At 42.8% G+C, this 139,538-nt stretch overlaps 4 protein-coding genes across 5 annotated transcripts in view; 1 reads left to right on the forward strand and 3 right to left on the reverse strand.

The window, feature by feature from the left end:
• Window positions 1-29,570, reverse strand: part of pacs1 (phosphofurin acidic cluster sorting protein 1) — a 139,963-nt gene extending 110,393 nt beyond the window's left edge. For both annotated transcript variants that reach the window (XM_080742175.1, XM_080742174.1), the window contains exon 1: window positions 29,110-29,570. In XM_080742175.1, coding sequence (XP_080598301.1) covers window positions 29,110-29,267 — 158 coding nt within the window. In that variant the 5' untranslated portion in view covers window positions 29,268-29,570. The remainder of the gene's footprint in view (window positions 1-29,109) is intronic.
• A 4,016-nt stretch (window positions 29,571-33,586) lies between these two features.
• Window positions 33,587-55,078, reverse strand: sf3b2 (splicing factor 3b, subunit 2). The gene is made up of 22 exons (XM_080741866.1): window positions 54,937-55,078; window positions 54,470-54,516; window positions 54,229-54,279; window positions 53,821-54,054; window positions 53,135-53,197; window positions 52,841-52,973; window positions 50,956-51,065; window positions 50,128-50,236; window positions 49,825-49,931; window positions 48,917-49,138; window positions 48,647-48,775; window positions 47,990-48,076; window positions 46,926-47,153; window positions 46,564-46,713; window positions 46,361-46,450; window positions 45,350-45,457; window positions 44,927-45,034; window positions 44,244-44,386; window positions 42,269-42,370; window positions 41,067-41,166; window positions 38,231-38,422; window positions 33,587-34,035 (listed from the first exon to the last, which is right to left on the reverse strand). Exons 1-22 carry the CDS (start codon window positions 55,064-55,066, stop codon window positions 33,964-33,966), a joined length of 2,715 nt encoding a protein of 904 aa, XP_080597992.1. The 5' UTR covers window positions 55,067-55,078; the 3' UTR covers window positions 33,587-33,963.
• A 2,956-nt stretch (window positions 55,079-58,034) lies between these two features.
• capn1 (calpain 1) lies at window positions 58,035-115,316 on the forward strand. The gene is made up of 22 exons (XM_080741884.1): window positions 58,035-58,152; window positions 68,859-69,627; window positions 79,326-79,395; window positions 86,071-86,189; window positions 95,405-95,538; window positions 97,790-97,958; window positions 98,586-98,669; window positions 100,214-100,299; window positions 100,999-101,073; window positions 101,446-101,606; window positions 102,813-102,973; window positions 103,344-103,355; window positions 104,504-104,715; window positions 105,119-105,158; window positions 105,435-105,500; window positions 105,594-105,651; window positions 105,921-105,985; window positions 106,743-106,811; window positions 107,043-107,121; window positions 107,729-107,845; window positions 108,231-108,289; window positions 109,162-115,316. The coding sequence occupies exons 2-22, from the start codon at window positions 69,373-69,375 to the stop codon at window positions 109,186-109,188; spliced, it is 2,118 nt and encodes a 705-aa protein (XP_080598010.1). The 5' UTR covers window positions 58,035-58,152; window positions 68,859-69,372; the 3' UTR covers window positions 109,189-115,316.
• pnp5a (purine nucleoside phosphorylase 5a) lies at window positions 114,461-120,573 on the reverse strand. The gene is made up of 6 exons (XM_080741886.1): window positions 120,355-120,573; window positions 118,701-118,870; window positions 118,070-118,173; window positions 117,451-117,626; window positions 116,498-116,688; window positions 114,461-115,868 (listed from the first exon to the last, which is right to left on the reverse strand). Exons 1-6 carry the CDS (start codon window positions 120,378-120,380, stop codon window positions 115,651-115,653), a joined length of 885 nt encoding a protein of 294 aa, XP_080598012.1. The 5' UTR covers window positions 120,381-120,573; the 3' UTR covers window positions 114,461-115,650.
• Window positions 120,574-139,538: the final 18,965 nt, after the last annotated feature.

Here is a 139,538-nt window from a genome sequence, read left to right on the forward strand (position 1 = left end):
TTGACTCACTAGGGATGGGACGATATGAACATTTCATACCACAATTATTGTAAAAAGGAAATCGAGATGTACGATATTATCGCGATAATCAAAATCCATTATCCTGGGGCGAAAAATTTGCCAAAAAATTGTAGAACTACAAGCTCACAATGTGTTGCAAATGCGACGCATTGTTAGCTTGTAGATCGGCTATTTTTTTGGCAAAGCAATTTGATAGAGCGACTGAAAAAAAGACTGTATCAAGTACGTATATTATAAGTACCTTTTACCAATTCTAGACTAGAGGGTTTAAATGGTACCGGATATACAGCTCGGCAAATAAAAGGTGAATTGATCCCAGTGCATGATGGAGGACGATATCGCGATAAATTAAATCTCCACGATACGATTATCCTGAGTGTTTTATAACACGATAAACGATAATATCGCGCATCGTCCCATCCCTAGTTGACACCCAGACTGCAGCGACAACGCCCTGACACGCACGCACACACAAAGAAAGCAGGTGGACATATAAGACACACGCGTAAGTATCAATCATGCACAGGCACACACACACATGACACATCCCTGCATGCAAGCAAGCAATACACTTGCACGACGTGAAAAGACACACACACACACACACACACACAGTCACACACACACACAGTCACACACACACACACACACACACACACACACACACACACACACACACACACACACACACACACACACACACACACACACACACACACACACACACACACACACACACACACACACACACACACCGTTCGTTGTAAGACGAAAGGTGACACGGGGACAAGATTCAGCTGCAGCGACTCAATGTGAAAATACATAGACAAATTGCATGCACACACCAATGCACTCTCCAACTGAAGCGAACACAGACAGACACACGGCCCCTAAAAGATGTAGTCGAGTACTTGTAAGAGGACTGCTGCGAAGGTGCTGCTGTTGAGGGGTGATTCATCTAAATGGAGCAGGGTTTCTCAACCGTTAATTCTCTCGCCACATTTGGGCCCCAGTCAGAATAAGAGCTGGATAGGAGAACACGGGTGTTGTTGACCCAATAAGAAAGAGAGATTGAGCATCAGTAATGTGTTTTCTCAGTGGAGTAGATCCCAAAATCCAGTGTGCAAAAAAAAATATATAATAATTTTCTACTTTAGCTTTTGAAAAATAGCAGATATACAATCTCACTGCGAGCTTGTAGATCTGCTATTTTTGAAAAATCATGAACATTTTATATATTTTTTCAAAGCAAACTTTTGTAACTAATCCTTGCTTCTGGGGGGTCCCTGGAACAACATATTTTGAGATGGGGGTCCGGTGCCAAATAAACCATGTAATCTTGGGTGTCCTTGACATGAAAAAGTTTGAGAAGCAATGCTTTATAGAATTGGGTCAAAATATTCAAAAACTGGCACAAATTTTCACCATTGTGCCTCTCTCTCTAGGTCGTCCTCAGACGAGCCTTCCATCGTCACTTCCAGTCATTCCGGTTCTCCATACATCCGGCCAGCTCGTTGGTGCTTGTTGGTGCTCCTGCGTCTTTCTTGAGAACATCCACATATGTTAGTATGGGACATCCTCGTTGTGACCGGTGCCCATGTGTTGGTTCCCACAGCACCAGTTTACTGGCTGGCAGCTCCTGGTATCTTGGGCAGTGTCCTGCAAGTCTCATTCTCCTGGCTGCTATTTTATCGCTCACCATTAATATTCCAGCATACAGATTCTTGTTGGTAACATGTGTACTCTTGCTGAAGTTGAGCACTACACGTAACATTCTGGTGTAGCACCCGTCTAGAAAGTTCTGCAGAGTAGGCTTCAGGGTCCAGCATTCACTGCCAGAACAGACTCTACCGTCGCATAGAAGAAGCTGAGTTTGATTTGTCGGGGGAGGTTGGAGTTCCATACACTGGCCATGCCATTCGGGGCCCTCCATGCAAGTGCCTTCCTCACTTTAAGATCTGATATAAGCTGCGAGCTTGTACATCTGCTATTTTTATTTATTTATTGGCACACACCAACAAACGAACGCTTACACGTTTCGGCTGTGGCCTTCATCAGAGCAAGTGTGTTGACCAGTGTGTGTTGTTGGGTCATGTTATGACTGCACTATTGAGAGGTTTCAATAGGCTGCGAAGTCTGACCGGCAGAAAGGGAGGTTGAAGGCCGTTTGTGTGCGAGGTTGTTTATTCACCTGGTTTTTTGGTTCCTCTCTCTGCGAATCATATCTACGTTGGCACAAAGACGAAGAGAAAAGGGATTGTTTTGACACTCTTGTCACCAAACTCAAATAAACATATGCACACGCACACACACAGCAGTGCGGTTGAACAGAGAAGAAAGGAAAGTAACCCAGCAGGAACTGCTTTCACAGTGAATAATGCGTACAACTGCCAAGTGACCTCTTGCTCTCTACCCGTCTCTTCCTCAATAACCTCTCTCTCTCTCTCTCTCTATTCAATTCAATAGGCTTTACTTGCATGATATTTCACAAATGTTGCCAAAGCACTATTACAATGACAAACAACAGACAACATAACAACATAAAATCAATGAAATGGCACAAATAAAAGGAGATGGTGGTGTAAAGTAAAATATGGTATATACAGAATATTATGTGTCCTACTGATTTCCCCCCAAAAAGGAGTGGCAATTTCTCCCTTGCTGTCATACTTCTGAATTCAACATCAACCTCTCTCTCTCTCTCTCTTTCTCTCTCTCTGTTGCTCTCGCTCTCGTTCAACCTCATTCTCTCTCGTGCTCTACATTCCTCCAGCTCCTCCCGGCGAGGACACATCACTGTGACTCTGGCCTTATATTACTTCCTAAGGAGGACAGGATCACACATTCGCTCCTATAAAACCAATGGCATTTATTTTAGGATCTGTTGCTCACAATACAACAACCCTCCTCGCCTCCCAAAACACACTCACCCAGGGCTGTCACGATTATGACCTTTTACACAATGATTAAAGTTATACTGTGTAAGTTGCTCAACTAGTGGTCAGTAGCGTTATAGCAAACCGCGGTCGCGTCTGCTTTTTTCGGCCGTTTTTCGACGCGGACCGGGCCTTCAGACCACCGCGTCCGCCTCGCCGGCTCGCCCGCCTCGCCACGCATCCGTGGAGGGGTCTCGTGTCCCTCTGCGGACCGGCGTTGGGGAGTTACAGGCTAGACTTCTAGACCAGCGTAGTAAACAAAGCTGTTGAAGCAAGCTATTTCCTGAAGAGACGTGATTGGCCGGTAGTGTATCATGTGTGTATGATCTGCAATGTGATTGGCCAACGTATACACAACGCATACGGATGATGCAGATGACGTCATTTTGCCACGAAATCCCGCCCCTGTCACGGCTAAGTAGAAAACATATAAAGAAAAGGCTTTTGGGGCTGAAATGAACGGAGTGGGGGTTCTAAAACTTTAGCGATTTAATAGTTAGGACAATTTTAAGATATGTTTTATAAAAAAAGTTACATAGTATAACTTTAATTGTCACTCGAATAATTGAGATTAACGATTTCATTGTGTCTTTGTCGTTCGACAATTACGTTGTCTGTTTGGCTTTTAGGCTTTGAAGTTGCACATGGCAGATATGACGCATAACCTAATTATACGAAGAAAGGACTGGTTTGACAACTTTATACTTGTGAGCTTGTAGATCGGCTATTTCCACTATTTTGAAAATGTTTGAAACCATATGAACGTTTTTTCAACATGAAAACGATTATGATAATAATTGTGACAGGCCTAGGTCAAATCCAGCGATTACGGGAAGGGTCCCCACCAGGTATTCCTAAACGTGACCTCAGTAAAACTATTGCCAAAGGTTTTGGTAAACCTAACCTCAGTACCGCTGAGGGCAAGTGTGTTTGGGGGCGAGAGTTCCGGTTACCATTGCTCCTATACAAGCATGCATGGGATACATGCATGCACACACTCACTCACTCATTCAATTTCTCCATAGTGCACTACCGCTAGCTGGCTTTTTTTTACCCTGCCAGATAAAGCATGCGACTATTTTCTGTGTGTGTTTGTGTGTGTGTGTGTGTGTGTGTGTGCGTGCGTGCATGCCGTGCCGTGCATGCCGTGCCGTGCATGTGAGCGGCAGATAAGATAGAGGGAAAGTGTAAACAAAGAGGCACGTGCACAAGAAAGAAACTGTTGTGTTATATTCAGGTTTATAGTCTACTACAGTGTTCGCAACATTGTTTCAACTCAACTCAAAAGTAAACAAACCAACAAACAGTAGAAGTGTATACAGCATATCTGCACATTTCTCACATTACTATTTAATTATTGGCCAAATATTATGTAAGAAAGAGGCAAATATTGTGAAAATAGACGATTCATCGCCCCGTTGTGAGCTTGTAGTTCGTATATTTCTGAAATATTATCTATGGGACCGAGTCAAAATGAATTGATTGATGGATTTAATACAGTTAAAATATGATTGTTTCGTGAGGTCGCAGCCTGAAAAGTGTTGGAACCCTTGGTCTACTACCGAGTGATGTGTGCACTGTGCACTTTGCACGTGCATGTGTGTCTGTCCGTCGAGTGTTACATTGTTAAAGGCATTAAGCACAAATACATCTGACCCTTCATTAAAGCGATTACACGCCGACATTAAGATCGCACGTCTAATCCACTGCAAGAGCAGACAGGGCGACAATGATATCACGGCACACTCTCCGTTCGATGGCGTAACCGTTGAGTTAACCGCACACACACACCGCTCGATTGGATGCCCGCCTGGGGGGGCAATGGGAATAGGGAGCCACTATCTGAATGGCCAATCACATTAGCTTCCAGAATATTGAACCCCCGGCCCTCACCCGCCTCGCCTGTGTCCCTATTCAGCCATAATTGACCTGATTTGAGCAGAGCATCGGCTAAACCCCACAGATAGGAAGCTGGATTCTATTCCAGTAATGGGTTTACCAGCAACAAAATGAATGTTTTGGTTTCTAAATGCTTATCCATGTTTTGGGAGGAGGGAAGGCGGGGGTGGGTGGTGGTGGGTCCATGTCTGTCAACATGTTGCCATGCACTAGGGGTGGGACGATATGAAAATGTCAATATCACGATTATTGTGACAAAAGAAATCGTTTTTTTACGATTTTTACGATATTATCGCGATAATCAAAATCCATTATTCTGGGGCGGAACATTTGCCAAAAAATAGCAGATCTACAAGCTCACAACGCGTCACAACGCGACGCGTTGTGAGCTTGTAGATCGTCTATTTTTTGGCAAAGACATTTGATAGAGTGAAAAAAAAGCCTGTATCTAATACGTACCGTATGTTATAAGTACCGTTTAACAATTACAGGGGGTTTAAGTGGTACTGGATATGCAGCTCGGCAGTGCATGACGGATGACAATATCACGATAAATTAAATTAAATGTTTTTTATCACGATAAATGATAATATCGCCTATCGTCCCATCCCTACTATGCACTCCTGTTAAACCACATGGACCCAGAATCAGCATCAGAATAAGCATTCGTCACATCACAGGTATAAACAAGTGGGCGGAAATTATTTTGGGCAATTTTATTTTCTTGCCATGTCATACTGTAACAGAGTGGGTTTGTGAGTTTGTGTATATGTCTGTGTGTTTGGAGCTGATCTCGCTGCTGGGCTGATGATCAGTGCCAGATATCTGGTGCACACCAGGGATGGGACAATAATCGTTATTATCGTTTATCGTGATTAAAAAACACACAATAATCGTATCTTGGAGATTTATGTTTATCGTGAAATTATCCTCCGTCATGCACTGGGATCAATTCACCTTTTATTTGCCGAGCTGCATATCTGGTACCACTTAAACCATCTATAATTGGTAAAATGGATCTGGAAATAACAAACTTAAGTCTTTTTTTCACTCCACCAAATCTCTTTGCCAAAAAACAGACAATCTACAAGCTCACGTGTTGCGTTAAGACGCGCTGTGAACTTGTATAACTGCAATTTTTTGGCAAATGTCCACCCCAGGATAATGGATGTTGGAGATATTTGATTATTGCGATAATATCGTAAATCACAATTTATTTGGTCACAATAATCGTGACATGAAATTTTCATATCATCCCATCCCTAGGCCACAGAAGAAGTACCTCCATTAATGTTACTTACTTTTATACTTTTATAAATATCTATTCTATGAAATTCTATGAACTTCTATAATGGAAAGCAATGGGGGATCTGATCAGCCTGAAACCTTGAACAAAATCTGGTGTCAGATTGCCACCGACATGTCACCGACAACTGATTTGTCACCGGCTGCCGGCTGGCCACTTTAAGACTTCGATCCCCATATTTTTTGTCAAGTTTCTCGAGTGACACTTGTTGTCTGTCGCAAGGTGCAGGCTATTAAAATTCAAGTGCACTCGAGCACGAGCCAATAGCCAGCCTGAGGGCAATAAAAGTGCATCAATCAAACTTAACTTCACGGGCAAAGTGTCAAGGTCAACACACAGCAGCAAGCAGCGTTAAAGGTGTGTGGAGCTACCGTTATCACCCCGGGGGAATAATGAGTAACCCAAGCTGCTAGGGGATTTCAGACGTGTGCACGCACACTTCGCATGCATTGGCACATACCCAGGCAGGTACAGGTAGGTATGTGCCTATGTACGGTATTCACCTACAGTACACTACCTACCTGACTGTACACACACACAAGCATATCGTCGTTGTCGGGTGGAAATCTCGTATGTCCAAAACGTTTGTCTTGTATTTATCATTTTCTTTAAAATGATTTAAACTAGTGAAAACAGCCGATCTACAAGCACAGACTTGTGCTTGTAGATCAGCTGTTTTCGCTACTTTTGTGCGATGGCCATGTGTGATGAAGCAGGGCTTTACTTTGCGAAATAATGTACAAATTTGAAACTTGGAGATACGAGGTTTCTGCCCGACAACGACGATATGCACACACATGATTGCAACAATCATTGTGTGCATTTTGTTTTGTGTGAACATTGTGTCTGTGTGTGTGTGTGTGTGTGTGTGTGTGTGTGTGTGTGTGTGTGTGTGTGTGTGCGTGCGTGCGTGCGTGCGTGCGTGCGTGCGTGCGTGCGTGTGTGCGTGCGTGCGTGTTCAGTCTGCAGTGGACCAGTGCAATTTATCAAATCACCAGACCATAATTTGGTCCTTTGAGAGAGAGTTCCAGACATCCAGACAGCCTCCTAAGCAACAGGGCCAGAGCTGGCCACCTATGAATCAAAACCTGAGCACAACAGAAAACAATCCTTTCTTTTATGATCATCTTAAAACATTTAAAATATAAATAAATCTTAAGACGTTGGCTTTTTATAGCTTTTCATTTTAATCTTTATAATTTTATTGTGCGGAAATTATGGGGAAAAGGCTCCGTCAGCGATATAATTTAAAATCGTGACCACTGTGTGCTCAGAGAAAAATTATACCTCTTACAGTTAACAGCCCCTAGAATGAGCGTGTGCGTGCGCGCGTGTCTGTGTGTGTGCGTATCCACCTGTTGTCAGTATGATCCTGCTGGCTTCCGACGGCGTGTTCCTTTATACCGCGGTGTCCTTGATTATGTAATGTTATATTAGACATAGCAGCGAGCAGACATCAGTGCGTAGCTGGGTGTCCCCAAAACTTGGACAGTAATCTGTGTGTGTGTGTGTGTGTGTGTGTGTGTGTATGTGTGTGTCCAACACCAAATTAAGCTAGTGGCCTGGCCAGATGGGAGGCCAGGATCCCATGGAGGTCACAGTCACTGTCAGGAACAATAAACAACACACACCCCCACACACACCAATCTGTCCTCAAACAACAACCCCTAATCTCCTCTTCCAGGCAGCAGCGTGACCAAGTTGTCCATCACTCTCTCTTCTCTCCTCCACAGATGTTCACCATCTACCCAGCCCAGGCGGGGCGACATACAACAGTGGTTCTCACTTTGACAGTGTACAAATGGAACCAAATGGACCCGTTTAGGGTCTATTTTTGTTCCATTTGTAAGCTGTCAAAGTTACAGACTTGTAAGGGTCAATTTAGATGCCCAGAAAGGAACTTGGAGAGTCCCTGAAATCCACTTCAAGAAACACTGACAGAAGTAGCGACTAGCAAGGCACGCTATAGGTAGCCACCTTTTTTTAGGAGACCGGACGCAGGTTGGAGCCTATTGATTCCAATGCGAGAGTGGCCGTGAACACAGCTTCTGAACCATTCTTTAGCCCCGTGGTGGTCACTCAACTAAATATTGGACCCGATCGTCACAAGCCACACAATATTCCCAAGATTTTCATACTAAATGGGAGTAATGAAAACAGGAGAGAAATCTACTTTATTATTATCAACCTTTCTCTGTCCCTGCGTCACACTCTCGCGGGATCTAGCACCAGTAAACATTGGACGTTCGCGAGGGTACAATTTCGATTTGAGATGGTGTACCTTCCTATATTGGATATATCACCAGCAGCCAGCCAGCCACTGCCCACCTAGGGCTGTCACGATTACACATTCAAGTTGACGATTAATTGTCAATCAAATAATTGCGATTAACAATTTGATTGTATTTTTGGCATCGACCATTGGACCACAATCTGAATAAAATGTTTACTTCTGTAAAATATTTCAGGGCTGGTATGACAAATAACTTAAAAATACAAAGCAATTTCGATATTTAACAATTTGTATCGTAATGGCAAAAATAGCTGATCTACAAGCTTACAATGTTGTGAGTCTAACACAACACACACGCATACATAATCGTCTACTCTAACAGTTAGACGATTATGTAATAATTGTGACAGACCTATGCCCACCAAATGTTTGGTAAAGCTGTGGTTGTGGCTTGTGTCAAGTGTCCGTTCTGCCAGCATGGTTTTTGAGCGGTGGTCACACCGTCTCCATAGCGTGGCCGTGTGTGTATCCGACCGTCTATGTATGTGGGTGGGTCCGTATGTAGCCTAAGTACCCCTGGTGACCAGAGAGGTGCTGTTGAGTCTAGTCTGCCCTGAGCATCAACTGCAATACCAGTGGTGGCCTGAGTGACATGGATGGATGGATGGCTCTCTCTCTCACACGCAAGCAAGCCCCCCCCCCCCCCCCCATATTATATATATATATATATTTTTTTATATTTTTTATTATAATTATTATTATTATTATATATTTGTTTTGCTGTTGCGCAGCCTCCACGACCACCGCTCAGTTCACACGGGTGTGATTTTTAGCCACACTAGAGATGGAGCTCTAAGTCAGGGGTTTTCAAAGTGGGTGACGGGGCACCCTGGGGTGCCGCGGCGGCAGTCCAGGGGTGCCGCGACATCATTTGATAATATTTGGAATTTATTTGGATACTTGAAGAAATATTTAGTATCATTTTAAACTTGAAGTACTTTCAGTCAGTTCTAACCAAAATGGCTATTATCTCAACGTTTTCCTCGCAACATAATCGCTAAAATATCGTCACTGTCAGGCAGCCAGAAACCTCTGTCGCACAAAACTAGTGAAAACAGACGATCTACAAGCACACAACGCCTCGCGATGCGAGGCGTTGTGTGCTTGTAGATCTGCTGTTTTCACTAGTTTAGTACCTTTTATAGATGATAAATACAAAAAGAAAGGTTTTGGACATACAAGGTTTTCACCCAACGACGACGATATTCTATAAATTTAAGGTGCTGGGAGTGAAAATTATAATGTAGGGGTGCCCTCGGATTAAAAAGATATTTATAGGGTGCCCTGAGACAAAAAAGTTTGGGAACCCCTGCTCTAATGCAATGTAAATTCACCTCTCGAGGCTGCCTGCAGGGCTACAGTAGAGCCTGGCCCACTGTGGCCCAGGCCCATAGACAACATGTCGCATTGTGAGCTAAAATGTTGCACTTGTGAACAGAATATCAGTCAAAATCTGTAATCGGTGATCCAGGACTCCGGGAGCTTTTAGACTCTTATATTACATAAGTGCTTTGCAAATTATTTGGAGGCCTACTTGATATCCCCTCATGGGCCACCACCGTGGGCCCCCAGCCCACAGGCTGAATGAGAACCAGTGCTAAAATAGAAGTCTTGTTATTTCTAAGCTTTCATTTCAGTCAGGTCTCCTGCTGCGCCCCAACACTGAAAACCACAGCTAGTTGAAAAACAAGTTCATTTCCAGACATAACAGCTGAATCTGTATGGAAAGCACATTTTTCTGTACGTGCTGTGCACAACATTCCAACTACCAATTACACAGTATTGAACCTTCGAGTGGAGTAAAATGCCATGGGCCGTAGGGTAATGCAGCATTCACGCTATAGCAGCAACAAAAACACAAAACAAGAAAGCTGTACACATTTAAAGGTTAGGTTTAAATGGACAGTTCACCCCCAAAATGTCATTTTTCCCCCTCCTATCAGTTCCCATGAAGCCATTGGCGAGGAGATTGGCGAAGCCATGGAGATTATTTTGTTTTTGTTGCAATCCTGATCAAACATTCCAATATTTGATGCATTCAAGTAAATAGGAGGCCAAGGCATATATATATATATATACACCAGGGTTTCCGCTAGGCATTTTTGGGGCCGGCCACGTTGGCCGGCAGGATTATATTTTACCGGCCAATCAATTAATTTATCGGCCATATTATAATGAACGTCACATACGTGTTTGCAGATGAGATACTGTATGTGCGTGTGCATGGTGCACCCAACTGATAATTACACCATTTTATGTTAGCGCTGGGCTCTTTATTACAGATGCAATTGCAATCTTTTCCTGAGTTAACTAACTATCTAGCCTACTTATGTAGGCCTAGATCGCTTGCCAAAAAAAGAAGTGAATAGGTTAAAGTGGACGCAACTCAAGCAAACCGTTTGCGTGCCCTGCCACACAGTGGCCTACAAAAAGTTAATATTTTGATTTTGGCTTCACGTCTCATTAAACCTTAATATGCAAACATACAACCTTTGTTTTGTTTTGTTAATGTTATGTTATGATGGCGCAAGGAGGAAGGTTGACTTGCCTCTGTTAGTCTGTTGCTTTGACCACCACAGTGGCATCACATCCATGCGATCAGAAAGTCATTTGCGTGCTTGTATAATCCATGTGATTCCACAGAGTTCGGGTCCCTTTTTTATTATCGTCTACTGGGTCCAGCTTGGTCTAGATTACCTCGGAAGAACCCCAGTTCTGTTCGGATCATAACACTAAACCCACGCTGTATAGCGCTGATTTTGGACAAGCTGCTGGAATTGTCAGCTGTGAAACGTGTGCTTCTCCGTATGGCGGTCCTGCGTATCTAAAATAGCAGACATACAAGCTCACAGCGCGGCGCGTTGCTGACGTGTTGTGAGCTTGAAGCTCTGATATTTTCAATGCGCGTAACCATCGTACGACGAATAGACTGATCAAATGCGCTCAGCGCACCATGAAGCAGCAGCAGCGGTGAGCTCCGCTGTCGTCAGACTCACAGAACATGATACAAATTTAAAATTATGATAGGTTTTAATGGTTGTAGCTTTACTGCTTTAGACAAATACTTATGTGAATAATAAGATTAAATTATAAAATAGCCTAAGAGGCATTTTCCCAGCCGGCCACAGTGGCCGGTGGACTTTATAATTACCGGCCAATTAAACATTTAACCGGCCAATGGCCGGTAAATACCGGCTAACAGAATCTCTGATATACACATATATACATATACATACACATATATATATATATATATATATATATATATATATATATATATATATATATATATATATATATATATATATATATATTTCAGTCAGGTCTCCTGCTGCGCCCCAACACTGAAAACCACAGCTAGTTGAAAAACAAGTTAATTTCCAGACATAACAGCTGAATCTGTATGGAAAGCACATTTTTCTGTACGTGCTGCGCACAACATTCCAACTACCAATTACACAGTATTGAACCTTCGAGTGGAGTAAAATGCCATGGGCCGTAGGGTAATGCAGCATTCACGCTATAGCAGCAACAAAAACACAAAACAAGAAAGCTGTACACATTTAAAGGTTAGGTTTAAATGGACAGTTCACCCCCAAAATGTCATTTTTCCCCCTCCTATCAGTTCCCATGAAGCCATTGGCGAGGAGATTGGCGAAGCCATGGAGATTATTTTGTTTTTGTTGCAATCCTGATCAAACATTCCAATATTTGATGCATTCAAGTAAATAGGAGGCCAAGGCATATATATATATATATACACCAGGGTTTCCGCTAGGCATTTTTGGGGCCGGCCACGTTGGCCGGCAGGATTATATTTTACCGGCCAATCAATTAATTTATCGGCCATATTATAATGAACGTCACATACGTGTTTGCAGATGAGATACTGTATGTGCGTGTGCATGGTGCACCCAACTGATAATTACACCATTTTATGTTAGCGCTGGGCTCTTTATTACAGATGCAATTGCAATCTTTTCCTGAGTTAACTAACTATCTAGCCTACTTATGTAGGCCTAGATCGCTTGCCAAAAAAAGAAGTGAATAGGTTAAAGTGGACGCAACTCAAGCAAACCGTTTGCGTGCCCTGCCACACAGTGGCCTACAAAAAGTTAATATTTTGATTTTGGCTTCACGTCTCATTAAACCTTAATATGCAAACATACAACCTTTGTTTTGTTTTGTTAATGTTATGTTATGATGGCGCAAGGAGGAAGGTTGACTTGCCTCTGTTAGTCTGTTGCTTTGACCACCACAGTGGCATCACATCCATGCGATCAGAAAGTCATTTGCGTGCTTGTATAATCCATGTGATTCCACAGAGTTCGGGTCCCTTTTTTATTATCGTCTACTGGGTCCAGCTTGGTCTAGATTACCTCGGAAGAACCCCAGTTCTGTTCGGATCATAACACTAAACCCACGCTGTATAGCGCTGATTTTGGACAAGCTGCTGGAATTGTCAGCTGTGAAACGTGTGCTTCTCCGTATGGCGGTCCTGCGTATCTAAAATAGCAGACATACAAGCTCACAGCGCGGCGCGTTGCTGACGTGTTGTGAGCTTGAAGCTCTGATATTTTCAATGCGCGTAACCATCGTACGACGAATAGACTGATCAAATGCGCTCAGCGCACCATGAAGCAGCAGCAGCGGTGAGCTCCGCTGTCGTCAGACTCACAGAACATGATACAAATTTAAAATTATGATAGGTTTTAATGGTTGTAGCTTTACTGCTTTAGACAAATACTTATGTGAATAATAAGATTAAATTATAAAATAGCCTAAGAGGCATTTTCCCAGCCGGCCACAGTGGCCGGTGGACTTTATAATTACCGGCCAATTAAACATTTAACCGGCCAATGGCCGGTAAATACCGGCTAACAGAATCTCTGATATACACATATATACATATACATACACATATATATATATATATATATATATATATATATATATATATATATATATATATATATATATATTTCAGTCAGGTCTCCTGCTGCGCCCCAACACCGAAAACCACAGCTAGTTGAAAAACAAGTTAATTTCCAGACATAACAGCTGAATCTGTATGGAAAGCACATTTTTCTGTACGTGCTGCGCACAACATTCCAACTACCAATTACACAGTATTGAACCTTCGAGTGGAGTAAAATGCCATGGGCCGTAGGGTAATGCAGCATTCACGCTATAGCAGCAACAAAAACACAAAACAAGAAAGCTGTACACATTTAAAGGTTAGGTTTAAATGGACAGTTCACCCCCAAAATTTAATTTTCCCCCTCCTATCAGTTCCCATGAAGCCATTGGCGAGGAGATTGGCGAAGCCATGGAGATTATTTTGTTTTTGTTGCAATCCTGATCAAACATTCCAATATTTGATGAATTCAAGTAAATAGGAGGCCAAGGCATATATATATATATACACCAGGGTTTCCGCTAGGCATTTTTGGGGCCGGCCACGTTGGCCGACAGGATTATATTTTACCGGCCAATCAATTAATTTATCGGCCATATTATAATGAACGTCACATACGTGTTTGCAGATGAGATACTGTATGTGCGTGTGCATGGTGCACCCAACTGATAATTACACCATTTTATGTTAGCACTGGGCTCTTTATTACAGATGCAATTGCAATCTTTTCCTGAGTTAACTAACTATCTAGCCTACTTATGTAGGCCTAGATCGCTTGCCAAAAAAAGAAGTGAATAGGTTAAAGTGGACGCAACTCAAGCGAACCGTTTGCGTGCCCTGCCACACAGTGGCCTACAAAAAGTTAATATTTTGATTTTGGCTTCACGTCTCATTAAACCTTAATATGCAAAAAAAAAAAAAAATACAACCTTTGTTTTGTTTTGTTAATGTTATGATGGCGCAAGGAGGAAGGTTGACTTGCCTCTGTTAGTCTGTTGCTTTGACCGTGGCAGTGGCATCCATGCGATCAGAAAGTCATTTGCGTGCTTGTATAATCCATGTGATTCGACAGAGTTCGGGTCCCTTTTTTATTATTGTCTACTGGGTCCAGCTTGGTCTAGATTACCTCGGAAGAACCCCAGTTCTGTTCGGATCATAACACTAAACCCACACTGTATAGCGCTGATTTGGACAAGCTGCTGAAATTGTCAGCTGTGAAACGTGTGCTTCTCTGTATGGCCGTCCTGCATATCTAAAATAGCAGACATACAAGCTCACAGCGCGGCGCGTTGCTGACATGTTGTGAGCTTGAAGCTCTGATATTTTCAATGCGCGTAACCATCGTACGACGAATAGACTGATCAAATGCGCTCAGCGCAGCATGAAGCAGCAGCAGCGGTGAGCTCCGTTGTCGTCAGACTCACAGAACATGATACAAATTTAAAATTATGATAGGTTTTAATGGTTGTAGCTTTACTCCTTTAGACAAATAATTATGTGAATAATAAGATTAAATTATAAAATAGCCTAAAAGGCATTTTCCCAGCCGGCCACGGTGGCCGGTGGACTTTATAATTACCGGCCAATTAAACATTTAACCGGCCAATGGCCGGTAAATACCAGCTAACGGAATCTCTGATATACACACATATATATATATATATATATATATATATATATATATATATATATATATATATATATATATGTGTGTGTATATACATACACACACAGATGTGCCATTTCATAACTTTACAACACATGTCCTGCCATTGGCAAGACAGCAGATTTCCAGTGGATTGGCAGAACACTGAGCTTGTAGATCATCTATTTTTGCAATTTGTATGATCTTCTCTGACTTTGAGGCTTAAATCTCCCTATGAAGGTGGATTCTGCTTTACAAAGGGAATGGAGTGGTTTCTAGCCATTTGCGGGTTTCTGCTAAAATATGCTCCATTCTCCATTAAAATTAGAAAGGAAAGAGGGAGGGAAAGAAACCTGTGGAAAAAATCCCTTTGCAGGAAATGTTCAGGAAAAGAGCAGCCTGAAGACTTGAAACAGCACATCTGAATATAAACAATATGTATACACTTCAAAACACTCAGTGAAATCACAGGGAGGCGGCGGCCCACTACTGTCCAGGTTATAATCAAATAGTTAGATGCAATACAATGAATCAAATATGGGATGATTTGGATCAGTCATGCGACAAAAACAAAAACAACTGTCCCTTTAAAACACCACATGGGACTGGTTAACAGCCAGAGTGTTTCTCTTCCTTTTATGGAAGGGAGCAGGAATAGTGTGGAGACTGGAGAGGAGAGAGGAGAGGAGAGGAGAGGAGAGGAGAGGAGAGGAGAGGAGAGGAGAGGAGAGGAGAGGAGAGGAGAGGAGAGGAGAGGAGAGGAGAGAGAAGAGGAGAGAGGAAACATAACCATTGACTGATGCTTCACTGGTTCATTGGAGAGCTGACAAAAGTTAAAGCCAGCTCAACTTGTATTTTTTTGCAGTGTCATAGTATACAGCGACAAGAGACAGCTTTCAGGTTTTGCAGTGTCATTTTGCTGGCTTCCATTGAAATTGACCCGTAGCCTGTTTATTTGTCGCTGCTAGTGTCAGTGTAACTGTAAATAGTGTGAATGCAAAATCAGCGGTCAAGGAATTACGGTGCATTTTAACCTCAAGCGACAGCCTGAGGTATTTTCTGGAAGTGCATTATTTGTCCATGGGACCCAGCAACTACTGGCGATACTAGGCGATGAGGCAATGGTCGAAAAGTGGACAGAGGAACGTCGCCCAAAAACACGAACATTTTTAATCTTTTGGACGACGACATCGTCCGGTGATAGCCAATCAAATTCATGTGTTTCTTTGATTACCCAATGGACGTACGGTAATAACGGCAGGAACACCCACTAGGAGATTTTTATCGAGTAGACATCAAACATGGGATCTATCTAATTCAGTGGTTCAGATCAAGGATGCTGACAGAACCTTCAATAAAAAGCCCTGGACAACGACCCACTCATCCTAGTCTTTTCACCCTCCTGGCCCCCAAACTGTGGAATAAACTCCCAGTTGCACTTAGAACTGCAGACTCATTCCCTAGCTTCCACCGTGGTCTGAAGACCCACCTATTCAGACTCCACCTTAGCCCATAGCACTTACAGCATATAGCACTTACAGTAGCACCTGCCCAGTGCCCACCCTCAATGACCATACACGCAACCAAACATAAAATTACTTGTCTTCTAGTTCTCTTCTCCACCTAGCCCCTCCCTAACATTTTAGTCTAGTTTTTATTTGTTGACGTAATTGTGCATTTATTTAGTCTAGTTTTTTAGTCATCGTAGCTTAGTTTTTAATTTAGTTTAAATCTAGTTTTCGTCAATGAAATAAGGTAATCGACGATCATTTTTTGTCATAGTTTTAGTCAACAAAATGAAAACTGTAAGTCAGTATAGTCCCCCTGGAAAAGAAAAATGCTGAGACTGAGGACTGGCTGAAGAGAGGGAGTGCGAGGTGGCTGAACTCTCAGTTGTACATACAGTATCTGAATGTCACCTTATCTCTAAAGTGGTCCCCGAGCCAACTCAAGCCGCCGGGGGAAACTTCAGCCCTGGAACCATTCAGCCTGACTGACGGAGGGAGAATGGGCAACACAGAGAGAGCCAAGGGTTCTTAATCAACGTTAGTAGTGGGTTGTGTGTGTGTGTGTGTGTGTGTGTGTGTGTGTGTGTGTGTGTGTGTGTGTGTGTGTGTATGTGTGTGTGTGTCTTTATATTTCACACCAATAAAGCTGAGAAAGTGTGTTGGCACTCCCCATCTCATTCTGTGTGTGTGTGTGTGTGTGTGTGTGTGTGTGTGTGTGTGTGTGTGTGTGTGTGTGTGTGTGTGTGTGTGTTAGGGTTGGGACGATAAGCGATATTATCGTTTATCGTGATAAAAAACACTCACGATAATCGTATCGTGGAGATTTTATTTATCGTGAAATCGTCCTCCGTCATGCAATGGATAATGGATGAATGTTCATATCGTCCCATCCCTAGTGTGTGTGTGTGTGAGAGAGAGACATGGGCGTATTACGTATAGCTCGGACACTCGAGGAACGAAGAGAGCCATCAGCCATGGATGTCAGATACTCCCACTATTGTGTTGCAGGGCAATTATAGCACACGACTCTTAACAAATGCACCATGTATAATTTACCGCATCCTGAACTCCTGTGCTCGTCGTGGCTTCTTCTCCTTCATGCCAGCCACAGTATTCATTACCACTGCCCTGTACATAGCAGCATTTATTTTTAATGTCATTTCGGTTCATTAGCTGATGATAGTGTCGTGATGGACGGAGTAAACTTACTCCAACGGAATAATAAAGCCTGATTTATGCTTGGCTGTTTTGGTGAGGTCAGACCGATCAACAAGCGCACCGCGTGTGGCGTCGCAATGCGTAGTGAGCTTGCAGATCGGTTGTTGTCAGCGCGCGACACAGCGATAAACAAAGTGTAAATCAGGCATAACGTGCTCCATTCATGAGTGCAATAGTAGAACCTGAGTCCTCTCCTCTGATGATTTATTAACACCATAATATTATTACTAACTAATAGTAGCAACCATAAGCTCTCACTGTGACCTCAGCAAACAGACGGGTAGACCAGACTGATTCCCAAACTGTGGGGATGTTGCAACTGTGCCTCCAAATAATTGGCAAAACACTACGATTTTAATAATAATATTTAAAAGATATATGTTTTGAAAAATGACCAAGCCGACCCAGATCACAAAATAAACTGAAAACGCACATGGCCTATGCATCTGACCCCATAATAATACTGGCAGCCAGTGGTCATAAGTCATAATGATATTATCATAGTCATAATACAGAAGCATGGCATGGACTCATAACACTTTATTTCTGGCACATCAATGTCATATTGATGAGCTCAGTCATCTCCAAATTTAGGCACAGTTTCAGCCTGACTTCCATAAACCCCACCGACTTCTATTATGTCGTTGCTGTCATGGCAGAAACCACTCATCTCCATATTGTAACTTCGTATTTTTTTCACACATTAACGCTCTACTCAATCATACTACAGCAGCATCACACAAAAGCATCAAAAGTAGCAGATCTGCAAGCCGGCCAGCCAAGTTTTGAGCTTGTAGATCTGCTACTTTTGTTATTTCTGAATTCGAATCCTGTAACAGTTTAATTTGGACATAATGAGGTTTCCACCCGACAGAGACGATATACTGCCTACTGGGCAGTGTGCACAAGACTTTTGGCGCTCAATGGTCCAGCGAAGAATGGGCAACACCATCCATGAATGGCACCCAGAGAGCCAAGGGTTCTTAATCAGCTCCAGTAGTAGTAATGGGCCCTCTTAGGGTTAGGGTAGACTGCCACAGAGCCACATCGTTAAAAAGTATGTTTACGACGTGGCTCCTCAGACGCGAGTCACAGGTTGACCACAGGAGGTCTGGGATCCACATACAGTGGAGCGAAGGGACCTGTTTTGACCTTGTCGATCTGCTACTTTTGCGGTTTTTGAATTTAAATCCTGAAAAGTAACCGTTTTGGACATTTTGGAGGTTTCCACCTCATATTTCCTTTTTTTCCAGTGAAGATTCTGTTAAGTCTCTTTGTGTGTGCATGGCTTGCCTGTTTGTAATAGCCGGTAATCTAGGAATTTAAGACAGGCCTACTGTTGCACTCGCTGGTAAGTAACTTACTGTACATTTCTAAGCTAAATGTGTCGAACAAAAATGTGTTACATACTTTTAGCACCAACACCATCGTCATAAGAGGCTTAATGCTGAACTGGCCATGCATGCTGAGTGCACACACACACACACATATCTGCCGTAGAGTAAAGCATCCAAACAACAAACATCTGTGAATACCTTTCCCGTCAGCCAAGCCATGGTTTAATTTTCAACCAGTGGTCCAGGGAGGCGGGGACCACCAGTGGTCCTTGAGGGGGTTCCAGGTGGTCCCCAGCTAAATGATGGAGATGGTGACCACCTGGACCCTTATAGATCTTTAACTCTTGAGAATTAAATTATTGTTAAACACCTGCATTAGGCTACCTAATTTACAAATTAGAGAAGGTAGAAGAATGGTTATTTTGATCAACGCTTGCCTGTTATCTCTGCTATGATACCAGCATCAATACAGCATGGAATTATGGACAAAATCTTGTCCAACGATAAGATAATATTCTAGGTTTTGTGTCTGAGAGGCTACATCTCATCAAACAGTGATCCGTGACTTAGATGCCGGATAAATAATGGACCTTGATGTGAAAAAGGTTGAAAACCGCCCGTCTAATTTAAAATGCAGCACGAGGTCGCATGTGTCAGCCGGTCTTTAGGCGTCTTTGGGGAAGGAGTTCCCAACGGGACAGTCTTTAGAAGGGATTCCCTTCTCATCGTCGTCCTTGAGATCACAGGAAAACATCCTCTGGGTACCATGGCTGCACACATCTGCTATTTGCGGCGCATGACAGCGGTGCGAAACTAAAGTAGTAGTTCTAGTCAAAGGTAATTCATACAAAATGTTTCTCTCTCCCTCCCCCCATATACCAGTGTTCATTTTGTTGACTAAGACTAAGACTAAAAGACATAGATTTTGATATTTAGTTGACTAATACTAGTCACTCGACTAAGACTAAACGGCATGTTAAGACAGACTATATCAGAATTTGCTTTAACAATGCCTCACACACACAAATGCCAGTACAAGCACAACAATGCCAAAATTCCAAAATTGAGAAGATAGCCTATCAACAAGCTCACAACACATAGCATCATGACACTTCATGAGCTTGTAGATCGCCCCTTTCCGCTGTTCGTCGCACGACAAAGCATAAAGTAGGGCTTAAGTGGTCATGTGGTCTGACTAGGATGCTAAATGGAAATGGATAGCCTGGGGGGGAGGGAAGGGGTTAAAGAAAGAGAGAACACAGACAGATCCCAGTGTGTTCTGCTCACAACATCGACACCCGCTTCCAGACCTCGGTCACGAAGGCACTTTCTCTCTCCGCTCTCTCCTCGTCCTCGGTAATGCGACATAGCTCGGCCATGGGCTCCATTCCAGGGATGCCGCTGCAGGCTTTGCACACAAAGACGGCCGGCGGCAATGAAGGAGGAGGAGATCTTAACCACGTACTGTACACCTATGGAGCATCGCAGTGGGCGTGGTTTACTGGTTCCACTAAAAAAATCTCCCAGTTCATTTCCTCATAGATATTTATAATAATCATGTTAAGCCTAGGACCAAGCCATCCAGGATGAATCATGAACATGAAACCTTTGTATCCATGAAAAGAACATTTTGAAAAACGCTAAACCAAGGGTGTTTGTTAAATGTTGTATATCAAATAATTAAATATAAAAATAGGTTTTTATATAGGATCAAAGGTTTTATGGTTGCGATTCACTGGAATCCTGGACGGCTTGTTTCTAGGCTTAACATAATTGTTGAATGGGAGATTTTTAGTGGAGCCAGGAAACCACTTCCGCTGCGATGCTCTATAGGCTGAATATCAGACTATATAAGCAGTCCACTCGGTGAGTGGGCAGTCGATGGTCTGAAGCCAGAATAACTTATAGCCTACACTCTATACTTACTATAAACAGACCTGCAGTTTTTTTCCGCCTACACCAAATGTCTTCGCCCCAGAAGAGCCGATCTACAAGCTCACAACGCATTGTGTTGCAACGCATTGTGAGCTTATAGATCTGCTTGGTTTGGACTAATCCCCAACCCCGAATATAGATGCTGGAGTTCAAGTGCTGCTTAAAACAAACAATGCAGGATGACAGATAGCCTAAAGAGTTTACATCCAAAACCTCGCTTTGGGTGTTGTAAACCCTCTGGGCACGCGGCATCAACATTCCATCCAGACAGCCAACACCATGTAGCTGGTATGTGACCTATGTGCTGCGCTGCTGCAGACTAGCAGAGTAGACTACCTCCTCAAACACATGCATTCATACATGCCGCAGGGAGATAGCTTCTTCAGAGACGTTAAGGTGTGAAGCCAGGGGCAGCAGCAGAAGCTACCAGGGTTAGCTGGCCGGTGAAAAAAACCAACTCCTCACCCCCCTGCGGTGACACAGGAGCAGGACCAGTGGGCCAAGCAGGGCACGGTGCCAAGCCGCACACTGCTGTGTGTGTGTGTGTGCGTGTGTACGGTGTATATACAGGTCATGCTGTGAGTAAGACGAGGTGAGAGTGTGTGTGTGTGAGAGTGAAATTGAGTGTAGATGCCTGTGTGTGCATGATTGTGTATTTATGCATATTCATGAGGTGAATAATATACTGTACATAATATTGTCGCAGTGTCGGTGGAAACCTTGTACAGAGCCATCTAAAGAAATTATAATATTGTGTAAAAAAGCATTGCAGATGCCATAGAACCCCAAATCATAACTGACTGTGGAAACCTCCCACTGGACTTCAAACAACTCTGACTTCAGAAGGTTGACATTTCTCTATAGAGGGTATGCACGTGACATCATCATCATACCCGAAAGTTACGCAGGAACGCCAACTGAGTTGCAAAAAAATACTTTCTGGCCTTGACAGCCCATACATCCAAGCAGAAAATCTGATTGCATTAAACGACATTAAACAATGTGAAATTTACTTTGCCACTCAATTTGCCATTCACTTTGTTTTGAGTGGTCTTTTTGATTGATTGATTAGACAAAAATGGTACAAAAAACAAACAGTACAAGTATAGTCAATACAATAGAAATGTAGTACAGTAGAAGTACAGTTAAACACCCTGCCTAAAAGGAACATCCCAAATAAGTCCTTTTACAGTCTTTTTTTACGTTGGAAGTCCTTGTTATTCAATTCATGGACAATTGGACATACATCTTGTGTAATATTGTAATATTTTGAAATGTGGACTTTTGATATTCATGAGCTGTATGCCATAAAGATTCTTCTGTGTACTTGTACGTCTGTGTGTGTGAGTGTGGATGACGCTACATAAACTAACAACACAATGCAGGGAAGAAATCAGCGTCATTGCCTCGTTGGGTGGAAAGTAAACCTCATATCTCTGAAAACAGTTACTTTTCAGGATTCAAATTCAAAAATAGCAAAAGTGGCAGATCTAAAAAGCTCAAAACACCTCACTTTGCACCGCGTTTCGAGCTTGCAGATCTGCTACGTTCGATGCTTGCTTCTGTGCGACGTTGTAGTACGATCAAGTATGGCCTTAATTTATGAAGAAAAACACAACAAGTTAAAACATGGAGATAAGTGGTTTCTGCTTCGACAGCGGCGCCACAAAGCACTCACGCTGCACTGAAAGAACTGGGTGCTGAGCCAGTGTGAAATGATTTATTCCTCTCACGGTGAAAGGATGGGGAAAGAAGGTGAGGTCAGAGAAATGCTGAACTTGGTGAACTCGGCTCTGAACTTAAGAGGCAGTGGACCAGAAGGACAGGGGCAGAGGAGGACGACCGTGTAAACACAAACCGCCATGATCCTTCTGTTCTGCATGCCAGTGCTTCTGGAACGTTTTCCATGTCAAGGACCTCCAAATTAAAAAGGAGTAGTTCACCTAAAATAAATATACTCATTTTCTATCAATTACACTCCCAATGAAGCCTTGAATTAATGGAGATGTTTTTGTTTTTGTCGCATTCCTAAACCAATAATTTGATGACTGCGGAGTCTCTTTGAGTCTCCTACCGAGTTTCCTACTGACCGATGACTCGGTCATTAAATTATTGACTCAGGAATGTGATGAATTCAAGGCTTGATGGCTTGTGTAATTGATTAAAAGTATTTTTTGGGGTGAACTACTCCTTTAAAAGCTTTTTCATGAATAAAAGGTTAATACAACATGACTTATACAATTGAGGCGGCTGTGTTTCGTCTCCCTGCTCTTCTATTGAGACATTTCGATTGTGCCAAATGTCATGAGTGTGACATTATTGTTCAATCAACACTCACATACACCTCCGACATCTCAAGCCTAATAAGGAACATTTAATATTGATGGCCATTTCTGTTACTTGTTTATCAACTACCTTTTATAATCGTATGCAAATTGATCATTTGTCATTGACAAGATTTACGCTCTTTAATGTCTTACAATGTTACGCAATACACAATAGCTCTGTTTTATGCTTCTGTTGTTCTTTATCACACAAACGTGTGTGATGATAGATAGATAAGATCACAACGTGTTTTTCACCCCACATTTTCACATTCTTAATTATTCTGTCATTGGTTGTCAGCTACTGACAATCCCTGGCATACAGTACACAAAATGAATCATGAACAAAATGAATCATTCCACCCGAGCTAAGATCTTGAACCCTTTTTGAGTTGCGTGCAAATAAAAAGTTGCAAGTCTATGACTGCATAATTAATTGAAAGTAATAAAAAAAAAAGATTTTTATGTTTCACAATTAATCTGTGTAAATCTTTAAACCTGGCAATTAATTCAAAGTGCTTATTTGTCAGCTCTTGCACCTGGTCTCCACACACAAGGATTAATGACCAGAACATTTGTACAAAGCACAACATCCATTAGGCTCTCAGAGGAACAATACAATCACAGAAACAATTAGCCTAAATACTGTTTGACCACAAAAATGGCACAGAGAGATGCACAATAAGCAACAAAGTCATCTTTTAGACATCCCCCACCAAAGATCATCACCGACAGTTGATTCATAATTGTGATTACAATATAAAGCAAGGGGTCATCATCAATATGTCTGTGACTTGACCTTGTCCGGCGCAAATTTTAGATTTTGTTTTAACATTAACATTATAATGTTCTTATTTTGATCATTACTGAATGTCAGTCTCCAGATTTTCTTCAGAATATGTATGACACTAATTTACTATGACACTATGTAATGTATGGCACATTAGGAGTCCACTAGGATAGTGGTTCTCACACGTTTTATTTTAAAGGACCCTCATAACTCAGAGTTACAAAGCTATGTAATAGTCATTTGTGGCTAGCTCTTTATGTGTTTGTCTACTAATTGTCCATTGGAAGAATAGAACTTTGACAAAAATGACCCAATTTATTTTTACCATAATCGTGCAGCTCTAAAGTGGACTATTGTAGAAGAATGTGTTCAACCTTTATCCCCGTTTAACACAATGCAGGATTCAGAGAATAGCTGATTCAACTTTTACCCACAACAGCACACAAGCAACACGCCAGTGGCATTGTGGGTAGACAGGAAGAGGTTACACTAACAAATCCTCGGCTGGGGGGGGGAGCGGGCAGCGCTTCCTGAGACGACGATGGATTAAGCAACGAGAACGCTGTCGAGACAGAGAGCAGACAACGCAGAACGGGCCACACTCAGCTCCCAAGTAAAATACTTTAATAAGGTTGACCCTGACATTATTACTTCCTGTATCCATCCAAACCGCAGAGGCAAAGCTCAGAGCTCAATCTTTTGGTACGGAGGATATGAGATCATTGGTGTTGGGCAGAAACCACATACATGTATCTCCAAAACTAACGCCCTGTAGAAGCCGCCCATCATACTACAAGCGACACAAACGCATCAAAAGTAGCAAATATACTGTACAAGCTCTAAACGTAGTGCAAAGCGACACTATAGCGACTGCTATATCCTACCAATAAATGACTGAATGTCTGTCTGTCCGTTGTCTGTCTGATGTACACGCATGCCGAAATCACTGATACTAAACAGTGCCCAAATTTGGAGATAACTGAAATCACTGTTACTGCCGCCTGTACTGCGCATGCATCGCCGCCATGGTAACAGCCGCATGCTGAAAACAGTGCCCAAATTTGGAGATGACTGACATCACTGATACATCTGGGTTCTCCAACATTATTTCTGAGACTCCTACATCCAATCCCTCATATACTGTTAACTGTGTGTGCACACCCCATAACCCAAACTGCACATAATTCGGAGCACATTATGTTCGAACAGGCAAGGACTAGTTTGAATTTGAATCATGAAAAAGTAACAGTTCTGGTTTTTAATATTGCCAAAGCATATTAGCCCTATTCCCGTCCCGCCCACTCAGCATCCCCCGGGTGCTGAAGTCCCGTTTTGAAGGGGTAAATCCTACCATAGCCTATGGAGTTAGCACAGAAATCGCAAATTTTATGCAATTTCCGAATAGTAAAGTATAAAATACGGCTAGCATGATCAAGAACACAAGATACTAAACGGCACAAAGCACTATAATTTACTTTACTGTTAGAAATAATGATTTGTTGGCTTTAAGTCCAGTATAGTTTCCCCTTCTAAATTGAAGTCAGCACCCGGGGAAAACTGAGAAACGGAAGTAGGTGGGCGGGCCGTGAATAAGGCTAATTGCAACTCAGTGGCAGCAGGGGCTTCTAATCTGATGCAGTGCATGATGAGGACACGTTGTGTGTGTGTCACAAGTTGGTAGCCATCGCCTTGTGATTTCTGAATAGTTCACCATTTGTTTGTTGTGTCTGAGAGGGAAAAGCCATTTAAATGTAGATGACTACCAGCTGCTAGCTTTCTGTGTGTGTGTGTGTGTGTGTGTGTGTGTGTGTGTGTGTGTGTGTGTGTGTGTGTGTGTGTGTGTGTGTGTGTGTGTGTGTGTGTGTACGTGTGTGTGTGTATATCTGTATGTGTCTATCTCTTTCCTGTGTTATGCTGTTTCAATCACCTCCTCCCTCTTGTGAAATCAAAGCTGCGTGAGTGGCCGCGATGCCAAAAAAAACAACAACACAGAGATGAATAATGAAATGAACATATCACATTATCTCAAAATGGTGTCATTAAACATTCATAGGGAACTGTCTGTGGGTATTTTGTTATTTAAAAAACGTCCTAATCCTTAATACACCCAAGAAGGCTAATAAAGCAAACAAGGTCAACAACTCTAGTGGTTATCTGAGGCAAAGCTGGCAATGGGGAATTGGAGTCTGTGCATCATGGAGGCTAATTACATGTTTTATTTATGCACAGCACTCAACATAAGGAACCAAAAGAGCACCTATTTATTCACAAATGGAGTGTAAACGCGCGCGTGCACGCACACCAAAAATACTACAAGGCAAAATGGACCCTGGAGGCTTTCCCCCAAAGTCTTTCAGAGGCAGCATTAAAGTGTCAGCATACATAAGTTCTGGTGTTTGCACCACCACAGGCTTAACTACTAATTACGTTCAGTAGCCCCTTGCATCGCTGCTAGCGAGTCCCTCTATGAAAATACTGACTCTTGTTTAGCCTGTATCGACATTGTTCAATAAAATATTAAGTCTAACAGCCTAGCAGTGCTTACAGCGTAGAATCTACATGGTAATACAAGCGATGTTCATTCAGCTCTGAAAGCCTAACATGTTACATTACTGTGCGTAGTGTGGCACAGATTTGTAAGATGCTACACTTGCTTTTATGGCAGGAGTTGACACTAAAGGTTGCCTGATTGCTCATGGCAAGTAAATAAAACATTCGGGCAAGTGGATTTTGCTTTCAGGTTTCCTGATGGGCAAGTGCATTTTGTCTTCATTAAACATTTATGGCTATATACTATGAACAATAGTACATTTTTACAACTAGCAGCATGCACTCAGTCATTCTGGTTTTTCAAATCGGCTGTCACCACTCAGCAGTTATCAATTGGATTTAACATTGCAGTTCTACGAGCGCTAATTATACCTAAAAAATCGAACCTCTGTTCGAAGTGGAGCTGTGTGTGTGTGTGTGTGTGTGTGTGTGTGTGTGTGTGTGTGTGTGTGTGTGTGTGTGTGTGTGTGTGTGTGTGTGTGCGCAACAGCGCCCCTCCCTTAACATGTGTGGTCAGAAAAGGTTACTGCAGGCTACAGACAGACAGACACGGAGACACGGAGACAGACAGACAGACCCACACACACGGCCACGTATAGGGAGCTTGTGTTCCACACAGCTCCAAAAACAGACTATAACTTTACAGGCAAGTGGGCATGAGCGCATGACCTTTGGGCAAGTAGAACATAACCTGTACTTGCCCGATGGGCAAGTGCCTCTGAGACCTTTACGTCAACCACTGTATTATGTCATATGTGCTGCATAACCAAATAGAATAGGATATCATTATAATGTAACTTAATTTTGTATCATTTTATGGTTCTTTTTGTACAGACATCACCCTGCGACAGCATTTCCTTTCCGCCTGCAGCATATTTTGAGACAATTCAATCAAAATAAGCTAGCAAATCCTCTAAGTTCCACCTCTTATCCCTCATACAATGCTGCTTAACCGGGCACATGGATCATATGACAGGGGCTTCGGGTTGAAGCAGCCAACCCCTGATATTTAATATTCCTCATGACATACAGTATAGGTTCTATGACGGTCACTGACAGAAGCTCAATGAATGCCAGTGAACAGAAGGACCACTTATGTGCTGTGATGATCTATGTTGCTTTTTAGTGTGTCTGGAACATAACTCAGATGTGAAAGATGCCTTTATCTGTGTGAGAAAAGCTGCAACAATGCGAGTGCACTGCACATCAATAAAGCGATGTGCAACTGTGATTTATTTCATATATTTGTGCAAACATGTACATGTGAAAAGAAAAAAATATCCAATTTCTACAAGCAAAAAGGACTGAATAACAGACAACACTATTTATAAGCATTATAACTGTGATATTCCTGTTCCTATTCATACCATGTTCTCTTTCTAAAGTAGCTTGGTTAAAAAGCTTGACAATGTACCTCATGGTGTATGTAGCCTATGTCTTTATGTAAATTAAGTCAGGTAATGAACAGGTTAAAGGGGAAAGCCAAAATGGTGAGATGGTTTTGGTAGATAATTCCCTCAACACCTCAAGGCTGCATTTTTCATAACGATGATTCATTCAACTACGGTATATGTTATTGAAAAATGTGATGTATTTTTTAACCCAAACCACAATCAATTCATGCATAGCCTACTTACAGCCCGGCTGCTGTATTCATTCCAATTTCAAAACAACACAACAAGAGACAGGTGTCTTTGTTTGCAAGGAGCTGGTGGTCTGTCTAGCCAACAACAGCCAAGAGCATTGCTGTCTGGTCTGGCTTTGCCTCATTGTTCAGCCAACAACTTACAGTAGCCTACAGTACACTACAGATCATAGCCTACACATGTCGACGCTGCGAACATCAGTCCGTCAATCAATCAGGGGAGAAGACTCCAAGGAATGTGTCATTTGATGTCTGCCCTGCATGCCAGAACAAGTCACCATAATCGATGTACACGAAATTATGATCAAAAATGCCTCCTCCTCAAGACTAGACTAGACATGATCATCGCCACACACACTGCCAATGTTCAAAGCACATAATTGGATGCAAATCAGCAACAATGGTGACAATGCAACAGATAGTCTGCTTATGAGTCTCTGCATCCATAAAGAGAGGGGCGATAAGGGAGTTTGTAGCTTGTAGAGCAGAATGAAAAGAGACAACAAGAGACACAGGAGGAACTGACACCAAAAAAAGGCATGTGATCTGACTGCCAACTACTGTACTAGTCCATTTGGTTGTAGAAACCTAGAACGCCCTGGCTTCTTGGTCACAACACAACACAGATGTCACGGTGTGTTGTTGACATTTTGACAACATTCCTCCAAAAATCATAACAGGACATCACATCACAGTCACACCACACATCGCAGACAGACAAACATACAGCCGCAGCCGCCGTGTCAAAGCAGCCAGCAATATAAGCAGCCCGTCCCCGGCTTACCTCGGCACACAGCTGGGCGACGATCGGTCCACTTCCCAGGTGGCGTAGAGGTTCATGTGCACGGGGCGGCTGGACGAGGAGATGGTGACCGGCTTGGAGGGCTGCATGTGCGGGGAGGGGACCCCCCCGGTTCGCGGGAGCCCTCCTCGCTCCGACATCCTGGCTGGATGGAGGCTGCTGGCTGGCTGGCTGGCTGCTTGCTGCTGCTGGACGATCGGGCTTTTCAATACAAGATCTATACTATGATGGTGATGATCACCCACCGATGCGTCCCTCTCAACGGTCTGCTGCTCCGCCGAGTGCTGCTCCCCGTCTATGGCGATCGAAACGAAAGTTGATCCGATTTCTACTAATCGCGGGCTAATAACGATAACATTACCCGTCAGCGTCTTCTCTCTCTCTCTCTCTCTCTCCCTCCCTCTCTCTCTCTCCCTTCTGACTCAACTTCGCTATGGTGTGTTTATCGGTTGCAGGAAGCGGAAATTTCTCCCCGAAGTCGCACACAATGAGCAAAAGGAGCTACGCCTCTAGTTAAAGACGCATGACTCCCTTTGCAGAGAGGCAGAGAGAGAGAGAGAGAGAGAGAGAGAGAGAGAGAGGCAGAGGGGGAGAGAGAGAGAGGCAGAGGGGGGGAGAGAGAGAAAGGGAAAGAGAGAGGGGGAGAGAGAGAGAGAGAGAGTGTGTGTGTGTGTGTGTGTGTGTGTGTGTGTGTGTGTGTGTGTGTGCGCGTGCAATACTATAGGCTAATAAAGTAATATTTCATATGTTTTTTTTACATTGATTGAAAGTTTCCAATTATTATAAATTTCACCCTTGTGACAAATATAGCCCATACCTCTAGTAATAATTGACTATAATCTTGGTCATATTGAGTTTCATATGTTGGACAATAAGCCCCATTGTTGCAAGACTGACTGCTTGTGGTTATCTTGAGCCAAACATATCAGAAAGAATCAATGGCAATAGTAACCTACACTGACAGAGGATTGCAAACAGTGGGAATCGATTGAAAACCCATTGAAAAGACATTAAAAAAAACACATTGGTTATTTGCTTTCAGAGTAATTTCAGTTTGGATTTGAAGATAATCCCTCTTTCACACAGAAAATAAATAATGATGCATGGAATTTCCCCAGACAGTGATAGTGATAGTGGTGCCCTGGCTTTACCCTGGCTCTGGCTGTGAGTGAGTAAGACCCATGTGCTTGTTTTTGTTTTATGATAAAGCCTCAGGTGTTTTCTGAAAATATTCTTCCCACCAGTCATTGTTTCGTTTCTTCCCCTGCCAACACACGTATAGGGCTAGTAGGTGTGTGTGAGGCAGACGAGAGGCTGGGTGATGTGAGGGAGGCCTGTACCCTCAACTTGATCCAACAATGAGGAACCGGAATAGGTTCCATCAACATTTTGGTACAGTTTCCGGAACCGGTTTCATCACACTGTCAGCTAGAGCTTCAGTGTCTAAACATAAATACACTTTGAAGTTGATTGCACCTACTGTACATACATATATATACTGTGAAGTTGAATATACTAACCTGTTGCACACCAGTGTTTCTCAATTAACTTTCAAGGTCTCCCCTTAACTCTGACAGAGTACAATTGGAACCAAATGAACCCTAATGGATTCATTTGGTTCCATTTGTACACTGTCAGAGTTACAGAATTGCATGGGTCAATTTAGACCCCCCCTAAAGGAACCCACAGAGTACAACCTTGAACCTTGAGCTGGTACTATGTCAATGAAAAATTACAATTCCAGTGGTCCTCAAACTTTCAAGAACCAAATAAGTCTTGACAGTGGTCCATTTGTACATTGTCAGCGTTTCAAATCTTTAAGGGTTCATTTGGAACCCCTTCAAGTAACCCAGAGGGTCCCTGCACCTCAATTTTAGAACTATACCTACTATACCACTATACAATAACATGCATGCAATACTGTATGATTGAATTTGTGTTCATCAAAAAATGTGACTCAAGGTCAACATTTCTATAGACTATAGACCTAAAATACAGGATTTGTTAAAGGGCATCATAACGAATCCCAATTCCCAATCCCAAAACCCTAAACCCAACCTGACAAAATGATCATTAAAACCGGTATATGGCCTGCCGGTAGACAAAGGAACATCCGTCCTCCACTACGTCAACATGACCGTGTTTGCACTTTTGCTTCTGGGCAATATTTTGTCATCATTACTGCCAGGAGGCATGCAGTCAGAACAGCAGGTGTGTACGCCAGCCCAGTGAGTGCCTGAAACATGAGGTTTGTTATGCACGACTACATCTCTCATGAATGTTTGAGAAAAATGAATCATGGTCGCTGTCGTTTAACCAATCACTCAAGCAGTCTCAATCCAGTCAGCAGAGGTACAACTTGCTGACTACTAGGATGTGACGTGGCTCTGTAAGCAGTTTGTCACACATTTGTCCTAAATGTCACCTGACTGAAAGTGTGCCAGTGGTTACTGATAGCACCTTCTGAGGACTTCTGCTTAGTTCAGGACATTTGGAACGGGGCAGTGGTACTCAACATGTGGGTCAGGACCCCGAGGAGGGTCCCCACATAATTATTGGGGGGTCCCCAGATGACAGTGAATTGACAATTTAAGTATTTAAGACTTAAAGGGACTTTTCCCTGTCAATTACTCACCACACAGAGACTTGAATTCATGGATATTTTTTTAGTTTTTGTCGCATTCCTAAGCCAATAATTTGATAACCAGCAGTTGTCCCTATGGAAACACAAAGAGTCTCCTTTGTGTCTCTGAGTCCATAGGGAACCAATGCTGGTCATCAAACTACATTCCAAGAGCTTGTCAGGGTGGGGGGTTCCCCAGTTCAAATATGATCATTTTGGGGGGTCACAGCCCAAAAAGGGAACGACTGCATTAGGGAAAAGGGCCGGGACCGTACCTATGTTCCCCAGGTTCTATGTTCCCCACTTTCTTACCACCTAAACCTACCCCTAACCTCACTAAAACTAATGCTGTGAGGTGGGGAACATAGAACCTGGGGAACATAGGGTGGACCCCAAAGGGACAAGTAGAGCTACACATTGGCATTCGGCACCACATCTGTATGGTTGTGTCCGCATTGCGCAGCCATGCCCGTGAAGTGTACTACTCCACTCAGCGGATAAAGAGATTATAATCAAGGGGATTCAAATGTATGAATGGTAATAATCCCAATCTGCCAGTTTGGCAACGTCATCATAAAGCGAGGTTAGCTCTGCATGGGACAGGCTGATCAACTAACTAAACTCTGTAACTATTTAAAAAGCGCTGACATGTGTGTGGCATGTGCTACACTGTCAGGCTGGATTTATAGTTTGGGAACTTTTATAGCAAGGGTTTATGTAATAGTCATTACAAATATTTAAGCAAAACTGGATCACTGACACCTATTCATAAGGAAAGATATGTGCCAATAGATGAAGTCATGCATCTCTGGGTGTCAGCCAAGCCTCATTAGACAAGTTCCATTTAGGCCACACACAGTGTTCCTTCCTTGACATTTCCATTTCATAAATTCTTTCAACTCATGAAGTCGGTCTGTGAAATAACTTGCAAAGCCTCTCAGTGCTGCCAATACGTCTGTGATGTGGACAACTGCTCGTGGCTACCTGCTAAGTCCCCCGGACAGACTATGATGTACAGAGCCCGTCTACAGCGATGCAGTGGGAACACATTCCTGCACTGTGTGTGAGTGAACCAGTGACCCGGGTATGCATGATGTGGTTGTTTCAGCTATTTAGGTCACTGTGTTTCCTAGCCAGTCAGGTGACAGTCACCAACGGTGTCCTCTGTCTCCCTCTGGTGGCCGAACCATGATCTAACACCTTGTTATTTTGTCTGATGATCTCCAAAAACAAAGCGCTCCACTTTTCCCCGCCTCAGGCTCAGGGGTTTATCTAACTAATGAAGGCAAATAATGATATGTCGACTCGTCGCTGTCGAGTGGAAACCTCATATGTCCAAAACTTACTTTTCAGTACTCAAATTGAAAAAGAGTAAAAGTTACAAGCTCAAAACACATTGTGTCGTGTTTCAAGCTTGCAGATATACTACTTGTATGTGACGCTCTAGTATGGTCAAGTAGGGCAGTGGTTCTCAACCTGTGGGTCTGCACCCCCGGGGGGGTCCCCAAATTATTTTGGGGGTCCCCAGATGATTGACTTAATGTGCAACATTGTTTTCTCAAAAACAAACTAACATACAGTTTAAGTGTATAGAGGGTATCTGCACATTTCTAAAGTGACTATTTATATTTTCGGGGTCGTGGCCTGAACAGGTTGAGAACCAGTGAAGTAGGGCGTTAATTTACCAAAGTTAAAATATGGAGATCGGAGTTTTCTGCCCGACAGCAACGATATATCAGCTCCTCCGGGTCGTGTAACGATCTGCAAAATGAGCAAACGGCGCATTTATGGTCATCACAATTTGAGACGAGCTGAGGGAGGAGAACAATGCTCGACTGATGTCACCTCATTTATTTATTTACAAACAAAAACAATAGTCAGAAAAGCACGGCTACAACATGGAAAAAACATTTTAGATGTAAAAAAAGAACAAAACAAAATGGAGGAAAACGGATGTCACAGATTCCACATGACAGACAGGGTTTACCTACATTAGGTAATGTACTATAAGCATATTTGTTGTAGCGTTTTTAAAATGACAAGACGGAGCATTGTCGTCACTGGGTCTAAACAGATGGCTGGTGTCACATTCCGCTGTGTTCTGTGTTTTAAAAAATGTGGATACCGTCGTCCACCAGTTTTTCTCTTTCGGGGGAACTTCCTCTTTGCAACACTTCCTCTTGGTGTCAGTGTGTCTCTGGGTGCTGCTGGGTCTAGAACTTGAACTCCTTGTATTTCTTGGCACCTCCTCTCGTGTCCTGAGGCTGGGCCTTCCTCTTCTTTTGCTGTGTGTGTGGAGAGAGAGAGGAGGAGAGAGGAGGGAGGAGAGGAGGACAAGAGGGCGAAGGCCAGGTGAGGATGAGGAGTAGAGGAATAAAAGAGAGACGGGGTCAGGGAGACAAGGATATGAGAGAGAGCGAGTGAGCAAATGACGCCGTTACAATTATTGAGTCCAACTTCATACATACAAGCATGTTTAACCTCTTGAACCCTAGCATACCTATTCTTTCTGGGGGATCTACAAGATCGTCTATTTCCGGTTAAGAGATTTGGTGTAGTCCAGGGATCACCAGTGGTCCTTGAGGGGGTACGAAACGGACTCGTATATCTTTAAATCTTGAGTGTAAAATTAAACAAAATGGACTCTTACGGGTTCATTTGGTTTCATTTTACACCCTCAAGAGTTAAATGATTGTTAAACCATCTGCATTACTTAATTTACAAGACGTCTACGCAATTAGAGAATGTAGAAGAATTGCTAATTTGATCAACATGTGCCCGTTATCTCTCCTAAGGTACCACATCAATACAGCGCAGAACTGTGGACAAAAATCATATCCAACGATAACAAAATTTTCTAAGTCTTGGGTCTGAGAGGCTAAATGAAATGGTGGCTCAAATGCCAAATAAACAATGGACGTGATATGAAAAAATGTTGATGAAAACCACTACTGTAGTGTTAGTTACACTCACTGTGACCCTTCACCCCATAGAATAAAAACAAGAGCAGAGCCCGATATTTGCCCTGCTCGTTGGTGTGAACTCTGGCTAGCCAGGTAGCCCCTGCACATGGGTGGGTCCCAACCATGACCCACTTCTCTGTGCCGTATTGGGTTTTAACCCATTTAGGCCTAGAAATGATTGAACGCTGCGAGCTTGTAGATCTGCTATTTTTGAAAAAGTCGTGAAAATGTGTGCAAATCTTTGAATATATGTATTTTCAAAGCGAACGTTTGTAACTCAAATTTTGCTTCTGGGTGGTCCCTGGAACTAGATATTTTGAAATGGGGGTCCGTGGCCAAATAAATATCATTTTGGGGATCCTTCACATGAAAAGGTTTGAGAACCACTGACATAGTTAGTCTCTCAAGAACAGACTGTTCTTGAGAGACCTTGTTCTTGAGGACCTTTTCTTTGACGATGGCTAGGCCAGATTGCTGACACAGAAACATAGGTTTTTCAAAAAAACCTTAGGATTCAAAAGACACTTATAGAATCGGGTCAAAATTCTAATTTTCACGATTTTTCTAAAATAGCAGTTCTACAAGCTCGCAGCGCGGCACTCGGTGCCGTGCTGTGAGCTTGTAGATCTGCTATTTTTCAATAGTTAAAGCATAAAATAATGATACACAAAATGTGTACCCGTTCTAAATGGGTTAAACGGGGCAGTCAGAGGGCTTATCTCTCCCCTGTTGGACTGATAAGAGGCTACGCTGCACCCTGTCTGACCTTCCGGCTCAAATGCCGCTACCGTTATTCCAGTAAAGGACCATGTTTTACGATCCGTGGTCGAGTAGGAGGGGAATAACCCAAATATGAATAATCACACAACCATAAATATACTGTAGCAGTCGGTTTTCAACTACTGCCTGAAAACCACACAACCCTTGCCTTTGGTAGAATATATATTTTTTTAGTTTATAAAATAAATAAATCAAGACATTAATTAAGCTTTTTTGTTTTTAAATTAGCTATAGTGTATATTAGGGATGGGGTATGGGACAAAGTTGACAGTGTGCATGAAAATACAAATCATCCATTTAGGATTAACTGAAAAAGAAAGGAAAAGCATAAAAATAATAATACACAGTTTGTACCCTAGTGCTCTAGCAGCACTACTCTCTTCTCCTGTGTTTCAAAGGAACCATTAGAATAGATATAAGCACTCATTTGTTCCTATGTAAATTAAAATGTTAAACGATAGATTGAGTAGCAAGGTACGTTAGGTGTGGGTGCAATGTGTCTTTTTTGTTATTTGTCATCTGTCTTTTTTTGTCTTAAAGGGGCACTCCACCACTTTTCAAATTGGTCCTCACTCAAAAATAGCTTCTTTTTTTTTCTCTCAGAGGAGGGCTGTGGGCAGGTCAGAAACCCATCGTCTTGTGACATCATCGATTGCCAATCCAGCTTATAGAAACTGCAGGCTTTCTATTCCTGAAAAGTTGCAATTTTAAAGTGGAAGCCATTGTTCTCGCGATAATAAAAATCTAAATATTATTTTCTAAAATATTGATTAATTATTATTTTTTTGGAAAATGATGATGTCACAAGACCTTCCCACAGCTCTCCTAGGAGACTTGGACTGAGTAGAAAAACATTGTGATATTTTATCATGAACATTAGTGAGGACCTATTATATGAAGACAGGTTGAAAAGTGGTGAACTACTCCTTTAAGTGTTTTTATGTACAATGCAGATATGGCTCTGTCTCCAAGACAAATTTCTCCTGAGGGAGACCAATAACCTTGAACCTTGACCTAACCTACAGCAGTTCTCAGACTGGATTGAACATTATTTTCACTTCTAGAAGTGCTTGGTTCTTCTAATATGGGACACGTGCCGCCACTTTTCCTACCGCAGCACAGTGCCGACGTGCACCACATATTAATAATTACTTTTTAATTTAAATGTCAACTTGATCCTGTTCGATTTATCCAGCCAGCGCACGGCTCAAATGTCTAACGTTGCCAGCCACCACAAAATCTAAAATATCAACGTCAAAACAATGGGAAAATGCAGCTTTGTATTCTACATTCATTCATTTTCATTGATTTAGCTTTTAGAATGATGCAAAGGCATTGCTTTGATTAACATTTAGGCATTTAGCAGAGCGATTTACAATAAGCAAGGACAGCACAACGCACAAGGTAATAAAACACATCAAATGCATAGAAATAGTAATCTAGGATCGAAACTATACACCAGGGTTCCCCAATAGGCGGCCCGCGGGCCGCTACTGTCTGGCCCACACCAACCCCAGTAATAATGGTGGTATAAGAGCAGCAACAACACTATATATAGTCGTTGTCGGGTGGAAATCTCGTATCTCCATCCGCAAATCATACAAGGCTGTCACACAAAAGTAGTGAAAACAGCAGATCAACAAGCACACAACCTTGTAGATCGGCTGTTTTCACTAGTTTAAATTTTCACCTGACAACGACGATATCTGAACTGTCGCAGTCGCTGGAGTAGCGGGAACGCTGCCGTCGCCCCCTGCAATGTTGTGGCCCTCGGCTTGGTACCCTAGACATGATTCGGCCCTTGGGGAAAACTAATTGGGGAACCCTTCTATACACACTATAGCACTGTTTCCCAAACAGTGGGTCGGGACCCATTTGTGGGTCACAGACCAATCTTTATGGGTCGCGAGTGAATGAATATTTCATGAATACAAAATACTTTTCAAAGGTATTTTGTAAGTAATTTCACGAATACATAAAATCTAAGAAATTCCATGAATTAGAACAAACTAGGTCTAAGAAGTAGTGAAAATACCAGATCTACAAGCTCATAACACGGCGTGAAGCATCGGGTTGTGAGCTTGTAGGTCTGCTGTTTTCACTAGTTTGGGTCCCTGGCAAACTTCACTTTTGGGAACCACTGCACTATAGGGTGTCGACATGACTTGGCATCTGTCAACATAACATGCCATCTAGATTCCCAAATGCACATCGGGAGCATCTATAAACACTCCTTTCCATTCCTTGCATCTATAACCATGCTCAAGGGTTAAAGCCAAAAAAAAAAAATCCCAAGACTGAAAACTATTTTCAGACCATGTCTCAATATGTGATTTGTTATACATGGTGTGTGCAGCGCACAGTATTTGGGGTGTTTCCCTGAAGTTCTGAACTGCATTCAATGAATGTGTGTGTGCCAATCCATACTTCATTTTATAGAAGTATCTTCTGAAGTTCTGTTGTGTTCTATTGCTATTCTGACCAATTCAAATACTCAGATCTTGAAATTATAACTGCTTTTTAGTTTGGCGATCACTTGACTAGCGTTTTGACGACTGTGTCATTCATGTGCGGCTATTGCTACACCTCCCCCTTTTTTATTTATTTGCAGATCTGCGCTGATCTCAGAAATCAGATCCTAACCCTATGGAATCCTCAAGACTGAAATCAGTCCCCAGGACTGAGAACTTTAACCCCTGCATGCTCTCTCTCTCATCTCTACCATGTCTTCCCATACCTTCTGCTTGGCGGCGTGCTCTGCCACCATGTCGCTGAAGTCCTCCTTCTCCACCTGGGCCTGCTGTTCTCGGACGTGCTCCTCGTACTTCTGCGTCATGGCCATGGGGTCCAGCTCCAGCTCCTCTGGGGCCAGGGCCACCTCCACGCCCTGGGATTCCTGACCGCCGCCCGCCTTGCGACCCGCCATGGCCTGGACGGAACGAGTGGGGAAATGACAGAATGCAAGAAGGTTTAGGAGGTACAGAGACAGGGAGGGAAGCCCATATGGCACCGTTTCTCAAACTTTCACATTTCAAGGTCTCCCCTTAACTCTGACAGTGTACAAATGGAACCAAATGAACCTGTTGGGGTTCATTTGGTTCCATTTGTACACTGTCAGAGTTACAGACTTGCATGGGTCAATTTAGACCCCCCCAAAAGAAACCCACAGAGTCCCTGGAACACACTTTGAGAACCAATGCCCTATGGAATAAAAATAAATAAAACTAATACATGCTGAAATATTAATACAAAAATAAAAAATAAAAGAAACACAGAGAATATTGTTGAATCATTAAAGGTATATTCAGTGATTGTATTTCATTCAAATAAAAATATAATTGGTACATTTTCCATTCATTCACCTCACTAGAATGTGTGCTGAGGACTTCCACCATGGCCCGTGTCACGAGCATAGCTAGATTCGGTTTTCAGAGGTGGCCAGCCAGTCCTCGACCAATCAGGGTAGAGTATGGCCGTAGTCATGTTATGACGTTTAGTTATGATGGTCAAAATAAAGGTCTTGAGAACCACAGTCGCTCTGAATTAAGAAGGTCTGCTAAATGGCTAGATTGTAAACTACTGAACTCATAAAATGCCACAATCTGGTAGTAAATCAGTATCATAAATATCCTGAAGCTGGAGACGTAGGCCTACCGATATTCAGTGATTGGGTCTAATGATCAAAACGAGAACATTATAATGGTGTAAAAATCTATAAAAAACTAAACATCTCCACGCTGTAAGGCCAGTAAGGGACAAGATGACCCCCGGCCACTTTCATTATCACTGAATACACCTTTAAGAACAATTCCATAAGACAGATGTTTATCCTAGTTACTTTAAACTAAAGCACTAAATAGTTTTCTTCACACACTAGGATTCAAGCTAAAGAAAAAGTTTGGTATAATTGTAGCCCTCTCTTGCAGTCTTATATTTTGGATGGTTTAGTTTAGACAGTGCCAAAAGGCTCTTTTAAGCAGAAGTGGCAAGATGAGGATTCCTCATTGATTCAAACTAGTTACTTTCAAGATGTGAGGTGCTTAGGCTGGGGACAGCAGGGGTCCTACTCATCATGTTGCCCCAGAGACAAACAACAACTTATGAACCAATAATACACCATCTTTTATGATGAGCGAGCATCCAGGCCAGCGCAGCCTCTGCACTACAGCCATAACGGGAATGGAACCATGTCTAAAAATACACCCAACACAAGCACTGCTGGTGCTTTAAATTAAAAGAGAAGACACAAGACTAAATGTACCAAAGTATGTACTGTACACCTACCTACTGCTGTAGCAACAACCTGCTAACACTGTAGAACATAATACAATCTATCTCCAGGATACTGTGTCATTTGAGTCAGTGTTTAGTATTACTAAAACTACAACTATCATCTTTATAACCATTCGTCTGTTGATTATTATTTGCATTTCTTTAATGGATGAAATATCATAAAATGACAACGTACAACATATGACAAATGCTGGACACACGTTATCTAAACTCAAACAGACATAATGAAATACATTAAAATACATTTACACAGATGCTAAAAAACAAACATCTCATAACATACTGTACAACAAAGCATTCAGTTTGGTTCATCGTTTCCAAGCTGTAGATAAGACGTAGCTTACGTGATTTAATTGATACAATACTACGTACTGTCAATTATTTGTCAACTAAAACTGTATTGAATTAATTGAATATGGATCGAATTTCACGCCTAGCTACTACAGACTCATGTATTGAATTTGCATGTGTGAGCGTTCACATGTCGGAATGTCATCCATTACATAACTGTGCTTGAGGGGATATGGAAGGGGGGGGGGGGTTGTGCTGATGAACTATGTCTGCGTAGGTGTGTAGAATTGCATTTGAACAGTGTACACACAGCGTTGGTATGTGTAGAATGCGCAGAAACAGGCGTCTGATGACACGTCTCGCAGGAGCACACGAAACACGGGACAGCTAGGGAAATTCTCATGCAGCTCCATAACTTCCTTTATGCTTAGCAACTCGCCAGTGTTGCACGCTGAAAGCAGAAGATCTAAATGCTGCCATCTTCAGTGCACCATACTGTACTGTAGGTGTGCAACTTGTTGTAAATCTGTGATCACGCTCACTTTGTAAAACACACCATGGGGAAAGGCTGAACTGGTCAGTCAACCTGATGAAGGCTGTGTGCCATAATGCGTAGGTGCCTTCTTTTTATTCTTGCCATGACAGTAGCCAATTCGATAAAAAGCTTTTTAAAAATGTTCACAAAACGCCTTCCTGTTTTGCCATTTAACTTGGTCACCCTAAAGGCCAGACCGCACCAATGCAACTAGTCGCAACTCCTTGCAACAAAACAGTTTTAAGGCCCAGTCCACACCAATGCAACTCCTTGCAACTACCATTGGTTCATGAAGGTTGCAAGTAGTTGCATGTTGCAAGGACTGGCCTTAAAGTCCAATACAACTCCTTATACCAAAAGGAGCACCTGTTTTGGGATTTTTACTCATTGTCAAAAAGAACCTCCTTTCCTCCGTTTTCTCTATACATATTGTCACACACACAGAGTCCCTTACCCCTGACATCTCGTAGATGTGTGTGGAGGCCATCATGGCCGCTCCTACGTTTCCAGTTCTTCTCTCTGGGAGCACAGTGAACAGCTGTGGCGTTTCATTCCTGCATAACACAAACACAACTGTCAAACAACAACATATAAACCGCCACTTCCTGCATACTTTAAAAAAGGTCAAATGTAATCACTGGGAGTTCGTTTTCATATAAATTCCATCCACCACAACAAGCACTGGATATTCGAATATTAAAAATGTCCTAGCTGGCTACTTTAGTCCTCATGTGTCTTTGTTTATGTATACTTAGAAGACACATTTGGTGAGCAGCCAACATGTTTGCACGAAAAGTCAAGTTCATGTTGGCTGTGGCGTGTTGAGTTTCTAATCTAATCTTGGTATGTACTGTTTTGACCAAGTTCTGTGTTTCTGACATCCGTTACCCTATATCCATCAAATGTATTAACCCAATGATCTCTGTCATCTTGTTCAGCGTTATTTACACGTCTTTGACTGTCTGCCCCTTCTAATCCGTCTGTCTTGAGAATGTATCTCTATCGTTTAAAAAATGTTAGAACTTTAAGTATTGGTCAGATATTACCATGTGGGAGCATTGGCAAACTCTTTACACTTCATAGCAGTAAAAGAGTTAATACAAAAACACAATACAACAGTTTGAACGAGTGGTTTATTCAAGTAGTGCACGACCATGAACGAGTGGCTGTTCGTTCGTTCTTTACCCTGTCTGAGCACTGTGAGCAGATGAGGGGTGACGCTGGTGTCTACAGTAGAAACAGCTCCCGTAACGCTGGTCTCAAATCTCGACCACACATAAACAACAATGGCGGCGGAATCACTTTTCTGGTCGTTTTCTATGCCTGGATCTAGTTTCTCCATTTCTATGCTCTAAACTACTGGCACGATCGAGGGACATCATTGCAAATGGCTACCCCCTGCAGTCAGTTTGGCTTGATGACAGATACGCCTGTATTTTACAAAGGATTTCGTTTGGAAATAATTGAAGGACATTTTTCTATAACATCGCAAATGTAGAACGCTTCTTTCCAGCAGCTTTGATTTAACTGTTTAATACCACCAGTTCTGGTACTTTGATGGCAGTTTAAGACATCCTATCATGGCAGTAAGAGAGTTAATTAGAAAGACAACATGGTTTTGTACCATGTGTCATTATGAACAGACCACCGACTCACCCATCCATGGCTTCCTCGATCTTCTTTTTCCTCAGCTCAATCAGCTCTGGCGTCTCCATGCCGGCAGGGACAGATGAGAAGCCCCCTGGGGTGATCAGACCACTGGGACAAACACACACACACGTAAATATTAGTTATAAGATGCCATGAAGTAAGACAAGTGGACGCAGGGTTTCCTGCAGCACTTTACAGGCCAGGCGCCCCGCCCGGCCTGAAAACCCCCCCGCCCCCCCAAGGGTATAAAAAAAAAAAAAAAAAAATCAAAAAAAAAATTTTTTCTCAAAAAAACTTTTTGGACCTCCAACAATGTACTAGGCATGATCGCGATCGCGAAATTGCATGTTTAACCCCCATACCAACCCTATCTTTCAAACATGGCAGCCCTGTTTGTTTACATTTGAAGAAAACATAAGGGCTGGTATCTCCTGAATGCAGGAAATACTCAAGTAAAGTGCAAATACCTGAAAATCTCCTTTGTACAGTATAAGTACAGTACTTAAGTAAATCTACTTAGTTACTTTACACCAATGTTTCTTTTTTTTTTACTGTGCTGTAGACTTCTATTTATATGGCACGAGTGCTGGTTGATTAACCTGGGGGAAAAAAACAAGTTACACTGTCCTGTGAAAAACGTAGTTATTCAATGTTGAATAAATGTGAATGATAGCATGTAGTTGTGTTTTCCGTCATCATGGGCACATTCATGTGTTTTTTATAGGGCAAAAATAAGAATTAATATAAAAAATTAAGTGAATTAATTACTCGAATTAATTAATTAATTATCAAAAAATTTCGGCGCACGCGCTTTGCGCGTGCGCCATGAGATCCCCCCCCTGGTCAAGACTTTTTCCTGCAGGAAACCCTGGTGGACGCAAGCACACAGCCAAATAAATAAGATGATCGCTTACTTAATCCACTTGAGCTCTATAAAAAATGTGCCTCTCTACAAGCTAACAAGGTGTTGCATTGCAGCGCATAGTGAGAGCTGCTTTTTTATTCAAATGACTTGCCAAAAATAGGAATTGAATACATGTTGAACATGGATAATCTTTGTTTTAACCATCAAAAACTAAAGCACTCAATGTTATTGCATGAACAATGAGGGTTGCAGGGAGAGAGAATCTTAACAAACATGTACAGTAGATATTAGCTACACGTGGGAGAATAATTGTGTATGCAGACAAACACACAGACACCGAACCACACCAGAAACGCACATAGAAACTTAAGTTACACAACCCATCAAAGATGAAACCACCTTTTCCAGTCTAAATGCTAATGAGAAATAAATGTGGGCCAATCTAAAGTGTTTGAACCTCCAATTACACGGCAAGTTATGTTAATGCCTGGCCCACAGAACAGCGTGTGCCTCGTGATTCGTGATTTCACTGAGCGCTAATTTGCCTTTTTAGCTTGTTAAATATTTGTCCATATTTAAATATTGACAAAATGAATGCCGAGTATTTACCCCGGCAGCTCTCTGAACAGACATGTGACACTTTCCACACAGCGGCAGTTCGCTAATGAGACAGAGATGTTTGGTGGAAGAACTGATTTCCCATGAAGCCATTTCTAATCGAAAATGAAGGTTTCCAAAATGCACTGTGTAACCATAAACATAAATAAATAACTAGCTGTAACTGGTGTTCACAGCTTGATATTAAAAACATCAAAGTATCACTCTCTCTACATGCTGTAATTGTTATTTGCTGTAATTGTTATTTGAATTTCAATATTATATTGAGTTATATGTCAGTGGTTCTCAAAGTGCATTCCAGGGACCCTCTTGGTTCTTTTAGGGGGGGTCTAAATGGACCCATACAAGTCTGTAACTCTGACAGTGTACAAATGGAACCAAATGAACCCGTTGTACACTGTCAGAGTTAAGGATAGACTTTGAAATGTGAAAGTTTGAGAAACACTGCATTGTGTCATACAAACTGCTACAATAACATCCGTTTCCAGGTCAAAGTACCTGTCCGCCGGCGTGAAGAACCCGGTTTCGTCTGGTTTCTCCTCGTCACTCTCGTCCTCCTCCTCTTCCTCCGACGACTCCTCGTCCGAAGGCTCCAGTTCTCCCCAGGGCGTGTGGTCCACCTCCTCTTCCTCTGCTTTGGCCTGGACACAGGAACCATCACAATTACTACACCACCACCTGACAAATTAAGGATTTCTACAAACCATTTTGATGCATTTACCGTATTCAATTTTCCCACCGACTTTGACTGGGAAGATGCGAAGAAGATGACCCAACATTTGGCACACTACTCCTCCCACGTTTTTTTTACTCCTCACACACTCAAACCATGTGTCAAATCGACCGGCTTCATCGGGAATGGTGTGTTTCCATTTTGCTAAGAGATATCGGTTCGTTCCAGCAAAATGTGTTAATACTGCGTCACAATCATTTTAACCCCTTTAACAAGATTTTATACGTCGCTTATTCAGAAATAGAAGATGTAAAAGCTCAGAGCAAGCTTGTACATCACAAATTGTACAACACAAATCTTCTCTTCTGGGGATTCCTGGCACAAAATATATTTTCAAACGGGTGTCCGTCCATGGCCAAAAACATCAATTTGGGGACAATGAGAGTTTTTGACATGAAAAGGTTTGTGAACCCACTGTGCTAAATGCCTGAATGGTTAAAGTGGTTACCTGGAAGTCTCCGGCGTTGGTGCCGAACACGTCACCGTACAGAGGCTTGCCCATCTCGTCTACAGGTGGCTTCCCCCAGCCTCCAGCATGGTAGCCAAATGTACAGCTCTGAAGGAGGGAAGACGATGGAGGACAGAGAGGCACAAGAGGGAGGGCAGAGAAAACATGGGAACATTGTCATCATCATCATCACAGATACTGAGTGGGATTTCCCACAAGGAAAGGATCACTAAATATCACTTATCCCCTGTGCTATTCAACTAGGGCCAGAGTCAACTTAGAAACCTTACTTCTTTTCAGGTCGGCAAAATAACTTGTAATGTTAATGTTGTTTTCGGTTGGGAAGTCTTGTAACAATGGCCAATACATCTTTTTTTTTAATAAAAGCATCGACAGACAGAGTAATGTACAAAAGTGCCTTACCTCTGGGATGGGCGAGTTGAGTCCAGGGATCTTAAGGTTAGGGTAGGAGGGAGGAGGGCCATATCTCTGCATGGCGATGAGCCAGGGAGGGGGCACCTTGTGGGAGTTCTGGATGGAAACAGGACAAACATTTTTATGATGCAAAACTTGCCTGTGCTTTGCTGGATACAACAATGCACTGCTTGTCAATCTTTTCCCTTTCACAGATGCAACTGACAAGTACTGTATGTAAATTATGATCAAGTTTAACACACACAGTGGCTTATTGCAACGTTTCTACACAGTGAGAGTCTGCTGTCCTTCTGCCACATCTGCAAGAATGTGTTAGGATTACTGCACTTTTATTCTATTTGTTGTAGATTTCACTAAGCTGAAAGGGAATGGGAGCAGTATACTGAAATGTAATATTTGAGAGGCAGCTGTAGCAGACACAGCCTGCCCTGCAGTTCACCGAGCACATTCAAAACTGCCTGCTGCAGCACCAAATGTAGAGCGCTTCTTTCCTGCAGCTTTGGTCTAACTGTTTAATACCACCAGTTTTGAAGAAATTAAAGTCACCGGAAGTATGGAAGGACAGCGACAGGGAGTACAAGGGACAAAATGCCAGACGTATTGTGCAATCGATGAAACTGCCCATGCAGATAATATTTCGGCTTTTGCCAAGTCTGCAGATCAAAGCTGACATTATGCGCTTGTTCTAATCTAAAGCGACTGTGCTTGGACAAAAATGTATTCCACCCGCTGTTTTACACCTGTTAAGTTTAAACCAGTGATGTGACAGTACAAATGATTCTGAAGTATAACTGACAATCTGCAGCATGACTATGTCTATGCTGTGTATGACAGCTATAACAAACACATTTCAACTTGCTGACAGGCAAGTATAAAATGCGTTATAAGAAACGCCAATGTTCCTGGGCCAGTGGCTATAATGGTGGGACCAGGGATCTTGAAAGCAAAATTCACGATAATGTTAGGCCTAGGTGTGTGTATGTGTGAGGGGATACTTACAGGTCCAACAGGCATGCCCAGAGCGATACGCAGCTCGTCAGAGAGATCGCCAGGCTTCTTTTCTTTCAGACGGGTCTCAAACTCTTTACCCTACGTACAGAGAGAGAGAGGATTTTCTTCAGCATGTGTATACTATACTGCTACATAAAACCAATGCGAGTCACACTACACACCAAAAACAAAAGAGAGAGAATGCACTGTACCTCATAATACAGATCTCCATGGATGGACAGTTTGGGTTTCATTTGCCATTTGAAGAAGGCATCGTGGAGTTTCTGATAGTCTATGTCGATCTTCCCCATCTTGGGACGCACCTTCTCCCTCATTTTCGTCTTCATGGTCTTGGCGTCCTCCTGCGGAAGGTGAATGAACATTTTGTGTAGAAGTTCATAAACAGACGCTTGGCTTTATCGAATAAAAAGATGATTTGGTGGGAATATAAGCCAAAGTGGCAGCTTATAGCGATATGAGTTTCAATCGAGAATAATTTAGTTAAACAACTACGTTAATAACTTCAATGCTCCAGCTCCACACTCTCCCCAATCCTTCACTCCGGTCAACCCACCTTCTCCTGCAAGGCTTCCCTCATCTCCTGGATGCCGGTTCTCTTGATGAACTCGGGCAGCTCGAAGGGCGGCTTCTCTATGCCCCTCTTGCCCTGCAGGTACTTCCTCTTGAAGCACCAGTGGCGGGGCACGGGCACCGTGTTCCTGGTGGCCTTCAGGTGGACCAGGAGCTTGGGCTCCTGGGCCGTGACGTCGTGCATCTCCACCACGTCCGGCCGAGCCACCAACTGGAAGATTAGAATTGATTTAGAGGCTGTGGAGCTCTCTAGATGCATCACTTAAGTCATCACTATACTCGGTAATATTTAAGAAATATCTAAAAATGATATCTTATTTCCTCCTTGCTGTAGTTCAAATGATTTAGTTCTGATGTGTCATCTTTACAAATTTGCAGCAGTACAATTTCTTTATTGCAGTTCTGCTACCCTTGTCAACTTTTGTATTGTTCTTATTTCACTTTTAATCTACGCTAAGGATTCCAAATAAGCCGGCAGTCTTCTTCCTTTTCTCACACAATAACTTGTTTTCTTTGATAGGTATAGTTTATATTTTATATTACAATGTGCTAAAAACTAAACTAAAGCTGGAGTAGATTAAAAGAGACAACTGTGCTTCCTTACAACAGCCTTAAAGTGATGAGGAGGGGCAGGTAAGGTCCAGATCGAATCAAAACTTGATTGTATTGTATAGTTTATTGTATAAAATGTCAACTTTATTGTACTAAAATGACGCATCGCGTCTGTGTGCTTCATTCCACAATGCTGCAGATCTATACTTCTCAACGGGAACTAATAATAATTGATTCAGTCTCTTACATGTCCACTGCACGCTTTAAAATAAACATAGCAGGGGGTGCCCACTGGACTACTGGTCCGGGTGCATACCACTTAGGCATTTGCCACATAGGCATGGATGCCTGGCGACGGTTCGATTCCCGATCCGGACGACATTTGCAGCGTGTCACTCCCCATCTCTTCCCCCATTTCCTGTCAGTCTACTGTCCTATCAATAAAGGCATAAAAGCCCCAAAAAACGAATCTTTAAAATAAACATAGCTTTGTACCTGTTTGAGCTCGGCCACAGTCAGTCTGTTCATCCGCCTCATTTTCTTCTTGGACATTTTGGGCAGGTCTGGTCTGTGCATGTTATCCTGTGCACACGCCACACACAAATATACAACAGTGTTACTTGAGCAAAACAACTTAAACCTTTTCACGGACAATCTGAATACGGTTCAAATGGTTGACCCTGCACAGTGTGGCTGTTCCCACATTGTACCACTACTCCTTATGTTTATGTTCACGTGGACAGTCCTGTAATGTTATCTAAACAGTAACAAATGCCTCAATACTAGGGTCGGGATCCTTTGGGATTTTAACGATTCTAGGGGGTTCCAAATGGACAGTTACAGTTCTATAACTAAAGGACCATTTTGGTTCCATTTGTACACTCTCAGAGTTATGATGGTCCTTGAAATTAAAAGGTTTGAGAACCACCAGTATTGTAATTGCATAGCAGACAGGAAGTCCTCATACAAGCTCTGACAGTGTGATAAACCTGTTCCAAATGTAACCCATTCCGGTTCCACTTCCCGATCACAACTTAATCAATACGGCATGCATATGGATCACCTGGTTTCTTAATGTTTTAATCGTCTTTCCAACCACCTGCTGCCATTACACACACACACACACACACACACACACACACACAAACATACGTCATCACTGTCGTCGTCGTCACTGTCCTTCAGCTTCTCTTCCAAGAAGCCTTTCTTCTTCATGACGACCGCTTCTGGCTTCTCCTTCTCCGGTTCCTTCTCTTTCTCCTTCTTCACGTCGTCGGTCAGCTAGGGAGAGTCAAGAGAAAAAGAAAGATCCGAAATTATGATGGAGAGGCCACAGGAGAGATTAAACAGGAAGGTGTTAGACAACATTCAATCCAGGGCCATGCAGACAAGAACTCTGCAGGATTTCCAACAGTGCCTCACCTTGAATGCCTCGAAGATCCTCTTGAAGAAGATGAAGTTGGGGTCGTAGATCTCGGGCTCCTCCGTCACGTACTCGATCTCCACCTCTGTATCTTTGTCTGGCTCTGCATCCTTATCCTTGTCCTTATCACTCTCGTTCTCCTTCTGCTCCGCCTTCTCTCGCTTCTCCTGGGCGCGCTGCTTTTTGTTCTTTTTCTTGCGGTTCCTCCGCTTGCGGTTTTTCTACAAAAGTGAGGACACGACAAAAAACAAAGCAAGCCACGATGAAGTCATGTTTTATGACCAACACCAAACCATCAAGACTCGAACAATACAAGAGAGCACTAAAGACTTTCTTTTTTAGTAAAAATTCTGGCTAGCTATTCAAGTTTTACACCCTAGGCATTTTCACACCTATGTTTAGACTTTTTATTTGAGATAATTATTTTGTTTATATGCAAATGTTTTTATACTGTAGTACTGTAGCACATTGAGATTTGTTACAAATGTTAAGTGCAACATAAATCAAATGTATTATAATAAAAACTCCCATGATGGGGCGTCCGGTGGCCTACTGGTCAGGGCGCATACCGCATGGGCACCGCCACATAGGCATGGTTGCCGCGGCTTCGCCGGTTCGATTCCCGACCCGGACGACCTTTGCCGCGTGTCATTCCCCATCTCTCTCCCCATTTCCTGTCAGTCTACTGTCCTGTCTATAAAGGCAAGGGCCCAAAAACAAATCTTTAAAAAAAAAAAACTCCCATGATGTTATTTTGTCTTACAATCGTGAAATCGCTAGAAATGTTTGGTGTGAGGTCAGCATAAATAAAACTGTAAGCCTGAGCACTGAAACATTTTCCTACTCTTACAGGGACACGTCAAGCGTACAGGGTTGGGGGTTTTTTGTTTCCTTTTTGAAAACCTACATCTTTTTTGGACATCTGTCCATCGTCGTCTTCGTTTTCAGACGTGGCGGCAAGAGCCGAGGAGCCGCTCGTCTCCACGGCCATCTCCCCTTCGTCGCCGTCCTCTTCTGATGGGAAAGCAGAGCAAGAAATACGACATGATGTTTATATGTAGCTATAGGGCCGTCATTGTGACATTTTAGTTGACGATTAATTGTCACACAAATAACTCTGATTAACGATTTAATTGTGTTGTTGGCATTGATCATTATAACATAAATCAACATTTCTGGGTTTAAAAAGGAGAATGGTCAAAAAGATCACCTGCAGGGTCGGTCAGCTGTTCCTGCCGGATCTCCTTCAGCTGCAGGATCTTCTCCAGAGCCTGAGGGATCTTCGGCCCGGAGACACTCGCCTCCTCTCCCTGCCATTGCTGGAACCAACGGTACCACACATTAGGCAAGCCCAGGAAAAGACTACAACATCATATATAAATAATACAACAGCAAAACGTAAAATGAAAACATTTCAGCTTAAAATCAATACAATACAAATAGTGTGATGCAGAGCATACAAGTGGAGTGGAGCGCGAGCGGTGCGGGGAGCGGAGCGAGCCGTTTTTTTGTTGAGCGTGAGCGAGCGACTTTTATAATGGGTCTGAGCGCCGACCCTCCTCCGCTCCGAGCCGATCCTGTTGGGGCCGCGCGCCGCATGTTTCCAACAAAACAGTGGCGAGTGGACAGCTCTCCAAGTCTCCATCAAAGCCGACGCTCACGTTAGCACAGCCACTTGTGTTGGGAACACACTGGCAAAGGAGAAAGTGTTTCGGACATGGTAGCAAACTACTTTTTTAACTCTGATTGACGGCCCTGAGCGGAGCGTGGAGCGAGAGATGCGAAAATCAAGTTGAGCGACGGAGCGGCGGGGAGTGGAGCGGCCCAGTGGCAGACCAGAGCGACGAGCGAGTGGGACAAGAGCCTTCTGGAGCGCGGATCGGCTTTAGTCATCGCTCCACTCCGCTCGTGTGCTCTGGTGTGATGACAATTCATGGCATTCGAACATCAGGAGCAGAGACACTTATTATATGTTCGATATCTAGTGCAAAACCTCTCCTGTGAAATACACATGGAAACACAAGGAAGCAAAGTATACCTCTCTGCCATCCTCTCCTGGAGGTGGGGGCATTCTTGGTCTCTGATTGGGCATTGCAGACACACCAGGGGGCAAGGGACCCCGTGGATCCATCCCCCGCGGATCCATACCTGCACACAGACAGTTCATACATATTATATGTAGTAAGTTGGTACATTCTGTACCACAACACAAAACATTTTGATCTGCAAAAGGAGATTATGATAAAGCTGGCAATGATTATTATTGGAATATAGACAGCTATTTAACACTTATTTGAACAAAACGCAAAACATCACTTGCACCCGCTAAGAATACGGGAAAAAAAACGACCAAGAAAAGTGAATTTGCCTATGATTTTCAGAGAGTACACCACAACCTCATCATCATTTCATCAGTTCAACTTCAAATACATGAAGATGATATCGATTTGTTTGTGTTTATTATTATTTTTATGTGAAACCATATTATGCTGCCTTCTTGGCCCACTTGAAAGAGAAGAAAATCTATATGCGGTTTTACCCTGGTTAAATAAATGAAGACCCGATTCCATCATAGCCTCTAGCAACGAGTTGGCAGAACTGAACATGGGAATGTGGCAACCAGGGCAGGAAATTCACGGCGGCCACGACGGCCATGGCCGTCGTTGCCCCTCTCTTTGGCCGTGTGCCCCTCGAAAAATGACATGCCCTCTGCGCGATTTTCCAGTCATTACGGTAACAGCAGTGCGTGGTTGGTTGAGCTGCGCACATGACCAGTAGTAGATTCCATTTACGCTCGTAGTAGCAGCATAGCAGCCGCCGCATAGTGGAGCCGACGGAGTCCCGCGACACAGTGTTTATACAAGTTACAACACAAAAACATCACCGGGCTAAACGGGAGTTTTATCTAATGCAGCCTGTTGAATAAATCCGAATGTGCGAACGAATGCCTTCAAACGGAGCTCTGCTGAGCTCAGGACAACAACCAAAATGCCATACAAGGGAACCAAAAGCTAATCTTTCCACGAGAGGCTGAGCTGTCAGAAAGTACATTATTGTTGAGAAAGGGATCACTCCGCGAACGGGAGGGAGGAGTTTGTGTGTGTGTGTGTGCGTGTGTGCGTGCGTGCACAAGGCCAGTGGTGGAAAAAGTACTCAAATGTTTTACTCAAGTAAAAGTATCAATAGCCTACTGCAATGTAGAAATACTTCCGTTGCAAGTAAAGTCCTCAAATTCAAAATATACTTGAGTAAAAGTACAAAAGTATTGGTATCAAAATGTACTTAAAGTACCAAAAGTAAAAGTACAACATGTTTGAAAATAGCAGATCTACAAGCTCACCATGCATAGTTATGCGACACATCTTGGGCTTGTAGATCTGCTATTTCTTCTACAAGCTTGATTATTTTCAAATAGCCTAAATAGGGCTAAAGTGGTTCATGTATGTTTAATAATATTATAATTTATATATGCAAAGTAACTGGTAACTAAAGATTTCAAATAATTGTAGTGGAGTAAAAGTACAATATTTGGAGCCGAGATGTAGTGGAGTAGAAGTAACTCAAGTAAGTGTTAGAAATACTCAAAATTACAATAAACAATTAAGTACAATACTTAAGTAAATGTACTTAGTTACTTTAAACCACTGCACATGGCAAAACAGAAATAAACAGGTTCTTGATATTTATTTAATTGAAAGGTATTACATTAAACCTTAACGTTTAAGCTAAATTAATTATGACTGTGGCGTGGACTTAAAATCATTGTTTTAATGATGGCCTTCCTGCCCTGGCACTTGGCCTTTGTGCCCTCAAAAATTTGACAACACCAAAGGCCAATTGGCCTTGCCCCTAAACTGACGAAATTCTAGGCCTGGTGGCAACTGAATACAACTGCAGCACTACCAACGTAGTGTGTACTGTACCTCTCATGCCACCTGGAGGCATGTTGGGCATCATGGGGGGCCTGGAGCCCTGGTCGCCAGGCCGCGCGCCAGGTGGACCCTGCTGCATCTTGGCCATCTCCTGCTGCCTCTCGTGTTCCAGCAGCACCGCTGCCTGATGGAGGGAGGGAGAAAGATGCAGACGTTAAGAAAAGCTCATTGGCGACAGACAGTTTGCATATGCAGTGTTTATGCTGTGTTGTACTTAGATGCTATATTCATTTCAGGAAGAAAGTGTAAAGCCAATCTGTCAATACAATCTGAAAATGTTCACACCCTTTTTTGTTGCTCCAGAAGCTCCTGTTCTTTCCGGTGTTCGTCAATGACACGGGAGTCCCCCTGTAACATGTACAACCACACACAGACACACACATTCATACTAATTGTAACTGAGCAATAAATTGACCTCAGAAAAATGTTACAAACCTACGACCTGGGTAGTATGACTTTAATCTCGGCTGCCGTTATTGTGTTTTTCATGAAATCTTGCCCATCTAGACATTTTTATCATTTGGTACTAGGATGGTAAAAATACAAGAAACCAAGGGCAGAGTGGAAATACAAAACAAGTATCCAGACAGAATCATAGCACACCAAGTATCTGGTTAGCTATCAGTGAGCAAAGGGGAATGTTGCCCCCAGGACAAGTCACAATGACAGCCCCATCCACATACTTCTTTCTCCAAAGTAATCAAAAAGTTGAACGAACAATCCATGGCATACTTGAGTCACAGTGAATAGACTAAACAACATCCCCGACCAGCAGTATGGATTCTGTAAATCACATTAAGTCTGTTCTATACTTCATCATACAATGGCGTTGTGTGCCGAAACCACAAAGTGTCGCACCGCCACATGACGACGTACAAATTAAATTAAGCATTAGTTTTAGCTCAATGTCTTTTGCCTAACACATCTAACCTCAATTAAAATCTAACGATGTAAAGGGTTCAGTTGGTCACCTGCTGCTTGGCTCGCTCTTCCTGCTGGAGCATCATTGCCGCTCTCTGCTGAGCCATCTTCAGCTGGTCGTCCTGCGACATGCCAGGGGGCATGCCCGGGGGGCCGTCCATGCCCATGTGCATGCCCGGCGGAGGAGGGGGCCCTCCGGACATCATGCTCATGGCCTGGAGCATGCCCATACCAGGGGGCATGGGTGGCATTGGCATCGGAGGCATGGGGGGCCTGCCTGACATCTGGTGAAATTGGATGAGAAGAAAAATGTCTACAGGTGCACACACGACATGCAGCAGTATCTCCTTTTTCACAAGCAGTGATCTGCATATTAACTACACCACTCCGCTGGGTAAGTGTTTCTGAAGTTATAATTATGTGCAATCACAGATGACATTTGTTGCGTTGTGTTTTACCTGAGAGCCCATGGGTTTGTCATCTCTGGGTTTGCTAAGGAGGTTCCCAGTCTGCAGAGAGCAACAACAAACCAGATAAAACATACTGACAGACACACATCATGATTTTGACAAGATGCTGAAATAACTGATTTGTGGCAACAACAGCGTTAACTTTGATTACATCAGGCTTCATTTGACCATTTTGTCAACAACAAATGTGAAGTCATTTGACATTAAAGAGTCGGGAACATTTATTTACCTGAATCATATATCCCTTCAGCCTGTCAATGAGCTCCTCTCTGGGGCCTGGGGAGAAGAAAAGAAAATGTCACTTGGGAATAAATCATAGGAACACAAAGGGACAAAATATAGAAATCCTTTGCAGCATCCTTACATTCCTTCATGGCTGCAAAAGGACATTTCTACAAGCAAACTAAAAGCAGACTAATAATAGCTAAGTACGAGGCTAAGTCGCTAAGATACCCAGTGCAGAGACAAAGGGTTATAATGTTCTTCAAAGCATGCACTTTTCCCTGTTTCACAATACAGTACGAAACGAAACAGCGTGAATAACACTAATGATAACCAATAACACAACTTTAATGTCAACAGAGCAGGCCCCAAACCCCCGAGCTGCACGGAAGTGTTGACTAGCATTAGCATGAATGCTAACCACATTCACCAGTCTCTTGTCATTCGTCCCCTGCAGAAAGGAGAATAGTTTACCCATGTTGGGCGCTCCCAGCTCCCCCAGTTTGCCCTGCAGCTCCGGGTGGCTCCATGTGTTCAACGCGGCGATGGCTGAGCCTAAGTCGGACGGGAGAGAGTCGGTCCCCGGCGGTCCGTCTGTCGCCATGTTCACGGGTTATTTTTCTTTCAATGAACAAGAAGGAGCAGTACGTTGTGGACACGCGCGATGCCGAGATCAACGTACGTGAGATTTTACTCCGACGTAACCTAACCTACGTAACGTAACCGACGTAACACAGAACGCCCGCAAAGCACGACGGGAAACCGGCGCAAGGACAACTGGGATGTGTAGTGCGAATCGTGCGATTTGTATTCGTTTATTTTTTTATTTTTTGTATTTCGGTTTGACTTTCATTGAATTTAGTTCTGATTCGTTTTCAGCTAGGTTTTTACTTTTTTTTTTTCTCAAAAGGTAGGCCTAATGTTTTTCCAGTGGCGAGATGTAAGGAAAAGTAGGCCTAGTCTTCTGACTGTGTAGTAATGGGGCTGTTAAGTATGACATCATTTTGTAGGCAGAGGAGAATTTCTGCCCCCAGTTTCCGTGAATCTTTTTACTATTTTTACTATTTACAAATTTTTCTTCTCTTTGTTGTTGAAAGGAAAGTGTTAGAATTATACTTTAGTCGTTATTTTTGTCTCGGATCTGTTGAAATAGCGACGGACAGAAAATGCTCTGGGGGCAGAGTTCTCCTCTGCCTACAAAATGATGTCACGGCTTAAAAGCCTATGTTCACTGTTTTAATAAATTAGTACTGTACTGGGTGGGTGACTAGAAATAGAAATAGTAGTCACCTGTATTTCTATTATTTTACTTTTTTTTTTTTCATTCGGCCACAACGTGTCGCTGTTTACTCAAGAATTGCTCTATCGTGTCCGTTTGTTTGGTCTGGTCTCCCCCCAAATATCAATCCAGCAGTTGAACATGTTGATCGAGAGACAGAACAGCGCGGACACTACGCCAATAACAACAGCATACTGTCTATTATTATTGTTAAAGGCTGCCAAACATATATATTATATTCATTATGTAAACAATAATAATAACTGTAACAAAGTAGTAGTGTTGTAGTCGAGTCCACCTAAAGCGAGTCCAAGTCAAGTCCAAGTCATATGGGGTTCGAGTCCGAGTCGAGTCCGAGTCAAGAGCCCCTGGGAGGGGGCCGAGTCCGAGTCGAGTCCGAGACCAATGGGAGGCGAGTCCGAGTCGAGTCCGAGACCAATGGTAGGCGAGACCGAGCCGAGTCCAGTTTTCTTTTTTTTCCTTTTTTTTTTGATAGGTAGGCTGCAGAAAACAATATATATATTATTTTTTTCGGACACACACACACACACACACACACACACACACACACACACACACACACACACACACACACACACACACACACACACACACACACACAAACAATGCAAGAACCCCCCGTTCATGTGCATGCACCTGTCTGGTGTTTCCTACCAATACCTTTCAAATTAATGGCTTGTCTTCTAATTAAATCAATAGGTCTCCCAAAATTACCTTTGGTTGCTGTCAATGCTGTGGTTTAGGTTTGAGGGAGTTTTTTGGAGAGGTAGTTTTTTCCCATACCAATTTTCTGTCTAAGAACTAGACATTTGAGTTGCTACAATAAAATTTTCTCCCAGGCAGAGAACAAGTACTTTAGTGTACAAATAAGACTTGGCATACATGCAGTACAATATCCCAAATCACAGCCGATAATTAGGCCTATCCAGTCTAATATCATGATATGGATATAATATTGATGCCCATGCACCAAAAGGCCAAGTGATAACAAAAATAATATTATTTAAAAAATAATTATGTCTACTACTGTAATCTATAACATTTTTAAACATTGCTGTTATAGTTGCATTGAAATAGAGCATGCATGATTTTAGCAAAACATTTTTCAAACAAACTTATCTTAATATTTTATTTTGACTAAAAGCTAAAATAAATAAATAAGGTTTTCCCATTCAAACACATAGCAGTATGTGCCTGTCTGCATTTCATTGTTTAAGTTGAGAAATGTAGGCTACCCTATGTCATTAGTCTGATGCCTTTCAAGTACAAGGCAAAACAATACCCCATGTCACTGCTTCAAGTTGTTTTGATTCGTTTTAACCTCTCTACAGGGACTTACAATGTTACACTTCTCTCTATTGATCAGTGCACTTTAAAACTTTCGGACGAGGCTTGCTTAACGAGTAATAGACTACACCTGGAAATACAAAAAGACGTAAATTCTTAATCCAGCTGTGCGGGTGGATTAAACTACACAACACATGATCACAAAGGCTTGTGTTTGGAAGCTGTTAGGACTTATTTATTTGGGGACACAAGGATATCCTGCAGGTAAGAGGAAAGTGGACTGTTGTGCTGTTGTCTGTTTGGCGAAAAAAATAACTTCTGGGAAGATTAGATGCTTGCTGCTGTGCAGAGCGGGGCTCTGTGTGTGTGTGTGCCTGTGTGTGCGTGTGTGCTACTACTGTGTGCCTATCAGATGCGCGTCAGAATGCTCTGTTACTTAACAAGGCAGCTCTCTTAATGTTAACGTGAATGCGCTCCTCATATGGATATAACATTTATTTCATTGCATTGTAGTGACTTGACTCGAGTGGACTCGGTGGGGGGCGAGTCCAAGTCAAATTAGACCGAGACCGAGACGAGTCCAAGTCAAATTAAGGGCGAGACCGAGACGAGACCGAGTCAGTGAAAATTTGGACTCGAGTCCTGACTCGAGACGAGTCATTGACTCGAGTACTACAACACTACAAAGTAGCACAGATTAGAAAGTACTGGATTTCCTTTCACCAAAGTCATGTTTTGGGACGGGCACGCTATGATTGCGCAGACTCACATTTCATATTAATATGATTATGAACGTATAGATAGCGGTACCAAAAGGAGACACGCTCGGTGTGATCTTCCAGATCATAGATAAGACAGATCGGCTAGTATTTTCGGCGCGCGGCACCGTCGCACGACGGAGCATAAACCAAAACGTAGGCAAATAGTGGCGCAGCGGAGCAGGGCGTTTCTAAAATGATATGTTTGCTGTGTGAGTGAACAGAACAGGGAGTGGAGCGTAAAAAGTCAAGCATGGAGGGGCACAGGAACAGTCCTGCAGCAAACTGAATGTTCAACACTTTTAACTTCATAAAGAAGGGCGCAGCAAAGCAAAGACATCAAAGGTAGGCTCGATATATTCAATTAATTTGACAGTGGGAAACTTTTTTGGGGAATTGAATTGGGTTAATCCATGACTGAGTAATGTTTTAAACTACTTGTTTTAGCCTATGTTTTGTTATACTGTAGTAACCTGGCTCTTTTTCTTTTGTTTGTTTTGGAAATATTGTAGCTTGTACAACTAGTAAATCTTATTTCCTTTGGATGTTGAAGTGTTTACACTGTAGCAGGCTGTGTGTGGAAACTGGAAACTAAACTATCCATTCCATGGTGAAAGGGTGCCATCGTGGCATTGGTCCGACATCGCATTAGTCCGACACCTATCAATCACCCTAACCAATTTAGGACTAATGAGATGTCGGACTTATGAGCAGTCCCCGGTGAAAGTGGTGATCAGTGACGACCAGGGCAGGCGGCAGCTGTTCTTGCTGATCAAACAGAGAAAAACTGGACCAGACAGATGGAACATTTATTATTATTCCATTTCATTTCCCCGTCCGCCTCAAATGATGCCCACTGCATTGCCCCCCGTTTCTTCTGTCCCATTGCATTGCACCCGTCCGCCGTAACCTATATCTCTAAAACGCAGAGCTTTCTTGACATAGATGTGTTCCGCTGTGATAATAAATAATGACCCCGTCAGTGGGGTAGCAGCCTAACTGTACGTGAAATCATGATTCACCCATGCAGTGCATTTTGCTGCCCCAGAGAGTCGAGACTAGAGGCTACTTTAGATATTTAATTACACTGTCCGTGACCAGTATTTTTCCGAGAGCTCTTTTGGATACTTAAACTATTTACTCATAATAACACACAGCCTTCGCTCTTCTGCACAAATACAGGAAGACTTCTCTTCTCTCTGTTATGCCCCCTCAGCCCCCTGTACTCTCCTCCTCTCGCCAAACATGGCTTATATAGTCCTTAGTCACTGTAGTCTACATTATAATTAGAACCAGATATATTTCAGCCTTGGAGCAGAATATCAGCAGTTTCTGCCCTGAGAAATATTGACATCGGGTTTTGGTTTTAAAAAAAGATCAAAGATGAGAGATGACACTAGGGACTGTGCTGCTGCTGTGCCTTCTCTCTCTCTCTCTCTCTCTCTCTCTCTCTCTCTCTCTCTCTCTCTCTGTGTTCAGTAGCCTAATGAGATGGAAATGTGGATCACGCTGTTGGCTGTTTTTAATGGTTCATATATTTGCATCAAATATGCAACATTAAGAGACAGGACCCAATATATTGAATGATTAATGACTACATGTGTTGAAGATTCAGAGGGAGTGCCATGACTTTATAGGCAGGAAACGGGTTTATGCAATACTTGCATACTAAACAGCTTCAACAAAACTCACCCCCTTGCTGGCTTGCTCCCAGCAACTACATACCCCTATCACCATTGAACACATTATACATAATGATGATTAATTATCACATTAAACAACACAAAATCTTAAGTATTATTATGGGGAAAGCATTATTATGGGGAAAGGGGGCTTTCCCCATAATAATACTTAACAACTAAAAATAGCTAAATGAATGACAATAAGACAATAATTATGTGTGACAGTACACCTCAAGGCAGGCTGAGAAACCCTCCTCTTGTCTAATGGTTCCCACCGGGATGCTACGCTGGTCTAACGGTCCCCAGAGACCCACACACCCAACACAAAGTACTGGAGGTGCTGAAAGACATAAGCATCCTTCGAACACCCCCTGAGAAAGGAGTGAGAGTGAAGTACATCGGGAATCATTGGCCCCGTGAATTCCTGGTGCACCCTAGGCGAGTGTCTTTAGTTTACAGTCTCTCCCACGGTTGTGTGAAATGGTCCCTTTGGTCCGGCTCAAGATAAGAAATGCTGGCCCATGACACAAGTTCCACTGGATTCAATTTCAATTCAATTCAAAGGAGCTTTATTGGCATGAGAAAACATACGTTTACATTGCCAAAGCAAGTTTCAAAACATAATAAAAACAGTTGAAAATGGGGAACATATATACAGTTGGAGGGGGTACAGCATTGTGTAAACAGAGCTGTCACATTTTATCGTTATGTATATAGGGTATGAAGCTTTTTCGAACAAATATCAGCATTTCTTTTTTCTCAATACAATGTCAATAGCATACAGATGAAGGAAGAGAAACAAGCCTCCCGTTTTAAAACGTGTTTAAAGGTAGCAGCTTATGTTTATAGGCCTACTGTATGTGCAGTAGGTCTGGATGCCATTCAGTGGTTTGTAGACCTTAGGGTGGTTGTATTCCATTCTCTAGACGCCTTTTTCGCAATAGTTCACAAATCTTGCTTCTGTGTTCGCACATTGTTGTATTTCTCCCAGTAGGTAGATTCCAATAGCTCTCTAACAAACATAATAGTCTAGAGCCACTGGAGTGCAAGTATATACTGTTGACTCCTGACCTGTATGCAGTTTGGTATGATGAGTCATGACCACAGGACCAGAGGCAAGTGGAGACAAGTGGAGGTCCTATCAGAGAGAATGGTGAGCTCAGCTGTGCTTGGTCTACCTGCCTGTTGCTCCTTGGCATTCAGAGGCGTAGTCCTCGTATTTTTGAGCGGTGCTCCAGGAACAAGAGCTATAGCTCCAACATCTGGCTTTGTCCAGTCAAAAACCGAATGGAAAAAAAACGTGTTAAAAGTAAACCAATCTGAAGCGTGGCCTACATCTGGCCTAGATATGGCCTACATCGCTTGATGAAATTAACTCGGCTCACTGCACACTAGCTGTGATAGTTACTGTAGTCATTCACAATCACCTTCCAGACATCCAGGAAGGAACACCTGGGCCTCAAAGTTGCACCCCCTGACACCGTGGAGCTCCTCAGGCACACCAAACCAGCAGAACAACTTGCAACCTCTTTCTCAGTGGCCTACGACGCTATGCTGGTCTGGGTCCGCCTATGCCTCAGGGTTCAGGCTCTTCTGGCCACTTAGGGGCCTTTTCCACCGGCAAAGAACCGGTTCGGGTTCTTTCTCCCGCCTATGAGATGAACCAGAGGTGAGCTTTTCCACCGAGAACCAAGTTGGTTCCGAACCGTAAAAGTTGTTTCGCAAGAAGAACGAACCAAGGTTCCAAGAAAGTTGCCATCCCATAGATGGGAGAAAGAATCCGAATCGGTTCTTTGCTGGTGGAAATGGCCCCTTAGTGAAGTTGTCCATGGCTACATAGCAGTTTCCATGGTCAGTGACGGTGTCAACACCACATGTTGACACCTGGTACTGTTGCACACTTGTGGATGGATGCACCGCGGCATTGCATCTTGTCTACAGTTTGTCCAGTAGAACACGGCCCAAAGTCCTTGCAGAGTTTAGGAGAACCTGAATTGGCCTGCCCCACTAGCCATGAACCAGTTGGTTGACAGTACTGCAGTAGAGTACATAGACAAAACTCTACTGGAACCTCAAAGGTCTATGGAATAGGGGTGGGCGATACGGTGATAATTATCGCTGGAGACGATACCTTGTCTCCACGATATGCCTTTTCAGAGATATCGTATATATCGTGATACAATTGAGGAGGCCTTGTAAAAAAAATCCTGTTTAATCGTTAATACAGAGATTCATTGCAGAATTAAATTTGAACCTGCATTTTGGTCTAAATCAGTAGTTCTCAAACTTTAAAATGTCAAGGTCTCCACTTAACTCTGACAGCATACAAATGAAACCAAATGGACCCGTAAGGGTCCATTTGGTTTCATTTGTATACTGTCAGAGTTACATACTTGTAAAGTTTAATTTAGACCTCCCAAAAGGAACCCAGAGAGTCTAGTTTTTGTCAAGTAAATTGAAAAATAACTAACCATCAAAACCAACGTGAAAAAGAATCGTGATAAAATCGTGTATCGTGATACAGCTTGGGAAAATATAATGATATTGTATTTTTCCATATCGCCCACCCCTACTATGGAGGGTATGCATCATGCCACTCTGCGCCACTCAAGCCATCTTATGACACTCAAGCGCTCGTTGGGAAACTTCTCCTGACTCCTTCTCACTCCTACTGACTCCTCATCACTCTGTTTTTGCCACTCAGTAGGCGTTCCCACATAACTTCTGGGTACAATGATGTCACTTGCATACCTTCTATATCAGCCAGTGTTCATCTGGACATGAAAAAGACTGTCCGTTTCCAATTCCTCAACCAGTTTTTATCTTCATCTCTGTAGTGTGTATCTATACGCAGTCTAGCAGAGGATTTCTGACTTTGTGTCTGGGCGTGTAGTCTGCAGCCTGTCACTTCTCATTATTCTTCTCACTACCTGCGGTAAGCTGGGGGGACATGGAAGCATATTTCACATGTGAGCATTATGAAATATTCATATAGTCAGATTGTGCTCGCGCCGGCCCCAGCGCTCCACGCCAACAACAGCTGAGTCTTCAGTCTGCTCCAACATGCTTGGATGAGAGTCTTAAATCACAGGGAGGTTAGGGGTTCATCCTGACTTACTGTGGATGTGTTGTGTTGTGTTGTGAGTTGCAGTACTATACAGTATACATGAATCTGAATGAGCTTTATTGACAGGTATGTTTGTGCACATGAGGAATCTGTCTCTGTGAGGTTGGTGCGTTACACTAAATGACAACCGTACACAATCATCTAAATTATTTACTATTTACTCTAAGCTATCAAGTACTGTATATACTATATGCAATATACAATTGTACACTCAATAGACATAGAATGTAAAGGACGGTCTAGCAACGTAGGTAGATACATTTTACAAATGCTCGTACAGTACATTCAAATGATAAAATCCACACACAGCACACCTCTGACTGAGGACAAGAACTAGGCACTTTGGTTGTAATGTAATGGCAGCGTGATGCAGTATTCAGACTATTGTTCAGATAAATACATAGGCTAGAGATCTTGGATACATTATATGGGTTGACGTAGTGCTGTTGGGTGTAACTAATAGGCCTACAGAGTTAGATACATTCTATGGGTTGACATAGTGGGGTTGGGTCTACTTCCCCCAAATTGTGCTACAGGTCGGTTCAGCTGTCGTTGAACATACATTTAATTTTAGTGTTATAGATAGCCTAATGGTCATCATCATTATTATTATTATTATTGCTGTTGTTATTATGCAAGCTAAGTAGCAACACCCAACAGTAGCAGTAGTGGTAGTGGTGGTGATAATGTTAGTAGTATTAAATAGTTAATAGCACCAGCAAGCATGCCATATAAAACTGCATACACTGTTGCAGATTCTAGTTCTACACAAGCAATTATATGATGCTAAGAAAACAATGGCGAACATTATCCAGTTATTACAACATACAGTAAGTACATACTGTTACACATCTGTTATTATTGTAACGCCTGACTCTGTTAGAAGTGTGCGTTGGTAAAATGCACAGCGATAATGGGTCAATTTGTGACTCAGAGAGTGGACCTGTGGTCCATTTGGTTACATTCTTACGCTCATTAGCCCAGTCCACACCAATGATTTGCAATGCAACGAAACCATTGCTATAATGTGCATATGTTGCAGGTCAGTGCCACTTTAGGATTCTGGTGGTTGCAAGTCGCTTCGTTGCAAATCATTGGTGTGGAGCGAGTACATTGTCATGGTCTGTCTAGGAGCATTCTTCAGCCTCTGGGCAGGGCAGTGTTGTAAAGTAACTAAGTACTATTACTTGAGGTAATCTTGAGGTACTTTTACTTTACTGGAGTAATTCCAATTTTCAGTACTTTTACTTCTGCTCCACTACATCTCAGAGGCAAATATTGTACTTTTACTCTTACCACAATTATTTGAAAACCATAGTTACTAGTTACTTTTTTGATTTTTATTATTATTACAAATGTAACCACTTAAGCCCTATACACCTTGGCCATTTGAAGATCTACAAGCTCACAATGACCAGAATCTTAAGAGCTTGTAGATCTATTTTCAAAAGATTTGTATACGTTTGAAAACTTGAAATGGGACATTCTGCATAATGAGTACTTTTACTTTTGTTACTTTTAAGTACATTTTGATGCCATACTTTTGTACTTCTACTGAAGTACATTTTTAATCCCCCCCCCCCCCCCCCCCCCCCTAATTGAGCTGGTAACATCATGGGACAGCGTGGTCTGGTTATAATTGAGCTGGTAACATCATGTGGAGCCGAGCAGAGGAAGACAGAAGGAGACATGAGAAGATAAACGTCAGAAGCAGATGATGACACAATAGAAAGGAAAAAGCAAGGCGAGGTTAAAAATAAAGCTGCTTGTTTGTGTCTGTCTTTTGTGTGGATTAGAGAGAGCGAGAGAGAGAGAGAGAGAGAGAGAGAGAGACACTGAGCCATGAAAAAAGACGACGGCAAGAGACAAGAGTGACAAACTAAATTAAGAACTTATTCTTGGCTTTGTGTTTCTGTGCATCAATGTTCACACAGGGACCACACACACACACACACATGCACACGGTCACACAGGCAGGCACACGCCCTTTCCAAATGACTGGCCACACAGCTATGCATCATGGTGTGAATTCACCCTTTATCAGCCGTCTGATTGGTCCCTGACTGACCAACCAGCAGGCTCTTTCTGCCTTGTTCCGCCTTTTTTATGTTCAATTTGCTAAAACATAATTTTTGGTAAAAACACGGCCGGCTAGTCACTATACTGCACCTGAGAGGCTCCTTTTTACTGAAACCAAGTTTAAAAAGAGAATTGAATACGCAGAATAACAATAAGAAGCAACTGCATTTCGGTGGTAGTGGATGGAGAGAAAGGACTTTTGTCCCACCAAGACACACAACCAATGGGTGCGAAGAGGGGCGGGACAACGGCGGAACTTGACAAAGGGTGAATTCACCCTTTGTCAAGTCCCGCCCGTTATCCCGCCCTTCTTCACACCCATTGGTTACTGTGTCTTGGTGGGACACTCGTGGGACACTCCTTCCACTACCATTTGAATTCAGTTGCTTCCTATGGTTATTCTGTGTGTTCAATTCTAATTCCAAACTTTGTTTCAGTAAAATCATCTGCTCAGTGGCAGTATAGTGACTCAGAATGCTTTTAAATGTTTTTATTTCTCCAGAAATTATGTTTTAGCAAATTCAACGTAAAAAAGGTGGAACCAGGGTGGGACAGGGCAGATAGAGCCTGCTGGTTGGTCAGTTAGGGACCAACCAGAAGGCTAACAAAGGGTGAATTGGTGCTTCAAAGCCAGCCAAACTTTGCAGTTTACAAATAATATGCAAAAACAGACATACACAAACCACACATGCAGACGTACACTGGCACTCAGAGAGAGATAGAGAGGGAGAGCATGTCTTTCCTTGCCAACTGTACTATCAACACTTCCTCCTGGTCTCATATAGCCATCTCAGTGAGCAGTATTTCGGTTTCGCTGGTTTCTACAATACACACAGTACAATCCCAAATAGAACTCTCCAAACAGTCTGCAGTTTACAGTGGCAGGGCTGCACTCGCTCTCTGTAGTAACAATGTAACAAGGATCTGTGTGGCGTGAGTAATCTCTGTGCTATGCGTCGCTGGCACACGTCCATGGATGACTGGAAACAAATAGCGGGCAGAGGGAGGGGATCATTCACTTCACCTTTTAGCTACCGCTAATGTGTGTACTCTATGGGTGGACAGTGGAGACAATGGAATGTAGTCGGTTTAGTCTGTGCTGCAGGAAAGTTGTGATTTGTTGTTTAAATTGACCGTTAGGGAACAGGGGGTTCCCTAACAGTCTGTTTAAACAATAAATCACAACTTTTCATCAATTAAAAGTATAAAATCAAATCATTTCCATAAATAAAAACAATGTTGAAGAAGTAGTGAAAATAGCAGATCTATCCGCTTCACGCTGCATTGTGAGCTTGTAGATCTGCTGTTTTCACTAGTTTGGGTCCCGGGCAAACGTCTAATTTCTCTTTTGGGTCTTGAGCTCAAACGTTTGGGAACCACTGCAGTACAACACCCCGAGTGTTTGTTTAACTTTGTAAGGGTCCATTTGTACATAAGAGTTGAGAATCATCTGGTCCCCATTGGGGAGGGGGAAATTGCTTTTACTGTTTCATCCAACTGAGGGCTGTTGTTCAGATGACTCAAATGATGAGCGCACGGGCGGAGCTGTTAGGGTGTTAAGTGTCTTGGTCAGGGACACGGTTTTGACTAGGTGAAATGAACACTAAGATTTGTTACTGCAATTGACCTGCGTGTTGGCTTTATGTTCTCAATGGTGTCGGTTGAACATCCTTAGCTAGTAATATTAATAGCTAAAGGGCCTCACAGATGAGAGGCCGATGTTGGGTCAGATCAGATCTCGTGCCCGGGGTTTATCGGTGTTCATTTCAAACGACAGCGATCCTCTGTCTTAAGACCGGGCCCGGTATATCCCGCTGTGCCAAGTGAAATATCTCAGACCATTACAAATGAGACCGACGTCTCGCGATTCTAGCCACCCACGATCTCGGGGGGGGTGGTGCCATGAGAGACGTGACTAGATGAAGATTCCGCCCCCTCAAGAGGGATAAAATCAAGAGTGTTTTTCTCTCTCTCTCTTCACGTCAGTTTAATTGCCATTTGTTTAATGTTTTGACAATGAGGGTGTTCCAGGTGATCCCCAGCTTAATGATGGAGACCAAATGGTAACCAAAAGGACTATTATTTATACTAAAGGGAATCTTTCTCCAAAATAATCAATTAGGCCTACCGCATGCCAGCAAAGTCAACGAGCCAACGACCCAATTAGCGCAGAAGTCCTGCAGCTGCGGTGTTCTGACTCGCTATGCTCCAAAATCCATTTTATTACCTAATTAAATATTAAAACAGCGAAATTAAACAAATATATTCGCTATAGTCTATAACAAAGAGTCTCTCTCTCTCTCTCTCTCTGTCTGTGCCATATTTGTAGCTAATAATGCAGTATTGATACTTTTACTTAAGTAAAGAATGGGAGTATACTTTTTCCATCACTGCGCAAATTAGACTACAGAGGCGCACATGGGTATGGTATAACGTACCTTGATTACAGGAGAAAATAATAAAATGTACTTCTTAAAATGAATTCATCATGCTTGTGCTTGTTGCTAAAAAGTAGGTATTGGCAACATGACTAGTGTATCGCATGCTTGCCTTCACACGTGCAAGACAACAGCCATGTTACCATACCTTAGCATTTGCAGAACTGACGCTGCTGGCAGCCGGAGGAGGAGGACATTATGAGCGAGTGTGCAGGCCTATTCGTGGACTCTTTTTATTCTGACTTTGGTTGGTGTTATTACTGTTATGTTGATATGATTGATCTGAACCAAGCTGGACCCAGTGGATTATGTAGTCTACAAGGAAGCACGTTGGCTGTCTCACCCTGTCTGTCTGTCACAGCAATGGATTAATTGGTAGAAGTTGGTGTTACATTCTTCTTTCGTGTAGGTCATCGTCCTTTGCACACAAGTGATAACTGCGCCATCATGACAAAACATTATAAAAACAAAGGTAGGTTGGTAGTCTTCTAGGTAGGCTACTGTGCGCACACTGGCCGCTGCTCACTTTATAGATATTATAATTATATATTCAGTTATGTTTTTGGCAAGCGAGACGCGAGATGTGATGCGCATCCAGCAAGACACGGCTGAGAGTGTCGCATCTCCAATATCATTGATTGACCAGTGTCCACTCCTAAAAAGCATCAACCAGCATTTTAACGGCAACCAGCCAGACATTAAACAGACATGAGCTTAATCAGCTAATAGCAATTATGAATGTCCAAACCTCGCCGTTGTGGGCGTGCAGTCGCCGAAAAAAAAAGTTTAACCTCTCGCTTTTTTTTTTTTACTGTCCCACCAACATCCAAGCATATAGAATAGGGACAGGCCTAGGTTCCTCAATATCATTTAGCTGGGGACCCCCTGGAACTCCCCAAGGACTGGCGGTCCTCTTTGAGGACTGCCCTAGCCAAATCTGCGCAGCAAAAAAAAAAGACACTGCCTTGTTGCCAAATGACTGCGCAGAAGAAGAAAAAAGAAGAAAGAAAGCTATAGGCTATAACGTTTTTGAACAAGTGATTACAACAAGGGAGAGAGTAGGCTAAAGTAAAAAGTAAGTAGGCTAATAATAATAATAAAAGTGTAGGCTGTGACAGAATAGCCTACACTCTGCGCAGCCTAAAAAGGGAGGAGCTGGCTTCATATAATCTGATGCAATCCCGTGAGCTCATTCAGACGACAATAATTGTAAAGGATTCCTACCCGATGACCCGACAATATCAAGCTTTTTGGATATTATCGTGAGTGCTCCCGACGAGTCCCGAGGTCATAAAAAAGCTAATTAACATAATCCGATCGTGTCGGGGTACTGTTCAAGCCCAAGACCGATTCCGGGGCCGACCAAACGATTTTCCCGGGGGGTCCTCCCGAAATCTGGTCGGGGGTCCTCGGCCCCGGGATCGGCTCAATGTGAACGGGCCTTAAGAGTTATATAACACTTGTCTAAGTACCCAAAGTTGCTTTACATAAGGAAAGGAAGGAACCAACTTTCGAAAGAAAAAACTACAACAATCAAGACAAAAGTGCTAGATTAAAAACTGCAAAAAGTTAAGCATGGGTTGGGGAGACTAAGCACTGCACACTAACTCATGTCTGTTCTGTTTCTCACTGAAGAATGATCAGACAGCGAATATGTTTTTATCACCCTGAGTTATTCTGTGTTTCTAAAATCTTTTCTTGTTCTGTTGTCGTCGTCTTGTACAGGGTGTGAACGGAAAGGGCCAGACGAGGAATCAAGAAATCAACACTAAACCACGATTGATGCTTATCACTATACCGTGGCCGGAAGATCTGCCTCTGCCGTGAAGAAGACATCTGTCTCTCTCTGTAGTTTGTACCATGTCCTCATTCTGAGACACCGGTCCTTTCTGTCCCCTTCCCATCATTGTGACTGCTTCCACTGCTTTCGGCTACATCAGCTAAGAGCCTCATCAATATTTGACCACTTCTAATTGGCCGTGGATGTCCCATTCTGATTTATGATTGCACCTCACTGGGGAAGCCATTGCCATCTCCAGCCTCCCACAGTGCTTTACCTTAACCCACCCGCACCACCCCCTCCCCCTCACACACACAAACCATCTCCCACACACGTTACAGAAGGCTGTTGTTGTTGGATATATTACGATCGCCGTCTTCCTGTGGATCTCCACCTTGATTGGCTCCCAGGGGAGCGACAGTGACCTTCCGTTACAGTAACACGTCCTCAAAGCCAAAGATGGAGCCGATTTACGCCACGGGCATGGCCGCCAAGCTGAGGAGCCAGTGGGACCGCGACAACGAGGGTCTGGGCCAGAACCACAACGCGGTCAAGTTCCTGGGCCAGGACTACGAGTCCCTGAGGGGCCGGAGCCTCCAGGGCCGCGCCCTCTTCGAGGACCCCCTGTTCCCCACCTCCCCCTCGTCGCTGGGCTTCAACGAGCTGGGCCCGCGGTCCTCCAAGACCCAAGGCGTTCGCTGGATGCGCCCCACGGTGAGTTTAGAGTTGTGCTTTCACTGAAGTTCAGTCAATTTGCACAATGAAAATCTACATATCAGTAGGGCTGTCCTCGACGCAGGATTTATCAAGTCGATTCGAGTCGCGGGGGTTAATCCGACGCGTCGACGAATCGTTTATGTAAAAAAAAGGAAAAAAAAGTGGTGCTTTAAGCTTTTAAACCACGTCAACGTAATACAATAAAACAGCAATATGTTTTTAAGCCTTTAAAGTGAATTAGATCCATGAACTACCGTGCATATTGAGACATGATAGCGGTGGACACTGGACATTAATGACGATAAGATTGCGTCCAGCCGTGCGTAATTTGCCGTGCGTAATTGTGAATTGTGGAGCAGAGTAGAACAACGGAGGAGAGAATAATGCATCTCTTTGACAGCATGTCGTGTATTATTTCCACAAGTTGTATTTTCTCAGAGCACCGCTGCTGTATCAAAAGAGCTATGTTGCCAATCTGGTGCGAGATAATAAAAAGAAAACAGTTCGCCCGTCGCTATTCCTCAGCCTGAGTCCAACCACCACACACCCACGGCAGTGAAAGTGAAAGCGCATCGCGCTGGCTCTGCTGCTTCTTTGGCCAGCTCTCAAGTAGAATAACAACTCGTCGACGCATTTCCTCTCCAAGCGGTTACTTCAAAATAAGAGCTCCCTGTTATATGATCTATGCAACTTTCAAGTCACGTGAACTGATTTTATTTTTAAGTCTAGTTTACAAGTAGTAGGAAGTATGGACTCAATAAGAATTACATGACAGTCACAGTCCAGCGCTCTCATACCGCACCACAGTATACTGGTGTGATAAAAAATATATATATTTTTGACGGCTCGACTCAAACAATTGGCGTCGATTCCGGGGCTTAAAACGACGCGTCGATTCGTCGATTTTTCGAGGACAGGCCTACATATCAGTGGCAAATATTGAACTTTTTACTCCTTTACTTTGAAAACTCTAGATCGTACATTAACCATGCAACCCTCTATATACTTTGGCTATTTGAAAATGGCAGATCTACAAGCTCACAATCATGTTGTTTCTACATTGTGGCACTGATACTTAAACTTAAAATGCTGTTGACACGCCCCGCTACGGGGAGCGGCACGGAAAAAGGTGGTAAGCTGCTTTTTTTTAAGTAAAACATTTGAGTACCTATTCCACCACTGCATAGAAGTGGAGTGATTTTAAAAACAACAACAATGAACGTATACAAAATGAGTATTAAATATGTCACCTCATCAAAGAGTAGCAGGGGATTAGGATTAGAGGAACCGCTGACTGAGTTTGATACTTTACACATCCACCCAAATGGGGGGATTAATGACAGGACACAGAGTTGACGACCAGACAATTAGCAGTGGTGCAAAAAGTACAGATTTTTTATTAAGTAAAAGAATCAATACTGCAATGTAGAAATACGTTACAAGTAAAAGTCCGGAATTCAAAATGTACAAGTAAGAAATGTAAGAAAGTATTGGCATCAACTTAAAGTACTTAAAGTCAAAATACAAGATGTTTGAAAATAGCAGATCTACAAGCTCACAATTCGCCGCGATGTGACGCGTTGTGAGCTTGTAGATCTGTATGGAGGATTAGATTTACACAGCCCCCCCCCCTGCTGAATTGACTGACTGAGTGATTGATTGATTGAATACTTTATTCAAAAATTGCAAACAGTACAGCAAGTACACGAGGAGAAGAGAGAGACTTTAACCTGCTCTGAGGAAGGCTTTGTGCCGAAACGCGTTAGCGTTCAGAATAAAATGGAACACTGCATTTGAGCCTGTCTTGCATCTTCATTTTGGTGTGCTGCTTTTTCCACTCCTGTGGATCCTTGGGTACAGCAAGTACAATAACGCAATTAAGCAATGCTAAAAAGGACAACACAAAATGGAACAGTATGAAACTTGAAAAGATGAGGTTCAGGAGCTGAGTAAAAACGGTATATAACAGAACAAAACATCAGACATCGGAATTTAATGCAAGTCGTGTGACCTTCTTCAGGCTGAAACTCTGATATCTAAGTGCACGCGCGGCTGCCGTTTTGTTCCGTTTATAAAAGGATATCACAAAAAAAGCCCAGAGGGCTTGTGTCCATCGTGGTCCTCAAAATTGAATTGCTGAAAGGCAGCCATCCATGCCAACTGTTTATTTTCTTTTTATTTATTTATCTTTTGGTTGACAAAGGAAAGAGTCCTGTGTGTGCACTGTGCATGTGACAATATACTATGTCATTGTTGTCGGGTGGAAACCTTTATGTCCAAAACCGTTTGTTTTGTGTTTTATCATTTTAAAAAGGATTTAAACTAGTGAAAACAGCCGATCTACAAGCACACAAGGCGTTGTGTGCTTGTAGATCGGCTGTTTTCACTACTTTTGTGCAACGGCCTTTAAATTGAAGATACAAGGTTTCTGCCAGACAGTGACGATATAATACATGAGAGACAGAGAGAGAGAGTGAGTCTCAGCCACATACACACTATCTTGCTTAGCTTAGGCCTTTAAAGTCCCAGAGGAACATACTGGAGGTCATTGATGAAACCCCTCCATCCTCGCCTCCAGCGGTCTTGTGACCTCCGCTCCGGTTGTTGCCATGACAGCCCTTGCACCTTCCCTCTCCTGCTCTGTCCTTCTTCTCCAGGTGGATATTATTGTTTCTGTAGGAGATATCTTGCAAAGGAGCGCTTGTTGGAGACAACGGAGGCACGGCTGAGTGAGCTAAAGCGAGTCGCATGTCCACAGTCCAGCGTTGCGAAGTCCGCTTGAGCCGATTCAGCGCCGTCTGAATTACGTCCCAATAGGGACAGAATCGGAAATCTCCCCCCTTCCGACTTTCGGCACCCCCGCGCGGTCAAGTGAACACAGCGGAGCGCTCCCTCCCTCCGGTTCAGCCAATCACAAGCTGCGGCCCGACAAGGTCATCTCCTACGGACATAATAATCGCCTCCAGGTGGCTCTAGGAGGTGTACCTCTCTTCCTCCTGCTTTGCGGGTTCCATGTTAGAGCAGGCTTTGTGATTGAACTAGATAATGTGACAATAGAAATGCACACTATATGCATACCTCTGCAAAATGTGTCGGGCGATCGGATCGAGTGAATTATCGAACTAAACTGCAACATCTGATTAGAGTTTGGTCAAAAGATATCAGAATTAGGTTAACATTTTAGCTGCTGCTAAACAGTAAACACATTTCTGCCTTGCTGTCACAAGTTGTGGATAATGGCAATGTGTGGTGGAGAGCAATGGGGTAAAATAAACGAACAATTGTAAACAAATTTAAAATATGCCTTGACCACTACTGGGCCTAAAATCAGTAATTGGTTATATATTACCTACAGCTGAAGGTTTGGCCTGCCACCGTACCGACTAGTCTGGCCAAGGGTTAAAGTGTTTTAAAGCCAAACCATGTGCAAATGGAAATGCCATGGAAGCATTTAATACCAGTTCTTGGAGCCATTCTATATCGCCCTAGAAAAGCCCTACCAGAGGTTAAAAGCCACTCTAGCAGCCCCAAGAGGCCGTGTTGCTCATTATACCCAGCCAGAAATGCCATTGGGTCACCAAAATCTATAGGGGCCATCATCGGGAGAGCTTAATTGGGTCTGCAAGCTTCACGCATTGTTATGCATGCAGCAAATGGCTTACAGCTAATCCCTTGGCAATGCAGCCAGTAGTTTTAGAGATATCTTCTATTGAAGTAAAATGTCTGATGACATATTGCACCCATCCATCATTTTTTAGTCCCACTGAAGATGTACAGTAGAGGGATCTTAGATACACTTTTTCTTGACAATGTGGCAGTCAGAATTGAGGCATCAGTAATTTCCCCGTCATAAAAAATAGCCGATCTACTGCGACGCATTGTGAGCTTGTAGATCTGCTATTTTTTGGCAAACGCTCCGCCCCAGGGGATATTTTGATTATCACGATATCGTAAATTGTGATTTCTTTGGTCACAATAATCGTGACATGAAATTTTCATATTATCCCATGTCCCGTCCAACCCATTTACAGGTGTCTAAGAGAGCTGTATGCGTACACACAGGCCTGCTCCACTTACAGCCTAAATCCCGTATTCCACAGCAGGCTGGAGGAGTTTCCCCAGCGCCTACAGAGCGCACTGGGAGGTGTTAGTGTCAGGATTTTTCACATGTGCTCTTCAGAACGGAAGACTAGGATTCATGCAAAAGTCGCCTGCCTCAGCACACAATGCTCCCTAGAGAATCTTCCTCTCCGTTTGTCTCTGCTCCTCTCTTCCCCCATCTCCGTCCTCACTCCTGCGTTTATACCACACCGTGGCGTGCAGGGACTTGCAGAGAATGTTAGAGAGGCAGGGGCTGAAATTTCTGAAAGGGCCTTTTGGTGAAAATATCGAAAATAGCAGACCTCCAAGCTCACAACGCGTCACAGCGTGATGCATTGTGAGCTTGGAGGTCGGCTATTTTCAAGTGCTTGATACCACACTGAAGTAAATTGACACCGGAGATGTGGCATACGGCATGGATTTCTACACAGGGAGGGTTATTCTTTCAACATAAGATGCTGCATTCAAGTTCAGGAGAGTTTGGACAACGCAATTCTCTTGAATGCTGCTTTAAGGCATGGCATGGAAAGAGTGCGTTTGCATTTCTTTTACCATAGGAAAAACTGCATTCATGGTCTGGAGAGGGCACTTTTTACAGACAGATAAAAGGGCAGGGGCTCAAGACCCCTTTGATGTCTGCATGCCGTGCACATGCCTGGGTGTGATGATGGGAGACTTTCTCGTAAGATCCGAACACGGCCGTCCTGAAAGAAAGATTCAAGATTGCTTTATTTGTCACTCTGTTAACTTCTGCAGGCAGCATCAGAATAAAACAAATATAAATATTTTTTTCCTAAAAGAAGCAATAATAATTTTATAAATACATAGAGCAAGAATTTTTAATCTAAATAAATAAATCCTAAAACTAAATGAATTAATGATATAAAAACAAGCATGACCATATTAAAACACAGCATAAAAGCTCATATCTGAAGATAGCATGGTGCCATTAACCAGTTCTGTATATTTTTAATTTTTTTGTTTTTCTCTTCTTCTGGAGGATCGTGGCTTCTGGCTCACTGGTCCCTCTGTGGTAATAGAGCAGAAAGGCACGTCAGGATGCCTTAAAAGGTCCCTCGTCATGATCATTAGCGTGACAGCAGGCTGTTGGCTCCTACTGTTAGTTACACTCTGTGTGCGAGAGCGAGAGAAAAACGCAAGAAAGTGTGTGTGTGTGTGTGTGTGTGTGTCAGAGAGCCAAAGAGAGAGAAAGAGAGCGTGTGAGTAATGGAGTGAGAGCTGTGCATGTTTGCGAAGTCAGACACGTCTCCCAGTCTGCACTCTTAGAATCCCCCATCTCCCACAATGCATCTCTGCTCCCCCCCAACATAGCAGCTGTAATATTTACCACCATGGAAACCACGCACATTTCTGCCCTCCCAAAAATCTCTTGTATGTGTGAGAGTGAGAGAGTGCATTTTACCTTGCCTTTTGAAGTTACTGTATGCAATGCATGTAATTGTGTTTATGCTCCTTTGAGAACATGTATGAGGGAGGGTAAAACACAATCCTTGCGCGTGTTTGCGCACACATGCCATAGTTTGCCTGCGACTGTTTGTGTGTGTGTGTGAGATCGAGGTATGGAATTGTTCTTTTTATAGCTTCATGCATCTCTCGCTCTGCGCCGCAGCTCGCTGAAAGATGTTTTATGAAACGTGCTTGGAAACGAGATCCAAGGCTGCACAGAGTTCAACACTGTCTCTCCAGACAAGTCTAATTAAGATGCACTAACACTGGTTACTTACTGTAAGGCCGATTCTACAAATCTCTCTACGTTGTCCCTAGACCAGCCCTCCATCGGTGTCTCCAGTCATGTCTGCTCTCCACACATCTGGCCAGCTCATTTGTGCTTTCTGCCCCAGCATCTATCTTAATTAAGTACGTCCACATATAGGTAGGGGACATCCTCTAGATCAGGGGTTTTCAAAGTGGGTGACGGGGCACCCTGGGGTGCCGTGATGGCAGTCCAGGGGTGCCGTGAGATAATTTGATAATATTTGGAATTCATTTGGACACTTGAGTCAGTTCTAATCAAAATGGCTATTATCTCAACGTTTTCCTTGCAACATAATTACTAAAATATGGGATAAATATAAGATGTTGGGAGTGAAAATAATATTTATAGGGGTGCCCTGAGCCAAAAAAGTTTGGGAACCCCTGCTCTAGATCGATGCCCGTGTGTTGGTTCCCACAGTACAAGCTTTTTGGCTGGGAGTTCTTGGTGTCGGTGGCAGTGGCAGTGGCCGGCTAGTCTCATTCTCCTGACTGCTATCTTCTCTGATACACGTGGTAGTGCCCCGTACAGAGGCTTGTTGGTAATGTTCTCGTCCTGGTTGATGTTCAGTACCACACATAACATTCTGGTGTCAGCACACGTCCAGGGACTTCTGTAGGGCTTGCGTTAGTGTCCAGTATTTAAGAGCCGTAGAGGAGAACAGACACCACGGTCGCAGAGAAGAACCTCATCTTGATGTGTCGGGGGAGGTTGGATTTCCACACACTGGTCATGCCGTTAAGAGCTCTCCAAGCAAGTCATTTCCTCACTTTGAAGGTCCTTTTCTGTGGAGCCGAACCATGTGCTAATAGGTATTTAAAGTCACTGACCTCCTTTAGCGCATTACCTTCTGTTGTTGTTAGGGGCGGAGGTTCTTCTGGGATGTTATAGGTTATGACCTCGGTGTTCTTTGCATTTAGCCTGAGGCCAACTTTAGCAGACTCTAACTCCACTCTGGTCAAGAGCTCCTGTGCCTGCTTTACGTGGTCAGATGGCAGGCAGGTGTCATCAGCGTAGTCCAGGTCTGTGAGGGTTTCTGCAGGGTGTCTAGTAGACCTTCTGGGTGCCCTCTAAATCAGTGGTTTTTAATCTTTTTGGCTGTATTTGGCTGGCTAAAATCTAAAATAGCAGCACGGCACAAAGTGACTCGATCTGAGATTGTATGGTTACACATCGGCCCTCCTGCCGACGCAGTTTTTTTTTATCAACTTTTTTATTTTATTCAAAGCATGAATGTTAGACGTAGAAGAGTTACACCAATATACTGTATTATTAATAAAATAAGAAAAAAATAAAATCACAAGATAAATGTACAAACAACCTACAACAACTCAAACAACAAGAACAAGACAAGAGAAGAAAAAAAAAACACCCACCCCCTTTCCCCGGACCAACACGGAATTTAAAATAGTGCATGCCTGTGCCAATAAGCCTGTGCCAGGCTGTTACCACTATGTAGAGAATTCTTGAATCATATCCTTGAGCTTATCTGCAACGCCCGACCATATAATAATGTTGTCCTCATTCGCTCTGTGTAATCTTGCTGTTGACTGCGTGTAATCTTGCTATATACTATATCTAAAAAGGTTACTTTAGAGCCCACTGGTGAAATGTTAAGCTATGAGGAGGTTTCCACCGCGTAGCAACCATCTTCTTAGCTGCTGTTAATCCAGCAAAGAAGATGCGCTTGCGTATATTGTTTAGACGCAACTGTGAGACGTCATTTAATAAAAATAAAGGAGAAGATGTGATATTGACTGAAAAATTGCTGAAAGCTTTGAGGCAACCATATTCCAAAATGAGGACACATTTGGGCATTCCCAAACCATATGAAGGAAGGTACAGAGAGTGCAGTTGGGATTATTCAAGATCCTCATAGTACATAATCGGCGGGGAGTAAAATAAGTTCAATGTACATTTAAATGAATTTGTTGATGGTCTGGATTTATAGAAGATAACCTAACATTAGACCATACTGTGTCCCCTAACCGCAAAAAATCAGGGTCCAAATTTGGTACGTCAGTCCTCCACACAGTATCAACAGATAGGGGCCCATACTGGTGAATGCTAACCTGGTTTTGGAATGGAAACCCGCACCCAGCTTGTATGCAGTATCTGCTATTTTTGAGAACCACTGTTCTAAATTCTAATAGTTTTCTGAAAAACCTATGTTGCTATGTATACAGCTAAAGTCTAAAATGACACATGCTTTCCCGGTTTTAACTTGGGGTCCACTTGGTGACATTTGTACACTCAGAGATACAAAGGGATGTATTAACACTGAAGATTTTACTGTCTTTGTAACAGATGGCTCACAGTTAGCCACAAGGCATCATAAGTGCACATCAAAATCATCCACTCAGGGTGATATTAATGGTTATGACTTTACAATAGTTTTGGTTTTAGATGAGCTTTTACAATAGTTTTGGTTTTAGATGAGCTTTTATGGATGTGTGTGTGCATAGACTTTGGTCAGGAGTGCCATAAACCTACAGTACCTAAATAACCCAACCCAGGTACAGTTCCCTGACTGAATCCTACAATACTCTGGTGGTTGAATGCTTTACGAGGCAACTGTATCATAGATTTAATAACAGTTACAGAGAAAACAGTCATACACTGTGATACAGAAAATAACCATGCTAATTCACAAATAAAACAATACATACTCATACTCACAATATTCTTTACAATGCATTCATGATGATTAGGGCTGTCACAATTATTACATAATCGTCTAATCGTGATTTCTTTTACATAATTGTGATTATTTTTCATAATCGTTTCCATGTTGAAAAATGTTCATAATTATATTCCTTTTAAAAGGTCAAAAATAGTGGAAATAGCCATTTCCACTATCAATATCAAATATGTCAGTAATTTCTTTGTGTTTCTTTGTATTTCTTTCTACGTGTCATATCTACCATGTGCAACTTAAAAGCCTAAAAGCCAAACAGAAATGTAATTGTCAATGACAAAAACACAATTAAATCGTTAAACCCAATTATTTGAGAGAAAATTAATCGTCATGTAAAATGTCATAATTGTGACAGCCCTAACTGTATCATAGATTTAATAACAGTTACAGAGTTAACAGTCATACACATACACTTTCATACACACACATGATGATCAGCCAATGCAATTCAAGACAAGAGAGACATGAATGTATTTAGCAGATCCTCTGGTGTTCACGGCAGCCAATGGCCTTTGGGATTTCAGCTTCTGTTTTGAATCGGCCTATTGTGTTGCAACCCATCACACCACAGAACACTTGTAGAACCGATGGTTCTGTGTGTTGCGTGGTCAAATTCCTGTGTTTAATGTCCATTATATCAACACGGGCTACTCTGTCAAATCTGGAGCGTTCATTTAACTATTGACAGTGTACAAATGAACCCATTAAGGTCTATTTTAATGTTAAATAAACACTTTTATGGAGCGGGGCTGCGTAAAAGCTGAGGTCCAATAAAATGTGAATCATTTGTCACCACCAGACCACATTGGATCTTTTTAAGAGGCTCATGTTGGATGCTGCACGGAGTGACAGACAAGTGTTGAAGGAAACATGATACATCAGAACAAGAATGCACAAAAAGCGCGTTAGACATGTAATACGCGTGCGTGCGTGCGTGCGTGCGTGCGTGCGTGCGTGCGTGCGTGTGTGTTTGTGTGTGTGTGCGTGCCAGCACGTGTTTATCCGTGTATTGTCTTGAGGACAGTTTAAGGGCGAGGGCTAAGGTTAGAATTACAGAAAGGAAAGAATGTAGTCGTAATACAGAAAAACTAATGGTTTTTGTGTGTGTTTTGTGCTCCACAGGAGATCTGCAGGCAACCCCAGTTCATTGTGGATGGAGCCACTCGTACAGACATCTGCCAGGGAGCTCTGGGTGAGTCCTCCTGGGAACCATCCCAAATGTTACTATCCAATGACTCAGCTAGTAAACAAGCAGAGGGGAAAAGCCAAGAGATGAGGTTGGGAGAGGAGGGGCCGGGAGAAGAGCAGAGGAGAAGAAAGTTGTGGAGAGAGATAGGAGAGCTACAGAACAAGGCAGGAAACCCCTAATGCCGCGAATACACTAGCAGTGACAAAAGCTAAAAAAAGCACCAAGCAATCGTCAGAGCTACACTTTAGCCGAGTTGCTGATCAAGTGTTGCTCAACATGCTCGCTGACATCATCAAGCTTGCGCCTGTGTGTGTGTGTAATAGCGTCAAGCTTGCGCCTTTGTGTGTCACAGTGTGTGTAATGGCGTCAGAGAACAAATATATAAAATAAAATATCAAGTCTTTGGATAAAAAGAACAGGGCGCTGGCTGACGGAAATAATTGGTTTCCCCCCATTATCCCATCTCCCATTACAAACAGGAATTGTGTGGCTTAGAACAAAAACATATGATTGACACATCACTGCGTCATTGGAGAGTTTAAAAAAAAGCCCTTTTCAGCTCTCCAATGACACAATACCGTGTCAAATTCAGCTCAACTATTTTTTTGCAGTGTCACACAGCAACACATGTCAGTTTGTATAGCTCCATGTCTCTGGCTTCCACTGAAAATGATTTGTAGCTCGCCACTCTGTCGCTGCTAGTGTGAACTCGGCGTGAGTAGCAGCCTCTCAGTGAGCGTGTGCAGAGTCAGACTGCACCTCCGGGCTGTGGCTGTATAAAATCCAAAGCCAAGATCCGAGTCAAACGGGGGGCCTGAACCATGAGACGCAGGCTGAAGGCGAGGCTTAGGGTTGTTAAGTAACGGATTACATGTAACGGGATTACGTAATCAGATTACAAAAAACAGGTAACTTGTAAAGTCTCTGGTTACATTTTGAAATGTGTAATCTGGATTACAGTAACGGATCTGAATGATGGGGGTTACATGCTGGATTACATTCTCCCCTTGCCCTCATCAATTTTACAAATAAGTTATAACGCCAAACAATAAAATAATCAAGTCAAATCATCTTAAAGTACTGCCACTTTGTTTAAGTACATTTCTGTTGTCCTTTTCCTAATTTCATAGGCTCAATATCATTGTCTAGTTATCAATGGTAAAACTTGTTTTATTTAATTAAAGAGAGTTTTGCTAAAAAGTAATCCAAAAGTAACTGAAAGTAACTAGTAGTTACTTTTTAAATTGTGATAATCAGATTACGTTACTGACTACATTTTCTTTGCAAGTAACTTGTAACTGTAGGGGATTCCTTTTTAAAAGTAACCCTAACAACCCTGCGGAGACGGGAGTGAGAGGGAAGGAGGAGGTGATGGCAGAGAGTGAGACTGCCCTCGGCAGAAATGATTGATAGCACCGTTCTCTCCTGCTAACATGCTTTCCCTCTAAACACCACCACACAGTGCCATGCATAATTCATGTCCCCCGTTTGCGCTGCCTCACATCTGTAAACAACACAAGCTGGAAAACGCGAGCGGCACACAGCAGCAGAGCATGTGCACACACACACACACACACACACACACACACACACACACACACACACACACACACACACTAACGTGCACAAGAACACATACACACACTGGCAAAGGAAGTATCCTCCTCAGAGTGAAACACTTGTCTCCTCCTCTCCGAGAGAGAGATGGGGGGGAGGGGCCGCATTACATAACGATATCCCCAAAACATCATCTTGAGCCAAGTACTGTAGCTAACTTGGAAGTGCTTTGTGATGCTCTTTGTTGTTGCTCTCAAAGCCTATTTCAACTGAGTTGCCACTTTTTTAATGCCATGTTCTGCTTCTGTGTTAGTTAGGGCTCGTTTGAGCTCGTCAATCTGGACACCTTGTGTTCATCATGGGCTATTTTAGACAAGACGAGCTGAATTATGTATAAAGACGTTCAGGGTTTGATTAGCAAGTCAAATTTGCTTGCGTAGAATGCACACATTGCACAAGTTAAATGTTGAGCCGAGTGCTGAGGGCGTTATATAATCTAAAACTGTTTGCGGTCATATACACCATACGCTTTGTAGAGCAGTGTAGATGTAGGCCTACTGTTCCAAGATGTAGGCCTACACATAATTGCAAAATGTAACTATTTATTGGCCTGTCAGTAGAATAATGTTATTGTAATATTATTTACTGTAGGCGTTACAACTAGGCTTATTGTATCATTTATAAAGTAAAACAATGAAACACATTGGGGTGCCCCTGTGGGTCACCTAGTAAGAGTTCACACAACATCATTATGGCTAAAGTCCTTCCTACAGTTGGCCTGGGTTCGAATCTGACCCGAGGCTCATTGCTGCATGTCACCCTGTTCTTCTCTCTCTCTCCCCTGTCTTTCCTGTTTTCTCTGTTTACTGACTACTAGAATTTCGGGCCCCCTTCGGGGGCCCTCAAATCTAGAGCTCGGGCCCCCTCCGGGGGCCCTCGCCGTATACCAGCAATCAAATTGATTTGTCCATATATGGAGATCTCTGTCGACCGCTATTTTTTGCCACAGAGATTTAAACAAATGTATATATATACACACTGTATATATATATATATGCAATGTAATCCATGCAGACGAATACAGGTCCAGTGGACAGGTAACCAATGTTGTTGCCATCAATGTTAAATAGGCATTTGTTTCCAAAGTGTGAAGTTGTTTGAAGTAACAATGTGTTGTAAGGGGTGTGTCTAATACAATTAATATCAAATATCTAAATCTGAATCAAGCAACTGAAAAACTGTCTTAAAGGGGTGAAATGTATATGTATTTCCCTGTATTTATGAAGGAAATGTACAAATGAAATGTGATTTAAAATCAAAAGGAAATACATCTAAATACATCTGTATGGTCCTCCTTTGGGGGTCCTACTTTTAAAGTAAAAAACTGTTAAAAACAGTTCTACACAGCGGCAGAACCGTTTAGGCTTAATATAATAGGGTTTATATAAAGTATGATGTCTTAATCTTACATTGGGAGAAAGTTCTTTCACAGTCACTCAAATCTTTCCTACACATTTTTTTTTTTTACCGATGGGGGGAGGATGGAGGGAGGATGGGAGGGAGGAGGGGGGTTGGAGAGAACAGTATAGGCCTACACCACGTCATCGCCTCACCAATACTTTATTAACGTCTGTTTATATTATATGCAGTGAACGCAATCATTGTCACCAGATTCTATAGGTCAACATTTGCGGTGTAACAGCCCAGTACGTTCGCACGCACACGCACGCACGCACACACACACACACACACACACACACACACACACACACACACACAAACACAGCTTGACATCGACAGAGAGAGACAGGGAGAGAGAGAGAGACGGCAGGGATATCTTTTACTTTTTAGCATGGTGCAGTCCTATTCCGCGAAAAACTTCACTCTGGTACCAAATGGACTCGTACCATACGCGCTGTGTGTGCACGCACGCGTGCGTGTGCAACAGCATATAAACCTTGCGTCTGTCTGACATGTTTCCTTTTCACGGCTTTGAGTCAACACACCAAAACATTGCTTCATGAAAGTGGATCCAACGGCAGCTGTGACTGTAGAAAACAACACTTCTTCCAATCCTTATTGCTGGCGATCATTGTCCATTGATCATTGTGAAGAAGGCTGGAGTACTTTTACTTGTTGAATTGGCGACTTTTTCTTTGATCATTGTGAAGAAGGCTGGGCTGGAGTACTTTTACTTGTTACTTTTGTTGGTCTGTGTTCGGGGACGTACCTGAACGCATGTGTTCCTCATGTTTTGACACCAACAATGAAGATATTGTTCTAGATATTGTACTGCTCATAGAGAGGTCTGCTGTGTTAACGCTTAGCTGCTCCATCCCCTCCCCTCATTTCTCTCTCTCTTCTCTCTGTCGCGTCCCTCCACGGCACGCTGTTAGCAGCTCCCCTCTCCCCTCCTCTCTCTCTCTTTCTCTCGCTCGCTCGCGTCCGTTGCTGCACGCTGTTAGCTAGCTGCTCCCCCCTCCTCCCTCCCCTCATCTCTCTCTCTCTCTCTCTCTCTGTCTCTCTCTCTCGGTCCCTGTAACCTGATACTTTGCTGACGAAAATTGCGTGGCAGTACCTCTGGGGAAAGATTTGCATACTAAACCCACACATTACTTTTCTACAAAGTGTGCATCGTGCAAATACAATAGCTTCAGGAGAAGCTGCTAGGAACATTGGGGTAAAAATGCACGATTTTTGTGCAAAAGGTGGAGTCTTTAGATGCAGTGTAAATGTGATTCTATCGCGCAGGATGCTTAAAAATAATTGAAGAGGTTCGCTGTCTATTATGGTCGTGGGATTGGAATGCCAAAAGAAAACAGTAAAACAAATTTGGAATAGTTGTCTTGTTCCTTGCTTCCTCCAAACAAGAACGGAGTTTTGCTGAAACGCAGGGACAGGGCCAGATTGCTAAAACTCGGCTTAGACTATGGTTGTCCTTAACTTTTCATCCACGTATGGTTTAAAGGCGCTGTAATATGTTTTGTTAAAACAGGTGTTAAATAGCTCTATATTCCTATAATAAGAATTGCTATAGTATAGCAATAGTAGTAGTAGTAGTATTGTATTGCTATATATAACCATGTTAGATTAATTGAAAAAACACGTCCCTGGTTCTGGTGACTGATATTCTCTTTCTAATGTGTGAAGGGGCCGTTTACGTTTTTTTTGCCCAGCCCTAATGCAATTAAAATATGAATGTATTGGGAAAAGCGTGACAACTCCCGAACGGCCGGTTCATTCCCGGCCGGTCCATGCCGGCCATTAGGAAAAAAATTATAATAAAATGTCTGCCTTTGTTCCATTTTGGGGACTGGGCGGCCAACAAAGTAAATCGTCACTGTCGGGCAGAAACCTTGTATCATCATACAAGGCCGTTGCACAAAAGTAGTGAAAACAGCAGATCTACAATACAAGCACACAACGCGTAGATCGGCTGTTTTCACTAGTTTAAATACTTTTTTAAATGATAAATAAAAAACAAACAGTTTTGGACATACAAGGTTTCCACCCGACAACGACGAAATGTAACTCATGTAATTGGCCCACTGGCTTGTCACTTGTCATGATCTGAAATGGCAAATCTTTGAGTAGCAGCAGCGCTATAGAGAGAGATCTCTCTCTATAGCGCGCAATGAGGGCCTCTACAACTCTTTTTCCCGGGCTGAATCAGGGGCCCAGCACGTCCCTGCCTATATGGCTACTGCCACATGTCTAGTTTGGAGGTCCAGTGCTCTGAATGGCTGCCCCTCCTGTTCCCTACAGAGTTAATACCATGTTTGTTGAGACAGTACTTGACCCTTCTCTTTACGGAGGCTTTACTTTGGTATGTCAGCTTTTACAAGTCTCTCTCCTGCTGGGCTTAAGTGCTCTGTCATGTTGACTTGAAATCAATTAGAAGTTCAGAATAATCATTTGACCTGCTCCGACTGGTGCTGAGGAATTACTTAGAAACGGTCGGGAATGTTTATACAGTACTGTTGCTGAAACACAGGAGGGGGTGTGGGATGGGATGGGGTTTGGTTGAGGAATAATCCGGGAATCTGCGGGACATTTGGGAAGAGGAGAGATTTGAGATGTTTTTATATAGGAGATTATAACAGATTAGCAATTAGAATATCTGCTTTACATAAACAACCTAATGTCATTGTTTAACTTCAGTCAAAGTTGTCAGGGGCAGGGCTTGGAAATGTGAGAAATTTGCATTCTAAGGCAGTAGTTTTCAACCCTTTTCTTATCAAGGTCCATTATTTATTTGGCATTTGAGCCACGGACCAACATTTGATGAGATGTAGCCCCTCAGACCCAAAACATAGAAGATTTTGTCCTCAATTCCATGCTGTATTGATTTTGGAGAGATAACGTTGATCAAAATAACAATTCTTCTACATTCTCTAATTGTGTAGACCTTTTTTTCAATTGGGTAATGCAGATGTTTAACAATAATTGATCTCCAAATGGTGTTTTCATTTTACATTCTCAAGAGTTAAAGTTGTACCATGTAACTTTTTTTATAAAACAAATCTTAAAATTGTCCTAACTCTTAAATCGCTAAAGTTTTAGAACACCCACTCCGTTATTTTCAGCTTCTGAAGCCTTCTCTTTATATGTTTTCTATGATCCTGACCGGGGTCCGGTTTTCGCGCAAAAATTACGTCATCATACACTATCGGCCAATCACAGCGAGGGTTATACACTGCCGGCCAATCACAGCGCATCTTGAAGTGGGGTCGCTAGCTATCACAATAGGGCGGCCATATTTGTAGGCGCCCGTGTGTCTCTATCTATACTCGGGTGAAACACTCCGTTTCTCCGGAATGCCTGAACGCACAGGAACCAGGGACCCCTCTAAAGATAGATCTCGGCGAGGTGGAGGCAGACGCGGGGGTGACGCGGGGGTGTGAGGCCCGGTCCGCGGCGAAAAACGGCCGAAAGACGCGGACGCTACTGACCACTAGTTGAGCAACTTACACAGTATAGCTTTAAAGGCCCATTTGGTTGCCAACCCTCCACTTAGCTGGGGACTACCTGGAACCCCCACAAGAACCACTGGTTGAAAACAACTGATCTAAGGTAATAACTGTACATGTGTGTCTTTGCTTGTGTGTGGTGGTGACACAGGGGACTGCTGGCTCCTGGCGGCCATCGCCTCGTTGACCTTAAACGACACCCTCCTCCATCGCGTTGTGCCTCACGGACAGACCTTCGCCCATGGATACGCCGGCATCTTTCACTTCCAGGTGAGTGTCCAGCTATTCTTCTCCACTTGGATCCTGTCAGAGCTACGCTGATGGCACAACGACTACTTTTACCCGAAGGGTAAGCAAACCAGGTGTGTCCACGTCCAGGTTAACACTTCATCCATCGTGTTTTCATGAAGAGCAGGGTCCACGGGTCCACCCTGGTGGCAAGATTTGTTTGTGGCCTCAAAACACTCCCAGCGCACGCACCAAATCACACACGCACGCACTAATGATGCGTAGCCTGCAAGCTATAGTTCAGGCAGATACACTCGAGAGGTTTAAATGCGTGTGTAGCACCGTGTGGCTGATGTATTGTATGTGACGTGTCAACCTGCTGAACAAATTGGCGGCCTATTTAAGCGCGCCTGATTCATTGTACTTTCTCTGGCTGTTCGGTGCCACTGAATGTTGTAAGCGCTTTGTTTGCTCCCCAGCAGGACCAGTAGGCTCTGCTTTCCATAAGGGTTCTCATGGGGGGAGATTTATAGATGTAAATTTGTTACCTGTTACCTATCCACTTTGTGCCTCGTGGCACTTAAGGCCTTCACAGCGCTTCCACTTTACATGGTCAGTTGCTGCTGTTTTCACTTCAGAACATGATTTCCATCCCGCATCTATCTTTCTTTCTTTCTCAACGGGTACGCCTCGAGGTCTTCCTTTTCTTCTTTTCCCTTTTCATTGCCATTGTCATTGCTATGTTACAGTCGTTGCAGTCGTCACAGTAAGTGTTCAGGCGTGTTTGCTCACATGATGATCATACTTCTGTGAGTAATGAGTATGTCAGATGAAACATGACCGCTCCTCTTCTTGACCACATCATCACACAGTGATGCCCAATTAAATGCCTATTAAGTTAGCTCCTCAACCCTGCTTTAGCTGGTTCCATCTGTGTGGTGCCAGGAATGTGTTGGAGCAGACATCTTCATTGGAAATGATTAATAAAGCTGATCTGCCATCACCACAGATGGCTGAACAGGAGCAGACGTAGAGAGAAAGGCCAAGCCTTAAGAAATGTGATCTTTTGAAGTGCGAATGTTCACAGGTTTAGCCTCAGTTAGTCAGAACAATTTCTGTGACTTCACCTAGGAGTAGGAGCGTTCAGCTTTTATATGCATTTCTATTGGATTTGTGTAGTTATTCTAAGAAAGTCAGTGAATTCCGAAGAGTTAGGAGGTTCTGTAAAGGCATTGTGAAAACGATACAGAAATGTGTTGTCAATGAAGGACTGGTATGGATCAGTTAGAAGGATGCTCTACACATCAGCTTCACCATGCTGCGTGCACACATTCACAGGTTGATGCTGACCCATTACAAACCACAGTCTCGCCGCACAATTGTGGATTAAAACCACTTAAACCCTACTCTTCACTGAGCGGATTCCCCCATGGGTCTGGTCTATAGACCTATACTACTGAAGGCCCCATCCATTCATGTTTGCCCCAGCATAGCGACACTATAGCCTTGTGTGGCCAGACAACTATTCGCACAATCTCTTAATGCTACAGTATATAGAGTCTGGAACTACACCGAAATCCAAGGCAGGAAGCTGGCATCTGTCATTTCTGTTCATGAAAATACATTTTAAATATTTTAATTTCCATTTCTGCTAAGCAGCAAGCCATATACGCTTAGATGATTTTGATATTGGGATACATTTGCGTGACACTTCATACAACGGCTTAATCATCAACTGAGCTTTCGTTGCTCCAGACTGTATGAGTGGAAGTCTTTGTACATTGTTGGAGGCAACAGTCTGGCCATGCGAGAATAGGGACACTATGGTTTATGTGGTTAAGTGACTTAATACTACTCGCCGATACATTCATGATCATCTTTACCTGCCCAGACTCCTGACTGGTTTGGGGATCTGAATCGCAGGACCGCTGCCCGGCTGCAAGCAGCTTTTCTTTCGCTTTTCTTTTCCTTTAAGTCATCTCTCCCACTGGCATTGTTCCACAGCAATATGACCATAGAACACAAATCACTCTGAACGAGTCAATAAAGGCTCACCAGGAGTTATTTAGGAAGGATTCAAAAGGTAGATTTGAGTCACCGCCAAACTAACAGCCTCAGAGTCGCTACGCTTCAAAGGAAGAGAGACAGGCCGAGTGGGCGTCGCCCTTTCTTTGATGATGTGGTTCCCAGATTGCCGCCAAACCAATCTAAACAAACTTCTGTCAATAAGATGTAGGTTTAGTACTGATAGAACAGGTCTTGCCTGTCAGACGGCACACACTGAAGTAAACGGTTTGTATAGAGATTGTATGGAGATTCCCATTGCTTTAAATCTCTTCTCTTTACTCTGTTTCTATGATCTCTGCCATAGCCTACTATGGTAGACTACTGGACCTTATCAACTAAACTTTGCTTTGTACACAAGACCAACCCCCCACACACACCACATACACACTCAATCAAATCCACGCATTACACATGCCAAAGCCACTAATTGCACACATTGGCACCCACACATGTATATTATACAGACTTTATGCCCTTAAACACAAAAGACACAAATCACAGACATTTTCCCGCAGACATAATTACACACACACACACACACACACACACACACACACACACACACACACACACACACACACACACACACACACACACAGCTGTGACCAGCCTGTGGCAGTGACACACATTTTGGCCTGTTCCCATATTGCAGCCAACTGAATATTATTCATGGTTCTTGTGTCTCAATATAAAGAAGCCATTTCAAACTCACAATACCGTATCTAATAGGACCTAATTAATAGCATCTAATGAGCAAAGCCCAATAGAGATTGCTAGAAAAATACAAATAAAACTGACGTGAATGTAGTGTATTTGGGAACTTAAAGTACTTATTAAGAATGATGCATAAAGCTTTTGATCGCAAAATAGATACAGGTTTTTGTTCTATGATTGATTAATCATAGAGAAAAAACCTGCACTATGATGATCTAATCGGGCACACGACACTTCATACAACGGAGCATAAATTAGGCATATACCCTCCATCCTCTGAGTCTGGTGTGTGTGTGTGTGCGTGTGTGTGTGTGTGTGTGTGTGTGTGTGTGTGTGTGTGTGCGTGCGCTGCAGAGCCAGGCGTGCTGTGATGTTGCTGAGCTCACTGTCTCTTCCTTCCACTCTTCTCTCTGATCTCAGCATGGCTTTTGTCCCAGAGCACTTGATTCCTGCCAGCTGCCCCATTTAATGAAGCGAGCGCCAAGCCAAAAAGATGCCAACGGTAGAAGAGAGGGGGGTGGGTGTGGGTGGGTGGGTTAGTGGAGGGGTGGGATGAGGTAAAAACACACTGAGTAAGGCAAGAGAGAAGGGGGAAGAGCGGGACGCAACAGAGGCACATAAGGAAACGCACTTTCACTTGTGTTTTGTGTTGCACAAATAGCAACAAGCAAACAATCGCAGATTGCTAGAGAGTTGCCTGGAGACTGAGTGTCTTTGCATTGCTTCACATCAACCACAGGAACGCTAGCAGTGTGTTTAGATGTTAAAAGAGCATGCTAGCGTTCATCATGCCTGCGGTCGGCAACCATCTGGCCCATGTGAGGGAGAGAGAGACACACACACACACACATACACACACACAGGTCATACAGGGTCAGTTAGCTCAGCCTGATTGCTCAGTCAGTCAGGGAGGGCTCCTGCTCAGCCTGTGTGTATCAGAAACAGGCACATTTTCTGGCTGGCTAATACTGCAGACACTGTAGCTGTCAGCATATATACCGGACAAAAGGATGTAAATACAAGGCCATTAGACATTCTATACTGAATGGTAATGTACACACACATATTGCATATCACACAGCGTTTGTGTGTACAGTAAGTAACTGGCACACACAACAACTATTGCATGGTCTGTGTGTCCTTAAACGCGCGCACGTACTGTACGCACGCACGCACGCACACACGAACGCACGCGCACACACACAACAGTTCCCGCATTTGCCCTATCTGACTGCTGGAGCTGGTTATTCAGTTACAGAGACAGGAAATTGGCCAAGAGACAGCAGAGTACTTGGCCAGAAACAAACGCACCGATTGTTTCCAGTTATGCTGTTCTGTGTGTGCTGTAAGCACTGGGGAAGTAAATGACCAACGCATAATTGCATGCATGCAAAATTCATCCATGCCTGGTGTATGTACAGTATGTACCCATAGTGGAAATGGACAGTGACTGTTTTTCCTGCGTGTACATCGTCGTTGTCGGGTGGAAACTTGTATGTCCAAAACCGTTCGTTTTGTATTTATCGTTTTAAAAATGATTTAAACTAGTGAAAATAGCTGATCTACAAGCACACAACGCCTCGCACCGCGAGGCGTTGTGTGCTTGTAGATCTGCTGTTTTCACTAGTCTTGTGCGACAGCCTTGTGCGATGAAGCAGGGCTTTACTTTACGGAAAAACCTACAAATGTGAAACTTGGATATGAGGTTTCTGCCCGACAGTGACGATATACTGTAGCAGCCCCACTTGGGTCCATCCTGGAAGGATGTGTTGTGTTTTCTTTGTTAATTGTGGGCCTGTAAAGTCCTCCGAGACTCCACTGGAACAGACAGTGATTAACCCTTTTATTTAAGTCCTGAAGAATAGTGTCACTGCAAGCCCAAAACTCGCTGCGACGCAAACCGCATTGCCATACCACGTGTTTGGCGCTTGTAGATCGGCTATTTCCACTACTTATGTTTTAGTTAGTATGATATTAAATATGTCATATCTTTGTGTATTTAGTTTATTTGTCATAATCTGCCCCGTGCAACTTCAAAGCGTCTTTCTTTTTTTTCTTAATTTTTATCCCACAATTTTGTAACCCATTTTCACCCAGTGCCAATTGCCTATGTAATCCTGGGCTCTGGGCTCTGCTCTCCCTCTGCCGTGCCTGGGGAGACAGCAGACTGACCTCATGTTTCCTTCTATGCATGAGGAGTCCAAGTTGCTTCTTTTCACCTGACAGCGGGGATTTCCCCGGTTTGGAGATGGGAAGGAAGGTGGAAGGAAGGAACGAACACGTTATTCCAACCAGTTCTCAACTTCAAAGCCTAAAAGCCAAACGGAAATGTATTCTTTTTAATGCCAGCAAAAAAAATCTATTGAATCTTAAATCACAATTAATTTGTGGGACAATTAATCGTCAAATAGATGTCATAATCGTGACAGCCTTATAATTGCGTGCATGTGTTATTAAACCTAGCCCTTCATGCTGGCTTTTTACAGACAGTATATAAACTGCTGCTGTTTTGTGTTACCACACACACACACACACACACACACACACACACACACACACCCTGCGGTGCTGAGACCTGGATGACTCATCCCAAAATGAAATTATGAGCCCTGCTGGCATAGGGCTTAATCCAGTTAAGAAGTGGAGAAAGAGAAAAAAGAAAGAAAGCAAGTGAGTGAGTAAGACTGTGTGTGTGTGTGTGTGTGTGTGTGTGTGTGTGTGTGTGTGTGTGTGTGTGTGTGTGTGTGTGTGTGTGTGTGTGTGTGTGTGTGTGTGTGTGTGTGTGTGTGTGTGCGTGTGCGTGTGCGCACTGTGTGCATGAAAGCACTGCATTATTATGAAGCACATTACAAAAGAAAAGGCGCCCGTCGTTCTGCACAGCGGGGAACACCAACCAAAATGAATAACTCCCCGTCTCTCTCTAATGTGACAGACGTCAGCTTGCCGCAACAGACCGCGTGTATCTATTCTGCATCTAGCATTTTGGCGAGACCCAAATTCAGAGTGAACATTTTTAACTAATTTCTTTGCTTCTGGGGGTCTGTGGAACAAAATATTTTGAGATGGGGGGTCCTTGACATCAGCCTCATAAACCAGCCTCCTCCTCCTGCATTCTGATCTGCCCTGTAAGAGGAGAGACTGGTTTACGAAGCTACCTTGACATGACAAAGTTTGAGACCACTGATAAAGGCCGGTTCTACAAATGTCTTCTAAATCCTTAACAGTTTTCTGCGTGTTCCCAAAATGATGTATTTGGCCGTGGAATAGATACACGCCTGCAGACCTTGGCATATTCTGTAGAAGCCAATCGAATCGGTTGGAGACTCCTTTTAGGGGAAGGGGTGGGGGGTGCGGGGTGTCTCCTGAGCATTTGTTGCGGAGTAAAACTTGGCAAGTCGTGACACAGATTGTGGCAAACTCTCACAGCGGTACAGTCCCTCCCTGGTGTGTGTGGGTGGGTGGGCGTTGTCTGTTGAGTGCGTTTGGCGTTACATACTCTACCTGCGTGTCAGAAGTTGGGAGCATTGTGTCTAGGGCTGTCACAATTATTACACAATCGTCTAATCGCAAATATTTGACATAATCGCAAATATTTGACATAATCGCAAATATTTTGTCATAATCGTCATAATCGTGAATGTTGAAAATTGTTCATACATTTACAATCATTTTCAGAAATGGTGGAAATAGCAGATCTACAAGCTCACAACGTGTCGCATCGCGACGCGTTGTGAGCTTGTAGATCGGCTATTTCCACTATCAATGTTATTTTTTAAGTAGAAAGTTGTCAAATATGTCAGTAATTTCTTTGTATATTTAGGTTATGTGTCATATCTGCCATGTGCAACTTCAAAGCCTAAAAGCCAAACAGAAATGTGATTGTCAACGACAAAAACACAATTAAATCGTTAATCACAATTATTTGAGTGACAATTAATCGTCATGTAAAATGTCATATCGTGACAGCCCTACACACACACACACACACACACACACACACACACACACACACACACACACACACACACACACACACACACACACACACACACACCAATGTGTGTTTGTATCTGTTTAATGTTTTGTATGAATGTGTATGCGCTTGTGCATACACACTGAGTATGTGGGGGATTGCGTGTTTGTGCCTGTGTGTGTATTCAGTGTACACTGTGTATTTACGTCTTTGCATGTATGGGCGATATGGAATTTTCTTTTTCTTTTTGGGGTTAAGTGATTAAAAGCAAGAAAAGACAACACTTATACCATGTCACAGTATTACGATATCCAAAATTCCAGATGATATCTAGTCTTACTGTATTGTATATCACGATAACAATATAATATCGATATCATATTGATATTGTCTCTGTCGGGTGGAAACCTCATGTCCAAAACTGTTTTCAGGATTCAAATTCAAAAAGGGCAAAAGTAGCAGATCTACAAGGCTTGCGCCGCTTTTGAAGCTTGCAGATCTCCTACTTTTGATGCTTTTGTGTGACATAAAAAACAAACAAAAAAAACGATATAACACAGATACTTGATATTGCCAAGCCTTGGTGTGCATGTCGTGGTGCCATGGTCTCATCTGCACTCATCTGTGGGTTGACGGAACGCAGATTTAGCTCTGCAGGGCATGTAAAATTCATCCATGCATCCAGCTCTCTCCATGCTACGCACATGCACGCATGCACAAATGCATGCACGCAGGCACACATTCATGCACGCACGCAGGCATACACACGCACGCTGACACCCAGCTGTGCCTCATTCATTGCCAAGTGTCCATTCCATCAGCCCCCAGGCAGAGTCTTGACAGAGAAATATCACCTTCATATCACAGCAGCATAACTAAATTCCACACCATTGTTAACTCGGAAGCCCCACGCTTCTATCTCTGCCATGCGGATCATATGAGTACGAGTGAATGTGACTACACTGCATTATTGAACACTTTCTCTCTCCCCTAAAAGCCCATTAACAAACAGTTCAGGTCTGGTATTTATTGTGCTGCATTGTGGGAGTGCTTCTGCGTGTTCTAGTGTCATGTATGTGTGGCGTATGAATGAATAGGTTTGCGTGTGCATGCATGTGTGTGTTTGTGTGTGCATGACTGCACGTGTATGCATATTTATGTGTTGTGTGCTAATATTGCTGTTGTGGAAGGACGTGTCTGTGTGTGCACTGTGTGTGCATGTTGTGTGTGTTGGAAGAAATGCTGTACTTGGTGACCAAAAGATGACCTGATGCCTTGGCTTTTCCAAAGTATTCCTCCCTTTGTTTCTCCTCTGCATGTTGTTGTTTCTGTGTGTCAATACTGCCCTCTGGTGGTGGCTTTTGGGACAACATTTTATGGGGCGATATTGAGGAAAGTGAACTGTTGTTGCTTCTTTTCATGTACAGTTTGAGTGTACAATATTATACGCACTCTGTTGAAACATGTATTCTCATTAACCACAGCTGCAACTTAGATGGGACAGGCTCACATGCATTGAAATGTTGCTTTCTGGAATTTAAATGATATATCTACTCTCTTGGGGCAATATACTGTAGGTGCCTGGTGTAATTCCCTTTACCTAAATAAAATCACTGTGATGTCAGGGGAACCACACTAACAGAATCCCTTTTATGCCCATATATGGACATCCCTGATGTCATCAATATTAAGCCCATATCTGTGAATGCTAATATATATATATATATATATATATATATATATATATATATATATATATATATATATATATATATATATATATATATATACACCTGTCAGACTATACATGTCAGTCTAACCAGTGTGGCTGGTTCTACAGATAGGGATCTCCATATATGGGCATAAAAGGGATTCTGTTAGTGTGGTCCCCTATTAGCACTTCATATGGGAATGCCCATATATGGAGGCCACATCGGCCACATAAAATCCCTTTTATGCCCATATATGGAGATCCCTGTCTGTAGAACCAGCCACACTGGTTAGACTAACATGTATAGTCTATAGCAGGGGTCTTCAATGTTTTCAGGCCGGGGACCCCCGAACTGATGGGGAGATGGAGCAGGGACCCCCTACCACCTCGTAGGGTGGGGGGGTCGGGGCTACGACATATTTTTTTATTTTAAACATGTACAAGTTACAGCGAGCAGGGTGGGCCGTACCACTACCATTTCTAAACATACTACTTATTAACTGAGAACCAATGTCAATAATATCAACTATCTGTCAATTGCATAGTAATCATGTATTCAAGCTATTCAAAATGGATAGAATCATGATTCATTTTTTTAACATAAATGTGAAAAAAATAAAAAATATAACATTTTTTGAAATCTTTTTTTTTTTAAGCAATAATTTTGCGGACCCCCTGCAGTACCTCCGCGGACCCCCTAGGGTCTATAGGTTAGAAAGGGCGAGGTCGCTTTTCGCCCTGAGGCGTCTTACTAGTAATATACTAATATGTGTGCCGTCTTGTGTCTTTCAGTTCTGGCAGTTTGGTGAGTGGGTGGAGGTGGTGATCGACGACAGACTTCCAGTGAAGGACGGGAAGCTGCTGTTTGTCCACTCTGCAGAGGGAGGAGAGTTCTGGAGCGCTCTGCTGGAGAAGGCCTACGCCAAGTAAGAACCATGTCACCACCGCCTGGCTCTACAGCAGTGGATCTCAACCTTTTCAGGCCGCGACCCCCAAAATAATCATACTTTAACTAGGGAACCACCCACCCTACGAGCACTAAGAGTTGAGGCATTACATTTTGTATAACACAGTTCTTTTGTGAGAATAGCAGATCTACATGCTCACAGGCGTTGTGAGCATGTAGATCTGCAATTTTCATCGTTTCTGCCTCTAATATTTGACAATTTGGCCAATGTTTAAGTTGGCATTTTGGAGGTATTAAAAAGTCCTTAAATTGTCACTTTAGAAATGTGCGGATACCCTCTACACACTTAAACTGTACGTCGGTTTGTTTACTGTTGAGTGAGAAAACAATGTTGCACATTAAATCATCTGGGGACCCCCCAAAATAATTTGGGGACTCCCCTGGGGTTCCTAACCCACAGGTTCAGAACCACTGCTCTACAGCAGTGGTTCTCAAAGTCAAAGACCCCCAAATTCACACATATTTACTCATGGACCCCCATCTGAAAATGTTTTGTGCCACAGAGGATTTTACTGTGTAGAGGCCATGGCAGCCGTTTCAAAACGTAAAAGACAGAGGCCTTTGACTGGATCATATTCAGGATTTGTTTAATATTATACAATTGTATTCCAAGCATCATATTTTGGATAATATCTTCTCATGCTGCTTGTTAATCTAATATGCTTAGTGGTGTTGTTAATGGGGGAATTGATGAATGGAGTACGTCAATTCAGCTAAAAGACAAACAAACACTGACCGAGATCAAATAATACTGACTTCGCAAAAGACGACAGATCTCGTCTCGACAAACTCGATCAAATACTGAACGCCCTTGACGAGGCAGGGGAGGGAACTCTGAACACAGTTGGAGCGGAATATATACATCCTGCCCCGGGGAGGGTGTTTTATGAGTTGTTTAACTAGCTCTCTATCAGCGTGTGTAGTCATGTTCATATACGGTAGCCTTGTACAGAACGTAGGCAGAGGTTTCATGGTTTGAACATGTTGTGGTTTGTACGTGTTTGTTTTAAATGCCTGTGGACAGTCACTGTGATGCGAAGGCCTTTAAGCATCCAGCCGCCTCGACGAAAACGTCATATTTTCTGTTGAAAGGATGTTACTCTTGTCATAGGATGAAATATTAATTCACCTTAAGGCAGCTTGATGCCTGACCCCGTCATGGGTATGGGTAAGATATAAGTTACTATTTAAGGGAAGACATCGTGTAACATCATGTCTTCATGTTGGGCGAGCCGTAAGTGACCTCGTAACCACTTCATCAACCACATAATCACAACATTCCTGTTGCGGTGCTGTCCAGAGGCCTGAAAGCCCATGCATTCACAAATTCTAAACTGAGAATGTAATGACTTTTAACTCACTTAGCGCCGAGCGAGACAGATTTCAATATGAATCTGCGCTTATAACGCCAGGAAATAGCTATATTGAATCCCCAAAATCACATTACATAAACAGGTACACGTGCCTGCAGATGCCACAAGATGACCACTAGAGTGAGCCATAGCTCATAGACTTTCCATGGTCCCATGTTAAGTCAGAATAAAAAACAAGGTTCATGACATAACAGGATGGTACAATGACATGCTCTCCATTGACATTCAATGGACAGGCCGCGGGCCGCCATTTGAGCTCAATACTGCTCAATTCGTGCTTGATCGTCTCAAACCACCATTGGTATGGGCATCGGAACGTATATAGATGCCACACAGAAAGTTTCCGAATCAAAATCCGACCTAGTGAAGCTACGTGAGGGTCGGATGGTTTGCATTGAGCCTAGCGGCTAACAGAGGCCTACGTAAACAGGAAGCTATGGCTTAAAGGTGACGTCATAATCGTATCCTTTTTTTTCACGGTTTTCATCTGTATGCTAGTCGAAGGTAAGCTAACCGTTCCGCTCCGTCTATCAACCCAAATTAAAAGCTTAAACAATGCTTTTATATAAAAGTCGCTCCGAGTCGCTCGGCACTAAACGCCATCATTAGTTAGTCGCCCCGAAAGTCGCTCGGCGCTAAGTGAGTTAAGACCTTTTTAATTCCAAATTGGTCAAATTGTCAAAAAATATTTATCTGTGGAACCGAGTCAAACTAAATGTAATGCCTACAATGCCAAGTCAGGATAGAGGGGGTGGGGGGTCCCCAGTTCAAATCTGATTATTTTGGGGGGGTCCTGAAAACTAAAACTGTTCCGTGTCTCTCTCGCTCATTGCTCAGGTTGAATGGCTGCTATGAGGCCCTGTCTGGAGGCAGTACGTGTGAGGGCTTTGAAGACTTCACAGGCGGCGTGACAGAGATGTACGAGCTGAGGAAAGCTCCCTCTGACCTCTACAGCATCATCGCCAGAGCCACCGAGAGGGGATCGCTGCTGGGCTGCTCCATAGATGTCAGTGCACCAGGGGTTTTCAAACTTTTTTGACTCGGGGCACCTCTGTAAATAACGTTTTCATCCACGGCACCCCTGAATTACACTGTTCATTTTTAGAACCTTACATAGTTTACAGTTTACAGTTTACAGTTTAGGCATTTAGCAGACGCTTTTAATCCAAAGCGACTTACAATAAGCAGATAAAAACATCACAATAATAAACAAGGTTAAATGTCAGTACATCAACAGCAATATAACAAATGCAAATGAATATCTATCTAGAAAAAACAATATAATCCGTAAAGAAAAAAGGTTTCTAAAAAAAACCTAAAAACAAATGCTAACTAGCTTCATGTATGGTCATTGATTTTTCCAGTAGTGCTAAGGGTTTAGGTGGAGTCTGAAAAGGTGAGTCTTCAGTCCACGGCGAAAGCTAGCGAGCGAGTCCGTTGTTCTAAGTCAAGTGCGACAGGGAGTTTATTCCACAGCTTGGGGGCCAGGAGGGCAAACTGTCTCGGACGAGTGGATTTTTGCCCTGGGGTTTTTAGCGAGGGTTCTGCTTTTTTACCCTGTATATATAGGACTATATATATCTTTTTTTAGATGGATCTGTCTAACACTGGGCGTTCTCTCTGTCCCACTCAGATCACCAGCACCCGAGACATGGAAGCAGTCACCTTCAAGAAGCTGGTGAAAGGACACGCCTACTCGGTGACCGGGGTGGATGAGGTGAGGCGATGGCACAAGCATTATTGATTGGATGACAACACTGCTACAATAACAAGTTAATCTGTTTTTATATACAGTATGCATTGGTTTTGTAATTTCTGTATTTTAACCCATTTAGAACGGGTACATTATTGTGTATCATTATTTTATGCTTTAACTATTGAAAAATGGCAGATATACAAGCTCACAGCGCGGCACCGAGTGCCGCGCTGCGAGCCTGTAGATCTGCTATTTTTGAAAAATCGTGAAAATTCGAATTTTTACTCAATTCTATAAGTGTCTTTTGAATCCTTCTAAGGTTTTTTGAAAAACCCTATGTTTCTATGTCAGCAATCTGGCCAGCCATCGTCAAAGAAAAGCTCCTTTTCACTTAAATGGAGCTCAGTTAGTCTGTTCTTGAGAGACTACTATGTCAGTGGTTCTCAAACCTTTACATGTAAAATTATATTTATTTGGCCACGGACACCCATCTCAAAACATTTAGTTCCAGGGACCACCCAGAAGCAAAATTTGAGTTACAAACGTTCGCTTTGAAAATACATATATTCAAAGATTTGCGAAGGAAGCCACTAGAGTAAAGCTGGTTGCACACTGCTGCGTTTTTCGTTGCGAAATGCCTTTTTCAGGGCAAGGAGAGAGAGAGAGATAGAGAGAGCAAGGGACCGAGTGGTGCGCGAAACGGGCGGCAGTGTGCAAACGTGACTGACATAACGTGAGGTTGATTTTTGGAGCTGTGTGAAGCACAGGCTCCCTATACGTGGCCGTGTGGGTCTGTCTGTCTGTCTGTGTGTATGTAGCCTGAACGTCCTAAACTTCGGCACGCTACTAGTCCCACAGTTTTGCCACCACACACTCGCGCCATATGTCAAATCGACAGGCTTACTCGGGAATCGTGGGCTAGTAACTTGCTAAGAGAAAGGTTCAATAGTTTAATTGATATTAATTTATTAGTGAATTAATTTTCCCCATTGACTTATAATGGGAATCGCAAAAACTCATATTCAATTATTTGTCTCTCGCAAACCATAGGGGCTAGAGTTTCAAGACTTGGAGAGGAGGTTCATAATGATTTCAAGGATTAAATAAAAAATAATTGTGTCATTTGGCCGCATGGTGGCGCCATAACACCCCACTTTACGTTTTGGCCTGTAACTCTTGAACCGTAGGTCGGAAAATTAAAAATATTTTTTCCCTGGATTCCTTGGGTCATGACGCATCTCCCCATATAGGCCACGCCCATTTGCGCCATGATAGATTTTCCGCCATCTTGAAAAACACACTTTTTGCTCCTTTTCCTACATATTTTCTTCAAATGTCACAAAAATCGGTACACATGATCCACACACACACACACACACACACACACACACACACACACACACACACACACACACACACACACACACACACACAGCTCCACTTCACACGGGTGTGATTTTTTTATTCACGCGCTCCGAAATTCACCCCGATATTCGGCCCGAAAAACGCAGCAGTGTGCAACCACCTTTACTCTCTCATGATCGTTGGCCTGACTTCTTCTTTAGGTGGTATACAGAGGAAACCTGACCAAGCTGGTCCGCATCAGAAACCCGTGGGGAGAGGTGGAATGGACCGGTGCCTGGAGTGACAAGTAAGCTCATATGTTGTGGTAGTAACTCTGAGAGTGTACAATCTCTGGGACCCCAATATACACTGTAAAAGTGTTAATTTCACTCAGTGTTAATTCAATTTAACTCTGAACGGGTCCATTTGGGCTCTCAGAGTTTCAGATTGGCACATTGGGACCCCTGGTGGGCCCCGGACCACACACTGAGAACCAGCTCTACCTTGTGTATGCTGAGTGTGCTGGGCTGGCTAGAACAGAAACATGGATTCTCCCTTTTAGGAGAGGTTGTGTGAGGCAATCTGTCACCACCCCCAACTTTATAACTTTTCATTAAAAGCCTATAAAGATGTACCCGATGTGCTTCAATTATTGAAAGGACATTGCTCTGACTGAAGAGATGAAAGTGTGTGCAGGCAGAAGTGCAGTGACTACACTAATAGAGTAGCGTAGTGAGAAGCATGTGGGGAACCATCGTGTATCTGCAGACACCAAGTTGTGGGATAAACAGAACTACATACTGTACTGTATACATGTCTGCTGTCATAAATAAATAGACCAGACAATAGTTTCCACAATAGTGAGGGGACATTCAGGACGTTCTGGACCTCTTGGATGTTGTCTATAGCCCGTCACTTTACTGACAATAAATGTTTTGTTGTAATGTATCATCATACAATAGTTTGTTTTTGAACAACTGAGCCTTTTTCTTTGTGAATGCCACAGCTCCAGGGAGTGGGATAGTGTGGATCGCTCCGTGCGAAGCCGACTACACAATCGAAGTGAGGATGGAGAGTTTTGGTGAGTGTATATTGTGTCTGTCAATAACGGAATGTGGAATTTATAGTAAGCTTACTTTCTGAAATAGATTCCCAAATAGTTCTGAAAATGTCTAGTAAGGAAACGGTTATGTTTCTGAGTGATATGTTTTATGGTGTGATTTCTTTTTTGGGCCACATCAATTACCCTGTCCTCGCCTATTGATTATCCTTGATTTGATTTGATTAAATGTGTTTTTTTTTTCTTTTTTTTGCTAAAATGTATTATTATTATTTTAGCACAAAACTAAAAATATAAAAAGAAAAGTGCCAGGAGGAGGCCCAAAGGGCTTATACAAGGCCTCTACCAATGTGTAACAAAATGACAAACATTATCTCTCCCCTGGTGTCTCAGGATGTCGTTCAGTGACTTCCTGCGGGAGTTCAGTCGCCTGGAGATCTGCAACCTGACGGCGGACGCCCTGCAGAACAACCAGCTGAAGAAGTGGAGCTCCTCGCTCTACCAGGGGGAGTGGAGGAGAGGCAGCACCGCCGGAGGCTGCAGGAACTTCCCAGGTAACGCATGGAACTGCATGCGTGTACACCAGGGGTTCCCAAACTGTTTTTGGTTAGAACTTACTGAAAATAACTGTGTACTTCAAGTTTAAAATAATACTAAATATTTTTTCAAGTGTCCAAATAAATTCCAAATATTATCAAATGATCTCGCGGCACCCCTGGACTGCCGTCGCGGCACCCCAGACTGCCCCGTCACCCACTTTGAAAACCCCTGGTGTACAAGACGGGGTCGAATGACCCTCACCCATGTGGATCTCTGAGACACATTGTTGATGACTGGATGTGTAGCTAGGCAAAATTGCATGCTCTCAGATCTTATTTATTCTGACATATTGATGAGGACATAGTTATTTATTTATTTATTCATCCTTTCCTGCCAGCAAGTCGATCCAATCCGTCTCAAAAGATGCTTGAAAAGTAAATTGTCCAGTTTCGATTATCCCATGTCAAGATGGATTGTTTACTTTTGAATGAAGGCTGCTTCAGGGAGTGTTTAGAACAGTAGTGAATGGGAGCTGTCTTCTCTCTCTCAATAAGATCTCAATGCCATCCAGGAAGCAGATGTTAGTGATGCCAATTCAGAACCTCTGCCCCAATAGTTTAGTGAACAGTGCCCTCTAGTGTCAAAACAAGGACCTCCTCGGTGCAAAATAATGACTCTAGTCATATCTCGTCTGGGGCATTTGCCCGGTGGGCTGGTAAGCTAGGGGGCTGGGGGGGGGGGGGGGGGCTGGTGGCAAGCCTACTGCATATTGAGCAATCAAATACAACTTGTTTGTCCAATTCTCAGATCAATATGCTTATTTACCATTCATTTGCTAACTAGCCAAAGTTCTGGCACTAATCATGTTCATACTCCGCTTGTTGGTGGTGAGAACTGTACGCTAACTTATACAATTTATGAATTGTGTAGTTGTGTAGTTATCATTTATGTTGTCTGTAAAAGTTGTGGTATTAAACGCTTGTGGGGGAAGGTCTGGTCAAGATGCCAGGGCTGAATTTTAGTCACAGTCCGTCCCTGGTCTGGTGTAGTAAATGAGTTAAAGTCAATGGTTTCAATAAGGCCCAAAAGAAACAAACCAAAAGATAAATCTTAAGAAAAGTTTCAGCACTAAGTTAGACTAAAGGTAGAATAGTCTGAGAAAAGCTAGACTAGAAAAGAGGTATTCATTTACACGCTTTTCACGTGTCCTCCCCACCCAGCAACCTTCTGGATCAACCCCCAGTTTAAGATCGCCTTGCAGCACCCGGACACCACCGGCCAGTCGGACTGCAGCTTCCTGGTCGCCCTGATGCAGAAGGACCGGCGGAAGAAACGCAAGGAGGGCAAGGACATGGAGACCATCGGCTTCGCCATCTACGAGGTTAGACATCTGTTAGTCCCAAGGGGCACTTCATCTCTGTTGTACATCTCTGTTTTAAAATAATATTATCTAAAGTCTCTTTTTGAGAATTTTATTTAAATAAATATCGTTTTTTGATTGTGTTATGGGGCATGGCATGGGCATGTCATGGGCTTATTGTTGCCTCCTGGTACTTTTATTTTTATATTTTGTGTATTTGTATCAATAATTCAGGTTGCAGCTAGTGCTCATTTCCAATTATTGAAAAGACCCTTCCAATATTTAACTTTGAACCCCCCCTCCCTCCCTCCTCTCTCTCTCTCTCTCTCTCTCTCTCTCTCTCTCTCTCTCTCTCTCTCTCTCTCTCTCTCTCTCTCTCTCTCTCTCTCAGGTTCCAAATGAGGTACAGTATGAGTCTCTCAGTACTTCTCTGCCCTGTCTGCTTTCTTACTTCTTATCAGGCCCTGTGTGTTATGCTAATAAGTAAGTACTGTAGGACAGAGGGGCTTATTGTCCCTATCGGCTGAGAATGTGGGACTATATCCCTTTAGTCTACTGCTACAGACACATTTATCATAAGATTTAACATAAGTGCAACAATGTGTGCTTGAACGAGAACACCCAACTTCAGGGGGATTTCACGAGATAGGCCAAACACGCACGCATCCAATAAGTCCTTGTCCACAGCTAACGCTACATGTTGCAATGTGATTATTAGCACTAACACATCTTACACTAGTTTAATGACACCTATCATCCTCGCTAGGTCCAGTTCACACTCTATAGAGCACCGAAGTCTGACATAATTTACATGTCCTACCCCATTCTGAATTCCCATGGACTTTCCTTTTTAACTCGCATGGATATGACGAATCAACTGACGGCTAATGTTACCGCAGCCAAATTAGTTAGATTTTCGCCAGATTGTATCAAATATGAGTATCGTAACCGATACTGGGGGTGAACATCAGTGACATCAGGACTTGAACATGAAGAGAACATTTCTTGAACATGGCTTACATTGCTTTAATGACACCTGTCATCCTCACCAGTACATTCTCTATTGAACACGGCTAAACATTGTTCTAATGACACCTGTCATCCTCACCAGTACATTTTCTATTGAACACGGCTAAACATTGTTCTAATGACACCTGTCATCCTCACCAGTACATTCTCTATTGAACACGGCTAAACATTGTTCTAATGACACCTGTCATCCTCACCAGTACATTCTCTATTGAACACGGCTAAACATGGCTTTACATTGTTCTAATGACACCTGTCATCCTCACCAGTACACTCTATTGAACATGGCTTTACATTGTTCTAATGACACCTGTCATCCTCACCAGTACATTCTCTATTGAACACGGCTAAACATGACTTTACATTGTTCTAATGACACCTGTCATCCTCACCAGTACATTCTCTATTGAACACGGCTAGACATGGCTTTACATTGTTCTAATGACACCTGTCATCCTCACCAGTACGTTCTCTATTGAACACGTCTTACATTGCTTTAATGACACCTGTCATCCTCACCAGTACAAGGGCAGGTCAGGCGTCCACCTGAAGAGGGACTTCTTCCTCACCAACGCCTCCAGTGCCCGCTCCGAGCTCTTCATCAACCTGAGGGAGGTCAGCTCTCGCTTCCGCCTGCCGGCCGGGGAGTACATCGTCGTCCCCTCCACCTTTGAACCCCAGAAGGAGGCCGACTTCTGCCTCAGGGTTTTCTCTGAGAAGCCTGCCAACTCTGAGTAAGTGGTGGTGGTGGATGGGAAGGAATGGATTGAGAGCCAACACAGTTGTATATTGCCATTCTTCCTCCTGAATTCTAAAATGAATAATTGGAGCATAGTGGCTTTGTTTATAAATGTTAGCATTGTTATTGAAGGTAATGTGTGAAGGCAATGTAAAACATAAAAATGAACCACTATTTCTTTGCAGATTGAGAATATTGGTGATGTTTCCCTGCAAAAGCAAATGTCAGTAGCAATATACCTATGCAAGACTAAAAGCTAGTCATTGGTGACATACTGTAACTGAACCTGGAAGCATGAATACCAGAGAGAGTACTATGGGAACATCCAACACATGTTGGTCTGGGAGGTTGCCACTAGATGGACTGAGTGATCTGACTTTAGCTTTGTGTCCTCATAGGGAACTTGATGACGATGTCATAGCAGAACTTCCACCTGAGGTAAGAACCCTACCCAGGGCAGATCATGCCTGAGACTCATGTTTGGGATTAAAGTAGCAAATACAAAGCAAACAAACATCGTGGCTAGATTTCACCTTAATAACATATGGCACTCATGAATGCTATGAAATGACATGCTGTCCCCTCATCAACTTTGTTTTATGAGTTTCACTGCTTGGTACTGGAACAGCAACTGATTTAAATACTATAATGCATATACTTTAACTGTGTGTGTGTGTGTGTGTGTGTGTGTGTGCGTGTGCGTGCGCGTTTCAGACTCAGATGGACGAGAGCCAAATTGATGCAGCCTTCAAGGGTCTCTTCAGACAGCTGGCCGGTCCAGTAAGTAGGCCCTCCAGGAAGTGGAGTTGGTTGCGCAATGGCTTATGGGATGTGTAGTCATCTCTATGTTGACTTCTTTGTTTCTGCCGACAGGACATGGAGATCAGCGTCACAGAACTGCAGACAATACTCAACAGAATCATCAGCAAACGTTAGTAACAAAAAACAACTATCTTCATCCTCACCGTTCATGTTTCGTTTTGGATAAAAGGAGTTGAAAACCTAACTTTTTAAATAAAATATTATTGAACTTACTCAATATTGAGGATCCAGTTTGTAAAAGTGGACTACTGTGTTTTAAAAACCAAAGTACAATAATTTTGTGTAATGCCAGATGTTCCTTCAATATCTTCTTTCATGGTTAAGTGCTTAGTTGGGACCAAAAGTAAACACATGCTCTTTTCTCTCTGATTTAAACAGATAAAGACTTGAAGACGGATGGCTTCGGCAAAGAAGCCTGCCGCAGTATGATAAACCTCATGGATGTATCCTTGTCTTGAGATAGCAAATAGCATGTGTATGGCAGTTCTGGTTCGTAGCAATTATGCCTAATATATACTTGTTCTGCGGTGTCGCTTGCCGACAAATAACTGATTTTCAATCTTGAAGCTTACAGTAGCTTGAAGATGTGTTCTTTCCGGCAAATGACACTGTTGTGCAGTGATGTATAAACTGAGCTTTAGTGCACATGCCACAGACCTTATTGATTATTAATTATTAATCTGTTGAGTTTGACTGGCTCATGTGGTACAGTATATTATGTCACCTCTCATTCCTGCCTGTGGTGTCACATATACGGTATACCCCTCCCCAAGTGGACGCTGGGCGGGTTAATAAAATATATGAATATTAAAGTAAGTATGTATTGAAAATAGCATAAATTAATGTTTGTCTCTCAGACGTCAGTCTGATGCTTCTAACTGAAAGACACACGCCATATTGGCTCAGAAAAAAAGGGGAAAACTGAACTCTAATGGATAAATGCCCTGTTGTCCAACAGAATTTGGGTAAATTCTTTTGCCCAAATGCGACTATTGTCAAATAGAGTTTGGGTAAATTCCCCTGGCAAAATGCTCTTTTGTGCAGCAGCATTTGGCTAAATGTTGTTGCGCCAAAGATGGGAGAAGTGTGTTTTAGATGGGTCTACCCCCACCAACACACTTGACATGACCTGAAATGACCGCTGGTTAGGTAAAGGACCGAGCAGATCAGAACATTCAGTACCTTGACCATTGTACCCAGTCTGATGGCAGTGGGAAGCTGGGCCTGTCAGAGTTCCATGTCCTTTGGGAGAAGATAAAGCGATATCTGGTAAGGTTAAACCCAAATGCGTCAAACCGGGGCCATATAGCTTTGACCCTGTTTCGTTGCAGTCGCAACGTCTGACATTGATTGATTTTTGGCCCCGTCGCACGCAGTGCTGGATTCTCATTGGTTCCCATTTGTTGTCTCCCCCTGTTTGTCTTTGGCTCTGTCCCCCTTTCCTCTCTTTGCCTTGTTTACCATCTTTTTTTTCTCTATCTTTTTCTGTCATCATGCTAGACTGTTTTCCGGCAGTTTGACTTGGACAAGTCGGGCACCATGAGTTCCTATGAGATGAGAATGGCCCTTGAAGCAGCAGGTACATTTTCCTCTTGGTTCCGTTTAATTTCCCCCCAAAACAAATGCAACTTCAGGTGTAGGCCTATCTAATTTCCCAGGGACCCTGAGCGCAACGGTGGGGGTGCAAGGGTGATGACGACGGAGGCGCGCCGTCTCAGGCTACCGTGAGACACCGCCAAGCGAGCGGTAGCGAGTGTGTCGCCGTGTCGAGCGTTGCGACGGTCGCATGAGCCGACTCAGCGCCGTTACCGAGTTATGTGCCGTTATGGACAGAATAATAAATCCCCCCGACTTTCGGCACCTCGGCGCGGTCCAAATGAACACAGCGAAGCGCTCCCTACCTCCTTGTACAGCTCCTTGGCCCCCACCGTTACGCTTAGGGTCCCTGGGAAAACCGCAGTCGCGCCTCAGCCGCACAGCCACGGCAGATAATCTGATGAAACCCAGATGATGATATCATTAATAAATAGAATACATTGATAAAGCAAATGTCTGAGGAAATTACACATCACACTTTCAAAGACATGGCTGGGGTAATGTTTTCCTGTTAAAAGAAGTCTTGTTGACCTTTATTTCATTCAAGTTGTAGTGGTTTATATCATTGTTTTAACTGTTCCCCTCTCCAGGTTTTAAGTTGACCAACCACCTGTTCCAGCTCATCATCCTGCGCTACACAGAGGCTGACCTGTCCGTTGACTTTGACAACTTTGTCACCTGCCTGGTTCGGCTAGAGACCATGTTCAGTGAGTTGCGTTATTACACTTTTAGTATCGGTAGTACGGTACCTATAAATGGTAAATGGTGTATTTACATTGACCCATTCTCTCACACACACACACACACACACACACACACACACACACACATTCATACACCGATGGCGGAGGAAACCATGCAAGGCACCAACCTGCTCACCGGGAACAACTAGGGGTTCAGAGTCTTGCTCAAGGACTCTTCGACACCAACTCTGGGGGACTGGGAACCCTCCGTGTTCTAAGACGGTTTCTCTACCCCTGAGCCAATGCCGCCCCTTGATACGAGCCATCATATCTGCTCTGATACGACGGTTATAGAATGGCACACTAATGAGGCTTGACTGTCTGTCTGTCTTTGTGTCTCACCTCACAGAGACCTTCAAGACGATGGACACTGATGCCGACGGGGTTATAGCCCTCAACTTCTTCCAAGTATGTCCTCACATGATTTAACCCATTTATACCTGGAACGCATTATTACTTTAACCATTATGTTATGCTTTAACTACTAAAAAATAGCAGATATACAAGCTTGTAGATCTGCTATTTTTAGAAAACTTGCACACATTTGTGCAAGTCTTTGAATATTTTTGACCCGATTCCATAAATGTCTTCTAAATCCTTCTAAAGCTTTTAAAAAACGCATGTTTCTATATCCGTGGTTCTCAAACATTTTCCATATCAAGGACCCCTAGAATTATATGTATTTGAACGCCGACCCCTGTCTCGAAATATAATGTATCAGGGACCCCCCCAGAAACAAATATTTGAGTTACAAATGTTCGCTTTAAAAAAAGATGTATTCAAAGATTTGCACAAATATTCATGATTTTTCAAAAACAGCTGATCTGCAAGCTCGCAGTGCGGCACTCTGTGCCACGCTGTGACTTGTATATCTGCTATTTTTCAATAGCTAAAGTCTAAAATAATTTGTAGTTTATGTGCATAATTATCTCTATCGGGTGGCAACCTTGTTATGTCCAAAACTGTTAGGTCTACATCTACTTATCAGGAAATGTGGAAAAAAAAGAAAGAACACATGTTACAATGGAATGGACGCAATGTAGATAGTTTTGTCGCAAACTATCTGCTTTCTTCTCTACATTTGCATGACACCCTTGTATGACAAATCAGGGGAGTGATGTACGAAAGAAGAATAGATATGGAGATACTCTGTTTGTAGAGGATAGTGTCTTATGTTCTGCGTTATTTCCAGGACTTCTGCACAGTGCACAGACTGCTCACATTACTGCATTCATGAGAGGTAATAATGCATATCTGGCCTGCTTGTCTCTCCCTCACAGTGGATCTCTCTGACCATGTTTGCATAAAGAAGAATGGGTTCCTGTTTACCCGGATGTGGGGCATAGTAACTCCTGCACTGCAACCTGTCCCCAGTCCTGTGTCTCTCATCTCAGAAGTGCCTCTTTGTTCCACTCCTCCCTTTCGCTGCCAACGCTCTCTGATGCTGACATGCTCTGAAAACTGTTTACGAATATCTGTATCGGGAACATGTGCCAAATCATTTGCCTCGACTCGTTTTTAACCTACTTTGCCAAATGCGGAAGGAAGGAAGGAAGCACGCCACCGGTATAGCTGGGACACTCTCCCTCTGTCTGTGTCATCTTGTCAGGTGCTGTTAAAACGGGTGTGTGGTCCTGAGGGGTGCTAAAAGTGCTTAAATTTTCATTTGTGTCAGAGAAAACTAACCGAACTGTGAACAGACACAGACACACCCCTGCTGTTTGAGCTAACCGGATTGCTACACATCGACGCTATTAATATTGCACTCTGTCATCAACACAAACACCTGTTTCAAAAACTGTTTTGCTTTTGGTCCATTTAAACATTTCTGTTCATTCACAACCATTATGACCACTTTCTCTTAACTGAGCTTAACTGAGTTGCTCTTTTCCAGAGCATACAAACACATTTGAGACAAAGGAAACTTTGTCTCTTAACATTTTCTTGTGTGTTCTCATTGAACCAAAAGCATGCCATTTTGACCAAAATAGTCAATAGTCAAGCAATCAGCAATTGCTTGAATATGATGATATAAGTGACATATAGACCTTTTTCCAGAGCGCTGCCATGTAGCTGTGCAAAGCAGTGCAGCTTTACACCGCAGTTAATGGTAAATGGTGCATTTATATAGCGCCTTTATCCAATGTGCTAATTCGCTTTTCAGAGATTACATTCACCCATTCACTCTCACATTTATACACCGATGGCGCCAACCTGCTCAACGGGAGCAATTGGGGGTTCAGTGTCTTGCTCAAGGACACTTCGACACTAACTCTGGGGGAGCCGGGATCGAACTGGGAACCTTCCGGTTCCCAAGCGGCCATTCTACCCCTGAGCCACTGTCGCCCCGCAGTTATCGTTGCCTCGCTGAGAAATCTGTCTATATGTTTGTATTGAAAGCGGTGTGATGTCTCGTGTCAGAACTTCCTGCAAGCTGTGGCATCAAACCAGCTGTACAGTAGTCACTTCTCGCCTATAAATAATGGCCACAGCAGCAAATAAGACAAGGGCAAAAGCTGGTACCTAATTCCATGCTAATTTCTTCCGAAAAATAAGGTAAAAAACCCTGGCGTCCCTTTTCTGGTCACGAACATGCAGTGTTGTGATGCATTGTGAGCTTGTAGATCAGCTATTTTCGGCAATGAGATTTGGTCTAGAGGGGAAACGGAGTGGACAAACAATTGACCCCTGGGGGATCTTTGTCAAATAAGGATATTTATATAGTACTGAAGTCCTGACGTCACTCGTTCACCCCCTGTGTTGCGGAAGTTGGGTCATTTTAGAATCGTCTCATATAAGCGCTGAGGTCCAAAAATAAACCATATCGTCGGGGAGGTGCATGGCTCTGTATAGTTTACGATAGTCAGTCACACTTTGGCGGCAGTAACATCAGTTGATGCTTCATATCCATATGAGTCAAACCGCCGGGATCATTTGTTTATTTTTGGAATACAGTTCCTATTTGACGCAATATATATAAAAAAAAGTCTATGGGAAATTTGAATGGGGGGGGGGACGCAACCCAGGTAGGATGTGTAAATTAAGTGCTCTATAGGGTTTGTGTTTTTAATCGCCGCTAACTTCTGCATGTCGACAAAGGGGGAAATTGTGCCAATTTGTTGAACATTCCTCTGGTCCTATAGTAAATTAATGCATTGTCAGCCACAGTATAAACTGCATTTAGCTGCTGCCTGGCAGTGGGGATGCATGGTAACACTCCACACATACAATTGTCATTAATAATGTGTACACACATTGTGAGAGCCAAACTTGAGAAAGAAGTTTGCTTGGCTTAAATGTTTTGTTTTATTTTGTTTTGTTTACGTCTTGTGCCAAGTGTTACTATTGCCTCAATGTAAAAGGTCTACTCATGAAAGATTACTGGGCCTGATCTCCATCCAGAGTCGATGGCAGGCTGCTTACATCATGATGAATGTGCCGTCATGTAGCATAAAACAAAGCCTATTTCTTACCGGGACGCTGCATTATCAACTGCAGTCCTACAGTAGACTACTGCTTATCAACTCTACCACTCTGAACTGTATTGACTTGGTTTTTCTGGTCAAAAGGGCTTAAATCCCAAATCAATTACTGCTAGAATAAATTAACAAGGACAATCCTTTTTTAAGTTTTTTTATGTATTGGGTACAAACAAAAGCAGATAATGAACAATGAAATACAAATATATAAAGTTGCCCTTCTTCATGATCTTCATGTTGAGTGGAGCGATTTTTGTAGCCCCCTGATTTCTTCTCGACACTGTGATTTCTTGTGGAGTCTCTTCCAGTTGTCTCTGGGCTAAGGCACAGTTGGCACAGACTTGGACTTGGTTTGGGAGGCAGCGCTCTCTGGTTGGCTGTAGGTGGCTTCAGGCCTCTGGCTGCCCTTCCTGGCTGAGATGGAGCCGTGGTGGCTTTAGCCGGCACAGCCTCATCCATTTTCTTCCGGTCTACTTCGGGGTTTGTGATTGGCTAGTCTTCACTGTCTGGGAAGGCCCTTCAGCGGGCTACTTCGGGGTTTGTGATTGGCTAGTCTTCACTGTCTGGGAAGGCCCTTCAGCACTAGTAGAGGGCACAGGAAAATCCATCTTTAATTTTTACCAACAAAACCGCCTCCCCACTTGAGGAGTTGTTTCTCCTGTTTGGTGGCTGGCCAAGCTTCAATAATAGGACGGCAGTTGGCTGCATTTGTGTGAACTGTTTGTTCACCAGATGCTTTTGCTGCCAATCCTGCCATGCTTCTTGTCAAAGGGAGTCTGAGAGCTCTCCTCTTGATGTTGGTAATTCTGTTTGATCACCATAAGCGGCTTCTCTGCCTTCATCTTGTTGGCTAAAGTTAGACCGCCGCCCTGATGTTTCCTTAAACCAGCACCGGGTAGCACAGCTCCTACAGCAGGCCCAACCGTGTGTGTGCTACGTGTGACCGTGGCCTTGGGGATTCCTTTGGCCTCAGTGACAACGGACCTGAGGATTCCTGTGTGGCCTCCTTGTGGGAGAGCAGTAGTACTTACTGGTCCATCAGATTGGGCCCTCATCATAGGTAGAACAGTGTTCTTCTTTTTTAATTGCCACCAAGAATCATTGAGGCTGAAGGAGGAAGCAGGTGTTTAACTCTGGGGTCGCTTAGGTTCACAAATGTCTTCCGGTCACTCACAGTGATTGTCTGGGGGAACAAACTGTGCGTCTGACTCGACAGTGTTTGTTGGGGGAACAAACTGTGAGTGTGACTGAAAAGATTTTCGTGGCACCACAGAGTCTTTTTTTTGGGTGTAGATGTCAAAAAGTCTTCCCTCAAATTGTCATCCAGATTGCACGCTCCATTAGTTAAATACGTACTTTGAAGAGCCTGGCTGTCGGTTAATTAATCGCCTTTTTAAAGTGCTCGACTGTGAATTGTCCTTAGTTTTACCAGGTCCAGTAACTGCCAGGTCTTCAGGTTCAGCCTGAGGACGTGGAACCACACCCAGCTCAGCTTGAGCGCCCGTGTTACGCCCCCTGTCTAGGGTAGGGAAAGCAACATAATAATTTAGGACAACAGCTTTTCAAGAAATTAATTTATTTTATAGTTTTTTGAGCAGAGACAAAATCTCCAGGTTTTTTTTTCTTAAGTGATAAGGTAAGGACTTCAGGGTGTAGGTTTACATAGCCAAAAGGTTCCTAGCTAATAAAGAAAAATATCCCTAAACTAAACCCCTAACAAAATAAAAGTGCAATTTACTGCCTGCCACTACACCCGGCTCATCTTCAGAGACTGGGGTGAGATCGGGTAGCAAACAGGGGGTCTGTGACTTTGATTTGACTCCGCCATTGCGGGTTTACTGAGCTGGGGTACTAGTGAAGTGGAAGCCCTCAGTGAGTAGGTTAGCCTCTATACATGGGGGGGCCCCATCACGGTGTGAAGAAGGACATTCTGCTTTCATCTATTCTTGCTTCTTTCAGAAAAAGACTTGTCTTATATTGCAGGCTTTATCTTTAGCCTCCCAAACAAACCAAAACCACACTGACGAGACACACAAACACACACACACACACACACACACACACACACACACACACACACACACACACACACACACACAAACAAACAGCTGAGCCCTCTCTTTATCGAACCAGGACAATCCTAACCATCATCATGCATGGTACTTTGTGGCAACATGTTTTGTAAAATACGACAAAGGAAGTTTTAAACTTGGATTTTATATTATTGTTCTAGATGGATGTCATGGATGTGGCCCTTTTTTATTTTATCTAGCTGTTCAAAGGGAACAAAACATATTTTTGGGTGAAGTATATACAGTACAATTATGCAATATATGGACTTAAGAGATACTTTGTATGCATGCTGCGTGAGCTGTGATGTGTTGTCAGCCTGCCTAACATGAACTTCCTTTCAAGCAGGGGAGCAGGCAAACACTTCATTTTTGAAGAGTTCTATTCCAACATGATATTAGTCCATCCATAAATAATATACTAGTAGCCTACATTATTCAATATCTCTAAAATATTGACCAGCCACTGTTGTCAGTTTCACAACTAAGAGCTTAAGTTACTTATAACCTTTTTCGCAAGTACCCTATTATGAGTTAATTTCACGCTAGCAATTGTGAAATATTAACTTAGATGGATTTAAAAATTGTTAGAATGGTGGATGTGTCATTTTGGAACAAAACTCTTGCATTCTTTTTCTTTTTTTTTGTATCTTGACTCATTTCAATCTTTTGTGTGGTTCCCAAAGAACAGAAAACCACATGAATCTGTATGACACTCTCACAATGCCATTTTGTTAATTGAATTTCCTGTTTGAATTTGCCAATTTTCTGTATACAATATAAACATGGACATGTATTATTGAGTCTGAAGGCAAGTTTATACTTAGTCGGACAACGTATCACTTTTGAACTGAGAATCGTGTCGCAACAAAGTATAAATTAGCCCTTGGGAATTCTTAATTTGTGTTAAGTTGTGCTGTACTGATGAATGTAAGTCTCACCTTTCCAAGTAAAATTAAACAGTATGTGGGTCACAGTGAAATTGTTTTCAACAGCATTTTTCCCATCCCCAAACAAACCACACCACACTCTTGTACAGTAATAAATATCAACTTTAGTAGGAACATTGTACCAAAAAAGGGCATATTTTTTTAAAACTAAATAACACAAAGAACATTACAATACCTTAAGACAACTAATGTACATCTATTAACAAAAGAAAAAAATGCAGTCTTCACATTGAATTCTTAGAGACTCATTAAGTTAAATCGCAGACATTTTACACATGCTGATCAAATATTAAGTTAAGCAATACAGAAATATTCACTTTAAAACAGTAAAAAAGAGACCAAAGCAGATAGTTTTCTGTTGAGCCGCTGGCTGAAGGAATGTACAAATTTGTCTGTTTTTGTCCATTGGTTTGATGCTGTGAGAAGACCTGAGTTGGTTTAGTAGACTAAATGTTATGCCGAGACGACTATGTGCTTCAACATCTTTTGACCTAAGCCTAACATTTTACCTCCATCCACTCTTAACCCAACCTCTCACTCATTTTCATTGTAACGCAATGGAGGATTAGCCCAGACAAGAACTACTGTCCTGAAGTGCCCAACCGCAAGACACTTCAGGTTAGACACTTAATCGTTTCAAGGCTTTAACTCCTTGTGAAATGGAGATAAAACCGGAAACAAGGTTAGGGGACATAATCAAGAAAATGGCCATCACCAAAAACAAATAACCATCACCAAACTCCTAACCACTAAACCTCCCATTATCTTCCATAGTGTGATGTGTTGCGTGCAACGGAGAATACATTTAAACATATTCAGGGACCCATAGGCCAAACTCAAGGAATAGGGTTGAACCTGTGATATCATGCCGTACTTTTTAAAATATTCCTTGGGCTAAAAATGGACCCACAAAACTGCGAAAAGTGATGACTTGTCACAGTTTTGTGGGTCCGTTTTTAGCCCAAGAAATGTTTTTCATGCAAAACAAATGCTTGCAATGGATTCAGAATCATGAAGAACCCCTAGAGCTTGACCCCTCACATGCTACTTAAAGCAGATTCTTTCTCTTTTTTTAATATTTTTCTTTTCCTGCATAGTGAAGTCAATGGGACAGTGAATATACAAATAACTTTTTCCCAATGTTTCCGGCAGAGCAGGGCGGCCCATCATTCTGTGGACCTTAATGACCAAACTAATAGATAAATACTGAAATAAAAAGTACGGCATGACATCACAGGTCATCTCTCATTTTGGGTGACTGGGGTCGCCGGCTAATAGTTGTTGTTGTTGTGTTCGATCCTGGTAACCATGGTGGAGACCAGCCTCTCCAGTTGCGCCGCTCTCTGCTTGCCCGTCTGGAGCACCTCTTCGTGGTTGGCCTTCTCCTCGCTGTCGTAGTCCATCACTGCCTGGTTGGTGATCAGTGACAGGGCGAAGACGCGCATGCCGCAGTGGCGCGCCACGATCACCTCGTGCACCGTGCTCATTCCTGTGGCGGGGCAGGACGGACAGACATTGTTAATCATCTTAAGCCATTTGGACCTGAACGCAAACCTCTTTAGATTTGAACCACTTTAACCATTATTTTATGCTTTAACCATTAAAATATAGCAGATATACAAGCTCACAGCGTGGCACCGAGTGCCGTGCTGCAAGGTTGTAGATCTGCTATTTTTGAAAGATCGTGAATATCTTTGAATATTTTTGACCCGATTCTATAAATGTCTTCTTAATCCTTCTTCTAAATCAGTGGTTCTCAAACCTTTTCATGTCAAGGACCCCCAAAATTAAATGTATTTGGCCGCGGACCCTCAAAATATGTTGTTCCAGGGACCACCCAGAAGCACATATTTGAGTTAAAAATGTTAGCTTAAAAAAAAAAAAGATTATATTCAAAGACTGATATTCAAAATCACGATTTATCAATAGCAGATCTACAAGCTCACAGCACCACGCAGTGAGCTTGTATATCTGCTATTTTTCAATAGTTGAAGCATTAAATAGTTCCAGGCCTAAATGTTAAACACGATAGATAAGACAATATAAGCTTGCCAGGAAGTGAAGCATGAGAAGACCAGTCCAGAGAGCCACTGAGTCTGTGTGTGAGATGCTACTCACCGACTGCATCGGCGCCCAGTTTGTGGAGCATCCGGCACTCTGCGATGGTCTCGAAGGAGGGGCCGCCCAGCACACAGTACACGCCCTCCCTGAGGAAGTCCGAGTAGCCCAGCTCCTGGCCCACGTCCTGGGCCAGCTGGTTGAGCTCCCTGTCGTACGCGTCCGACATGCAGGGGAAGCGCACTCCGAACCTGCCAAACGTAAAGACAGCGGGAGAAACCCAGGGGGAGGTGAGAGACTTCAGAGGATAGATGTGAGCAGATCTACTATTCTGTAATTGTCTGAAATGTCTATTGATTTGGCAATCTCCCGTCATATGTAAATGAATACATTATTCATTCACAAAAAGAAAAAGGATGGAATTGTAGTAGACATTTATAGAGTAACAAATATGTGTATTATATACTTGTTTTTCTTCCATTAATGGGTGGTCAACCAGCAACAGCTGTCAAATCTTAACAGCTTCTCCCCCACGCTTACTCTCTCACTCTGTCAGCAAATCTGTACTGTGTGTAACTATTTGTATGCTGCCCTTATCTTTAGTACATGTCCTTATAAGACCATGTTTAGAATAGCATCTCTGTCAGAATGGACTATAAGAGCTGTATGAGAATGGGGCAGAGGAGGCTTGTGCCCGGGAGGGCTGACGAGAGAGGCCAGGAGGCCTGCTCCTCAAGGAGCTGTAATGCTGATACTCTGTTCAACTTTTTGCCTTTTTGAATAAAACTTTGTCAATTCTTCAAATCCTTCATCCTTGTGGAACATTAATTTGTTGCTATCACACCGTGACAGTTGAGAGACTTCAGATGATAGATGTGTTGAATGTGTGCCGCCACGTTTAACAACGGGTTCGGTGTCTACTGCTGACAGACACTCTTGCAGGTGTTTGCAACAATGTCAAACTATTTAGAAAGTTGTTGTCGATGTCAGACAATGTGCTATGCTGTACCTACCTCTCATCGTTGGGTCCAGCTAAGGGGTTGTTTCCGGCGAAACCGGGCATGTTGAGGTGGTCCTTCATGATCATGATGTCTCCTACTTTGTAGTCCTGGTTGAGACCTCCTGCCGCGTTGGTCAGCATCACTGTCTCCACACCAAGGAGCTTGAAGATCCTCATGGGTAATGTGATCTAGAAACACCAATACACATAAACCTTGGCATGAATGCTTCCACCCTGAATGTCTTAAGAGTGGGCCTATTGGATTTTTATGTTTTTGTACAGGTGGCTACAGTGGAAATGAACAAAGGTGCTGTTGTATGCTGTTGCTCGCTGTACTGGTTTGCAGGGCATGACAGGATTTCTTATACAATACATACTAAATTTGATTTACTGTCAGTCACACATCTCACTAGTTCTCCCTTCTGGCCATAGAATAGAAAGCAGAGGCAAAAGATTTCATAACAGCCTCTGAGCTGTGCTGTATGTTATATAATGAACCCAGTCATATTATGCAACGATTAGCTAACTTTCACAAGAACGGGTGCATAGCCGAACCACCTTTATCTCAATGTGTAAACAATTGGATAACTTTTGCTTTATGTATAATTGGTAATGAAGACAAATAAACATACCTTCTGGATGGGGTAGCCCTCGTACAGGTGGAAACGGCCCTGCATGCAGACACATGGCCTCCCCTTCAGGGTCCCAAATATCAGTCGTCCTGCATGGCCGTGCACTGAGGGAAAAAGGACAATACCACAAGTCGGTGTCAATCAATAAACCATAGACCAGGGGTCTTCAACGTCTTCAGGCTAAGGACCCCTTAGTTGAGAAAGCGATGAAGCAGGGACCCCCACAACCTTTTCATAGATGACAGCACAATCATCATTGCATTTTAGATGTCAATTTGTGTTTTCAGATATGTATTTAAACACTTGAAACGTCAATACTTAACTTGACATTTCACTCTGTACTTAGTCTGCTCTTTTTTTTTTACCTCAAACCTATTTGCCCAAAAATAAAGTTCTCCTCAGAATTGGGATGTTAGGGTTCAAGTTGTTAATTTTAAAAGAATTATCCTATCACACAAAGATTTGGCGGCCCCCCTGTAGAAACTCTGAGGACGCCTTGGGGTCCCGGACCCCCTGTTGAAGACCCCTGCCATAGACTAATTAACTAGCAATGGCTATGTGTGAAAGAAATTGTTGGTGTTAACGCTCGTCAATATTATTCCTGCTTAATAATATTGTAGGTTTAACTCACCTGTGCTCTGAGGGAAGTTGGGGATGTCCTTGTAGTTGAAGGCCACCTGGTCCTTCAGCATGTCTGCCAGCCCGCCCATGCCCGAGCCGCACACGATGCCCACCATTGGCCGCACGTCAGTCTGGGCCATTAGCCAGTCAGCGGTGGCTTTGCACTCCTCGTAGCTGTAGCTGTAGCCAACAGAGCAAGATTGACAGGTTAGGGTGACCGGTGGCAACCTATCACGGAATCGACTCGTGACTGACCACACATTGTCATCTCCACCTTGAAAATGCACATGGTCGCTTCTGCTCAGCCCATAGTCTAATGTCTGACTGTCACTCATAAACTCTGCTGTTTACTTTTTCTCTGGTCTATAATGTATAGTTGTTTACTGTACTGTAACATCTTTGGTATAAACCTGTTGCTGTCTCCTTGTCCCTTTTCATGACAATACTGATATAGGCCTACACATAATACTGTATTGATACTGTTCATTTTATTTCTTCCTGTATGTGCTCTGTGTTTCTTACTGCCAGTGGCAACTGAATTCCCCCCCAAAGGATCAATAAAGGTCTGTCTGTCTGCCTATCCAAATATCTATCCATCTATCCGGCCATCTATCTAATATGATGGTGGCCACCACAGTGATCAGCCTCAGTCAACCAGCAAACAAATCACATCAATTATTTGATAGTATGGATTGTAAGGCTAAATCATAAAGAAAATATTCTATCGAGATACAATGTGATGGTCAATGAATGAATCACTTGACTTGTTATAAGACTAACATGTGGTAAGATCATTTTCCAGGGGATCTCTTTTAGCAGTAGGCCTAATAGGTTAATAGGTAAGCAGGTTGTGTTGATGACACATTCTATTCCTGCCAGACAACTTCATGTACTTGTAGAAAGGTCACATGCAGTGTCACATAACTTTGAATTAACTTTGAACACACTTTATAATGGCTGACTTGGGTTTATTCTGATGATATTGCTTCAATCCAACCTAAAAAGTGATTCAGATTAAATGTAGGCCCGCCTATTACATAATTTTGCTGCAAAATAGACTCAGAACGTGATAAATGTAGTAGGCCTAACAGTAGGCCAATTATTTCTAGCTCTGATAGCCTACAGATTAATGTGTGATATGAGCGTTTATTGTGAATTCGGGGTTCTTCTATCTCTATTAACTGAACTTAATTAAAAAGCAAACTATTAAATTACAACCTAAAAATCTAATTCTCATCAAAAGCTGTCCATGAATGAATATGGAGCTATGGCTTCAGATTCACAGTCGTTAATAAAGGCAGCAGCATGACTTATGCGCCTCCTGGGCTTGCCAGTCATTCCGGTGTTGCCGTATAGGGGCATAACTTCCACTGAATGAATGGCATGCCGCGCACATGTGCTTGCAGGCAGCGCAACAGGATACAAGCGGAGGTCGCAACTCACTGCCACTTGGGCATTGCGTTGTGCGTGTATTCTGCCTCGTTTGGTGTGAAAGCGACCATTGGCCATTGTAGAGTCCTTTATAAAATTGTTTAAGGTTGTTTTATGTTTTAAGCTGCATTTCATGTCATGAAAGGTAGGCTACTAAAATATAGTTTATTACTGTCTATTTATATTATTGAAACATATTAATCAATAAGGATACATGCATTCAGATGACTCACCCCTTATTGTTTGCTTCGGGAAACATTCTTGATTGTAGAGTCTTCTCCTCTTATAATAAATATAATATAAATAATGTGTGACTGCACACTATGAATTTAATAATGTTCCAAGGCGTTGAACAAGAAGAAAAAAAGTGCCGTTTGTAAAGAATACAATATTTAAAAGTGAAATAAATAAAACGCGCTGTCTGGTCTTGGGAGTTGTTGCTCTTCCGTGGAGTACCGTTAACTTTGATAGTGTGTGAGACACACCGGCTCTACTTATAGAGCCAGCCACGCCCCCTGCCCCGCCTCCCCCCGAGGCCGAGCTGTGACGCAAATCTTTCCGGGCACACCGTCACATGCACCCCTTCACACATCATAACACACCATGCAATAACAAAACACACATGATGAGACATAATAATAGCATACCGTCACCGCTGCATCTTCCTGTTCACTTTCCCAGCATCTGACAATGACTGTGTGACCCTGTGTTAATGCACAGAACGTGCTGTTATACAAACATTTGCTATGAACAAAATAGATTGCAGCATGCCTTTGTTTGGGTAGCTGACAGGTGTTGTTGTCATTCTACAATACCATGGCTACCAAGTAATAAGGTCTTCTCTGCCCCATGCTCTTTCTTGTCCACCACCAGGGTTCAAAACTATATCAAGGTCAAGGTCCCCAAAATTATAGATGTATTTGGCCACAGCCCTCCATTTGATTGATTGATTGATTGATTGATTAATTGAAGACTTCATTAGAGGTTTGCATAGAAAAGGTACAGTTTTGTGACAGTACAGTACAAGGTCAACTAAAAGGATAGGCCTACTCCAAAAAAAGGACCTTTTATTTTAAACTCATATAACATATTTTGTCAGGTATAGGCTACATGGGTATCTTAGTGGTGTAGTGTAGCTTGTACACCAGGCCCAATGCAAGAAGATGGCCGTGAAATATTACATATTGAATATTAATTGTTCATTAATATTAATATTGCCTGTTATCTGGCTATATTCACTGCTGAAAACTGGTCGACGTATGTACACAACAAGTCCCATATACACTGTTGATCGATACACTGATGATATACCACTGGTGTCTGGTATGCCTTCAGCTTCAAATAACTTAATTGAAATTGTAAACCAGAGACATTTCTCAATAGAATCCTAGTGAAAATACCTCCAACCATCGCAGATGTATAGTTGTATTGTGTTAACAGAATGATTTTTAAATGTATATATATATACAGTATATTCTTTTGATTGATAGTTATTGATAGTAAAGGGAGAGAGAGAGAGATGGCGATCTTGACCTACAGCAAAGTTTTCACTGTCAGGCAGCGCACTAGGGGCTAGGCTGGCCCTGGCCAGATGTCAACTCTAACACGTGTGTACAGTGCAACTCCTGCAAGGTGCATCGTGTCTTCCCTGGCAGGCATGCAGAATTCAGCAACTCAGACCTTATCAGTTGTGACTAATAAATTACTTGATATACAGTGTGGCTACCGTGTGATGTGCTGTACAGTTTCGATGGCACATGGCTATGCAGGGATAAACACTTCTCCACCTTCTTGTTTTGAACATCACGTGTATGACTTGTTACTTAATGTTTATATATATTTTTCTCTCTCTTTTGGAAAGTGATTTGAGACATTAGACCAGGGTTCTTCAACGTTTTCAGGCCAAGGGCCCCTTAGTCGAGAGAGAGATGTAGCAGGGACCCCCACAACCCATATATACCATATAGTTTCATTGTTTGACAGCGCAATCATCAGCGTTTTTTGGATTCATGTCAATTTGTGTTTTCAGATATTTAACCACTTGAACTGTCAATACTTAATAAACTTGACCTTTCACTCTGTACTATGCTATTTTTCTCCTCTACAGTCTACACCAAACCTCTTTGCCGAAAATAGCCGATCTACAAGCTCACAACGCCTCGCGCTAAAGTTCTCGGAATATGGACGCGAGGGTTCAAGTGGTTAAAAATCTTCTACCACACAAAGATTTGGAGGACCCCCTGTGGTAACTTTGAGGACCCCATAGGGGTCCCGGACGCCCTGTTGAAGACCCTTGCATTAGACAATGTTACCATGGATAAACAAATCCTTGTGTTTCATTAAGGGGGACGAAAATATCAAGGGCTGGAAAATGTCTGATGTAAGACGGGGAGAAAGCTGTGGTCTAAAATCTGTTCACACTGATGAATTGTAAGCAACACATTGCTCATCCAAAGTAGCTTGTGTTACAAAATAAGCTGCCTTATAGGCAGTGTTGTAAATAGAACTCTGCAACGTTGCCTCAATCGGGCTGGCTTAATCACATAAGAACGCATTGTTACCAGGCAGCAAACATCACAACACAATTCTTTAGCTTGTATCTCACTTTGTTGATTGTTGTGGCTATTGCATTCCTGCAGAGTGTGTTATTTTGAGCTCTGGTAGCCAGTTAGTGTCTAGCGTGAAGACACAGGAATGTAGGGCAACATTTTAGAAATACTGAGGTCATTGATACCAGCCCCAGGGTTTGAAGACTATAGGGCAGTGACGAAAATATCTACATTATTTGAAGCCTGGAACCAATTAAGCCATCCCAGGCCCCTGGTCATGTCCATAACACATTGATCCTGTGTCAATCACCCAATCAATATCCTAATATGGTCAGTCACCGTATGGGAAAGCTTTGAAACCGACAGTGTGAGATGTCTTCAGAATAGGAGCAACTAACTGTGCGTCAGTCTACAAACCGCCATGATAAAATAAATGTCCTTGGTGACCTCAGTGGTGGCTACAGACATGAACAGATCTCAAGGTTCAATGTTTCTTTATGATTACATCTTGTGTACAGGTGCATAAGAATAACATTCAGCATAATACTAATACTACAAATATCTATAAATCTATCCTATATTGTGTGTGTGTGTGTGTGTGTGTGTGTGTGTGTGTGTGTGTGTGTGTGTGTGTGTGTGTGTGTGTGTGTGTGTGTGTGTGTGTGTGTGCTAGTGGTGTAAACAATAATCGATTCAGAAATGCATTGCATCAAATGAATATAAAATTCAATTCAATGTAGCAACGTGACAATCGATAGCCGAAGCCTAAATATAATTGTATATAATTATAACAACTAGACTGCACTCTGTCTAGGTGCCAACTTGCTTCTTGTGTACCCATGGCCATGTATGGCCTACTTGGCCGACCAATGGTTTCTGAGAACCCAAAAAATTACGAATATCTGAATCTGTCGGCCCACGGGTCTGAGATAGAGGCAGAATGTAAATGTATGTAAATGCATGTGACTTCATGTATTTTTGTTATTGCTATTAGGTAAGACATTGTAAAATAACAGCACATGACATGGCACACCCTGTATTAGGTCAAGTGTGGTTGCTAGTTGTAATTATCATGAGTCAGTCAGCAATAAATCCTCAGTTCCCCGTTTTGATTGTCGTTCTTTATGGCTTACAGATAATCAGAATATACACACTCATGTTTCTCCTCTCTCTCTCTCTCTCTCTCTCTCTCTCACACACACACACACACACACACACACACACACACACACACACACACACACACACACACACACGGAAAATCACCTGGACTCAGTGTTCTGTATGCAAAATGCCTCAAGTGCAACAATGTGTGGTAAGAATTGTAAAGACATTGCAAAATGGGCATGGCCATTAAGGCACAATTAAGACATTCTACTCGTCTGTACAGTGTTCTGCATACAGGCGACTGTTTCCTTCCAAAAACACTGGGTCATGTGGGATTTGCAATTGCAGAATTGAAGGAAGGAAGGAAGTTCTTCTGAAAATGTTCCATTTTACAGTCATTCATGGTTGCATTTCTGTAGCACCTTTCTTGGAAGCACTTTTCATTATACCCATTCAAACACATATTCACACACTGATTGCGGAAGCAACCGTGCAAGGCACCAACCTGCCCATCGGTAGCATTTAGGGGTTCAGTCAGTGTCTTAATCAAAAACACTTCAACACAAAGTCGAGAGAATTTCCAGAAGGCCTCCTGAGTGGCTTCTAATATGGCTCATTAAAATCAACTTTTTAAATTAACTGACTTGGAGTAGAATTGCTGCTCCTTCGCTTGGAATGCTGTCAGCTTAGGTGACATCTAGTACGGATGCCTCTCGAGCGTTTCCCTCAATACACTTCCCACTGGGAGGAGACCCCCTGGCAGACCAAAGGATCAGATGGAGGGATTACATCTTCACACTGGAATGCTTGGGAACACTTGGGGATCCCCCAGGAGGATCTGGCTAATGTTGCGCAAGAGAGGGAACACTGATCTCTGTTGGAACTGTTACCCCTGTGACCCGATTCCGGATAAGCGGTTGAAGATGGATGGATGCATTGATATTGTGGTTTGTTTTTTCAACCACTCAAAGTACCATGTACCTCACATTCCACAATGGCGGAGCACAGTTACATATTGCGTGTTACATGCGATGCACATTCTCACATTGATTGCTGAGGCAACGATGCAATAGCCTGACACTCAGCCTGAATTGACATTTCGTTTCACTTCATTATTCGCCAAAACAAAAAATTTAAAGGGGTGTGGCTAGCGATTCAGGGTCTGGAACTAGGCTAACGATGCAAGGCACCGACCTGCTCACTGGGAGCAGTTACGGACGGGTTCAGTGTCTTGCTCAAGGACACTTACTGTAAGTCTGACACACAGCCAGGAGGAGCCTGAGACAGAACCGACGACCTTCCACCTTGCATGGGTTCTTCCAGTTTATAGGTTCAGTGTCTTGCTCAAGGACACTTTGACACACAGCCAGAAGGAGCCAGAGATGGAACCAATGACCCCCCAGCTCGCAGACCGGCTCGTTTCCGCCCAGTTTGAGCCCATTCATGAATTATTTCACCAGACGTATCAGTTGGCAGAGAACTCTGATCGTCGAGGCTCTGTGAGACTACTGTACATCTATAGCTACTGTTGTTCTTATGGTTCTCTGGCAATCAAATAATATTTGGTCTCTGGGTCATTTTAGTCTATTTAGTCCGCTGGGTGACAGATGGAATATTTTCCTGCTTAACCTTCTCTCTAGCAATGTATCTCTCAGCAGTGGGTCAACACCCTAAATTGAGTGACAGGATAGCGGATCAAAGGCAGCTTAAACTCATCTAATGAAGAGCCAGTAGGCTGGAAATGTCAAGTTCAATGTTGTAAAACGAATCAAAATAAAAATGTTAAGCTTTGGCGCATGACCCAGTCTGCAGACTTTATTCTTTTTGGATTCTGACCTCACCCCAGCACCTGGTTTTTAGTGAGTGGATGTGTGTGCTTTATTGTTGGTTTCAGCTTAAACACAGACCCATGGTCCCATGTGGACATTCTAGAATCATGAAAGATGTACCCATAGGGGTAGATTGTTACGCTCTCAAAGTTAAATGAACGCTCAGGAATTTATAGTGTATGCTATTTGCTGGTGATGTTGAAATGATGTTTGGGTCGGTCGGTAGAGGTAAGAGGTGGCCTGAGTTCTTTGAAAAGTGGTTCAGGCAAGGAAAAACACAACTCAGATTCAAAACATGATTTTCCAAGCTTCACAGACCTTTAGTAAACCAACGGGGGAAACACGTCCAACACTTATACAGGGCAAGATGGGGTCAACCCTCATGACGTACCTTCAATTTCACATATCGTCGTTGTCGGGTGGAAACCTCGTATCTCCAAGTTTCAAATTTGTATGTTCTTTCGCAAATCAAAGCCCTGCTTCATCGTACAAGGCCTTAGCACAAAAGTAGTGAAAACAGCAGATCTACAAGCACACAACGCCTCGCGGTGCGAGGCGTTGTGTGCTTGTAGATCGGCTGTTTTCACTAGTTTAAATCATTTTTAAAATGGAAAATGCAAAACGAAAGTTTTTTGGACATACAAGGTTTTCACCAGACATCGACGATATGGACTCTATACCCACTAAGCTACAGCCGCACCAACAAATAAACAAAAGCATAAATCCTGAAATTCCTGAGCATAATTAGTCAAAGCGGAATTATGACATAAACAAAAAAAAAAGGCAACAATTGCAGCAAATAAAATCCATACGTTACATAATATTTCACAATTGCACGTACACACAAGGCCTACTGTATTTACAGTATGAGGCCCTCCTCCTGACTGACCCAGTCAAAGTCTAACGTCAGGATGTTGCAAGTCATGATGCGTCTCTTGCTGTCCGAGTCAAAACATCCGTCCACATCAACAACACTGATGAGGTCTACTCTGACGCCGGTGTCGGACCTTGGCTTGATGTATATAAACACAACAGATTGTGCATGCGGACACACGCACGCGCGCACGCACGCACGCAGGCACGCACACGCACGCAGGCACGCACACACACACGCACACACACACACACACACACACACACACACACACACACACACACACACACACACACACACACACACATACACACTAAGGCATTCACCAAATATTCTAATATTCTAATATTCGAATATCAAAGTCACTATTCGACGTTGTTCACCGAAGTCGAATATTCGCTTATTTCTTTTTTTTTTTTATTGTTTTCTCTTTAAAAAATATATGGGTTAGGGTTGGGGTTAGGGTTAGGGTTTATAAAGCTTGGCTAGTTAGGAAGTCATAGGAATGAGTTGTCAATGCCACTGGTGGATGAATTTTTGAATGCTTTATACCAGGGGTTCTCAAAACGTTTTAGGCAGTGACCCCCAAAATAAACATATTTGAACTGGGGACCCCCACCCTGACAAGCACTTGGAATTGTAGGTATTACATTTAATGTGACTCGGTTCCGCAGATAAATATTGTGAAAATAGCAGATCTACATGCTCACAACGCCTCACGTTGCGAGGCGTTGTGACATGTAGATCGGCTATTTTCACAATGTTCGCCTCTTGTACTTAATATTTGACAGTTTGGCCAGTCATGTTGAATATTCGACTATTCGAATACTTTGAGATCGAATAATTCGAATACTAAAAATCACTATTCGTGAATGCCCTAGCGCACACGCACACGCACACACACACACACACACACACACACACACACACACACACACACACACACACACACACATTATTATGACTTCCTTCCTCAACACTATTGCCTTTGTTTGGGTTGGTATTTTTCCTTGCTGATATCTCTAGTAGTTGTTTTTCCAGATTTAGGGAAGGTCAACCAACAAAACATTGGAGGGTGGGTCTGACCCCATTATCCCACCCACCTCTCCTCTCCTCCCCTTCTCGCAATTTGACCAATGAGAACTCATAAAGCACGCCTCGGCCTGGTCCAATGTCTGACCACTGTGTGATGTCTCTTAACCTGTTTGGCTTTTTTCCCTGCGATAATAAATCAATAAACCAAACCTGCCGGAGTTGGTTATGTCAGAGCCAGAGGCCGATAAGAAAGAGTGGGTCAAATATGCTTAGATGGGAGTAAAACTGGCCCAAATGTTCAATGCATCCTCCACCTGTTTGACCCCCGAGTATGTATGCAATCACTCTAGTTTTAGTAAAAACACGTTTTAATCAAGATCGCACGGAGAAGAACTGCATTACCCATACTGCTAAACATGTACATCCCGTGAATTCGACGTCTGTGATTGGTCTAGCTTCTTCTTCTTTCACGTATCTTGCGGTTACCGCGGAAGTAGCTACTGCCCCCTGTCTTCCCGGCGGATTATTGTACTTCAGCAGAACTCCGTGAGCGATCGTCTTTCTTTTACAAATATGATGCACTGTGTTAATGATGACGATAAGAGCGTCCACAGAGATGACAATCACTACATTTCAGGCCATATGCTGGCCTGGATAACTAAACTGAGCGTGATTTAAGGGCTATATTGTGTGTCATTCGCAATGCATTCTGGGAGTGTAGTTTCCGCAATTTTAAAAATAATGATGTACACAGTCTTGTACCCTGCCCTTTTTTTCAGCTTTCTAATTAATCTTTGCATTCAAAAAAATGTGAATATTGTCATGATTCCTCTCCAGCCGAGGTGGCTTTGTCCAAGGCTTAAAAACGTTTAAATAAATACTTTATGAAATGTCTATGGAAGAAATGAATGCGGAAAACGCTTCCGACACCAGAGTGAGGACGGGGTGGGGCTTCAACGGCAATTGTAGTCCTAGCGGCCTGCATGTTTAGGGGCAAACAGGTGTTTCAATTAATCAGTTGTTTGATTGGCATAGAACTAATGTTCTATTCCCATCAGACCACCTGCCCCAAAACATGGCCACTTTAGGACTACAATTGCCACACACTATAGAGCCAAAGGCCAAGTTTACTTAGTATTGAGGGCTGGTTAAATGTCTGAGAATACACATTAATCCTATCCAACATACACTGACGCTAATGCTGTCAAACAAGTCTATGAATCTACAAAACAATTTTATAGGCTACGCTACAACATGTAGTGGGGGTCACTCTCTCAGCTAAGGGGTCCTTGGCCAGAAAATCTTTGAAGACCCCTGCTATAGGCCTACAGTGTTTAGTAACAGCGGTCTCACTGTCTCTCCGGCTTTTTAGAAAACATGACATTTTTGGGGTGCCTGCTGGACTAGCGGTCCAGGTGCATACCACATAGGCTCTAATGCCTGACAGCACGTTGCAGGTTCGAGTCCCAATCCTGCCGGCCTTCCCTGTCTCTCTCTGCTTGTTTCCTGTCTACCTAGACACCACCCTGGTCAGAATAGCCAATGAAAACGGCATGAACCTACAGACACCGGAAATGGCGAAAGTGCTGCGGTTAGCGGAAGTTACGTCATGCATTGTGGTCCGTTTACATAAAGGTTGTAGCTCTTAACTCGCTTTTAATAGGTGTCCTTTGTCAGAATCCATGTTTTTGTTTGGATATTGTTTATTACGAGCGCAACCGATGGGTCGGGAGAAGTAGAACAGTTTTTTTTGCCAGCGGGGAATATGAAAAAACAATAACATCCGGTGAAATTCTCCCGGTGGAAGTAGCACCGTTTCATGCCGTTTCAGCCTATGGTCTTGACCAGGCTTTTCTCTTCGCAGATGAGTAAGCCTGGCTATGTGAGGCTACCTAGACACAGGAACCAACACAAAGATCCAATTTATCCCCTGAGCAAGCAGGCAGCCTCTATTAGCTCAATGGTTCAAAGAATTTAAGGACATGCACAGGAAACCGGGTTCAAATCCGGTAGAAGAGGAAAGTGTCATAGTGCAGCTTCCATCTCCAAGTTTCAAATTTGTACGTTTTGTCGTAAAGTAAAGCCCTGCTTCTTCAAGACTGTCGCACAAAACAGTGAAAATAGCATATCTACAAGCACACAACGCCTATTTTCACTATTTTAGATAATCTTTTCTTTTTTTAGGTCAAGGTTTCCACCCGAAAACAACAATATAAGCTTTTTCTTTGTCCTGTAACCAGCATCGTAGTCTTTCCTCCTGCCTGGCTCTAAAGCTATGGAATCACCTCAGTCAGGACTGCAGACTCAGGGTATGTTCACACTAACCACATTTCATGAAGAGAATAAAGCGCTGTCTAGAGCAGCTTTTATGCTGAAAAAGGAAAGAAGAAGAATAGCCCTTACATAGCCTGGAGGCGTGTTCACCGTGTTGGTCAAATAGCCTTTACATAGCCTGGAGGCGTGGTTTAGGGTCAGTGTCTTTGTTGAAAAACAAATGATGTTCCCACTATTGTATTGCGCAAACCAGATGTGTAGAAAATAATACAAATGAAGAACATCCATTGAATGGAAGATGGACATCAGACCTTTATCTATGACATATGAGTAAGCAGAATGTTGATGTAAGGAGAGGAGGTTAACTATAAAAGCAAGCAGGACAATGTAAAATAGTCACAATTAAGGTTGTGAACTCCTGATATCATCCCATTTCCACAACGAATACAAAACATTGAAGGCCTAGGAAAAAGACAATACAATATTCAATACAATATCATAAGATAACTATATTCATGCCACTGCAAGTGTGATTCTTAAGTAGCCAAAATGGAGTCAGAGCGGTAGTCTGTAATAGTAGTGCCTGGACACTTATTCTGGCAAATGACAGTTTAGAGCCTCTTGAACAATTGGAGTTCATAAAGGAAGAGGTAGAAATATTTTCCAAGCGAGTATTGGAAATTGTGCAAGTTCCAGTAGAATATACGCATTACGCACATAGAATTTTGCAGCAATTTGTTAAAGGTAACAAAATGTAATTCCTGGAAGAAAGAGTGGATATCTCCGTGGTACAAAGGTGAGTCTTTCAAGGCATTATATTGCCACTGGTGAACGACGACGGTTCAATAAATGGTTAGAAGACAGAGGTCAAGCTTTTCCACCAGAGGTCAAGTTAGCATCTAGATATTACATTGTTATGTTAATAACAATCAGGGGATTTGTACAATATTTTGAATTTATTCTATAGATGATACCACAAAATAGGAACTATGTGTCGCAGAGATACATGTAGAAGTACTAGCTCAGCTATTATTTATTTCTTTTTAAAGGAAAACAGTATAACCCAAACCCTATATGTAGGATCCATTTTTATGCTTTCAGAGTTAAATTCACACTCAAGGTTTTCTTTTGACTTTTCTGCCTTTATTGATAGATCAAGTGAAGATAGACAGGAAAGAGGGAGAGAGAGACACAGGAAAAGACAGTAAAGCAGCAAAGGTCGTCGGGAACAGGACTTGAACCCGCAATGCTGCACTGTCATGCATTAGACAGGGTTCCCACACATTTTTACCAATTAATTTCCAAAACTTTTCCAAAACGTTTCCAGAATATTTAACCCAATTTCCAGGACTATATAACAATAATTCAGCTCAATAACAAGTCGCTTACTCCTATGCGCAATGCCCAAAGACAGGTAGTGTATGCCAGTGGTTCTCAAAATAATCTGTGATCCCCGAAATAATCATATTTCAACTGGGGACCGGGCACCCTGACGAGCACTAAGAGTTGAGGAATTTGTAATAACACGTTTCTATTGTGAAAATAGCAGATCTACATGCTCACTAGCATTTAGATCGGCTATTTTCACAATTTCTGCCTCTAATATTTGACAATTTGGCCAATGTTTAATTTGTCATTTCAGGGGTATTAACAAAATCAATAACCAAACATAGCATAGCTATTTTTTCCAGGACCTTCCAGGACCCTTGATCAACTCCCAAACTTTTCCAGTACTGGAAAAATATGTTTCTAATTTCAAAATATTTCCAGGAATTTCATGACCATGGGAACCCTGATTAAAGCCTATGTGGTATGCGCCTGGACTGCAAGGCCCGCCGGCGCCCCACACTCAAGGTTTTCTGAGGCAATAGTTTTGCACCTTGTCAAATAGCCATACCTATATATTAGACACAGACATGCAAGCTTGATAGTACTGTACAGTACACTTACACTGTATGTACAGTAGCTACCATAATAAATGCAGATCCAGATTACAGCGATGTTCATTTAAGATAAAAGTCTCTCCCACAAGCCTGTGACATATTGAACAGCTGCTCCATCATGGCAAAAGCTTCCTTTGCTCAGCTTTCATTCCGTGTATCACAGCAAAACGTATAAGTAAAAGAAAAGTAAAAGAAAAACCTCTCACGGGTTATTACCTCACGGGTCACGGGTTACCTCACGGGGCAATTTTCACACTCTCCAATGTTTGTATACAGAAACATTCTCAGCATTATGATCCCGTCAGACCACAGCTGGGTGTGTGTTATGTGTTACTGCCCTGCTTTCCCACATACTTCATCGGAGCCTGTTAGCCTGTTACATAAAAGCACAACAGAGCCTCAGTTCTCCTTGAACCCGTTAAGCCCTGATGCCCATTCTACAAATGCCTTCTGAATCAGTAGTTCTCTAATCCGAGTCCCCAGCTCTCAAACTCTTTTTGTATCAAGGACCCCTAAGTAGCTTGTAGACAAGTAATACTCCATTGAAGTTCATCACCACCTACCGATTGTGCCGAAATGCATTGAAACGTTGTTATTCTTTTCTTGCACCCTGAAAATAATAACTCAACAAATACCCTTTGATACCGGTACGTGGCTTGGATGCATGCATGCAGGCATGCTTGCTAAGGTTGCATGCATGCGGTGCCTGCATGCTCTACTACATCAGTGCCCACAGAGGGCTGCAAAAGGTTGCTCCTTTAGTCCTTTATAGCTCATAAATTATCTGTGATTTCTGACAACGAGGGTATCATCTGATTTAAGTCACATGGTGGATCACATGACCAAGTAGATTTAAATTGGATGATTCAATCTGACACTATAATCTAGTGGCAGAGCCAGAATGCTCGGCCTGAATTTTTGCAGCCCTAGCAACTTTAAAGGCGAAATCCTGAAGGGTCTCTGTGAGACAGACAACTTGTTTGGGGAGTTTGGGTTGTTTGTCTTTCTCTCTTTCTTTTCTTCTTTTGTCCCACCCTCCTCGTACCAAGGGTACAGTTGTACAGACACAGGTTATATTGTTAAGTTGAAGAGACCAGAGGTTATCATCAACTCAGTCCACAAGTTAATGAGAAATCAACTGTTTACCACTTCATGCACTGATCGGGTGTGAGGTTTATATGGCCTAAGGTCAGGATAGATAGTTTCAGGCTCATGGTCAAACACAGAAAAGGTAAAAGCCCCGCAAAAAAGAGGGACCTCTTCATAACCAAAGGTCTAGAACAGACAATGGCCATGGCCAGTTTGCAAATATACATACAAAACAGTATGATATGACACGTTCTAAATTCATATTCTACGTAAGCTATAATGAGACCCTATAAACATGACATTTGTTTGTTTTTGTCTTCCTTTTTCTTCCCATGAAGCTAGATCTTCTAGGTTTTATTTCTGGATTATGAATAGACTTGTGGAGAGTTATTTCTTCTCATGCAGGTGTAGCAGATTGACTCACTGGCTCAGCCTAATGGCCTCAAAAGTCCCCTGGTCAGGGATGACCCTTTGGTCTAGTGGTTAACAAATTAGACTTCCACGTGGGAGACCCGAGTTCTTATCCCAGGCGTTACACAGCTGCATATCTCCCGACAGCTGACCATCAGCTGTCTTTGCAGCATCCGACGCAGCTTTTACCAAACCGGTTTAGAGTGTCAGTGTCATTGCCCTGAAGGACCATGTTTATCGTATTGATTATGGCACTATGTAGCCTACTTGACAATATTCCAAAGAATACCGTGCTTTGATTGGACTTCGAGCAAACCAATGTTTTCCATCATTTCAAAATCAAAATTATGTTGAGTTTCACTGCATTTATTGTGCAGAATGATTAGAAAGGTCTAAACTGAAAATAGTCACCGTAAGAATTATTGATTTACATATTATAGGATTCATTATTTTATTTTTCTATCTACTATTTTCACAATATTTATCTGTGCTAACAAAGTCAAACGTAATGCCTCAATGCCCTGCTTGTCAGGGTAGGGGGGGAGGGGGTCCCCAGTTCAAATAGGATTATCCCAGTTCAAATATGATTATTTTGGGGGTCCCCACCCAGTTCAAATATGATTATCTTGGGTGGTCGTACTGTAGCCTGAAAAGGTTGAGAACCACTGCTTTAAGGTCAGGAAAAAGCCCACTGGCTCCTGTTAAGGCGAAATATGGAGTCCAGTCCAAGATGATAAGTACTGTAGAAGTCCAACTTTAGAGAGCATAGCAACATGTCCATGAATACCGCATATGCAACACAAGTCTTAAACCTTGCCTACCCTCAGCTGTCACCTCGGTACAAACCCCTTCTCCATCTCCTTGGTACAGTTCTCCATCACAATATATCCTGCTACAAACGGAGGAAGGCAGGACGTTTTGACACCCTTTGAAAGACAGCCTGTTTCACCTCAGAGCCAGCTGTTAGGTCACAGCTGCTCAAACCTTAAATCGATGGATCCACGGGAAACAGTAATGCCTGATATTCACATATATCAGCAGTAACATTTTTGTTCAATGAGAATGTTTTACTACATACTTCACAATTTCCTTGACACTCCTCAGACTCCTCTGCTCTGGTGGCAAAAGGTCACGGGCTGAATACTCACAGCCGTTTTATCTGCAAATTGAGATGGATTATCAAAGCACGGTTCGACGTTATCTCAGGTCACATGTGAAGGGAAACAATGACGAAACTGTGTTCTCTATTCACAGTGTTGTCTACAGCTGATGACACCATGCACTGTGTAGGGTCTACTCTACAACAGTGCACAGTGTGAATAGCTGTGACAGAGAGGTAGCATAAGTGCTCCACGTGCACGCCAGTGAATGTCTGGGGGCGTCTACTCTAGCAACATATCGGAAATAGGGGTTGAAAACCCGAACATTTGACATGAAAATGGAAGTGAGAAGACGTGTACGTACAGGCCTTGCTTCACTGGCTCCCTGTAAGTTAACAATCGACTTAAAGATAGTTTTGTTTGCTTGCAAATTATTAAGTGGGGTTACCTCCAACCTATCTCTCTCTCTCTGATTTTACAACCACTTGATGATCTTGGTATGCAGATCATCAAGGTCACTCACGTTTGATGACCAATTGCTTCTGGCTGTCCCATAATAAGGTCAAGGTGAAGTGTGTTCAGTTGTAGTCCATAAACTCAGGAATAAGTTGCCTCTGCATGTAAGGGGGGCTGATGTCATAGTTACTTGTGCCACCAGAGCACACAAGTACTTCATTCGTGGCGTATCTGTCGCATATCTGTCACGTATCTGTGTGTGTTTATGCCCGTAGCCAGTGTGTTTACGCCAGGCATCCATGCCTATATGGCAATGCCTAAGTGGTATGCGCCTGGACCAGTAGGCCAGCAGGCACCCGCTATATGTTTTTTGATCATATCTGCCTTGCTGTACACTGTATATGTATCCTTCTTGTTCTTAAACCAGCCATGCATGTTGATGTCACATTCATACAGTCATACATACAGACAGACAGACAGACAGACAGACAGACAGACAGACAGACAGACAGACAGACAGACAGACAGACAGACAGACAGACGCTGTTATAGACAGCTGACACTATAGTGCCATGCCACAAAAAAAGCATGGGAACTTTTGTCATTGATAAATGTTATGTCCCTACATAGAGGAAGCAAGCACAACTCCATTTCTCTTCTCTTCTCTGAGCAATGTTACCGGGTCATTTAAGGCACTTTTATTTAAGTACAACGTGAAAGAAGGCTTTACGCCGAAACGTGTACGTTGTTTACTCTGCGGCGTGCCCTAATTATTATAAATCTATGGGCGTGCCACGCCAACTTATATATACTTAAATAAAAGTGCCTTAAATGACAGTTCCGTGAGTGCTGGTATTCTCTTGTTCAAATGTTATGTCCCCCCATCTATGGTGATCATGCTGAGTAAAGCTTATGAACCACGGTGTTGACTCACAGTTGATGCAAGGATGCAGGAGAAGCCTGGCTTATTCAAGACACAAGACTCATCTCAAGAAAACGGCGGTGATTAAGATATATCTTTGTAAATGAGATTCCCATGCTCCATCACAGTCAACCGAGGCCAACACCGAAGTCGTATCTTCAGCTGAAAGGAGAGAACGTGACAACGGGAGGTTCCTGAATGCACATAGTGGTTTAGTTCAATCTAAGGACATTCACATATTTATTTACATTTTACCCATTTAGCTGGTGTTGACCCAGATTCACTCATGATGCTGAGTGAGTCATCTCTACTGGTAAAGAGTAGATAGAGCCATTGACCTGTGAATCAGGGACATGCAGAGAATGTTAGAGAAGCAGATGCTGACATTTCTAAAAGGGTGAAAATATCGAAAATAGCAGACCGAGCTTGGAGGTCGGCTATTTTCGGTGCTTGATACCACACTGAACACACTGAACTAAGCATAATCAAGTCAATACTGGAGATGTGGCGTACAGCATGGATTTCTATAGAGGGCAATTATTTCAACATAAGACGCTGCATTCAAGTTCGGGAGAGTTTAGACATGGCAATTCTCTTGAATGCTGCCTTCAGGTATGGCATGGAAAGATGGCATTTGCATTTCTTTCACCAAAGTAAAAACTGCATTCATGGTCTGGAGAGGACACTTTTTACAGACGGATAAAAGGGCAGGGGCTCAAGCCCCTTTGATGTCTATGTGAGCACGTGCCTGCTGTGAATTCTACCACTTACCACGACTGTACATATTGCGTAAATGCTTTTATACTTACTCGGTCATCTTATGGCTACTTGTTTCTTCAGTAACGTTTGTTCACTATGGTCGGGAGGTACGTTTGGCCTCTGGACATTTTTTAGATGGTGAGCCAGAACATATAACCAATGGTTAATTTACGAACTGGAACTTGGACTGACAGTATGCAAAAGCTGTTGCTAAAAAGTTAATAAAGATGTGTGTGGCAAAGCTGCACATGGATAGAACTGAGTGTGTAATCAAAATGTTACAGGTGCAGAATGCAGATGGAAATGCACGGGGCGGTCATTTTGTGCTGGCCTCATCCTTGAATGCTGTACAAAAGGGGATATCTAGTTAACTGAAAATGTCAGTTCAGAATATCTGGAGATAAGACAGACTCACTCCTTTTCGAACTGAGCTAAACAAGCTCTTTCATAGAGTAGAAGCTCAAGGTCTCTTTTTAGATATGGAGAGAAACTGTATGAAACAGCTGCCTGTTATTCCCTCTGAACATGGATAAAGGAATTCTTCAGGTGGGGTTCCCTGATTGGCTACGGGCAAAAACACACACAGATACGTGACAGATATGCGACAGATATGCCACGAATGAAGTACTTGTGTGCTCTGGTGGCACAAGTAACTATCAATAAATTAGCTGGGGACCCCCTTGAAGCCCTTCAAGGACCCAGACCCCAGCGGCAAAGGTCGTCAAGACACAGCGACGCCGGCGGTGCCGCCAGGCATCCATGCCTATGTGGCAATGCCTAAGTGGTATGCGCCTGGACCGTTAGGCCAGCAGGCACCCGCTATATGTTTTTTGATCATATCTGCCTTGCTGTACACTGTATGTATCCTTCTTGTTCTTAAACCAGCCATGTGTGTTGCTGTACGTGTCCTGCTGTTGTGTAACTCCACCAATGTCAGCAAGTCCGTGACCTGTACTGTACATTTACTGTAACTGGCAAATGTTGTTTGAGATTTTGACTCTAAGCCAAGGCGAGTAATCACCGATAGAGAAAACAGTAGCCTGGGCCGGGGTAAGGTTTTACGGGTCGGGCTCAAGACCTTATCATCAAAGTACAGTATCATGTAAAGCACAGCACAGTAAAGGTTTACTCAAGAGTTTGACTTGATAGGCTTTCATTTGAGTTGAAAGCCTTCAATGGTTACATTATTTGTGGGACGTACTGCATTATTTATGATTCATCCTCAGTGGACGATAACTGCAAAGTCAGAGCTGGCCTCCATTGTTCTATTATGTCTATAAAGCAAGGTTACACAGAGAATACAGCATGTATACTGTCTATAAAACGCAATAACTATTCTATGTGCCGTATAGTGCAACAGCACGTACTGTATATAAGGAAGGGATCACAAGAAGTAACAACGAATCAATATAATACCACGGGCATACAAACTATATATGCTCTTGACTGCTGGTGCCAGTAAACTGGTCACTATACCACAGTTAGCTCTGCTGTGGCTACCTTAGCAGTAAAAAGTTGCATAAAATGACATAATAACATTGACAGACCATCTTGTAATTTAGGTCATGGCCAATGGGTTTACTGTTGTGCTAAATACCGTGTCTGAGTGTGGTGGCCTGACAGTACATCACATTTGACAACAGAACTCACTGACACACAGGACAATTTGGATGTTGTTCGAGTATTTACAGTAATTGCACAGGGTGCAAGGACCAAACACTCTCACTTTACCACTTTCAACCTGGTGTCCCTCTTTTGGACAATGGAAACAAGCTGCGGCTCTTTTTGTGTGACTTTGATCCATGGTGCATTGTTTGCTTTTAAATTGACGCCAATAAAATACGGTCTCTCTTATGGGTAAGTCATTATAGGCTAAAATACAAATACATTAAATCCTTCAATAAGTGCATGAAATCACTGTGTGAGAGAGAGTCCCCCACACATCTCGAGAAACGGCCGACCAAACTCAACTTGTACATAATCGCCTGCAGGACCCGAGGGATGCACCGAGTGCATGGGAATCGGTTGCATCGCCGGTTGTCCAAACAATACAGATGAATCCATGAATCCCCATATGGGTACAACAGGTTTGCAGGTTTGCTGACAACGGGTATAACGGGTATAGCATAACAGATGGGGTTCCCAGCGGGTATAATTCCATTGTGCATCATTCCCAAAGGGCAACAAAGGCCTTTCACACATTTTCAAAACATTTTCAAGGTTTTCAAAAAGTTCCAAATTCTTTCAAAACTATTTCTAACATTTTCAGACATTTTCAAAAGGTTGTGTGAGCTTGCAGATTTTTTGAAAATACATAAATACATTTTTAAAAGCATAAAATAGAGCTTAAATGTTTAAATGAACACTGGATTTACTGTTTATTGTTGATGATTGACCCTGTGAAGGCTCATAACGGCTGTCTAGTAATTTTTCAACCAAGTGAGAACGTTCCAGTGCAAGCGGATCGTGGGATTACATAAGAAGCGGCAGATGTCTTATCTTCATAACGAAAACCAAGCCAAAGATGTTCAACTGTTAACTAAGAAGCTGTAAGGGTGATAGCAGAAGTCAAAGCCAAAGGTCATGCTTTAATTGATGATAAGGCCGACATGTCACATGCGGAACTCAGATGAGCTTGAGAAAGGTTCGATGCGGTGAAGTTGCTGAAAGAGCCTTGAAGTTTGTTTGAAGTGAATGCACACTTTCACATACCGGTACACACAAATGCACACAGCACGATAGATAGCATAGCATGCATTGATTACATAAGACTCAGGTCAAATATTTGCAAAGGATTCTGTTTGTTTTGACATGGTTAGGTGGTGGCAATTACCAGCACAGTTGATAGGTAGGCTAAAGTACGCTGATATTCACAAGAAACTACACGCAAAGAAGTGGTTCAATACGGTTGCATAAGTCGGGTCAGTTTTACTTAGAACAGAGGATTTAACTGCTGGAGTAATGTCTGGTTCACATCTCAAGAATACTGTATAGTACATGTGAGAAAAAAAAGAGACAGGGGATTATGTAACTGATCGACTCAGACTGTCACCTTACTGCTTGAACTTG

This window comes from Nannobrachium achirus (genome assembly GCF_963921795.1).
Source record: "Nannobrachium achirus genome assembly, chromosome: 14".
Classification (NCBI taxonomy): Eukaryota; Metazoa; Chordata; class Actinopteri; order Myctophiformes; family Myctophidae; genus Nannobrachium; species Nannobrachium achirus.

Excerpts from the sequence above, each read along its gene's own strand:
- pnp5a (XM_080741886.1), bottom strand. The coding sequence starts at position 120,380 with ATGTTTCCCGAAGCAAACAATAAGGG. Across the intron at positions 116,689-117,450 it reads GCTGGACCCAACGATGAGAG|GTTCGGAGTGCGCTTCCCCT; the intron begins GTAGGTACAGCA and ends TACGTTTGGCAG. Across the intron at positions 115,869-116,497 it reads ACTGGGCGCCGATGCAGTCG|GAATGAGCACGGTGCACGAG; the intron begins GTGAGTAGCATC and ends GCCCCGCCACAG.
- capn1 (XM_080741884.1), top strand. The coding sequence starts at position 69,373 with ATGGAGCCGATTTACGCCACGGGCATGGCCGCCAAGCTGAGGAGCCAG. Across the intron at positions 86,190-95,404 it reads CCGGCATCTTTCACTTCCAG|TTCTGGCAGTTTGGTGAGTG; the intron begins GTGAGTGTCCAG and ends TGTGTCTTTCAG. Across the intron at positions 95,539-97,789 it reads CTGGAGAAGGCCTACGCCAA|GTTGAATGGCTGCTATGAGG; the intron begins GTAAGAACCATG and ends CTCATTGCTCAG.
- sf3b2 (XM_080741866.1), bottom strand. The coding sequence starts at position 55,066 with ATGGCGACAGACGGACCGCCGGGGACCGACTCTCTCCCGTCCGACTTA. Across the intron at positions 54,280-54,469 it reads TGAAGGGATATATGATTCAG|ACTGGGAACCTCCTTAGCAA; the intron begins GTAAATAAATGT and ends TGCTCTCTGCAG. Across the intron at positions 41,167-42,268 it reads ATCGAGGAAGCCATGGATGG|GAATGAAACGCCACAGCTGT; the intron begins GTGAGTCGGTGG and ends TGTGTTATGCAG.